The 107,681-nt window shown below is 35.3% G+C and overlaps 4 protein-coding genes across 8 annotated transcripts; 2 read left to right on the top strand and 2 right to left on the bottom strand.

The window, feature by feature from the left end:
- The first annotated feature begins 24,820 nt into the window (after positions 1-24,820).
- LOC129758508 (uncharacterized) lies at positions 24,821-26,126 on the top strand. The gene is made up of 2 exons (XM_055756017.1): positions 24,821-25,188; positions 25,251-26,126. The coding sequence occupies exons 1-2, from the start codon at positions 25,094-25,096 to the stop codon at positions 26,089-26,091; spliced, it is 936 nt and encodes a 311-aa protein (XP_055611992.1). The 5' UTR covers positions 24,821-25,093; the 3' UTR covers positions 26,092-26,126.
- Positions 26,127-47,253: 21,127 nt separating this feature from the next.
- On the top strand, positions 47,254-83,031 carry LOC129756603 (hillarin). 5 transcript variants are annotated; one of them, XM_055753515.1, is made up of 12 exons: positions 47,254-47,330; positions 48,996-49,362; positions 65,125-65,269; positions 76,395-76,585; positions 77,458-77,574; positions 80,620-81,281; positions 81,344-81,427; positions 81,490-81,848; positions 81,919-82,193; positions 82,251-82,364; positions 82,437-82,600; positions 82,670-83,031. In XM_055753515.1, exons 2-12 carry the CDS (start codon positions 49,174-49,176, stop codon positions 82,809-82,811), a joined length of 2,442 nt encoding a protein of 813 aa, XP_055609490.1. In that variant the 5' UTR covers positions 47,254-47,330; positions 48,996-49,173; the 3' UTR covers positions 82,812-83,031. The 5 variants fall into 5 exon arrangements, with proteins under 5 accessions (XP_055609490.1, XP_055609487.1, XP_055609485.1 ...); XM_055753512.1 differs by having other exon boundaries at positions 47,259-47,522; XM_055753510.1 differs by having other exon boundaries at positions 47,259-47,529.
- Positions 83,032-90,103: 7,072 nt separating this feature from the next.
- On the bottom strand, positions 90,104-91,718 carry LOC129752886 (uncharacterized). Its single transcript, XM_055748673.1, has 3 exons — positions 91,554-91,718; positions 91,225-91,428; positions 90,104-90,352 (listed from the first exon to the last, which is right to left on the bottom strand). Exons 1-3 carry the CDS (start codon positions 91,632-91,634, stop codon positions 90,104-90,106), a joined length of 534 nt encoding a protein of 177 aa, XP_055604648.1. The 5' UTR covers positions 91,635-91,718.
- Positions 91,719-93,158: 1,440 nt separating this feature from the next.
- Positions 93,159-96,597, bottom strand: LOC129750885 (uncharacterized). The gene is made up of 5 exons (XM_055746035.1): positions 96,448-96,597; positions 95,991-96,056; positions 95,771-95,924; positions 93,341-93,730; positions 93,159-93,280 (listed from the first exon to the last, which is right to left on the bottom strand). The coding sequence occupies exons 1-5, from the start codon at positions 96,535-96,537 to the stop codon at positions 93,159-93,161; spliced, it is 822 nt and encodes a 273-aa protein (XP_055602010.1). The 5' UTR covers positions 96,538-96,597.
- Positions 96,598-107,681: the final 11,084 nt, after the last annotated feature.

Below are 107,681 nucleotides of genomic sequence, written 5' to 3'. Positions count from 1 at the left end.
ACTGGTTTCCTGCAATATAAATTATTTTCTGGGACTCCAGTTTTGCTGACTGCTATTTTGAGAAAAAGACCTTCATTTTTCGAGGCATCACAAAATTTTGAATATCCGCTTCAGATACAATACTTTAGATACCCCTTCTGACCATTTTAATATAATGCTGAACCATTTTGGTGATGAATTTTTTGAAATGGCTGATTTTACATGGCTTCAAGGTGCGTTTGCACTTGCCCCACAGTGTGGGTTGACAAGAGTGAATATTATTTTCACAAATTTTAGGGTGTCATGAAAATTTATCATAAATTTTCCGCTTTCACTCAAGGAATATATAAAGGAGGTAGTGCCGAGGCAGCCTTGCTTTAGTATTAGTACCGCCTGTGACGTCACTGTTGCCAATAATCTGTGAATTTATATGGAATTTTTTCAATGTTTGTTAGCAATTAAAAAAAAAAGAAGATTTTTTCAACTTTGAAGGCACACAATTCTAGAAATATTATTGTTCTTCAAGACTGATACTAAAAAAGTTGAATGTAGTAATTGTTTTGCTTTAATTCAGACGATTGAAGTTGCTGAGGTATCCTAACTCAAAGTGACAAAACTTGATAATTAGTTCAAAATTTTGCTTATAAATGTTGAAATCAGTTAGGTTTGAACCGTTGATAAAATAAAATAACCAAAAATAGTATTTTTCGAATCCAACCACAATCTTTTATTGGAATTTAGTAAACCAAAGTTGCAATGGTTTTATTGGGGTTAATTGTTCTAAATTAGAAATTCATATGGTACACCATGTTAGATTTAAATCATGACGATGAGGTGCACTGCCATAAACTACCAATCAGAAAGAGGAAAATTATTAATTTTGCTCGTTTCACATAGAGCAGGCATGTTAAACTATGGGTTCGCGGGCCGCATGCGGCCCGCGGCCTTGGTCAATGCGGCCCGCGTAGCCCCGTCTTAAATTGTCAGAAAAAAACCACTGATTTTTATGTAAAATATTACTGCAAAAAAAACTAAAACTGAATGTACCGATTTAACAGATTTTGTCTGTGGCCCTCTACGTCATACAAAATTTTTAATGCGGGCCCGCACACCTAAATGAGTTTGACATGCCTGACACAGAGCATGACTGTGCATTCAATAACAAATTCAAGAATAATACACACTGCAGTCTAATAAACACAAAGAAACCTCAAAGCACAATCAACTAGTGGCCTTACAACATAATCCGAATCAAATTGGATTTTAATTTAGTTCTTTAATGTGTTTAACATTGAAATTTGAGTTCTACCAGTATAAACCTTCGACAGCTTGGCAACAGTGACGTCACGTAAAAAATCCAATATGGCTCTCGGCACTACCTTCTTTCAATATTCTTTGGCTTTCACTTGAATATCAGTCTCAAACACTCACCTTTCAACGAAAATTCGAATTTTAATGCCCTTTTTTGTAGCCAAAATATGAAAAACAAAAACACACTGTTCATGTCTAGTACGTACTTGAATTCGTGTGTAATGAAACAGTGGAGTGTTTTTAGTGAAAAATTTAAAGAAAGTATAGTTTATCTATGTCAGATTGTTTGTTTGGGCCAAAACAACGTATTCTAGAAGAAGAAATATGTATATCTATTTTTTTTTGTAACAGAGAAAAGTCGAAAGTTTGCACTTGCCCCGGTGTACCTTAAAAAATGTATAGACATTTCGACACCAAAATTAATAAAAACTCCTTTAAAGCAAAACTACCAACATATGTACTGCCCCTATTCGCATATGAGTCCCATGTGCATTTTCATCGTTTTTGAGTTATCGATGGAAAACGCTTCTTTGTGCTCCAATTTACCTATAAAACAAGTTTTTGTTCGAAGTTTGTTCCCAAAATTTCGAAAAAATATGACCCCTGATGTGTCCCATGTGAAAAATATTCGCATATGAGTCCCATGACCGAAATTAAGCGCCAGAGCTTACAATTGAAGGAAAGGATGGATAGAAAATGAATTAAATCAATAATTTAATGCTTAAAACATTAATTTACATAAAAATTGAACGTATAGTATCGAAATGATTCCGAAGAAATTTGGTTCTTAGTCACAAAAAACATCAATAAGTAATTGGTAAACAAAAATATTTTTTTGACAAAAATCAACCGATGAACAACGCTTAATAGATCAATCTTCGGTCAGGATGGTTCCTTCATGGGTAATTTCGACGATCTAATGTGTGATCGGGTAGGTGGTACTTGAAGTGTTGTTTCGGTAATAAAATAACAAACTTTTTTCAATACTTAATTCTATACGCGCACAGCAATATCAATACCACTGTTTTCGTTTATTACCTAGGAAGATGTTCCCGGGAGAAATCTCCTTCTTTGTCTTGAAACCAGCAAACTTTTGGTCGTTGTTATATGCGTATCCGTAACACACATTGAATTAAATGATAAAGATGTATGATAAATTTGCAGAAATTTCACAAGAATGAAAACAAAGTTTTGGAAAAACACTGGAAAACACATCCCACTTGGCGAATAAACCTTGATTGAAATCAGTTTGGAATCAAGATCTTTCGATAATTTTCTTCTGTCATCAAAAAGAATGGTAAACAAATGAAAAAAAAAATGTTAGAAAAGTACTTGCCACTTGCCGATAACTTTAGCACCAGAGACTCATTTGCGAATAATCTCTGTTCGAGGGTTAAGAATATTCGCATATGAGTCACATGAGTGTTTTATTGAAATTTCTCCGTAATTATTAGTTAGTATTAGCGCAAAAGTAAACAGAAGTATTCTTTGAAGTGTTTTCTATCCGATGTATTGATAGGTTTTGCCAACAAATGATTTATACGATTGTTTTTATGAAAACAAGTTTCAAACTTTACAAGCGTTTTTCTCGGTTTGCAGTTTTTACACATGGGACTCATATGCGAATAGGGGCAGTGTATATGTTCCACTCAAAGTAAAAACCTGCACAACGCATGAAAGGCTGAGGAGAAATCCCGACCTTAACAGGGCATTAGGTTCATGTGTAATTAGGTACTACCTATATCTTTTTTTTTTAAATCATATTTCATTGCAAATTGTACAAGTTATTAAGTTATCCTTCTAGATGTAACGATCATACGAGAAGTGAGAAACAAACATATCTCGTATTTGATGCTCAATTTGTTAAGTGCAGGGATGCTTAACTGAAGCTGAAGGATTTTTAACTGAAGCCACCACTGAACGAACAATGGTATATCATAAACAAAAACTTATTTTAGATCAATTTATTATCCCTAATTCCAAGAGGCTTTCCCAAAATATTCTAGTCTAACGCTTTAAAAATTCAAGTAAATTCCATTAAATACAAAAACGATTTCTGGCATCACTGAAAAAAAAAAATCGAATTCTTCATCTTTAATATTTGGATTTAACAATTATTTTGAAGGCCGCATAACAGCAAAGATTTATTTTTGCTGTGAGAAATCGTTTTTGATTTGGTGTACTCATTATTTCCACCTTTTTCAATTTATTTTGAGGGGAAAATACCATGACATAAGCGGTTGAAGGTTTTTAACAATAATGTGCAACTATTGCGAAGGTCACGAGTAATAACCATTTTTTTTGTCTTTTCCCTTTTAGTGAAATATTCAAACTTTTAATCCACTTAGTTTTTTATAATTTATCAAACATCAACTTAAATGTTTTTTTAATAATAAACCCTTGGATTCCAAAATCTAGAGCTGTTATAGAAAACTGATTGCGCAGCTATAAATCTCTTATTGCTAATATTTGGTAGAAATTTGATATTTCAAGATTTTTGAAAATGGAAAGTTAATACAATGCCATTATCAATCGTAGAACACTTGTAAACACTCTTGATATTGTCAATGTGATATGTATGAACGGGCTAGTTACATATCGTATGCATAAATATCAAAAACATGTGTACTTTTTAGGTAAGATGAAGGTAATGTGAAGTAATGACACTAATTACAGCCCTATACTGCCGCTCATAGCAAGTCCGTCCCATTTGCGTTTTCGTCATTTTTCAGTTTATCGCTAATAGAATAGTACGAAAATTTAAAAGATCGGTAAATTTCAAAAGTGTGATGTATGTAAGAACTTTGATTCGAACTGTGAAAGTTTGAATTTCTTATGTGTTTTCCTTTTGCGTTAACCCTTTCCTTCCCATGGTAGCACAGGTGATCCATAATTTACACAGCTCGCATTTGAACTGGGCGCTTTGGATCAAAACCATTTTTTCACCGAATGTGTAGATATGAGTGAAGAAACATTGCACGAAATTTGAAGAAAATCGGTTTGCTAGGTTTTGCTTGACAGATCAAAAGCTGCACTGTCTGTACTCTACTCTTTACTATGTTTCTTTCGGTGAAATGAAAAACTCATTTGATGTCGAGTTATACACACTACACAGTAAATTTAACTACAGTTTTTGAAAGGCAGGCTAAGATAAAGGAAGGATGATCTTCCTGTGAGAAAAACTATCAGAAACAACTAAAAACCATGATAAGATTCAACTTACAATGTGTAATTCACAAACTACGTTTACAAGTTCAGAAATGATCAAATTTAAGTCTTAGAAGCTTGGTGAGCAAACCATATTCTGTATGGGACTGTTATGCGAGTAGATTTGAAAAAGGTCTCGAATATGCCCGCATGACAGTCCCATAACAAACAAAAATGGTGCTCCAGAAGGTCCTACGATTTATTATGACAACTTGAACATATTCCATTAAACGATTTTTGTTGATGCTGAAAGCTGTGGTCACAATTTAAAAATGTATTCCAAAACAGAAAAAGCTGATTTTCTCGCTTGCTCGTTTTTGCATATGGGACTGTTATGAAAGTAGAGGCAGTTCAAAAAAGTCGGATTTTTTTCGAAATTAAATCAAGTCGTCATTTGTTGTTCAATAACTTGACAAGTTTTTATAATTTTCTTCAAATAAAATTACTGACGTGCAGAAGGTTGCTTATGCAAGCAGAAACAAATGATGGTTTACTTAGATTTTAACTAAAACATATAAATTTTTGTGAAAGTAAAGTGGATCTTAGGTGATACACTGGGAACAAAACGTACTTTTCTTCTTGTGAAGCTTCTTATCAATACTCAAGAAAATCATTTCGTCAACAAAAAAAATTAGCTTCAGGATAGTTATTTCAACTGCTCAAATGACCACATGTCTCGAAATATTTGTAAAAGTTCGTGTATTCTCAAAAAACGGCACGTTTTGTTTTCCTTGCGCAAAGTGTCATGGCGACCATTGTTCAAGGCAAAAATGAAAATTTCAAATATTTCAATAATAAGACTTTCGAGGGATGCGTATATCAAAGAAGTTTTTTTTTATCAAATAGGATCTTTTTAGTTTGTGATCAATGAAGTGATGAAATTCCATGTTTTGCAATTATTTCCTGTTTTCATTTGAACCATATGTGTTGTAATCTTCCCAATGGAGCACATATGATCCACCTCAAAACCCAAATTTATCAAATGGATCATTAAAGTAGGCTTAAATTATGCATCTTTTGTTCTAGAACTTAAGCTGCAAATCAATATTTCCAATTTTAAAACGTAAAAAACCTCGTGGGAAGGAAAGGGTTAACTTAATCTTTGTAACATAAAAAAAAAATAAAGTTAAACTATGAAACCAATCGAAGGAAATTATAAAGTATATACAAGTATATAAAGTATATAAAAATCATATATGTAGCTATAGAATGAAGCCAGCCACCTAGCGTTGTGTCACATCGCTTTTTAACGGCTTAGCTAATAATTTTTAAGTTTAACCATTTTTGTAGGCAATTTATATTGCCTCAAACTTTAAACTACTGGAGGTAACCTGATTTTGCTTTTTTATTATTTTGCTATCAGCCATGCACGGTTTCAGATAAGTTTCTTTTTCATATTAAAGTTCTAAGAAGCTAAATAGTCGTAATTTTTTAATACCATTTACTAAATATCATACACGCAGAAAAATAGAAATTAGTTTCAAAGGAAAGTGCCGCAAAAACAAAGGATTTTTTCCTTTGATTTTGAGACAAATAAAAATTCCTTTGATTCAAATGTATTTTCTTTTGTTTCGAAGAAGTGCCTTCCTTTGAATCAAAACTTTTTCTTTGTTTCAAATAATTAAATGCTTTTGATTCAAAAACCTTTTCGTTTAATTTTATGAAATTTTCCATTATTACAACGGTATTTGGGTTTCAATTTAAAAGCATTTGTTTTTCAATTCTAGTTTTTGTTCCTAAAAATTCTAGTACTACATATTAGTTTTCATCCTATTAAATGAATCCTATTAAATGAAATCAATATCCTATTAAATGAAATCAATTATGGTTAAAACATTTTATTTCCTTTTAAGTACATGATCATCATTTATATCATCGATTTTCCACTGGATAAGACTTGAACCGGTACATCTGTAAATAAAGAGGAGAACACATAATACGGCTTATGATGAAGCTTTCAAAAAAACGACATTAAGCTAAATAATGCAATTTTAAAAAAATCAAAATTATTTGCACACATTGCATGAAAAGTACTTACTGGACGATGTTTATTGGCGGACATTTCCATCCGAACAACCGATGAAGGGTTTCGGCACCATTTGTTAAGTCTCCTTGGACCGGACCGGAAGCGCTTGCAACCGCTTAGTCGGAGGACCGGAACAGGCGGTACAGTTTCCTCTTCAAATTAGTTGGATGAATGGTTGCCCTGAAAAATTTTATTACATAGACAGTTTATTTGAAATTAAATTAATTTTGAAAGACCTACCTAGGAGTTCACTGTCGTTTGTCCTCTCAAAGCGGAAACTTTCCTACGCCGGGTTCGACTTGTGATTCCGGTGCTGTCTGGCGGTTGCGCGACAGGAAGATTCCACAAAAAAAAATAAATAGGTGGTTGTCTGGAAAAGCTTCTCGCCGGCTCGTTCAACAAACAGAAGCTAATGAAGATGTGTCGACAGTTTGACGAAAAAATACTTTGGTTCAAAAGATAAATCATCTAAATCAATGAATTTTTACTTTGATTCTAAGTTAAGAAAAAAATTCTTTGAATTCAAATTAAATATTTTGATTTAAAATTTGAAACATTGGTTTTATGGGAAAAAAGTTCGGTTCAATATAAAATTTACTTGAATCGAGGAAATAGGATTTTGTTTCAATGTACACAAGGTTTTTGAATGCAAGATGTATTTTTTTTAGTTCAATGGTACTACTTTTCGCTGCGTGTAGCTGTTTATCGGAATCTGGCTTATTCATTCATGATAACTATAAAATGCATTCGTTAGTGAAGAGCCGATGTCAGTAGAAAGATCACCTAACATTAAAACCATGATTTACATCAGTAGCGGAACAAAAGCTTATTGTGTTCACCACTAGGTGTCAGTATGAAAAACTCGCCTTTGGGTATGCAATGGTTGACGCATGGCCATTTCGAATTTCAAAGCTACAACGGGCTACAACACAAACTATTCGGAGCATTGTGTTAACATCTGGATCTGGAAAAACACAATTCGAAAAAACGAGGCATGTTTGTATAACGATTTGACAATCTTAGAGTAGAAGTTCGGGCAAGCTTCAAAGATGCACGCGCGTTTATACAAAATTAACTGCATCACAAGAATGCTTATTTAATTAGACCTCGCCGTACTTGTACTTCGCATTTTAATATAAACTTCCTGTTTTTTTTATTTGCCAAATATTTCCGCTCAAGAAACGACTTCAACTACCGCCTCTCGCACAGTCCCGTAGATTCATTGATCACACAGCATCAGGTAGTCTTTCTTGATCAATCGGTTTTCTTAGGTCGTTCTCTCCTCGCAGGAAGACAAATAGTTTTAAAGCGAATTCATTGACAAACTCAAAACTGTGTGGGCCGCTAGAAGCTTACGCGATATGAAATTTGCAAAAGCGCCGAAGAATGACGTCAACTGAATGGTTTGAGTCTTCATCGACACCCGATGCTGTCCACCACGCATTTAAATATGTGGATGAGTACGGGATTGAACCAAAGCGAGCGTCTCGGGGAAATACTACAGTACGATACATACACGTATACGTCTTAGCCAGCCACACATATTCGCAGTCGAAATCGTAGTTTAATTACCGCGTTAACGCCTCCACATGCGCCAAGCTGTCCCCATATGGGAGTCCAGGTATACAGTCGAAAATTCTCAGCATATTTTATTATCGCTGCTATCAGGGGGAAAAATGGATCGTCGTAGCTTTCAAACCAAATGACGGATTTTTATACCTGAATGAAATTTGTGAATTGGGATTATTCCACATTGGCAGCTTATATATTTTTAGTAAAAATTAAGATAGATGAGAAAATTCCTCAAACTTAAAAATATATATTCCATATTTTGATTACTATATTTTAAAAACAATTTCGTTATCAAGATTCAAAATACAGCGCAAAATCCACCAATCATTAACCACTGAGCTTCGATTCTTAACTCCATTCTAACTAATTAATATTCTAATTTAAAATGAAAATAAAGAACACCGATAAGAATTTAGAATCAAATCTTAAACTATCAAATTTCAAATCTGAACTCAGTATCAGCATTTAGGTTTATCATATAAATCCCATTCTGATACCAGGATTTCATTGTTCAGAATTTGATCTATATAAAATACCTTTTTTCGTTGCGCTTAACATGTGAAACTTTTTTATCTTATAGATAAGCATTTTCTAAATACTGAGATCAGTTTACAGTATCAAAAACCCCAAAATTGTATAATTTTAAACTGATAGATACTAGCAGATATTTATAGCGTACGTGCCGAATCTTATAAAGCTGGGGATTGTGTCCACAGGTTTGTATCAATATGATTTGAGGATTTCTTAATCATTGTGGTAGCATTATTGAAATTTGCGTTGATTTATACACCATTTTGATTTTGAAAAAAAGGGGGCTGTAGTTGATAAGTAGGATCAATCATCAAAACGGAGTGCCGCTATTGAAATTTTATTCTAATTTGAATCTTAGATTTGAAATTTTGATTGAAACTTTTCAAACTGATTAAGCCCAAATTTCATACTTTTGATTTTGATGTACTTTTTTTTAAATTGTACTCTACTAAAGGAAATACCCTGAATCCAGCAAATCATTCACTAATTAAGTGATCATTCTCAAATTACACTAGTTTACAAAAGTTACAAAAAATAGTGAATTTTATTAACCGACAAATATTTCTGATGTAAAATCAGGTACTGAATCCGCAAATGAAATACAAAAAAAAACTCAATAGACCAGTTTTTGAAATGAAATTTTGAAAAAAGAAAAAGGTTGCCCATAATCAAATTGAAATCTATTTTTTGTATATTGAGGTGAATAAATTTGCTATCGATAACTTGAACTTAATTTCTGCGTATGATTATCTGTATTTATGATATCTGGTTGTGAATTTATGTACGAAAGAACCGTTTAAAACGCATTTTTTTAGGGAATTTTGTTTTCATCAACGGTTTAAGACTCTATAGTAACATTTTAGAAATCTTTTTTTTTCTCTGGATCCAAAATTTAATTTAAAAAAAAAGTTTTCAAGTGGTGATCTATAAAAATCGGTTAGAAATTGTAGAAGCTATGTTTACTTTACCCCAATAGTTATGTTTAACTTTTTTTTAAATATTTAACGAACCACAGTATACAGCAGAGTTATTACGGTCTACTGTGAAGTGTGGTTCGTTTCAACATTTCTGTTGTAGTAAATTAACCAGAACTTCTACAATTTTAAACGAATTTTTATAAATAACTATTAGCATTTTTTTTAAATTGACATTAAAGATCCATAGAAACTAAGGTTTTTAAAATATTGCCATCGAGTCTTATGAAAACGATGAAATCTGAAATAAATATCCAAATATCCAAGTATGAACAACTACTTTTTTTATTTTTCGAAATTACATATTTGCAGCATAATTTCAAACTTCATTTTACTTATTTCAAAAGGCTGTAAACTAGTGTTATTATTATGAAAAAACGCTCTTATAGTTGAATTGCGAATTTCGTTGAGCGCTTCTCTAAACATGAATATTTCTATATTTTCAATCTCATCTCATTTCAGACTTTTAATTTCCATTCTGAATTATTGTTTTCGAAGGTAACTTTTGTCGCATTTAGAAGAACTTTCGACAAAGGCTTCTTGATTTTTTTTGAAAAAATTTGTTTAAAATAAATAAATAAAACTTTATTTCAAGTTTAAATCCGCATTGAATTTTAAAAATTCCAACACATTACACGAACACGATTTTATTGTGTTTCAAAGATATGAAAATGAAATAAACACTTGAATTTGAATAATAAATTTTGTAATTCCTGCTTTCCTCTGATTGCAACTTTGATTCCAAGTTTTGTATTTGAATTTCATTTGAAATTTGATTGTACGATTTCAATTTCAGACTTTGAATTGTGGGTCTGAATAAAATCCAATTTTATTTGTTGAATTTCACTGTTGAACTGTGTGTATCTCCATAGAATTTGAATTAAGTTCTGTTGTATTTTTTTTTATTTTAGACTAGCTGACCCGGTGTGCTTTGCTACACCTTTCAAAATCGAATTATATTTTCTGAATTTACTCAAATTTTTATGGTTTTGTTGGCATTATTTTTAATCAAATTATAACATAATTCATGAGCAATCCCTATAAAATGAGTGCTGCAGCTGGAATTTCGGATTGCAATCCAAAAATAACTAAAACTAATATTCTGAATCTTGATCTATAAATTTGTGTTAAAGATCTAATTATTTTAATCTATTTCTTTAAGCTTCGCCCTAAAAAAAATCGTACGCAAACAATCCAACTGATAAAATATGGTTGTTTTTGCTTGATATATTCTTGATTTATGCTAAAAAAGTGATAAGAGAGCCCCCCCCCTGTCCTTCCCTTCCCCCCTGCTGAATGGGGGGTGATCTTTAATAATCATATCCATTTTATTCATTCCCAAAAATCTTCTGGTATCAAAAATTGTACCATTGGTTGATAAATTTTTAAACTTTACAACAAAATTTATATGGAACCCCCTCCTTTCTCCTCCTCTCCACACTGTAAAGCGTAAGGGTCTTTAACAATCGTAGAAACATATCTCGTAACCAAGTACCTTTCCATGCCATATTTGTTTCCATTTGTTGGCTTCGTTAGCATAAATTAAGAATAATGCTAACAAAATTGTATCTCCCTCCTCCTATGTACCTACTCACTGAAAGAAGGATGGTGTGTCAGATAATCACAGAATCATACCAGTATGATTTTCCATGTTAAGTTTTGTTCATTTCTCGGAAAAAAAAGTTAGATTTAAGCTTTCCTCTTCCCTTCCTTTATTCCCTATCATCCTACAGCAAGAAAGGAATTGTTTGACATAAAAAAATTCTCGTATTAAAATACCATCCCATGGCAAACTTGGTTTTATTTGCGTTTTAAATTCTTGAGTTATGTATAAACTTGAAAGGAAGTAACATCCCCCTTCCGTTCTCCCCATTGAATGGAGGGGTGAGAACTTAATATTCATAAAAATATTTTTTGTACTCAAATACTTTTTGATACAAAATTTTATTTCATTTGCTCTATTAATTCTCGAGTTATGCAAAAAAAATGTATGGAAGCCCCCTTTCCCCCTTTATATTTTTCCGTTGAAAAAAGGTGGGGCTTCAATTTATAATAGAAACATTTCTCGTATCCAAATACCCTCACATGCCAAATATGGTTCAATTTGCTAGATCAGCTCTCCAGTTATACTGAAAATTGTAAGGGAGACCTCTTTTCCCCCTTTTCATCCACTTTTTTGAAGAAGTGAGGGATACCAAATATTCATAGAAGCAGTTCTTGTACCCAAATATCATTCCATGCCAAATTTGGTTCCATTTGATGTTGTAGTTATTGTGTTATGCAATAAAAAATGTATGAAACTTCCCTCCCTCTTTCCTTTCTCCCCGCTGAAAGAAGGAAGGGGTCTCAAACAATCATTAGAAAATGTCACGTTCCCAAATACCCGCCCATGCCAAATTTGGTTCCATTTGCTTGATAAGTTTTTGAGTTATGTAAAAATTAAAAAAAAGGGCTCCTCCCCCTTTATATCTCCCTACTGGAAAGAGGGAGGGGTCGCAAAAAATCATAGAAATATTTTTCGTATCCAAATACCTTCCCATGCCAAATTTGGTTATATTTGCTTTATTAGTTTTTGAGTTATGTAAAAAAATATGAAAGAGACCCCTCCCCCTTTCAACTGCAAAAAGGGAGGGGTCTCAAATAATCATTGAAGTATTTTTCGTATCAAAATCCCTTCCCATGCCAAATTTGGTTCCAATATCTTGATTAGTTTTCAAGTTATATGAAAAATTGTAAGGTAGCCCCCTTCCCCCTTCCTATCACCCCACTGAGAAGAGGGAGGGGTGTCTAATATTCATTGAAATATTCCTCGTTCCCAGATACCACCTCATGCCAAATATGATACCATTTGCTTGATTGGTTCTCGAGTTATGCAAAAAATTGTCTTTTATTTTGGAGGCCCCTCCCCCCCTCACTCATAGGGGGAGGGGTCCCAAACCATAATAGTAACCTTCCCCGGCCTCCAATACCCTTACCTGCCAAGTTTCACGCAAATCGGTTCAGTAGTTTCCGAGTCTATAGGGAACAGACAGAAAGACAGACAGACAGACAGACAGACAGACAGACAGAAATTCATTTTTATATATATATATAGATTCTTTGTCTGAAATCTTAATTTTACTTCGCAATAGTCATGAGAGAAATATATAAAACTTACTTCATTTAGAATTGGAACAAAAACAATTGCCTGTATTTCATTTATTTATTATTGGATTCCAGATGTTTTTCATACAAATGTAGCATTTTCTTCATACTTTACTTTGTCAGCTGCCTCCACTCACTCTCTATCGTCCTCCGGAGTGATGTGCTGGTCGTCCTCTTTTGCCTACAATTCGCTTTGGACGAATCTTTCTATCCGAGGCTGGGGCCTTGTAGATTTTGCTATGCTCCTATTGAAGAACATTTGAAGCAAAATATAAATGGCATTTCTTGCATGTACGCTCCTTGATACGCTTGAAAACAGTCGGGCAGTAGGAGTCAAAAGCTACATGTTCAGTCTGGATTGAATAAGGCATAATTTTGCTCAATTTTGATTTTTTTTTCGATATTTAATTAAAGCTACGTAGCTTTACTTGAACCCCTATCCCCCCTTTCGTCACGCATCGTCACACAAAGTCAAACTCCCCCCCCCCCCCCCTCAAATGCTACGTCATTTATGGATGTTCCCTAACTGGATACATAAAAATAAATTCATTAACGCCTATGCTCCCATCATTGTTGATAATGGTAGACGATCATGAATGTCTCAGAAGGGAAATCTGAAGAAATACCATGACCGCATGTTGAAGAAAGCCGTACTACATGCTGAACAATCATTACTTACCTAGTTATGATTTTGTTCTACTACGCAAAGCGAAAAATTAAAAATTATATTGTAACCTTTACACTTAGCTCAGAACTGATACATATCAGTTGTGATCATAGAATAGAAGGTTGAAAACTATCAAGGAAGGCAATCACCATCGAGACGTTCGTTGCTGATAGTCTGCATCCTTCTCTACCACATCATGTTTTGCGGGAATGTTTCAAATACAGATGCGTTGTTGTCATACATGATTGTTTATATGATTTTGTTGGAGAAGGAAAAATTGACTGCTTAAATTTTTTGGCTCTGAATGCAGTAAAGCATGGCTTATCGAAAATGATTGATTTTCGGAACATTGGTGCAAGGACTGCCAAATCCGTTCCAATTATTCCAATTAATAATGAAGCAAGCTTTATTCTCCCTATGAAACTCATACCAAGTGATTGACAATTTTGATCTATCTTTAAATTTGTTTAATCCAGAGATTTTTGGGTGGTGATGGGGTTATTAAATAAAATTTGAATTGAATTTTACATTTAACAGCTCTAATCAGCATTTTAAATTTTTGATTAGTTGATTAATTCTTTCGCAAAGTTTGCACGTGATGGATGAAAGCAAAGATAGTAGATATAAAGATACCCAGCTCATTACATTTTTCATATAAATTCCAACAGACATTCTTTCTATAAACATCAGCACCACCTACTGACGGAAAAGGTCAACATTTCTCATAAATTGTGTTGAATGATCGTAGCGTGTAGAAAATGATGCACTCTGATATGTTTTCAATCAATTTAAAATTATTCAAAATGCACTCTGTCGTAATTTGATTAAATTTTGCAGAAACAAATGTAACTGACTCAGTAAAATTGAGCTAAACGCATTCAGATTCATCGATTGAGAAAAAACTTAAACTTAATCAGATAATAAAATAATGAAAACATTAACGTTCAAAATGTTTTTAAGTTGATTAACTATCTCAACAATGAAAAAAAGTGTATTTAGAAATTAACAATTTATAATCGAAAAACATAGTCAAAAGTTTAATTTCAAGCCAGTCTCAGTGTTTAGAACTTCTTAAGACTTTTTTCGATTCCCTTAATGTGATAACATTTCCACGGTATAATCAAGGGAATCGAAATTCAAACATCTTAGGTGGTTTTAAACTCTGAGACTAGTTTAAAATTTATCTTTTGACTATTTTTAGTTATTGGCGAAAGAAGATTTTTCATTTTCACCTGAGGTGTACCGCGACCTTTATTTACTCTGTTAAATTTGTACATAGCATTTCGATACGTTGAATTAAAATAAAGAACTAAATTTAGTAAAATGTACTCAAAGTGCTGTATGATAGAAACCGTTAGACCAACTTATACAATTATGATATTTTAGTTTACCTGAAGTCGTGTTAAATTTTGAAGAATATTATTTCATTTTTTAATGTGCAAATTTTGAGTGTTCCTCAAACAATCAGGCTGATATAATTTTTTTTATTTTGAAATTTGGATTTTGTGCAATCTTTTGCAGTCACAAAAGGCGGTTAGCGTGTAGAGAAATTAAAAAAAATACTTATTTAAATAGGTAGATACTGATTTGAATTATAGCAAAAATCAATCCACAGATCTAAAGTGCTCAGTCCCATTTTGTGCGCTGCGCATGACTTAATACAGGAACAGCATATAAAAAAAATGATTCATAGGACCCTCATGTAAAATTGCCCCGGCACTGGTTAAATGAAAATAAATACTCAAAAGCGTTTTGTTTTTGCATTTTACCAATGAAACAGGTAAACAAATTCAATAATTATTAATATTTGCTTATCTATATGTAGGAAGCGCAATAAACATCAGACCCAATCAATATGCATAGATGAGCCTAGGATCCCTTAGTTTGATCGGCGCTCAAAATTTGTCGAGCTCGTTTTCGATCAAAATTATGCATCAATGAAGTGGGTGAACGAGATTCCCAGCTATCCGAATTTTGCGAGCTATGACCAAACAACACCTTCACAGCGATCTGCCTACATATATCACACCTCTAATTTTGCCCGAACCCATTGACTTCTTTCAAAAAAAATATAAAAAAAGGCAAACAATCGAACACCTACCGAATATATTCAACCAATCGAAACTTGTTATGAATGGACGAAAACGGATGAATGAGTTCAGAAACATGAAGTTTTACTCCATCAAATGTTAGGAGGAGCTAGGGACCACTTTCCACAAACATCGATTCATTTGATTGAAAACGCCTCACTTTTTGAAGTTCCTGATTTGATACTTCAATTGAGCAATTGCCTGGTGTCTTGTGTAGTAAACAGCAGGACCCACTGAAGCCGCTTCACTAAATGCACCAACAGTCAGACCGTTAAACTTTTAACGCGGTGTAACCTTGCCGCCAATGGGCTGCAGTTATGTATCTTCGAATTGTTTCCACATGATCGAACAGCAGGAAAATTTGTAGTGAGTGCTGCATTGTGGGCACTTCCGTACGTCTTTTAAAATGCAACATGCACTTAGCGGGGAGAGAAAAAAGTGAAGGTGCGGAAGAGAGTGGAATGCGCCAACATAAAAAGAAACTATAATCCATATTGACCATCTGATATGCTGTAGGTTGGTAATTTCGGTTATAAATAATTGACGCTTCCGTGCCCTCTGAATGGAACTGAAACACCTGACTAAGCATATACTACCTGTTAGTCGAACTTTTGCAATTGTAGAGTAGCCTTGTTATCTGGTTGTAGTTTCAAAGCTCAATAAATCTGTCGTATTAGATTCTAGGATTCCATAATAATTGATAAATTTTAGCTAATCTTATAATCATTTTGAAATCCAACAAGCCTAGATGACTTTCTTGGGGTCCTAGTCGGGATATTGATCTATGAATTATTTTTTTTTAAACAGCAACTTGCTAAATCCGGTCAAAACGTAACTGGTCCGCAATGGACCTAGTGGAAGAGCAATTTACAATTCTAGAATCATGGTTATTTTCGTCGCAAAATCTCCAGTTTTCTTGCCCACAAGCTAAGAAGAATTTAGGGAGTTTTTCAACTGACAAACAGACCTAGATTTGCCAGAAACTTTGGTGTGAGCCGTTACATTGTATAATTAGTCCCGGATGTTTTCTCTAACATGAAGAATTTGTTAACAAATTATTTTAACGATAATTATTTCTACAGTCTTATCGATGAAAGTTGTGTTCTTAACCTATTCGAGAAACATTGCACACCGTGTTTGCAATGGAATTTTTGTGCCTTTGTCTGAACAATCATTCATTGTGAGTTTACTATTGCTCGGAAAAATAATGGAATACGCAATTTTAGGCAAAATGTATTGAGAAATTGTGTTGATAAAAATCAAACGTCTTAAAAATTATCTAAGAGTAAATTTTTTTTATAATTTTAATTATTTTGTTTTGTATCCATTTAATCATTGGGATCAACATGTGATCCGTTGATTTGTTACCAAATAAACAAATGAACAAATATTGTATTAAAAAAATAACTTTGAGTTCGAATGTCGTGAAAAGGCCTCCGTTTTGAATGGGTTAACAGAAGAACATTTTAGGATTTTAAAAATGCGTCAAGAGCCTTGTTTAGTTATATCAGTAGGGTGGGTAAAATTGTAAATTTCAAATCCCCTGTAGTTTAATTTATTTCCTTTTTTTGTTTATAATGAACGTGTGAATTTCTGTATCCGGATCCCCGGATTTTGATTAAGTTTCACGCCAATTTGTTCAGAGCAAGTCACTTTTTTAGTTTTTTTTTTCTGAAGTACAGAGAAAAAACCTATAACGTATAAAAATACTGGTTTTTTTTCTTGAAATGAATCTAACAACACTGTTGGATTTCCTGAAGAAAATCGTCGCAGTTGAAAAATATTTTTCTAGCAAGGAGTTCATTGATTTTAGCGTCTGCAATGTTCAGATAGATTGATCTTTATGAAATTCGCTATCATTTGCCATAAAAATAGGGCTACCAGATGCCATGGTTTTGCGAAAATTAGGTTGAGTTGTCTTTTTTGCTTCAAATTTTTCAAATGAAATGAACAACAGTTTAAAAGAAAAATCAAATCACATTTTCAATTAAGTTTGAGCATTTCCGATCATGTAGTTAGTTGGGTCCATACATATACTTTACTTTTTCTTCAAAAAGTATACACGTCACTGTCGGAAATATCTTTTTTTTTTTAAACGCGTCTATCACTTCCAAAACTACTTTTCAGAATGATCAATCAGCGTTTTTCCGTTCATGTTCTTCTTGCTTTCTCGCTCTTCCTCTTTTCAAAGCAACCCGGTCATTCCCTCAGGTTAATACAACTTAACGAATCATGCACTCGAAGAAATGTTTCAATTAAAATTATTAAATTTCCAATATTTCATCCTATTTTTTTTAATTCTATTTTTTTTATTTATTTATCGTTAATTTATTTTATCATTATTTTCTCTTTCAATCTCTCTTGTTCTCTATAGACACCATCTTGAACACGTGTTCGTTTTCTTGGCTATGATAAGGTCAGTTGACTAACAAGAAAATCAGCCATTATACACATTTCTGCACTGAATCTGTATTTTAGTAATCTCTTAAGAGAAATTTTTGTACAGTTTGTAGATAGTTTTGTAAGATTTCAACATTGCAAGTGTTTATTCGTTTCCATGAAAGAAATTTGAAGCAAGAAGTAATTCAACCTTATTTTATTTATTTTATTTTTTTTACAAAACTAAGGCATTTTGTGACTCTAATCTTATCTAATCTCTAATCTTATAAGCCTAAAAAATTTGTTGCAGACGCCCGATGCAGACACGGAAAATAATAAAAAGATAAAATTTACCGAGTAACTGGTGTAGTTTTTTGCACCCCTTTTTCGAGGTAAATTCTACCTCAGTGAGCAAAAAGGTACATTATACCGGTTTCCCATTCACAGTCTAGAAGGGTTTTTTTTTCGTTCTGGTCAATCACCAAATTATGAAACAAAGACAAAAATTCATTCAAGATTTTAATTCTTTTTAAGAAAGACATTTTCATTACCAATGTGATTAATGTTTTGAGAATCTATGTTTCAATAGTGTTCTTCTTTCCGACGACCCGACTCGCCGAACTCCGTTTTTTTCTTGAATGTTCCGTTTTGTCCGATAAAAACACTTTTGCACAGCCTCTCGGACATCAACGCGGCCTTTTCCGTGTCGTTTCGCGCCACCATGGCCGCTGAATCCTCCTACAGCATTCCGTCCCTTCTCCGTTCGACTCATCCGGCCAACTGGGGGATAATATTAGATGTTCCGAAATGATGAGAAAAACACAGTAGGCCAATCTGTAAGATAGTTTTATGATGAGAACTAAGTAGCACAACCAAATGAAATCTAATGTCAAATTTACCTTTCTGTTCCTACTTTCACGTATTGCGCACGAAACAAAACTTATTCCTGAATGAAAAAACAACTAAACTTCAATAATAAGGTTCGGAAAATAGTAACCTTTTTAAAAGTGAATTGTAACGTTTTGTTCAGCGCAATCCAGGTCAACTTCACTTCACTACGAGGTAACTGACTTTCAACTGATAATTTTTTAAATATATTCCAGACTTTTTCCACGACTGGCTTCTAGCAAGGTTCAAGGAATAGAGAGCATCCAAAAGTCTTCCTTGTTTTCAGGAAAACTTCCACAACCGCTTCCCCTAGGAGGTTTACCTGAAACCGTCCGCATAGACAATGCAAAAATGACGCGATCCATGCATTCTTTGGGAACGCAGCCGGCCATACGTACGTTAGTTAGCCATTGGCCTATCAAGAAGCGCCCCTTACACTGAGTTTTTCAAGAATCTCAAAGAGTTTCACTTATATTACAAACGATATTGCCAATAAACTTCGGGAGCAACACTACCCCTCCCTTAAAAAAGAAAATTTTGGGTTTTTGTCTTTTCTTTTAAGAAATCACTGATCCCTTCTGAGTGGATCCGGCGCAAAATTTACAAATATGTAATTACAAAACTAAATTTTATGTACACTATTTAGGTGGTGACTATCTTTTATAAATTTAAAATCAACATGAATACAGACGTTAAAAGCTGGTTCAAGTATTCAAAATCTTCAGTTATATACTGACGTTTCCTAGGTTAACTAAATACTCAATTAATCATCGAAACGCTTTTATGACCGTGGTTCCCTTGTTCCAGGTTCGAAGACCGACCCCTAGGCGATGATTGGTTCTTGCAAGCATAGAAATACTGTCCCCTAAAGATCAGCTTATTCCCAGAAGGGGTTACACGCACACGAACCCCAAATGATTCTGAATTATTGAATGGCTATACAGAGATCTTCCGAGTTTCCTAAGTATTCACTTCCACTATTCTACTTAACCTAACAACAACAACCATTTGTTTCACACTGGGTTTCTAAAGCATAATTAAACTTAAAACCTTCGAAGCTATCTCATGCGGCCGTAGTTCCCAGAATTTAAGACCGAAGTCGAGGCGGTGATTGAGTCTTGCACGCATAAGAATACTTCCACCAACATCCTCAGACACACACACGGACTCAAATTTGTGTTTTTGAATAAGTGAAAAAGCGAAATTAAATACTCGGTCTGTATGACGGCAGTCAAAGACTTAAATTAATAAATAAATAAATACAAAAGAAAGCGGAAAGATAGTTAAATAATAAAGTCTTCATTGACTTTTCAAAATCTACATCCTCCAGTAGGTATTTCAAAGAACCCATTTTTCGATACGCAACTAAATCTATCAGTTGAAAAACCTGGTTCCAATCCATGTAGACCGGTAACAATTTTCCTTAATCATTCTCGGAATGCACTTATTTAATTATTTTTAAAGTATTGTACACTAAACTATTACGAAGAAGGAAAAAAATTATAACCTACATATCTACTAACAAACCGACACCTTGATAAGACTTTTTACTTAACATATTATTTTGTTTTTATTCAAAATACAAACCTACTAGGTATCTAAATTGATCGAAAGCAGCACACTCAAATGACACTTGAACAAACGCCTGCTTAGTGCCGTGATCCTTAAATTTTCTAACGAACTCCGGAAAATGTTACCTAGCTTGAAAACAAAATTCGGCACTTATCAAGAAAAAAAAACACTTTCTTTTTTTCACTTCACATTTTTTTAACTTAATTTTTCTTCGTTGCTTCCGTACTACACGCACCAGATTTCCCCAATCTATATCCTTCAATAAATATCACTCTCTTTGATCAGCACCCAAATAACACCTTGTCGTCGCAATTCTCTGTGAATACTTAAGATGTTTCATACAAAGTAATGAAAGCTCACGCGAGAAATATACTTGATGAAATCAAAAAGCTGAAGTGAAAAAAGTGATTTTTTTTCAATTTGTTTTTAGATTGTTTAGCATGTTATGCGAACTTTGAATTCGTTCAATACTCAAAAATTGAAACGAAGTCGTATTAGATAGAATACACGATTAAGCTGATAAAACCTGATAGAGGAATGCTATCCGAACTTTTGGTTGCTTCGGTTATGCTTGAAATATCTAAAAATAAAATCATTGCTTGATAGTGAACGAGAACATTAGATCAATCAAAAGAATATCAAAAGAGTTTAAAGATGCATAATGCCTAAGATCATTGCAGTTTGCACAAGTACGATTTTCTTTCGAAACAGCATAATAATCGAATTCTGCCAGGTGCATGTTCAAAGAGAAAATTATCATTATAATATTGATTTTTATGATTAATTGAAACGTCGCTTCATTCCAAAAATTAACGAAGAAATCCGCTTTAGCCCAATTTTAACCAACCAGACGGGGTATTAACCCCGAAGGCGTTTGATATTAAACGGTGGCAATTTTCAATGAAAGTGAATCTCGATCGATTGGTTTGATTTTTTTTTTATTTTTCGTAACTTTTCGTTCAGCTTATGCATACATCATGACGGTCGAATACCACCTAATAATGCTTACCTCAGAAAAGTATCGAGCACACGTTAAGCTCCAAACACATTCGAACATCCGCAACACACGAGCGACACCTGTTCGATCGCTACCAACAATGAGTAAGAGCATTCGGTCCAACTGATTACTTCCATAATAGTAGTTGGGAGTTGAACTGATGTGGTAGCATCATGGTCGGACCGCCATCGTACACCAGCACAGGTGAAAGTGAATTCCTGCTATAGTGTTATTCCGCGAATCGAAAAATAAATTGATTTGCCTTTCAGCTATTTTATGACCGGTTGGAATCAGGGAAAAAATTGGCCCGGTCCGAAAGAAGTGCATGTGGCATGCATGGTTTAGCTCAAACTACAACTAATATCTGATCGCTCGAAAATGCACCCATCAAAACATTATGCTCATATTGATCACCTACTTACTGAGTTACCTAACATGTGCCAAGAACGGAGTGATCAATAGGTGTAATCCGTACTACTTTATGAAATCATTTCCTCTAAATTTACATACTCACCTCGATCGATTGAAAGCGCGCAGGCATGCATGCTATATTAATGCTGCCCTGCCTGATGAATAATTGATTGCTACCTTATTATCGCACGCGTATCTAAAGCTCGATGATCAATCAGCACAATCATATCATTGGAGTATGCTAATTATCTCTACTCAAAACAAACAGTTCTGAGTGAACATTTTGTGATATTTAAATATCCCTTATATTTTTAGATAATCCTAACTATGTACACCCTTGAATGTAGATCCTGCTTCGACTATCAGGTTTATCAACTGGAATTATTGAAAAAAAACGGTTTTTAATTTGGAGTTTTATAAATAGAACTGCAAAAAAAAAAATGTTCGGATATTTATCCGTCATTTTCAAGTCTCCATTTTATTCCCAAATTTTATTCATTGCCCATTCTGCTAAGTGCTCATACGCCAATTTTATTTACGTCTTATAAATATTCTGTATTCGACTGTATTCGAAAAGAATTCAACACTTTCATTTGTGAATAACTTTTGAGCGGAGTGTTGAAAATTGATAAAATTTTCAGTGATACTACCAAGTAATGCAATGCTGACATGTACAAAATTTTGACGATCTGTCAAGCAGTTTTCAAGATAGCGTCTAATGAATAAGTTTATTGCCTAAAATGTTTAGGCAACATATGCTCCGCTCCATCTATATTGTACACTTTGAACTACTTTTTTTTTTTCTAAATCCAGGCTAATTTTGTAGACGTTCTTCATTTCCTGGAGTTTGACCTTCAAAATAATTCATTTTTTTTCTATTTTAAAGGGTGTTTGGATTAAAAAGTGGTCGAACTAAATTGCGAGTAAATCGATTATTTGATTATTAAAAACTAGCTGATTTTACCCGGCCTTGCTCGGGTCCAGTTTAAATAACAATAAATATCAATCATTTGACTTCTGAAAATTTCAGAAGCTTTGAATTCATCTTTATTTGAAATTTTGCCCTAATTTAGTCCCGTTATTATTATTATTTATTTAATTAGAGACACTTTACCATGAATATGGCATTCGTGTTCGAAAATACTTAAAAATAGCTTGACCTAATTCAAATTTCGTTCCACGTTTCAATTTTTTCGATGAATAACATAATCGCTGTTTCTTTTAATGACTCGTCGCTCAAGATTTCACAGATGTTAGGCCATGTGAAATTTGTAAGTTTTGTTAGTTTTTCCTAGTTATGGTTGGGCTTATTTACAATGTTTATCGTTTTTATATTATTAAAAAACTAATAGTTGCTAAAAGAAATTTAGAATAATTTCCCTCCAATGCTTATTCATCGTATCACGAAAAAAAATTTAAACAATAATGTTTAAGGAAGCTTGAATTGATTGAACTTTTTTTTTATCTTCAATTGATAACGATGTTTTTTTATTCTCTTTTCCATGAGCTATCTAATTAAAATCCACTATCTTAAGCTTGTAAACATATGCGAACGACCTCTTTTGAAGATTATCAAACTTTTCAAGATGGATAATCTGCCTGTAGAATGGTATATTCAATATTAATTTACTTAGAAATTCCTAATAAAACTTTTGCTGAAACCTTGTTGAAAACTTACTCTGCATGTTTTCAATTTTATGTGGCTTTTTCGCTGTTTAATTTCACACTGTTTTATGATTAGTTTATTTACATGTTGAAAGTTCCACTAATAGTTTTTCGCAGTTATCAAAACACACATAATCTCGGAACCGAAATCGCCCAATTCATAATGTTATGAAAAATATGTTATTTAAGTTATATTTCAATTTTTCTATTCTTTGACACAACCATCTTATTAAATATCATAAGTGATCAATTTAAAAATCGATAGAAATCTTTTTTTATAATTTGCAGCAATAAACGGTTTAATTTTTCTCATAATTGGATGGTTGAACTGACCGCTTTGATGATCATCAATAACTCATAAGTTATAAATTGGGCTATGAAGTTTTATTGTACAAAACTAAAAATGCCAGACTAAATTTCAATTAAGTTTCATGCGATGGATTTGGTTCTAACTTTTTCCAGAAAATGTACGTTTGTTGTCTAGTCCCCCGTTTAAATTCCAACTCCGCTATGGAAGCGTTGAAATTGCAGCCTTCAGCTTATGAAGCTGATCAAAATGGTTGGTTCCTAAAAGCTGGAACCATAGTTTTCAGCAAACAGTCCAAATAGTTATTCAGCTGAAGAAGTCAATTCATTATGAAGATTAATCATTGCATCCACACTTTACGCGCTACATACTCCTGTAGACTTTCAACGCCCCCAGGGACCACATTGAAAACCACTACTGTTCTAATCAATTTACTCCGAACAGGCAATTAAGAGTATTTTTTTTATCCCAAAAGTAGACTTAAACTTAGTTCGCAAAGCCCGTAAACGCTACCTTCGAGACAGAACGGACCAAAACAAGTCAATGCTCTCAAGGCTAGAGATTGAATATTCGACTCTTCGCAACGCTGTTTTCAACCAATATATTTCTAACATCGAACGCAACGTGAAACAAGATCCTTCGACATTCTGGAAATACATCAATAGCCGCCGCCTTACTAACTGTATCCCATCGTCTGTGACGCTTCAAGGACGCACATCGGAAAGCATCAAAGAGTCAGCTGACTTGTTTGCAAATTTTTTTAGCAGCGTGTATAGCCCAGTCACTCCTGATTGTAATAATGTGTACTTTGATACACTTCCTAGCTATGACATCATTCTACCGCAACCCGTTTTCAGTGAACAAGAAGTTCTGAAAGTGCTAAATTCTCTTGATCCCTCGAAAGGATCTGGGCCTGATGGGATTCCAACATCGCTTGTTGTAAAAATAGCTGCTTCGCTTGTCACACCGCTGTGCATGATTTTCAATCGATCGATCTTGGAAGGTACTTTTCCTACTCTGTGGAAAATCGCATCAATCTCACCGATCCATAAGTCAGGAAATGCTCATCGTGTGGAGAATTACAGGCCAATATCGATTCTTTGCTGCTTTTCCAAAGTGCTAGAAGTCCTGATATACGAGAGAATCTACTCAGCAGCCTCACCAATACTCACCGATGTCCAGCACGGGTTCATCAAGAAACGATCAACCTTGACAAACCTAATGATTTATGCCAGCGATTTGCATTCTGCAACAGGTAAAAAACTGCAAGTGGATTCGATATACGTAGATTTTGCTAAGGCTTTCGACAAAGTACCTCACAGAATCGTAAGAGAAAAACTTGATCGATATGGATTTCCCGAGTGGGCAACTAAATGGCTGTATTCGTATTTGCTGAATCGTCAAGGCTTTATAAACATTCGTGGGACTCACTCCTCCGTATTCGACATGCCGTCTGGTGTTCCGCAGGGTAGTCATCTTGGACCGCTTATCTTCGTGATTTTTATTAACGACCTGGCAACATTCCTTCAGTCGCCGAAACTGCTGTTTGCAGATGATCTTAAAATCTACCGGACCATTGATTCGATATTGGATTGTGTTGCGCTTCAGGAGGACGTCGATCGATTTATTAGTATGGTGCGGATTACACGGTATGGAGGTTAACGCCGAAAAATGTAAGTGTATAAGCTTTTTTAGAACTAGAGCCTCTGTTGTTTACGACTACGGTCTAAGGGACACCTCTCTCGAAAGAGTAACTTTTATTAAAGACCTCGGAATAACGTTTGACCAAAAGCTCTCGTTTGTCCAACACACCGCGACCACTGCAGCCAAAGCCTTTGCTTTGCTCGGCTTCCTGCGTCGGAATACACTAAGCTTTGAGGACCCGTATGCTTTGAAAACAGTTTTCTGCTCATTGGTACGCAGTGTTCTGGAATATGCGGTTCCGGTCTGGGCACCCTACCACTCTGTTCACAGTGAAAGACTCGAAAGGATTCAGAAAAAATTCCTCCGCTACGCCCTGCGACGATTGCCATGGCAAGATCCCGTACGGTTACCACCCTACTCTGAGAGGTGTGCCTTGCTATCAATGACGTCTTTGAGCCAAAGAAGAACTTTTCTACAGCGCACCTTCGTTTACGATATCTTGACAAATGCCGTTGACTGCCCGCAATTGCTTCAGAGATTGAACATATACGTTCCAGCACGCCGACTGCGTAATCAAACTATGTTTTGGCTGCCAAGAAGCAGGACTGTCTTCGGAGAGAATCACCCCCTCTTTCGATGTTGTGAAGTTTTCAATGCTGTTTCTCACTTGTTTGACTATCATGTTACAAAATCTAAGTTTAAATGTGCAATCCGTGACGTCACCTAACATAATTGCTATGTAATTTAATTATAAGCTAATCTTAAACAATCAGTCTGTATGACAATAGTCAAAGACTCCAGAATAAAATAAAATAAATAAATAGACTTGCTATTTCATCCAAGAATCACGTGCATGTAACCTGTGCTACGAACAGTAGAAGAAATAAAAAAGCCCGCCAAAATTTTACTATCAAATTTTTAATCATCAGCAGGCTTTGATTTGCTTTCCAGTGAACGTGAACTTTGGATGGTCGTTTCTAATGCACAGCCAGGCTTCCGAAAAGTACTGGCGAACGACAGTATTCTTGCGAATGTCGCACATGCACCTCGATGAAAGCTTCCCGAATATTTCTTCCCCGACAGTTTTAAAAGGAGCGCTCGTGTAATGTACAGCGATGGCTTGTTTTACCTCATGCGATTGTTTTTTCGTGAATATGTAATTTTTTTATGCTTCGTGAAAGTTTTGGGAAAATCTTGGTGACAGTTTTCAGTGCGTTGAATTTCGCATGACAGTACTACCACTGACCACACTGACATGACACTTAGAACGAAAATTCAACCATTTTCTGTCTAATTTTTGGTTGTCAGATTTTGCAGGTTCGCAATACCGACGGCAGGTGGCGAACCTGAAAAAATTGACAAAAAATACCCTGTAGGAAAAACGGTCCTGTTTAGCCCGATTTTATCGTAGAAATTGCGTGTTTTATTTTTAAAGTTGGGTGGCATTTCCTAACTGGGATAGCATTTCTTCAAATCGATCGATGCGCACTCTGGAATCGACATTGCGTGCTGTTGGCAAAATTATCCAGAAAACGAAATCGAGTGTCCAGTCAGTATGGTCACTCTGTCCGTCCGGTTACTCCGTCCGACTGTAGCCGAGATTCGCTCGGGCTGAGTTGATTTCGAACGAACGTATTTTCCTTTTGCTTGAAGCTACTGCGGGTGGTGATCACCCCAATCACCCTCCCCTTTTCGCCTAACCTGCACCGGCAACAAATATTGCGTTACGCGCCGATCGTATGCTGCTGCTCGGTGCGAATAGATGGCTCGTTCGATCTATTCGATCTGAGCAGCAGCGCATATGATCGGGCATGGTTACGGTATGGGCACGACAGTCACCCGTGACAGTCCTGCCCAAACTGTCACGCCCTGCAGCCGACAGTTAGGATGAAATTATTTTCGAAACAGGAGGCATGAAGGGATGAAAACCAAACTGTCGGTTGGGTTCGCTACAGCTTAAAGCACAACATTTTCGGTAACGCATGCTTTGAGCCGATTGTTCAGATACTTTTTTTTTTTTTTTTTTTTTTTTGTTTTTCTGGGATTTTAAGATTGTTCAGATACAGCCTGGGTTCTCGCACGTGTGCGATGTAGCCGAAGCATTACGGTTCGTTACCGACGGTACAGCAGCGAACCGAGTGGTAAGGAAAACCGAGACAGTTTGTTTGGCAAGAAAAAAGCTGTCATAGCAAAGCTGTACTTTTCGGAAGCCTGTGCACAGCCCATGGTGATGATTTTTTTTTTTTTTAATATGTCTTTATTGGTCTTTTAATCATTACATTTAAGTTACAGTATTAAAGTTAAATTAAAGTGTTCAGATCAATTATGATCAGTTCAACTCTTTGATACAGTTAATTTTAAACATTGTTTATTTGATTTAAATTTGCTTAAGCAATAAATAATTTGATTTATAGGAGAATATCCTGTTGAGCAAAAAAAAAATGTATAAACTTAATCCTAAATCCTAAAAACTAACTTAATTGTAAAGAGAACGAATCTCTGCGATGGAAGACTGCATCGATTTGCCTCTGAAGTTGGAGATGATGTTGTTGCCCATCTCTCCGATCGATTCTATGCCTGCAATCCGATGAAGATCTTCGGTGCTGTGCCAAGGTGGAAGCCGCAAAATCATTTTCAGAACCTTGTTCTGAATCCTCTGGACGGCTTTCTTCCTCGTCGCGCAGCAGCTAGACCAAATCGGAACTGCATACATTATCGCTGGTCGAAAGACCTGTTTGTAGATTAACATCTTATTTCGCAGACACAACCTGGATTTCCTGTTGATGAGAGAATAAAGAGATTTAGTGTATTTATTACATTTAGATTGAATATCTTCAATGTGATTTTTTAAAGTAAGATTCCGATCAAGTGTAAGTCCCAAGTACTTCACGTGATCAGACCATTCTAATGAAACCCCATTAAAAGTTATGGAATAATTTTCATTAGGTTTTAAAAAATTTGCTCTTGGCTTATGGGGAAATAAAATAAGTTGAGTTTTGGAAGCGTTAGGAGAAATTTTCCACATTTTCAAGTAATTCAAAAAGGAATTTAAATTTTGTTGCAATCTACTGCGTACCACCCGTAAATTTCGACCTTTGGCTGAAAGCAAAGTATCGTCAGCAAATAATCTTCTACCTTTTCCTTCTGGGACATCAGGAAGATCAGAAGTAAAAATATTGTATAAAATAGGCCCAAGTATACTACCCTGAGGGACACCAGCTCTAATGGGTATCCTTTCAGAGCATGAATTTTGATAGCTTACTTGCAAAGTTCGGCTAGTCAAATAATTTTGAATAATTTTGGTGAGATATACAGGAAAATCAAATCGAGCTAATTTAGCTACTAAACCTTTGTGCCAAACACTGTCAAAAGCTTTTTCAATACCAAGAAGAGCAACACCAGTTGAATAACCTTCAGATTTGCTAGCGTTAATCATATTAGTTACACTCAAAAGTTGATGTGTAGTAGAATGTCCATGACGAAAACCAAATTGTTCATCAGGGAAAACAGAGTTCTGATTAATGTGAATCATCATTCTATTCAAAATAACTCTCTCAAATAGTTTACTTAAAGAAGGAAGCAAACTAATTGGTCGATAACTTGAAGGCTCTGAAGCACTTTTTCCAGGTTTCAAAATTGGAGTTATTTTGGCATTTTTCCATTTATTGGGAAAATGAGCCAAGTGAAAACATTTGTTGAAGATTTTAACTAAAAAATTTAAAGTACTTTCAGGCAACTTTTTAATAAGAATATAGAAAATCCCATCTTCCCCCGGAGCTTTCATATTTTTAAATTTTTTGAAAATCAATTTAAGTTCATCAATATTTGTCTCACAAGAACTTTCAAACACATTTTGCTTTGAAATAGGACTAACGTCAATAGGACTAACAACGTTTAAATTAAAATCATGAGCAGACTCAAATTGTTGGGCTAATTTTTGAGCTTTTTCTGAATTAGTTAAAAGAAGTTTATCCCCATCTTTCAAAGTAGGAATTGGCTTCTGGGGCTTTTTCAGAATTTTTGTTAATTTCCAAAATGGCTTTGAGTAGGGTTTTATGTCCTCTACTGCTTTAGCAAAATTTTAATTACGAATGAAATTTAAACGACGTTTGATCTCTTTTTGAAGGTCGCAATAAATAAATTTTAAATAAGGATCCCTAGTACGTTGATATTGGCGTCGACGAATGTTTTTCAGTCGTATCAAAAACTGAAGATCATCATCAATTAAAGGTTGATTAAATTTATGTTTAACTTTAGGTATTGAAGCGGCTTTAGCATTGACTATTGAAGTTGTCAAATTTTCTACAGCCAAATCAATATCTTCTATTGAATTCAGTGGAACGTTTACATCTAAATTACGTTCAATAAAATTCAAATATCGCTCCCAGTTAGCCTTTTGAAAGTTAAAAGTTGATTTTAAAGGGTTTTCAATGGGACTTTGGAATAAAGAAAATGTTACTGGAAGGTGGTCTGAATCGAGGTCCGCATGAGTAACTAATTGACTACAATGCTCGCCTAAATCCGTTAGAACCAAATCAATTGTGGAAGGATTTCTAATTGAAGAAAAACAAGTATGCCCATTAGGATATTCAACAGTATAATAACCTGCAGAGCAATCATTAAACAAAATATTCCCATTAGAATTTGATGAAATATTATTCCAAGATCGGTGTTTTGCATTAAAGTCACCAATAATAAAAAATTTAGATTTATTTCTGGTGAGTTTTTGTAAATCTCCCTTCAAAAAATTTTTCTGTTCACCGCTGCATTGAAAAGGCAAGTATGCGGCAACAATTATAATTTTCCCCATAGAAGTTTCTAATTCAATTCCAATTGTTTCTAAGACTTTTGTATTGAAAGAAGGAAGAAGTCTAAATTTGAGACGACTATTGATGACAATAGCTACACCCCCACCTTGTCGATCAAGTCGATCATTTCGTAAAATTTTAAAGAAAGCATTGCTTTTCAAGTTATTGTCTGGCTTTAAAAAAGTTTCAGTGATGGCAGCAATATGTATGTTTTGAGTTTTCAAAAATAAAAAGAATTCATCTTGGTTAGCCAGCAAAGATCTAGCGTTCCAATTCATAATATTTAAACATCTATTTGGATCCATGAGGGAATCGTAAAGTCATAATAATTTTGTTAGCATAATTAAAAGAAGTTTGGAAAGCTTCAAACATTGAATTTGCTTTCAACATAAGTTGCATCATTTCCATTAAATTTTGATGCAAAAATTTTAATTTTTCCTCAGTAATCTCACCCAAATCAACAAAATTGTTAGGATCAGAAAATGAAGGAGAAGAACAAGTATTTGAATTTCGGGGATTTTCCCAAGCCTTCGCATGAACGTTGAGACTTGGTTTTTTCCCATTTTTATTAGTTAAACCTGAAGAGGGAAACCCATTTTCAACCACCTCTGAGAACGATAAACAACGAGTCTGTGGCGCAGAATCAGCCCAGGTAACATTAAAATCACTTCGGGTATTACCCAGCCGTGATTCCAATGTAGGCCGAGGCTGACTGCGAACAGGCAGGTTGTTTGCCGGTCTGACGTGTGTAGACGAAAAAGAGGAAGGAGGAGAAGAACTTTTTCTGGAAACTTTGGGGTTTTTCCTAGAAGCAACAAATTTTGCCCTAACGGGACAGTCTAGAGAATTCGAGGAATGATTACCTGCGCAATTCGCACACTTAAAAAATTCTGTTTTTGGCTTATCACCACCAAAAAGGCATTTAGATTTTTCATGATCGAATGAGCCGCAAAACATGCATCTGGCATTCATTCTACAATTTTTAGTGCCATGACAAAAAGCTTGACAACGACGACATTGCGTAATGTTTTGTAAAAAATTGGTAGAAGATTTACGAAAAGGTTCGAATTTGACTCGACAATGAAACATAAGACGAGCCTTTTCAAGAATTTGCAAATTATTAACCTGATCCTTTTTAAAATGGATCAAATAAAGCTCAGGAGCAAAACCAACACTACTGGTATTATTCGTGTTGGTTCTTTTCCTCATTTGAATTACTTGAATTGGAGAAAAACCTAACAAAGAATTTAATTCATTTGTGATCTCATCTGGTGTTTGATCGCCAGTGAGACCACGAAGTACAACTTTAAATGGACGATCACTTCTAGTGTCGTAAGTAAAAAATTGATGTTTTTTATTATTCAAATAATTTAAAACCTTTTGAAAATCATTAAAAGATTCCGCCAATATACGAGCAGTTCCCCTTCGACCTATCTGAAAAGAAATCTTCACATCCTTTACGGAAGTGACGATTTCTTTTCGAAAGGCATTGAAGTCAGGAATCGTGACCGTTATTGGTGGAATCTTTTCGTTTTTAAGAGTATAAGAAGAAGAAGGTTTCTTAGTACTCTTATCAGAATTAAATATGAATATTTCCTCATCACCGATGTTATGAAGGACATCGAATGAGTTGGAAATTTCAATTTTTTTGGGCGATGGACCTGAATTAGGCTCGGCAATCCGTTTCCTACCGGCCCTTGAGCCAGCCGATGACTTCCCCATGCTGGAAAGAAAAGAGAAAATATGAATAAAAGAAAATGAAAATAATTTTAGCACTGAAAAGTGCTGATTGAAATACAGGTAAGGAAAAAATAAATAATGTAAAATGTTCCTGCAGGTACACAGCAACGATACGATGCTCCGGCGTACGTGTTGACGGCTCAACGGTACAGATGGAAGTGACCCCATGGTGATGATGAAAACAACTTCGCCAAGGGGAAAAAAGTCGGTCGACAAAATGGGTGCCATGACTTTTGATTCGTGTGAATAAAACCGAAAGTTGTATGAAAAGGTCCCTTTTCTTATGTGGGAGGGGTTCAAAACTATTACTAAAACCTTACCATGGTCCAAACACATACTTGTACCAAATTTCAGGCTGATCGGTTAAGCGGTGTGGATTTGTATAAGGTGCATACAAACATATATAGTCCAACTCATCTTTATATATTAGATATCAAAGTATCTCTCTTTTTTAAGTTCAATCTGTATCTATAAAAGAAAATACTCAGTTAAGATTCCGGTCGACGTAGTCCAAATTGGCGAGACTTTCGTTTGACGCCTGCCATCAGATTTTGTACAGTCATCTTATCAACTTTTTTGGGCGCAAAACACCAGTTTGCAGCATCGCAAGCTGAAAAAATAGCGCTGCTTATTAAATCGCTAACGCGATCGCTAATTTAAACCGCTAAATGAGCTGAAAAATTATCGCTTCAAGCTAAAAGCGCTAATCGCAAACTGTAATGAAAACTAAAATTGTTTATGAATGTCATGTTAGTTGAATTTAAAGAACACATTTGTTTTTGTTGAGTTGTTAACATTATAAACAGTTGGATTAGTCTATATAGAATGTTGTCAACTGCTCAAGCCAGTGAATGATTTAATAGATATGTACATGAAAAACACTCTCACATTTTACATCGAAAACACAAAAACAGTTAAATCAACCAAAATATTTAACAATAAATATCAATTATTAAGGGTTGTATCTCAATTCTTTATTAGCGATTGGTCATTGTATCCAGGTTCGATGCAAAATATTTAACTAGTTTTCACCTTTTTCAAGTTTGCAGGATAAAACTGCAAAATTCTCACGATAGAAGATTGCTAAACGAAAATCTTTGTACAATTCTTATTCGAGCTTAAAACAAAGGTTTACAAAACCAATTCATTCTATGGTGGTTTTATCTTATTTCTTATGAACTAATTCGTTAAAAATTGGTATTGTGAAAATTAAATATGTCAACCATTTTAAAAATAAAAAAACGGATAAGAGAATGTTAAAACAGCTTGAAATTGTTTAACAACTCTTGTTGGATTTTTTCACTATGAATGTTGCGGAAAGATGTGCTGAAAGAGAAACATAAAAATTAATCTGTGTAGTGAGTGGCGGTGATGTGTGATGACCCAAAACACTAATTTCATCTGACTCCAGTACGCACTCCTCCACTGAGATCATTCGAAGTGACAATTTTCGCTTGGCACGTATGTTGGGGTCAGAATGATACCCAATGCCTTCTCAATTTGATAAATGACAAAATTATGCTTCTATAAGTTATAAATTATCAGTTTGAAAAAAAAAATTAGAAGTTCAATTAGCGGAACCAAAATATAGCGGAACTTTGTATTTCGCTAGCTCAATCAAAATTTAGCGGCAGAATTAAAACGCTAACAAAAAGTTAGCGGACTTATTAGCGATTAGCGCTTTTGTGCCGAACACTGTCAGTTTGCTTTGAACTGATTCTCGCTACTTACAGTTTTTTGGGTCTACTTACGGGTTTGCTTAACTATCGTCCAGTATTTTTGGATTGGGAGAAGTTCTGGTGTGTTGGGAGGATTCTTATCGTTGGGCACAATCTGAATGCTATTAGCGGCATACCACTACCAGATAAGTCATGTTTCTTCAGGAAAGGCAGCAAACGCTTTTGAAGACACTTTTTTACGTAAACTTCCTGGTTGATGATACCGGCTGCAACAAAAATGTTGCTTTACAAGCCTCAGGTACAGATAGATCCCCAAACGAAATATTTCTTGGCAAACTTTGATAGTTTAATATGCTTGAAAATGTCTGCCACATTTCCCCATCCGGTTGCTGTATAAAACTCTTGTCCCTGAAGCAGTCTGAAGTGTGCCTTTATGTAGATTTCGTCGTCCATTACCACGCAATCAACAATGCCGTACACAGCTTCCGAGATCTTGTAAGGATTCTCTTATCGTTGCGATTTGCAGTCACAACCTTCGTATAAGTTGATAGTCCAATCGTTTTTTAGCTTCATGCACTGTTGTAGACGATATTCCCAACTTATTCAAGACATCTCGAACGGAGAGGTTGGGATTCTGCTTGAAAGCGCTAGCCACTCTTCTGTTCGTTACTGCTGCGCCCGACGTTCGGTTTCTCCCTGTACCAGGGTTTCTTTGGCCACACTCAACGATTTGGTATTTCTGCGTACGTGTAGTTTGGATTTCCACGACGCATGTACAAAACGCCATTTTGATAACTAAAGATCTAATGTCAAAATCCAAATAAAAGCATTATTCTACACACATACACCTATAAAATGAGGGGTGTTCAGGTTTTTATATGAAGGATAAGAAACAATGCAGCGAATAAGAGTTGACCACTTTTTGAACCGAATACGACCATTGAATTGCAAAAACTTCTTAACTTCTGTACGCACTATCTTCAAGATGAGAAGATGAGAAAATTACATCGAAATGTTTCTCGAACTTTTTCGAGTTCCTAATATCTAAATTTCCATAAAATTTCAGCTTTATCATCAATGAGCATTACCTTCATAGTCATATTTTCTTAAACGGCTGTATACACATTTAACCCGACAGGCGCATACATATAGAAACACTTTCCCCACAATGATCCTTTTTTTAAAATTTTACTTGAAGTAACAGGTGTATTAATTTTCTTCAGTTGACCAAGGGGTCAAACGTGCAAATTGATTTTTCTGAGCTCAGTTCGTGTCATTATTTCACACATTATATTTCTAAGTAGAGCACCACGCGGACACGTAACTAAACCAGTCAATTTTCTGCGAGAGGGTTCGCGTAACCAGCTGCTTATCATCGCTCAACGCGAAGCATCGAAAACAATTACGAAAAAAAAACAAACGAAAACTGTGCCGATAGCAGCAATGAAGAGGAGTAGATTTTTAATTTCGAAAGCTCCTTTTTTGAAATCGACATGAAAAGTGATCTTCTGCCTCTTCCAGATGCTTCGGGCTCAAACTTTATTTCTCAGCCTAGCGTGAAACGTGATTGATAAGTAGTGTTAAAAAAAAAGTTGTCTAAAGGTATCTCAGATATAAGATAGATACCAACTAGCTATTTGATAGTTCATTATCATCATAATGATAGACGCTTGTGTCACTTATATTTGTATCAAGTGTTCCACTTCACAGTGAATAGTTTATGTGCTTTTATTTTTTTTAATTTTTATTAAATCCGATATCTGATAATCTTCAAGGGGATGGAGACAGAGGTTTTTGCAAAGCATTGCTGGGCCATGAAATATGATTAAATGTCCTAGCAGTTCTTTATCCTCTAAGTGGCTCTCTGCATTATGAACTTCAATTCTTAATTGTATTCGAAACTCGGTTGCTCAATCAGAACTTTCAACGACCGTTTTTTAGGAAAATCGCAGATGTCCACAAGAAGTGACACGAGATCTCGACGTTACATGCATTTCTAAGTCACTAAAACCCAAATTTCGATTTTCGGGATTTCCTTTGATTCCCCTTTTGGTGATTTTTGAGAGTCATAAAACCGTAACTTTGAGTGCTTTGCACAGTCAGTTTTTTTGGGCCAATCTATAAAATGTATATGGTCGGTTTTCAAAATTCGATCATGATTTTTTTCTCAAACATCCATTGCTACCCTTTCATACATTACAAAATAAGTTTTAAGTTATTTAATCTTATAAATTGTTGAATTGTTTCTCTATTTATTTGTTTTTTGATTAAAAATTATTGATTGACGAGTGATTGGTAATCAAAGTTCAAAATTGTATATAGATAACCAATGAATAATTTTGCAATTCTTATTGAAAAAAACTATTAATTCTAATTAAAAACTTTCAATCATAACCTGGTTTTTTTTTATTGTTTTATTTTACCTTGAATTCCACCAAGTTGAATTGTAATTTGAAATTCCGATTCTTAAATTTTTCTATCAAATTTTATATTCTGGCAATTCATATTAGGAGCTCTTCATATTTTAATTTATTCTCAAAATCAATTTTAATATTAATCTGTTTCTAAATTCCGATTTTTTTAATTTAATTTTGTGATCTGGATTTTTGCTGAGTTTTTTTATATGGATCTCGTTCTATTTTGGCCCGGTTTCAAGAACAAATAGAACAAAAGACTTTAAATAACAAAAAATAATAATAATACAAAAAAAAAGTTAAAAAGTTCATTTGAAGGTTTTCAATGTATCGTAAAACGGTATTAGATTGATCATTTTTTTTTTCAATATTTCTCGATATTTTTTTCTGTTAAAGGGAATATGGCGTGTTTCATATTTTTAAAACCAGTACTGGACTCCTATGAATGTAAAACATGGTTGCAGAAATTTATTAGACTACTTTAAATTTGAGTTAAACATCAATTTCGTCTTTGTTTAAAATTTGATGCTTTGATCATTGATCAGTCTCTAATTTGTCGGTTTTAACGAGTTTTCTTGATCATCAAAAATACAAAACACCTTCATTAAATGTACAAATGCTAGTAATTGATAAACCAAGGCAGTTCGTGTGTTAAGGCCGAACAACAATTAAAATCGAAAGATGGACAATGAGGCTGCATAAATTAAGGGGCTAAATTTTTAACATAACTTATAAAATTTTAACTACAAAACAAAGATGAAATTTTGCCTTCATTTAATTCCCTAGGCCCTCGCACTATTTCCCTTTTATTTTTTTCCTTCAAACTTTATCATTTCAAAGGGTTTCTAGCCTTTTGTCCTAGACTGACTTACTCATAGAAAACGTCCCTTTTTTTAAATACCAAAAATTTACCTCAAAATACAACAAAAACTACACCAAAACTATAAATTTACTAAGGAAGAAAGTTTGAACTGTCACATAAATCAACCTGCTGCTTCTAAACGCTTTGATTTCATCAGGAAGGCTGTTTGTTTGCGAGCCTTCGAAAATATAGATATTTCAATATTTTGAAATAAAATTTTTACTTACATTTGAAATTTTCAAAAAACCAAAACCAAGTTTTTCCCAATTTGAACTCAACTTATAGGTTTTTAAACGTAGAAAAAATATTTTAACTTTAGACTCAGTTATTACTGATTATGTGAAAAAAAATTTCATGTCGATCAAAGCTACGGATCAACCGTGGGTTGTACAGACGCTTGCGAGGATGCGTCTGGCGATTTAGTCAGTGATTTGACTTTTAGCTTTACATTTCAGGCAATTTTCTACTGGCAATAGATAAAAAAACACTGTTTGGAACTTTTATTTCGCCTTATCGAATATATCTCTAAAATCAAACTCACCAAACATGACATACTTAAATATACGCCTGCGCTTTCTGAAGTCATTATCTGCACAACAGCAGAAATATTTTAAAGCTTTAAAACTTTTAAAGCCGGAAAAATGGAGGGTGTTAGAGGAGGATTTGATATTTTTGTTTAAAAAAAACCTTTAAAATGAAGAATGTTGAAAATCAAAAATCTCGAGTTAAACAAAAAACGCATCTCCAGTTTTTTCCTGTATCTAATACTTGTACTACAACCTAGTTGATGCAACAAAAAGCTGATGTTTTCGTTTGCTCCTAATTTGAGATATAGCAGCTCAAAAATTGATAAATTTTTACACAATAATGCTCCTAGCTTCGAATGACAATAAGACAGTCATGCACAGTCTTCGAGAAAAAGATGCGTTTTGTTGTGTTGAGAAAGTGTCTAACTATTCATGTAGACAATACTCTATCTATTCACTGAAAGAAATGAGTATCACAAATTTCTACGGTGTTGACACGTCCTGATTATTATTTTAAAAAAAATAAAGAGCTTGTTATATGAAGTAACTTTGTAGAACAAATGATTTGTCTGAAACGCACCGATTTTGTGTTATTAATTTTGTCTCGCTAAATGGACCACTCTGCAGTGGCGTAGCGCATGATGAAGCCTTCGACTGTCGCTTCGATGGTGAACACCATGAGTCCAACATCGATGCCATAGATCGGCTGAAGGGCTGTTCAACATCTGGTTTAGAACATCCGAAAAGTGCGGATTGTATAGTAATTTCGTAAATGCGGTAAATGAAAACTCAAATCATTCCTTTATTTCCGAAGTCCAAATTAAATAAAATAAATAAAACTAAAACCCAAAATGGTTTTAAATTTTTTGATCATTGGTCTACGATAAGCTTGTGCACAGACATACAGAGGCTTTTTTTTCTCTAAATTTAAGATTTTTTATATCAAACTCTGGCATCCCTGGATCCTATTTTTGGTGAACACTTCAGCCAGCTGTCAAAACTTTTTTCAATATGGCTTAACGTGCGATTTGGCATTTGAGATCACCATACTACATTCATCATGGGCCCGACTAGTAAAACCACTGACAGAGGTGACAGGTCGTTTTGTCAAAAATCAGGACAACGCGTTGAAAAAATCAGGATTTTTCAGGACACCACTAAATTGGTGAAATCAACATGCAGATAGCATAACTTAAGGCAAAATATAGGTGCTAAGACGCCTCGAATTATACAACTGAAGCAAGAATAACCTTGGCTGGCCAGTAGTTCATATCGAAAAGCATATCATTTAAATATCATTTGAACCAAAGATTATCATTGGTTCAACTGATCTAACTACTTTATTTAAGATTTGTTTGATGTTCTCATTATTTAGCAATATATTTAGTTATGATTTGGATATTTTTTTAAAAATCAGGACAAATCAGGACATTTATGGGCCATTTTTTCAAAAATCAGGACAATTCAAGCGTTTTTGAAAAATCAGGACGGCTTCTCGAAAATCAGGACAAATCCTGAAAAATCAGGACACCTGGCACCCCTGACCACTGACCACACTGACATGACACTTAGAACAACAATTCAACCATTTTCTGTCTAATTTTTTGTTGTCAGATTTTTCAGGTTCGCAATACCGACGGCAGGTGGCGAACCTGAAAAATTTGACAAAAAATGCCCTGTAGGAAAAATGGTCCTATTTAGCCCGATTTTATGGTAGAAATTGCGTGTTTTATTTTGAAAGTTGGGTGGCATTTCCTAACTGGGATAGAATTTCTTCAAATCGATCGATGCGCACTCTGGAATCGACATTGCGTACTGTTGGAAAAATTGTCCAGAAAACGAAATCGAGTATGGTCAGTGGTAAAACTACCAAAATGAGCGTGGCGACGAACGTATTAAGGCATGCATTAGGAGCAAGGTGAGGTGTATTTTCGCCTTTTAAAGTACTTTCAGCGTATTTTTTGCTACAGTTGAGTTGAGTATAGGTTTTTTAAACCTATACTTAAAAATCATCGAAAATATATTATTTTAAAAAAAAAAACATTTAACAAAATTGATAGCCTTGCTCAATCAATGAAAATCCATTGGCGATAAGTATTTTGTTATACAAAGTCATACATGCGATCATGGAATTCGAAATGCATTTGATTGAATAACAATTCCTATCATTAAAAAACAACAAAAACAAATTTAGTATTCGGGAAATTACGATTTTTGACATAGGAAATTGGCCATAAGTTGGTAGTGAATAGTCTATCAAGCTAAGCTAAGCTGCTAAATCTATACTTCAAAATCACGAAAAAATTGACGTTTGAAGTTTTTTTTTCACAAATTCAAAAGAGAATAAAAGTTATTAGCGAATTAATCACCTAAATTTTTATGTCAATCATCTAATTAAGAATCTCAAGTCAAATTTCCATTTTGGCCTTTGAGTTCTGATTCTGATTTTCGTATCTGAATTTCAAATAAATATGAAATATGATAACGGAAGTTCATATTTCAAGTTTGTTTTTCATCCAAAAAATAAATATAAAATGATTATGAACTTCGAATTTTAGTTTTGAACGTTAGAAAGGATTTTTTAACTGAACAATTGCCAAAATTTTAGCTTTATTAAGAAACCGGTTTCGGAATTTGAAATCTGTGCATTAATGAAGAGTTCAACTTGAATTTAGAATAAGAATTTGGGAGTGGAGCTGAACTCAAGCCACTTCTCCCATACACAGCAAAAAAAAATGTAACGATGGACGATGTAATTTCTGTGCATGATGTAAATTCATTGATTAATGTTGTTATTTTACATATTTTTTGCATAAAATAAACTTACATCGAAAACGAGAAAAAATCACATGTTTTCAATGCTTTGGGTACATCATTTTGATGTACTTCATTTTTGATGTAATATCACACGACCGTTAGTAGCAAGTAGCTTATTTGACGTTTGTTGTTTTTCAATTTTTCGTTCTCATCAAACATTGTGCAAATTTTTATAAAGTTTAAAAAGATTCACCCAACATGTGAGTAACGCTAACTTCCTTAAAACTTAAGCAAAACCATTGCGTATAGTTACATTTGATATTTTGTTGTATTTTAGGGGATAACAACGGCGGAAGTGGATATTTTTAACCTCTGTTTTCCGGTTGCGCTTACGTTGGAAGATGTCTGAAAAAGCCGTAATGGATGTCGATCAGGATAAATTTTATTTGAATAAAGTGCCCAAGCTGATGGATCCTCAGTTCATGCTGCTCAAGGCATAGCCGGAAAGTCCAAAAGTTGGTCTCCATATATCCGGATTGGTTTTATTGTCTTTTGTGTGTATCCTGCATATCATCAGAGAACCGGAGAAGAACCGCAAAAATGGCACAAAACTCTTGGAGCAACATAAATTGTTAAAAAAAATCACATAGAGAATCGCAAACTGTCTTATCCATCAGAGCGTAACCCAAAAGCAAGATGTGAACAAAGAGAAGTTGCTGCACTCTCCTTTCGATGTACAATAATTTACTTTTTTATTTATTTTAGAGAAACCTGGCGAAATCGTATAAAATAACCTCAGTTCAAAATGGCCTGTGGGACCATCTCAAAATAAAAAAAATATCGTAGCTTCATCACGATTCTAGTACTATGAACAAGAACCAGAATTGAAATAAAATTTGTGATAATTGTAATTATGTTAATTATGATGTATTGTTAACTAAAACGAAACGCCTTGAACTAAATCTTCGATAAATTTATTCTTGAATCGAACTCGTTTCTTATGTTGTCTGATTGAACCAAATAGGTTTTGTTAACTCTGGGAATCTAAATTCTATACGCGAATTTAAAATGGTTAAAACTGGATCAGATATTCAATTTGAAGCGACTATTCTTAAACTTGCCAAATGTCCTATCGAAGTGTCAATTCCTGAAAATACTCCAGCAAACAATTTAATTTGGGATAAGATGCTTTCGGGTTCGGAAGCATGTCTCGGTGGGAATTCACTTTTAGCATAGGTAGTAGGTAAATAGTATGTAGCATCCCAATAACTTGCTGATTCCGGTATTTGAAAATCCATGCATAAGCAAATTAAAAATGATCAGATAAATTTCATTGATAATAATTTCGCTTTGTCGATTTATTTTTTATTTACTAGTTAGTACTACATTGAAGAGAGATTCACAAGTCTACAGAAAACACTTTTCAATAGCAACATCCTCTAAATATCAACAAAACGCTGACATCGCTGCTATGCTCTCGTTTGATTACTTTGATTCAATACATATATTTCGTGTAATTTTTTACATCTATTCAACGTATGAAATTCAAGTGATATTGATGTAATATTAGATATGTTTGGCGACTCAGTTTATGTGCAAGTTTTTGATGCAATATAGCAATACTTTTTTTGCTGTGTAGGCTAAAAACCTCCTCATTACTTTTTTATTTATGTCTCCTTCTATAATCTTTTTTCGAATGATGTTTTGTACAATATTTTCACATTTTCGAATATGATCCCTAGCTTAACTGAAATTATAAAAAATGATTTAAAATGAAAGTAGCTCAAAGAGTCGAGAGCGACATCTAAATCTGCCAAGATTTAGCAAAAATGTAAGGAAATTTTATACCCTAGATTTAGAATTCAAAATTTAGCGTTCAAGGCTAAGCTATGAAACAGGATTGAAATTTTCAAGTCACATTTTTCAGTTTGAAATTGAAAAAAAAACTTTCGTATGGAATACAGGCAGAGAAAACCAGGTCCATTGGAACAAAAAAAAAAAAAAACTGATTTTGTATCATAAAATTCTTTTTTTCAAACGAACTTTTTTTACTTAAACAAATGTTTTATGATCGAGTACCTAAACCTCCTGCAAGACCAAGTGCAATTGACCTCTCACTCTGCTCAAATTCATTATCATTGGATTGCCAGTGGAAGGTAATCCCTGATCTCAATGGTAGTGACCACTTGCCAATCAAAATTACAATCACCAATGGGGCCAGCTCTTCAAATCCAACAAATATGGTATATGACCTTACAAGACACATCGACTGGAAAAAGTACTCGGACGAAATAACAAAATCCATCGATTCTATGAATGTTTTACCCCCTTTAGAGGAGTATAACTTTCTTTCACGTACAGTTGCGTTCAAAAAAGAATGAAATCGCGTGAAGCTGCGCACCCACTTTCAAATTTGAGAAGCTGACATTTCTCTCTTGGTTGACATTTTTTTCATGAAAATTTCACACAACTTAGTTCAACTATCCAACAAACACTCTACAAAATTTGAAGTCTATACAATGACTAGAAACAAAGATACAGTTATTTCCGTAAAAAAGGGAAATTTGGAGTAACTTCACTAAATTTGCTGTATCTTCGACAATTTTCATTGAAAAATCCTGAAATTTGGTCCAAAGTTGTAAAAATGTTTGATCTAATATCAGGCCAAGTTTCATTAAAATCGATGAACGTGATCAAAAATGGTGCCGGGTTGAAAATCAGGTTCATTATCGCCCAGCAGACGTTTTCATTCTTTTTTGGACGGATGTTTGTATGGAAAACATCGTAGTCAATGTATTCTTGCTTTTTTCTTTAACAAAATCAAAATGTATTACAAAGAATGTTGTAAATTGATTAAAACTTCATTCCTGCTTTGTTTAGAAATAGAAATTGTTCCAACAGAGCTGGTATTGAAACACAAGAGCAAATAGAATACTTACTTTAATTGTGTACACATTTGTTTATCGGAATAATTAGCAGGTCATTTCTGAAACTCTGTTCTTATTTTGAACTCTGTTGCAATATTTTCTCTTCCGAAACAAAGCACGAATGAAGTTTTTATCAATTTACAACATTCTTTATAATAAATTTTGATTTTGTTAAAGAATAAACCAAGAATACATGGATTACGATGTTTCCCATACAAACATCCGTCCAAAAAAGAATGAAATCGTCTGCTGGGCGATAATGAACCTGATTTTCCACCCGGCACCATTTTTGATCACGTTCATCGATTTTGATGAAACTTGGCCTGATATTAAATCAAACATTTTTACAACTTTGGACCAAATTTCAGGATTTTTCAATGAAAGGTGTCGAAGATACAGCAAGTTTAGTGAAGCAATTCCAAATTTCCCTTTTTAACGGAAATAGCTCTATCTTTGATTCCTGTCATTGCATAGACTTCAAATTTTGTAGAGTGTTAGTTGGGTAGTTGAACTAAATTGTGTGAAATTTTCATGAAAAAATATCAATCGAGAGAGAAATGGCAGCTTGTTAAAGTTGGAAGTAGGTACGCAGCTTCACGCGATTTCATTCTTTTTTGAACGCAACTGTATGATACATGAAAGTGCACTTTGCGCTCAAACAAAACCGATCCCAAATTCATCTATTCCTAGAAGGCCTCCTAATCCATGGTGGGACCAGCAATGTTCCAAGCTTTATAAGGACAAATCGAAAGCATTTAAAGATTTTCGAAAACATGGAACTCTCGTCCTTTTTGAAACCTATGTTACCCTCGAAAATCAGTTTAAAAAATTGATCAAAGGGAAAAAGAAGGCGTATTGGCGGAATTTTGTAGGCGGTTTATCACGGGAAACATCTCTGAGTACCTTGTGAAAAGTTGCACGAAGCATGCGTAATCGATCTTCTACAAATGAAAATGAGGAACATTCACATAGATGAATATTCAACTTCGCACGGAAAGTCTGTCCAGATTCCACACCTGTGCAAAAAATAATCCGGAACGTGCCTCCTGATAGGTGTGGTCTGGATTCCAGCTTTTCGATGGTCGAATTTTCACTTGCCCTTCTCTCTTGCAACAATTAAGCTCCGGGAATTGATAAAATCAAATTTAACTTGTTGAAAAACCTTCCGGACGCCGCCAAATTTCGCTTGTTAAATTTATTTAATCAATTCTTGGAGAACAACATTGTTCCCCAAGAGTGGAGACAAGTAAGAGTTATCGCTATCCAAAAGCCCGGAAAACCAGCGTCCGATGCGAATTCGTACCGTCCAATAGCGATGTTGTCTTGTATACGCAAGTTGATGGAGAAAATGATTTTGTTTCGTTTGGATAAATGGGTAGAAGCAAATGGTCTCCTTTCAGATACTCAATTTGGGTTTCGAAGGGGCAAAGGGACAAACGATTGTCTTGCTTTGCTGTCTTCAGAGATACAAATGGCGTACGCAAAACGTGAGCAAATGGCTTCAGTGTTTCTAGACATAAAGGGAGCTTTTGATGCAGTCTCAATAGAGGTGTTGTCAGACAAGTTGCACTCCCGGGGTCTGCCTCCACTATTGAACAACATCTTATACAGCTTGCTTTGTGAGAAACATCTGAACTTTGCTCACGGAGATATTGCAGTTAGAAGAACCTCTTACATGGGCCTCCCTCAGGGTTCATGTTTAAGTCCACTTTTGTACAACTTTTACGTAAGTGACATCGACAGTTGTCTCTCTGAAGGCTGCACTCTAAGACAACTTGCAGATGACGGCGTGGTGTCTGTAACAGGATCCTCCGAGTCTCATCTGCACAGACCTTTACAAGATACTTTAGACAGATTGTCTTCCTGGGCTTTGGGGCTTGGGATTGAGTTTTCCCCACAGAAAACGGAGATGGTTGTTTTCTCTAAAAAACATAGACCTGCTCAACCTAAGCTTCAACTCCTAGACAGAACGATCACTCAATCGAGGTGTTTTAAGTATCTTGGGGTTTGGTTTGATTCCAAATGTACCTGGAGAGCCCATATTGAGTATCTGAAAGGAAAATGCCAACAAAGAATCAATTTTCTCCGATCAATCACTGGCACCTGGTGGGGAGCCCATCCAGAAGATCTTTTAAAATTGTATCGAACAACCATTCTTTCAGTGATGGAATATGGTAGCTTCTGTTTCCAGTCAGCTGCCAAATCTCACCTCATCAAACTCGAGCGTATCCAATACCGCTGTCTCCGCATCGCTTTGGGCTGTATGCCCTCAACGCACAACATGAGTCTTGAAGTTTTGGCAGGAATTCTCCCTTTGAAAAATCGATACAATCTACTATCACTTCGGTTCCTCATCAGGTGTGAGGTCATGAACCCATTGGTGATCGTTAATTTTGAAAGGTTACTTGAGCAAAATTTTCGAACAAGTTTTATGTCTATATACTATGTCCTCATGTCAATGCAGGTAAACCCTTCTTCGTACTCTCCAACTCGTGTTTTCAGCCCAGACTACGATAATTCTTCTGTCCAGTTTGATTTGTCTATGCAGCAGGAAATTCGTGGAATCCCGGATCCGCATCGCCCACTTCTGATTCCAAGAATTTTCGAAGCTAAATATAGAAACGTCGATGCTGATAAAATGTACTTTACCGACGGGTCTCTAATTGAGGAATCAACGGGATTTGGAGTTTTCAACGAAACAACGAGCGCCTCTTATAATCTCCAGTCACCATGCTCTGTATATATAGCAGAGTTAGCTGCTATTCACTGGGCCTTGGACAGCATCGCCTCACGGCCAGTTGGGCACTACTATATTGCAACGGATAGTCTAAGCTCTGTTGAAGCAATGCGCTCAATACGACCGGGAAAGCACTCGCCGTACTTCCTCGAGAAGATACGGAATAATTTGAGTGCTTTATCAAAACGTCGCTTTACCATCACCTTTGTTTGGGTTCCCTCTCATTGCTCGATAGTAGGCAATGAGAAGGCAGACTCTCTGGCAAAGGTGGGAGCGATGGAAGGCGACACGTATCAACGTGAAATCGTCTTCAACGAATTTTACTATCTGGTTCGAAGAAACTCTCTTGTTAACTGGCAGCGCAAATGGGACGAGGATGACAAGGGTCGGTGGTTCCACTCGATTATCCCAAAGGTAAGCCTTAAACCCTGGTTTAATAGATTGGACCTGAGTCGGGATTTTATTCGTATATTTTCCCGTCTCATGTCCAATCATTGTTCCTTAGACGCGGTACTCTATCGTTTTGACATTGCTGGCAGCAATTTGTGTAGTTGCGGCCAAGGTTACCATGACATCGAGCATATTGTCTGGTCGTGTGAGGTCCATCTTGTCGCCAGAACGAATTTAATAGACTCCCTTCGGGCCCGAGGAAAACCACCTAATGTTCCAGTGAGAGATGTACTAGCTGTGCTAGATTTGGACTACATGTTCGAAATCTACTTCTATCTAAAAGCTATCGATCTCCGTCTATAACCCTATTTTATTTTCATATTTCCCTTTCTATCTTCTTTTTTCTTTAAAAAAAAGTGCTAGACTAAGAAAATGATTGTGAAAAACAAAAAACGAGTGTGGCTCCTTAAAACTTAAACGTATGAGCCGTTTCAAATAAAGAATTATAAAAAAAAAAAAAATGTTTTATGATTTTGATTTAAAAAAAAAGATAGTTTTTTTAAACTGAATATAAATAGTTTTATAACAAAGTTTTTTTTTATCTGTCCTTAAATCAGTAGCATTCTTGAGAATTCATTGCGGGAGCGGTTTTTTCGAAAATTATAGCCCTTGTAAAAATTATATTCTTAAGTCTAAAGTGTTGGCAAAAAATGTCAAAAATATTAACGTAAAACATGCTTATTGCATATTCAGATTTTTGAGCATCTGTCTATGTTATAATCAATTTTTAAACTTTAGTCACTTCCATTGACCGCCACTGTAAAAGTTTCTTCAAATCAACTATTTTTCTGAGCACCATTTAGCTGTGTACCGAAAGCTTTTCAGACAACTCACGATCATTCCGATCATACACGCCGTCCCGACGATCAAAGGTATCAACTTGCTGCAACAGGTAGCTATGTGTGAGTGTTAGTTTCGAAAGCTTATTCAATGGGAGAGCGAACTGGCTTAGCTGAATGAAATCAGCGGTCGGTCGTCTGTTCCTAGCGAAAACTCAACAAAATCAGTAGTGAGCTGTCTCTCGGAACGATATAGACGTGTATGACCTCAGCGTAAAACAAACAGGTCGATCGCGGTTGGTGTAACTCTTTGCCTCAATCTTGCGGAAAAATAGAATGGAGTGAAACGAGTTTTTCAAAAATAATAAAACAGCACATACTGCAGCAATTCCTTTACGGCAGTAGTGTCGCGCAAAAGGAAGAAAAAAGTTTTCAAGAAGAAATTGCCGACAAGAAGAGTGAATCAGATATTTCCGCTGTACGGGGTGTGTGGTGAAACTGGCTTTACTAAATTTCTCTAATATATTTTATCTGGCGGTCAAGGGGTCTTGGAATTTGTGAACCTGTTTAAGTTGTCCAAAGTGAAATTTAACATTGAAGCCTTTATCGCAGAATCTTTTCTAGTGACAATGTGTATTCAATTGTAATCGGCGCGGAGACCCCGCGGTCAATCGATTGATGAGATATAGCTGAATGAATTTTCCGTAATGTGCACCTGTTCAATTCATGGAGGCAAAATACATCATCAGTTCTCGAGAGTTTGAATTTCGCAAGCCCATTAACTCACCGTAGTATTGTAATGTTGTAATTGACAAAAGAGTCTTTTGCCGTTATGAAATGACAACTCCCAAAGTTGTTTCACACGGCTGATACCAATCTTTATACGCACTGCCCAAGAAAGGTAAATTCGTGGACCCTGCACAGTACCCAGCCAGAGCCAGAGTACACTAGCAACACTACCACGAATGCAGCACGCGGACTTGCGGAATGTTGATGGCACAAAATGATTTTTACTCTCGAATCATGGTTCGTCGCTTACATCGAATCGACTGGCAAGCAACCTGGAATGGCGTTGAAATCTCTTGAAATTTTCTTCTTTTCAACCTTTCTCTTTGCACATTTCTCAGTCATATTTGGTTATGCCTATTTCACTGCTATTAACTTGTGCGAGTGACTGTGAAGTCTGCCCCTCCCCTCTCAATCCTCTTTTATTAACATCAGCAGTTCTATGCAAACGCTGCACTGACGCTCTTCAAGAAAAACTGTCACTAAAAGTACGTTCCATAGCTTACAGATGCTTCTTGGCAGTTTACATCCAAAACTTTGCATAATTAATCATAAAATATTGCTAACAGTGCCAAGTGACTGGAACTATCAAAAATGAAATTTTCATTTTTGAGGCCGGCTGCATTGACTGTTAGTTGGTTTCAAGTTTGTTTATTTTCCCACGACACAGTATTGAAATGAATCTCGCCAGTCGACCGATTCCGTTCATTGTAATAAAACTGAAAGCTGCATGAGCCGTTTGCTGTAGTTTAGAATAAATTAAGAGCTATACTGTAGTGTGATGGAATGATTGTTCAGCTGCAGTTCTGTTTTTATTTTTTCGAAAAAAAAACAGATTGGTTTATAATGAGCTCGCTGCTTTTAAAGCATATAATCTCGCAATTGCCAAATATAAGCCCGGAAAGTCTCTCTTGCACCCGAGAAGAATTTGGATAAATTATGTGGCATTAAAAATAATGCGCAATTTGAAGAAACCTGCAAAAATAAACCTAATGTGAACCACCCATTTGTGGGTGGTATACTTTGAAACAAAGTGGAAGCGTCAAAAGAATCCAATCAAATATTTGAAACACTGAAACAAATTGATTGACCGTGCGGGTTCACCAATGAAAGTGTAAGTGAGCAAAGAAAAGAGTGAAAATCTATGATCATGCTTTATTTTCAGAAAAGCTTCACATGAATACAAGCAGCAAAAGTGTGTGCGCGATATGATAATTTGTGCACCGAGCGAGACGAATAACTAGTGGAATCTGAAATCATCGTTGAAGAGAAGAGCTCCATAAAGGTGTACAGTGAAAACGTGATATCAAAGGCTTAGAGCAGCAGAGAGGAAAGAAATCGCCATGTATCGGCCGAATTTCTATGAATCAACATGTTTCCGCTGCAACGAGATCGTCTATCAGGTTGATCGGGTGGGTCCACTGAAGGATTTCACATTTTTCCACTCAGGATGCTTCAAATGTAAAAAATGCGGAACCAAACTCACGCTTAAAACTTACTACAACAACCAGCATGACCAGGATGATAAAGAGGTAAGTGCCCGTGTCAAGGTGATTTTAAACTTAAGCCCATATTTTCTTTAAGATCATGAAGATGAGCGGTGGTCCTTGGGAAAGTTTGCATTGGTGACGATTTGTCGATAAATGATAGTGCTTTTTAAAGAGTTTACGAATAATCTGTGTTCGGTATTTCACTAACGCATACACATTCAGTGTACATGTAAAAATGTTGAATGTTTGTGTCAATTCAATTTGTTTGAATTTAGGATTTTAAGTTACGTTTCTATTTGTGTTTTTGTGGTGTTTTTGTCGTAGGAAGAACCGATTCATGGGGGGGGGGGTCCCTGTGAAATTTTTGCATAAATAAAGTAAGGTACACCAGAGTAGGTGTGGACGATGGCTATTAAAACAATACTGTGCATTTTTTTTTCAAACTTTTAATTTAGAATGTTCAATTTACTTGTAATCTATCCAATAACTGTGAAAAAGATACGATTCCGACATTAACGGATGTTTACAGCGACTTTTTGGGATTTTTTTTATTTTCAACTACGATGTCGAGTTGATGTGCACCTTTTTCAATTGCAAATTTCTCGTAAAATAGCTGGCTCTTGACGAAAAACTCTACTTTGGAACAATGCTTACATTCGAAAGAACCAGTTAGGAATAAAACGGCGGTTATAAATGAAGAAAAAAGAGTTTATTTACAAAAAAAATAAAATTTTGTTCCCATACCCTACCTGGGGTAAGTGTGAACAGATCTATACAGACTTGATGTTTACACATTTTCTCAATTTTTTGTCCTTCATTCAATACAATTTAGCTAAATTCAGGATTTAAATCATGAAAAGTTTGGTAAAATACTTGTTTATTCTGGAATAAGTATATATTTTCGATAAAATCGGATCTCGTGTGTTGCAACATAAATTAAACACAATAATCTTTGAAAGATGCCTTTCTAATAGTATCATGAACTTTTTTCAAAAATTTGGACGGATCGAGCAATAAAGTAACGTATTCAACCAAAAAAAAAACACAAATTTGTTGACAAATTTCCTGATAAATCAACGGTAAAATCTACCGTCCACACTTACCCCATAAAGCGGGGTAAGTGAAGATACCAGTAGTCCATAACAATTTACGTGATAACTTTTCTCGCTCTGCTTTTATCACTTCAGCATTTGTAAACAACATGTATCACATTGAATGTAGTTTAATCAAAATTGTTCCACTGCTGATTTTTTAATGTTTACCTATACGAAAAACCGTCCACACTTATCCCGGTGTACTATATATATAAAAAAATTAAACTTTCTAGTTATTCATATTCAAGTTATGACTTAGTTATTATTATTATTATTTTTATTAAAGGCATTTTATCATTCTTATGGCATTCGTGTCTGCAACTTGGTTATAATTTTCGATAATAAGTCCTATTTAGAAGTTGCCGATTTTTGATGGAACTTTAAGAAATGCATAATGGATTTCCAAGGCTTCATTCAAAAGTAAAAAAAAATCCATTTATTTACATAAATGAGCAAGTAATAAGTAATTGCTTTTAACCACATTCTAAATTATTCTAAGCATTTGTGAAAATGTATCATAGCAAGTATAACGAAATTTGTACCAAAAGTTCTGATTCAGAACCTTCAACCAGAAATCTCTTATTTTAATTCTGAATGTATGGTTTTCATTATGAATTCTTCCTTCAATTATTTAGGTATTCGTTATTCAACTTTATGAAACTTTTTTTTCGAACCATAATTTTGTCTTTATGATGATGCAAACTGAAAATTAAGAACAATAAACTGGATACTTAACGCGAAATCTGAACACAGATTTCGACATTATATTTTTATAATAAGACTAGCTGACCCGGTGTGCGCAGCTACACTTTCCAAAAATAAATTAAATTTGTTAAAATAATTGAAATTCAATTTTATTTCATAAGCAGCACTTCGAACCAAATATCAACATAATAAGAAGTAAACTCTTTAAAAAAGATAGCTGCAACTGGAGTTTAGAATCGCAGTACAATGATGATTTAATAATTATTCTTTTTGAATTGATCTCTGAATTTGTTTTTCAAGATCTGAAACATTTACTCTGTGTTTAATTAGTGGTAGGTAGAGTAAACAATAGACTGCCCCAAATGACCCGACTTTTGAAAAAGTTATGTGCTGCAGGCATAAATTGATCCTAGCTCTAGTACAAGATCTCATGCCAAATTTGGGCCAGATCGGATCACGGGAAGGGGTCGCTCAACGAGCCTGAAGTTTGTATGGGATTTTGAGACATTTTGTTCGGGACAAACATGAAAAACAAGTTTTTCATCAATAACTTTGATTTCCGTCGGCCGATTTCTTTCAAAAACGGATTTTCTTAAAGCCTAAATTATGAAAAATATTTCATCCGAAGACTGCATATCGATAAGAGTTAAGATAAAAAAGTTATTAGGCTTCAAAAATGGGCTAACATTTTTAACGGTGGTATTCAGCACTGTTAATGAGGCGTCAAAATGTTCGACCGCCTCGACTCATTAACAGTGATGAATACCATCCTTAAAAAAGTTAGCCCATTTTTGAAGCCTAATAACTTTTTTATCTTAACTCTTATCGAAATGCAGTCTTCAGATGAAATATTTTTCATAATTTAGGTTTTAAGAAAAACCGTTTTCGAAAAAAATCGGCCGACGGAGACCAAAGTTATTGATGAAAAACTGGTTTTTCATGTTTCTCCCAAACAAAATGTCTCAAAATCCCATACAAACTTCAAGCTCGTTGAGCGACCCCTTCCCGTAATCCGATCTGGCCCAAATTTGGCATGAGATCTTGTACTAGGCCTAGGATCAATTTAAGCCTGCAGCGCATGACATTTTAAAGGTTTTGAATTTCCCATACAAATTTGGGGCAGTCTAGTAAACAACCTATATGGAACTTCCTTTTGTCCTTCCTTTCTCCACAGTCCAATGCAGAAAGGTTGTAACAATCACAGAAACATATTTCGTACCCAAATACTTTCCCATGTTGAAATCATTTTAAAATTTAACTTGTAGACATGACACATTAGACTGAGTCTAATGACACATTACAACTTGAAGTGATGCCAAACAGCACTTGTCATGGTATGAAATCTGGCGACTTTTTATACTGCAAATTACTGTATTTTTATTTGGTTATGCTTCTTAGGAGCCGTTAACTAATTACGTAAGCATGATTTTGGAAATATTCAATCCTCCCTCCTCCCCTGGTAAGACAAAGTAAGGTTTTTCAAAACCCTCCCTCCCCCCCTTATAAGATCTTACGTTTTTAATTCTATAACAAATTGACATGTTTTTTCAAAAACCAGTTTGAAAATATTAAAAACTAGCTGACCCGGTGTGCTTTGCTACACCTTTCAAAATCAAATGATATTTTCAAAAATTATTCAAATTTTTATTATTTTATTGGCATAACTCTAAATCAAATTATAACATAATTTATAAGCAACCACTATAAAATGAGAGCTGCAGTTGGAGTTTCGAATTGCATCACAAAGATAAATTAAACGAATATTCTAAATCTTGCTCTAAAAATTTGTGTTAAAGATCTGATAATTTCTAGCTGTCTGGACGGTCTCAAATTAATCGTACGCAAACAATCTAACTTATAAAATATGGTTGTTTTTTCTTGATATGTTCTGGATTTATGCTGAAAAACTGATAAAAGAGCCCCTCTCCTGTCCTTACCTTCACCCCCTGCTGAATGGAGGTCGTGGTTTTTTATAATCATACCTAATTTTTTCGTTCCCAAAATTCTCTTACATCAAATATAGTTCCATTGGTTGATAAGTTTTTAAGCTTTACAATAAAATGTATATGGACCCTCCTCCTTTCTTCCCATATCTACACTGAAAAGCGTAAGGATCTATAACAATCGTAGAAAGATATCTCCTAACCAAGTACCTTTCCATACCATATTTGTTTCCATTTTTTGCTTCGTTAGCATAAATTGAGAACTTATGCTAACACTATTGTATTGGGCTCACCTCCCTCCTCCTATGTACCTACTCACTGAAAGGAGGATGGTGTGTCAGATAATCATAGGATCATACCAAAATGAATTTCCATGTTAAGTTTTGCCCATTTCTCGGATTTTGTAAAAAAAAAGTTAAATGTAAGCCTCCTCTTCCCTTCCTATATTCCCAACTCTATCATTCTACTGCGAAGGAGGAATGGTTTCACATATAAAAAAGTATTTTTCGTACTCAAATACTTTTTGATGCCAAATTTTGTATCATTTGCTCGATAAATTCTCGAGTAATGCCAAAAAAAATACATGGAAGCTCCCCTTTCCCTCTTAATATCATTCCGCTGAAAAAAGGTGGTTCTTCAATTTATGATAGAAACATTTCTCGAATCCAAATACCCTCATATGCCGAATATGGTTCAATTTGCTCGATCAACTCTCCAGTTATACTGAAAATTGTAAGGGAGACCTTTCTTCCCCCTTTTCATCAATCTTTTTGAAGGAGTGAGGGATACCAAATATTCATAGAAGCATTTCTCGTACCCAAATATCGTTCCATGCCAAATTTGGTTCCATTTGCTGTGCATTTTTGAGTTATGATGTAAAAATTGTATGAAACTCCCCTTCCTATTTCCTTTCTCCCCACTGGAAGAAGGAAGGGTTCTCAAACAATCATTAGAACATGTCACGTTCCCAAATACCAGCCCATGCCAAATTTGGTTCCATTTGCTTAATTAGTTTTTGAGTTGTGTAAAAAATTATAAAAGAGGCCCCTCCCTACTGGAAAGAGGGATGGGTCTCAAATAATCATAGAAATATTTTTCGTATCCAAATACCCTCCCATGCCAAATCTGGTTTCATTTGCATAATTAGTTTTTGAGTTATGTAAAAAAATATGAAAGAGGCCCCCTCCCCCTTTCTACAAAAGAGGGGGAGGGGTCTCAAATAATCATTGAAATATTTTTCGTATCCCAATACCTTCCCGTGCCAAATTTGGTTCCAATATCTTGATTAGTTTTCGAGTTATATGAAAAATTGTAAGGTAACCCCCCTTCCCCCTTCCTATCACCCCACTGAGAGGAGGGAGGGGTACCTAATATTCATAGGAATATTCTTCGTACCCAAATACCACACCATGCCAATTTTGATACCATTTGCTTGATGGGTGCTCGAGTTATGCAAAAAATTATCTTTTGTTTGGGAGGCCCCTCCCTCCCTTATTGAGAGAGGGCGGGGTTTCAAACCATAATAGGAACCTTCCCCGGCCTCCAATACCCTCACCTGCCAAGTTTCCCGCAAATCGGTTCAGTAGTTTCCGAGTCTATAGGGAACAGACAGACAGACAGACAGACAGACAGACAGACAGACAGACAGACAGACAGACAGACAGAAATTCATTTTTATATATATAGATGTGTCATCCATGCTTCAAAGCAGAGCACTTTTTAAGTAAAACTTAATATCTGCATTTGAAAAACATAATTTATACGTTTTGTATAATGATGAAATATCTTGAACGATTATAGAAAACATTAAGTTTTAAGGACATAGCATGTTCGGGGTTACAATAATCTTTAATAAATTTCCACAATCGAATAAACAATATAAAATCTAAATTCCGATTTAAAACAAGTGAGAGATCAGGTTAGTACAAGGTACCATAAAAAATGTTTTGTTTTTGAACTAAAAATCTAAAAAAATATTATTCTATTGCTATGGTGCGAAAATGGTAACGATAATTTCGTTGTTAATTAACCTAAAGCTGAGATTAATTTCAGCGATAAGCGATATAGTTTTACGATTTTTTTTGGTGAATAGTTTGTAAAATTTAGAGTTGGTAGTGGCTTGGTTGGTATCACTGAAAAAACTGTCTAGAAATTTATTATCTAAAATATCGATTTTTAAAGACTTCTACTTGATGAAGTCATTTTTAAAATAAAATGTTTTCAAATCGTGGTGTCAGAACGCACAATTTCCCTTTTTGTTACTATAAATTTCTCAATTAAAAAGATTGTTATGATGAAAAGCGAATAGCGACGATCTTTTTAAATAATGTGATTCAGTGTTTCTGGTGACATGTTGGTTTGAATTGGTTCTCTATAATTTTTATAGAACAAGCAACTTTTTTTATTAATTAAAACAGATTCAAAGATTAATAACATAACATCAAAAATTACCAACAAATAGGAGTGAGAAATAAAAATAAAACCTGAGTAATATGGTTTCGTATGGCTGTGACGAATTATCAATGTAACATTTCTTACGTAAGAACTCCCCCTACCCCCCTAGTAAGAGATCGTAAGCAAATGTGAAACCCCTCCATCCCCCTATGTGCTTACGTAATTAGCGAACGGCCCCTTGTGGTAGGCTTGCCAAATACTTTAAAAAAAGCGGGACATTTCACGTCAAAAAACCGGGACATTTCACGTCAAAAAAGCGGGACACAGGCGAAAAAAGAGAGACATTTAAGAAACTCATAATAAAAGCTTAATTGTATTGCCAAACTTGTACGTATAACATCAGCTAAAGTTATTCATAGAAAGCACGTTAAAGTTTTTTTCAACGCGTTTTGATTTTGATAAGCTTTTCTTACATGATTTAAATTTACACGATTTTTTCCATAAACACGATTATTTTTCACGGTTCTCGCAAATTTACACGTTATTTGAGAGAAATATTTTAATAGAAAATATATTTCAAATTTTTTTTAAAAATTTTAAAACTCAAGAAAACTCCATCATTAGATATTTTGGACAATTGAGCCGAAAAAGGTGGTGTACTAATGGCAACTTGACTAAGATTCTGTAGGAAATTAAGATCTTTAATCATTTGGAAACAACTTGAACAATATTTTCTTCATTTTAAAGTTATTTATATGGAATTGGTTGAACGTGCTCCAAGAACGGTTAACTGAATCAGATTCTTATTGTAACTTTAGGGCTATTAGTATTGTCTTATGTAAAATCTGAAAAATTGATTCTTATTTAATGAAAAAAAATACGTTTTCGATTTTTTTAGTTGTTTTGCTTGTTTTAAAAAAATACGTATTCGAAAGATTTTTTGTGTATGTATGTATGTATGTAAGGGTCCCCCATCGGTAGCAAGGTCCTGCCTATGTCTGTGTGGTTGGCCTTCGAATGAAGGCTTCCACGGCCGATGGTTCGTCGAAGAAGGCATCCAACCCTCAGAAACCTGCAATGGTTGGCTACCACTCCGCTTGCAATAGTTTCTTTAGGTTATCCCCAGATGCATTGCTTCTAGAAAATATATAGTTTCAATGGTAAAAGCATATTATATGGTTTGATTTAAAATATAATAGTTTTATAAGGTTAAAGTGTAAATAATAAAAAGTTATAATAATATGTTATAATATAAAACAACAACAAATAAAATGATAACAATAACCAACAATGAAAGCAATAACAAGCAGAAATTAAACAAAACTAAGTATTCCTTTTAACTTATAAATCAGTAATAGCAAACAGTTGTAAAAGAATTCGTTCATGCAAAAATAAATTTCACTTAGATATAAATGATAACCAATTAAACAACATTAAATCAAAAATCAAATAAATTAAATCGATTGCGTGAACTTTTAAGTGTGAAACGAGAAAATTAACGATTTTCTTGCTCAATGATATAAACTTGATAAGATTTCTAATGATGAAAGACATTGTTCTATGAACTGAAATAAAAATGTCAACAAAAATCGAATAAAAACACTGTTGGGTTATTTTCGAATAAATCAGAAGAACATACTTGTTTGTAATCTTTTAGGAGATCAATGAAAATTAAAAAAAAAAAAAATCTGCTAAGCACAAATAGAATAATATATAACAATTACTAGAAATACAGCTGTTCAGAGCTAAAACATCTAACAAACAATTAAAAAAATAGAATTTTGAGCTGACCTAAAATTTAAAAAAATAATTTAGAAAATGAATTCATCAAGTCTACCAAACAAAATTGAAATAAACGGATTAGATACACTGTTATAAAAATAATTCGTTATCGATTTTTGAAAAGGGCAGATGCGCCAATTGTAAACAAATCCACCAAGCATACACGTTTTTAACTTTTTAATTTACATCTAAAAATATGATACTTAAAAAAAATCAATTCTAGTGTATTTGAATTTGATGTCTTTAAAAAGGCGAATATTTTTTTTATGAGTGCGCAATCACGATGTCTTTGCGCAACCTTCATCCCAGAGCGAAAGGTAATTTTTGTTTATTTTCATCTGGCAAGGGCGTTCGCATTTTGGCGAATAGACAAAATAAGAAAACAAAAGAGCCAAAAAGCAATATATTCATTTTTCACGTAACAATAACAAAAAACTTGTATTCACCTATCGCGGAATGAAATTGTGCTTAGTTTTAAGGAGTTTAGGTACTTAGGCAATTGATTATATTTTCTGAAACTTCAAATACATTTTTCTCTAAAAAGAGGTCTTGGCGTATTGGCCCTTTTCAAAAATAGATACCGAATTAATTTTGGGAGCATTTTACAAGCATATTTTGTTCAAAGATATTCATGATATCAATTATTTCAGTTTTGAAAACAAAGAAATTTTATTCTTTACATATATTATAATAAAAACGCGGATTCTGAATATTACTATTGAATAAACCAATTAAGATCTTTGCAATGGATTACCTCGCTTGTTAGTAGAACGGAAAATCAAAAATTTTTTTCGGGACGCACATATTTGCCAAAAGTAAAAGTAAAATGATGAAAAAATTTACTATGAGAATTTTGCGTTACTTCTTGCATCTATCTGCAACATAAACCTTTATTACAATCAGCATCGAATAGGCTATGCTTACTGGCTCAACGCAACGTAAAAAAAACAAACGCAAACGGATGAAAACCATCAGAGTAGGCCGCGAGATGCCAACGCTTCATCGAAAAATCAAAGCGAATACGCACAAAACCCAATCCATTTTTCAAAAATGCTTTTGAAACAGCGGAATTTACTTCTCGAGAATAGTAAGAGCTCGAACTCATCAATAAAATGAGAATGTTCAAATAAAAGGATTGGCTTATTGGTGAATTGGAAAAAAAATAGTTGTACCTTCTACATTTTTGTACTACAGGGGCTAATTTTTAATAAATGGAAGAAAAACAGTACTACAACAAAAAAATATGGAACGGGCTCACCAAATTGTCGATTTGCAACCATCACTAATGCCTGTGATACAATTATGCAATTCTTCCTCACGAAACGGGCCTCGCATTACCTATGCTCTGCTGCTTAACCTTTCACTGATATCACAAAACCTTAAAGGTGCTTATAGCACAAATTAACATCTCCCACACCCAGTGCATTTTTTCCAGCCCATCGAAAATCGAATTTTCACTTTTTTCCCGACGCTCTCTGGCAGAAATCTCACTGGACCACAACTGAATTCACCGTACAAATCACACCCTCTTTCCTTCTTTCATATTCGGACACGTTCCCGTGAAATTTGGATTCCGAAACAATCACTACTGCGTGCTATTCGAAAAGCTACACGCAACAACACACGGAGCTAGCGACTTAAACAACCTTCCCGGATGGGCGCTCTTGAGCAACTGGTATTCGAAAGATTTTTTGTGTTGAACAAAAGAATTGAAATTGAGGATAAAGTTTGTTTTTTTCCAGTGTTAGTCAGTTAATTTTGTAAGAGTTTTCCAAGAAAAAAAAGCGGAACATTTTGAGGAAAAAGCGGGACAGCGGGACATTCAACAAAAAAGCGGGACATGTCCCGCTTTTGCGGGACGGGTGGCAACCCTACCTTATGGATAAGCTGTAACTCAATAAATCAAGCAAAATAAAGCTTTTTAAAGGGGATATAATTTATATTTCAATTGTGTTATTTGACTGAATCACAGCCAGTTTTTCTTTTTTTGTGCTGAGGATCCTTTTTAAGACTTTTCAAATTTAAAATTACTGACCTTATCTGTTCATTAACAATCATACATGGGTAAAATAGTCTTTCTGTTTGTTTTATCAAATTTCATTGACATCTGCAGTTTTTCTGCAGTATAAGTTAATGTTTGATACTCCACTTTTACTGAATGGCGTTCGAAGCAAAAGACCTTGATTAAAAAAGAGATTTATTAATTTAGAATGTCCACATCCGGTTCAACACACGGCATATCCCTTTCTGACCTTTCTCACATAATGCTAAATCAATTGGGTAAGAAAATTCTTGAAAGGTAGATGTTTCATGGCTAAAAGGCGCGTTTGAAATTGTTTCACCATGTAAAATGACAGGAGTTAATATTATTTTCAACACTTTCAGGTCATATACAAACAAAATTATCAAAAAAATTCTGCTTCCACTGGAATATCAATCACAAAAAAAACTTTTCAACATAAAACCGGATCAAAAGTCTCTTCTGTGTATCCAAAATATGTAAAACAAACACTTTTCATGTTAAGAACGTACTTGAATTGTGTGTAAACAAACAATACATTGTTTTTCGATGGATGATTAAAAAAAAGTTGAGTTTATTCAGGCAGATTGTTTATTTGGGCCCAACAAATTATAGATGAAGAAATATTTTAAACATTTTTTGTAAATGTTGGACGTTTGCACGCGCTCTTGTATACCTTTTCAACTGAAAATTCTTCATATACTCCCTTTTCGTTATGAAAAAGTGGTTTTTATTGATAACTAGCTGACCCGGTGTGCGTTGCAACACCTTCCAAAAATAAATGAAATTTTAAGAAATTATTTTAATTTTGTTTTTTTTTTGGAGGTATCATAAGTGCTCGGTTTATTCCAAAAGACTTGTATGAAGCCCTCCTTTCCTCCCCATCCGCAAAAGCTAGGAAGAGGTAAGGATCCAATTTTTTGGTAATCAAAAACACTCATATCAAATTTGGTTATATTGGTTGATAAGTTTTAAGCGATACATCAACATTTATATGGAATCCCCTCCGTCCCTTACCTCTCCACACTGCAAGACAGGAGGGTCTATAAAATTCCATAGAAACTTGTACTCAAGTAACTTCCTAGGTCAATTTTTTTTGCTTGATAACTTCTATACCAAGAAAATGGAATTGGACCCCTCCCCATTTCTTATGTACTCACTGAAAAAAGATGGTAAACCATATCTCGAACCTACATGATTTCCCATGTCATATTTGGTTCCATTTATTTGATAAGTTCTTGGTGTATGCAAAACAATTTTATGTGAGCTCTCCTCTTCCCTAACTTTATACGCTATTAAAGGAGAAAGGAGTCTTAAATAAGCATAAAGCATGGATTACCATGAATCTGGACGCACTGTTTATTATACCATTGCGCTCCTAGTTGTTGGATCTGGAATGTTTTGACAGTACTTTGTTCGGAAATGTTTCCTCTATCAGTGCTGAAAATTTCATTACGATTCGTTTTGTTCCAAAAAAGTTACACGTGATGGAAGCCGCGAGACGAAAATAAATTTTGGACACTCACGTTAAAAACCGACGTGGTCGGGTTAAAAAAATCGCGAAATCGTACAAAATGCTCAAATCAACCGTGAGAAGCGTTCTCAAACGTATCCGTGAGATGCATACTATCGATCGGCAGGTTCATACAAAGCGTTATAGTGGACCTAAGAATCAGAAACTGCATTTGAAGGTGTTGAGAACGATCAAGGCAAACACAGGGTAGTCGGACTACGACATCGCCAAGAAATTCAACATCGACCGGTACACCGTCAGAAAGATTAGTCTCCGCGAAGGAATACGATCCTATCGGGCCAGTAAGCAACCAAACCGGACACTGAAGCAGAATTTAGTAGCCAAAGGACGTCCCCGGAAGTTATAAAACAAGATTCCAACGAAGTACGACGGATGCATCCTCATGGATGACGAAAAAGATGGATTTTGGGCAGCTTTCTGGCCAAAAATTATATAAAGCCACTGCAGTGGTGCACTGCACTGGTCGGGGTGATGTCCTCGCCAAGTTCAAATTCGTGTTTGCCGATAAGTTGGCAAGAAAGTGTTTAATCTGGCAAGGTATTTGCAGCTGCGGACGAAGAACCCGGTTTTCGTGAAAAACAAGACCATGGACTCCGAAATGTACAAGGAGGAGTGCCTTAAAAAATGTTTGTTTTTCGTACAATAGATCTCACAAAAGACCAGTAAAGATTTCGCCAGATTTGGCATGCTGCCACTACAGCTAGGAGGTACTACAGTGGTATTCGGCCAACGGATGGATTTTGTTGAAAAGGACATCAACCCACTCAACTGCCCTCAATTCTGCCCTATCGAAAAATTTTGGGCAATTGTCAAGCAGAAGATGAAGAAGAATGGTAGGACGACCCGGGAAGCAACAAAGATGAAGAGATTGTGGAACAAAATGGCCGCTGAGGTCAGTGAATAGGGTGTCCAAACTTTGATGAGTGGTTCTAGACGAAAAGTTCGAAATTTTATCAAAAAAATATCGAAATATTTTTTTTCTTATTTTTCCTTTGAAGTGCAATAAAAACCCTACATTTTGATTATAAAACTTTTTTTTTTCGTTTACATAGCTCCGAGATAGACCCGTTTTAACGCGTCCAGATTTGTAGTGACCCATGCTTTATTACCATTTATCGATTCCAAATGCCCTCCCATAACAAATTTGTTTCCATTAGCTCTATTTGTTTTAGAGCTATGCGAAAAATTGTAACGGAGCCCCCTTCTCTCCTCCAAATCACCACACTGGAAGAAGCAGTAGTACCAAATATTCATAAAAATATTCCTCGTAACTACTCAAATACCCTACCAAGCGAAATTTGGTTCCATTTGCTGGATAAGTTCTCGAGTTATGTGAAAAATTGTATGAGTGTACCCTCCAACCTTAAAATTTCACCACTGAAGGAACAAAGAGTTGTCAAAATATCATAGAGACATTTTTCGTATTTAAATACCTTCCCATGCCTAATTTAGATCCATATGCTTAAAAATGCTTACCAGAATTTTTAATTTCTAATAAGCCAAAAACTAAGTGTGCTGAAATGTCCAACAATTTTTTCTCCGATAAGCTGAAAGTGTTGCCTTGTTATGAGTCATTCAAGCCTAACCTCAAACAACGATTTTTTGCTAGTTCCAGAGCTTGTGAGCCTAATAAACGGTACCGAGGCCTTGAGAAACATGATTTCTGATGAACAACAAAACTTATAGAAAATCTTATTTCAAACAATTCCCAGCGTTTGAATCCTATAACATGTCTGTTCGTGGCAAGGTTCCTAGCATATCAAAGTATCTATTTGCTGGTTGTTTTTCGCCAAATTCTGCTCGTGTGCAAAAAAAAAAACAAAACAATTTTCAAAACGAAAACTTTATATGTACACTTCGTAACCTACGATCTATACTTACCGATTATTCTTTAAGTTTAATCTCATGATGGTTTTATTTGTCTGTGGTTTTATGTCGTTATTGTCAGATTTTTCCAGCAGAAATTCCATGAAAATCGCTTTTAAGTGACTCGAAAATAATCATGTTTTCTTAGTTTCGGAACAGCTGTATTCGCTAAATTATCCTCAGTTTCTTTTAAAAGAGAAATATTGGACCGAAAAGTATCAGAAATCGAAGAAGAAGAATGCAGCCAACTAAAATACAGATAAGACGAAGTATGAATTGGAAAAAGTGATCATTATCATAATAGAAAAAAGTATACACTGGCCGATGAGAGTTCCAAGAATAAAGTAGATTATAGATTATAGATTATAAAGTTTCTCTAAATGAACTAAGCTTTACCTTACTTTTGTTCAGCATATCGGATCGATCATTATGAGCTTTACCAAAATTAATCTAACTAGTATAAGAAACAAAATTAGGGTGTTTTCCGCATATTGCGACTGATAACCAAATTTTGCTTCCGTTCCCAATCATCAACGCCTTCAAAGCCTTGCAACTTAGAATGTTGCTATTAAAGGGTAATACGGTCAAAATTTGGTTAAGGGAAGACGCGCGTAAATCGTTGAAATCGTTTATTTTAAAAATCAAATTAAATTTCTTTTTCAAATTTAATTAGTATAAAATTCAGGAAAAATATTCAGTTAGGTTTCCGCTTTTCCAAATCCGAATTGCCGGGCCTTACGCTTAACCCCTGCCATTAGATTTTGTACAGGCACCTTGTCCACCTTCTTCGCCGCAGAAAGCCAGTTTGCCTTGAACTGCTGCTCGTCCTTAGCTGTTTTTTTGGTCTTCTTTAGGTTCCGCTTGACAATAGCCCAGTATTTCTCAATTGGGCGGAGCTCTGGCGTGTTGGGAGGTTTCTTGTCCTTGGGAACCACCAGCACGTTGTTGGCGGCGTACCACTTCATGGCCTTTTTACCGTAATGGCAAGATGCCAAATCCGGCCAAAACAGTACGGAACAACAGTGTTTCTTCAGGAAAGGCAGCAGACGTTTATTCAAACACTCTTTCACGTAAATTTCTTGGTTGACAGTCCCGGAACCTATGAAAATGCTGCTTTTCAAGTTACAGGTACATGGCTTGCCAAACCAGATATTTCTTCGCGAACTTTGACAGTTTCATGTGTTTGAAAATATCTGCTACCTTTCCCCTTCCTTATGCCGCATAAAACTCCTGTCTCGGAAGCTGCTTGTAGTCGGCTTTGACGTAGGTTTCGTCGTCCATTACCACGCAGTCAAACTTCGTCAGCATCGTCGTGTACAGCCTCCGGGATCGCGCTTTGGCCTTCGTATTTTGTTTATCATCGCGATTTGAAGTCACTACCTTCTTGTAAGTCGATAGTCCGGCTCGTTTTTTGGCTTGATGCACGGTTGTAGACGATACACCCAGCTTATTTGCGGCATCTCGGAGAGAGAGGTTGGGGTTTCGCTTGAAACTACCGGCAACTCTCTTTGTCGTCTCAGCGGCTTCCGGTTTTCGATTTCCCTCCGATCCAGACTTCCTGGCTGTCGACAAACGTTCCCCAAACACTTTAATTACATTTGTAACGGTCTATTTGGCAACTTTTAACGATTTTTCCAGCTTTGCGTGCGAGTAGCTCGGATTTTCGCGAAGCACGAGCAAAATTTTGATACGCTGCTTTTCTTCTTTGGACGGCATTTTGACAACTAAAGATTGAATTCCAAAATCAAAATAGGAGCAACATTCAGGTGTTCAGGTTTTTTAAATGCAAAATTGAAAGAAATACGTCAAGTTGATATTGACCAAATTTTGACCGTATCAACCTTTACGATAATCGCAATTCTCTTCACATTGCGCGCCAGCGAACGATTGCAAACGTTCGTCGCCATGTGTCACCCTGTGTAAAATCTGAATGACTTAGAAAAGCCAAATCATTAACTGGGAGATATCGTTGTTAAATGAAAATGATCTCAGGTTATTATGAGCGAAAATCAAAACACAAGTGATTTGGAAATCTGCGCATTTCATGTATTTGTATGAACCGTTTCTCTTCTACAGGCAAAACAAAGTTAAATAATGGTTTGATTGAGAAACTGCGGTGGAGTGATAAAAAGCAAAAATGTTGTTTTTCTGTCGAAGGAAAAGAATCTGCCAAGGAAGGAAAAGTCGCCAAATTATCCAAAAAAAAAGTGTTATGGGCGCCAGTGCCCTTTTTGTACATGTAATTCTTTTTAGAAGCTACCTCGAGAATCACTGTATAGATTGTCACAAAACTGTGTACAAATAGCTGAACATCATAATACTAGGTAATTTCACTGAAAATTTCATTAATTTTCATCCACGCTTCCACGTATGGAATATTTTTCTAAAAATTATTTCCTTTTTCTCCATTTCTCTTGTATCCATTAAATGTTCATCTAAGTAATTCGTACAATTTTTCCTTTACAGGTTTATTGCTGTTCCCACGTGCCAAAGAGCGGTCCCGGCCATTTTGACCAAACGTCAGTTGGCATAAGACAAGCGCTGAATGTGCCGAAAAGCACAAACTACGTCAATGAACAAATCAGAGGGCATCGAAACGATAGCATTGACGGTAAGTTTAAATCTACATATTTATGTAGATACCTACATTACTTTTTATTGCAAGACGAAGTTGTTTTTGCAAATGTTTTTATTCGAGAAAAAGATTTTTTTTTAAATATCGCCCATTTGAAAATAACTTCGACAAAAAAACCGCCTACACAAAATCAAAAAACACGCGAATACAAAGGATAAAAATGAATTTCATTTAGTGCAATGGTTTTTAATTCAACCCTTTAATGAATGGCTTTTTTTTTAATCAAAACAGCAGGTTTTTTGATTCAGTGAAATAATGACATTTTAATTGGAATAACACCACTGAACAGGTTTCAGTATTATAAAGTTATTCTCCATCAAACTCCTCCCCATGAGAGTCTAGGAAAAGAAAACTAGGTATTCTATCCTATACTCGAAATTTTAAATTCGCAATCAAAGTTTGATGACCTCTGCAACTATTCGGCCTAACGAAAATTCGGTCCAATATTTTGTTGTGTTTTTGATAAAAAAAAAAAAAAAACATCTTAATGTCCCTCATGTTTTTGAGTCGATTGTTTTCAACCAGATCAGATCTTCGTCAAGTAGGGGTCTCTTTGATTTTCAAAATGTCACCAATAGCTGAAAGAACATCAGATGAACATCAGAATTAGATGAATGTCGTATTTAAGAAGATGTCTCAAAATAGTTGTTAAAAAAACGAGGATCTTTAACCTTGGTATACCATACCTACATTTTTATCACACGTAATTATCCATAAAATGAGCAACTCTGGATGATTTAATAAAAATGTAAAAATAAAGGGTAAATCTGAACAGAATATAGGCATTTACAAGATAGAGACAGATAGTTATTTGAAGTTTTTTGTCAAATCACACCAGCAGTAATATATCGTATTTAAGAGTTTAACAAAAATTTATGTCATTTTTAAATTTAATCTAAAAAATCTTTTGAGAATTCCAGAGAAATTTGAGTTTTTTATCTGATTTAGCAAATCATCTGGATAAACCCGGGTAAAATCCTCAAAGTTTCAAAAACTATCTTGACATCTCGGCCAGATTTGACATTTCTTAAATTCTTTATTGGATTTATTGGCAGGCCTGAATATACCGAAAATTCTGGGATAAACAATAATTAAAGTATAAAGTTATCTACAGTTAAATATACCCGGATACACCTAAGATGTTTCACTGAAACAATAAGTATTAATCTCGTGAGCTTTCATTACGTCGTATGAAACAAAATGTAAACAAGCAGTTTTATTGCAAAAAAAAATGCAAAAACTAACATAAACTAGTCGCAATTTCTTTCCATTTAGAATATTTGTAGCCTGGACAACACATTCTTTATGTGAAATACAAATTTTACAGTTGTTTTGATAACTTTTGCAACACTTTTATGTGAATTCTTAAGATGTTTCATACGACGTAATGAAAGCTCTCGCGAGATTTGATGAAAACTTGGCAACTCTGTTTGTTTATGAATGTTGTTGTTTTTTCGATGGTTTTAAAACTATTTTTTTAAAGTGTTAGAGTAACTTTTTAGTATAACTGTCCAGTCCTTCTTAAAAATAAAACAGTAAAAAACTCGGGATATATCGAGTATCTGTTACTATTTGAAGGTTTGAGTGCGAAAATCGTGTGTGAAGTGACGTGTTTTGCGAGTAGCATCTATTGACTGAGATCGTGCATGTAAACAACCCTACTCGATTTTTTTCAAATCGAAGCGACATCTAGTAGTCAATAGCGAAACTTTCCGAAGCTGCTCGAAAAAAGGTCTAGTTTGGAAAATCGTACTGCATACCTTCCGGCGTTATGGAACACACCTGCTCGAACTGCAATGAGGCCATCACCGGAATCGAGCAAATAACTTGCAAAGGGGTTTGCGGCAACCGATTTCATATTGTATGCACAGGTTTGACGAAAAGCTTAGCGCGACAAATAGATTCGCTCTCAAAAAACGTTTTCTGGTTTTGTGATGACTGCGCTGCCCTTATGTCTAATGCCAGTTTCCGTCCAATGGCCTTTAATGCCCCAACCGAAACAAATCTACTAGTGCAGCTCACGAATGCAATTACCGAATTGCGCACCGATATTCAGCAGCTTGCCCCGAAACCAGTACGCACCCCTTTATGGAACAAATCAACACCCACGTCGGAGCTCAGGCGCCCATTGAAGCGCGTTCGAGTTCCCGATGCTGTTACGGCTGAACCTTGCCAACTTGGTTCAAAGCAAGCATCAGGGAATATTGCCTCCATTCCTTTGTGCGACGATGAAAATCCAAAGCTTTTTTGGCTTTACTTGTCGCGAATCAAACCGGATGTATCTGAAGACGCTGTCAAGTCGATGGTTGCTGCTAACATTGGTGTGGAAGATGCAAACGTGGTAAAATTAGTCCCCAGAGGGAGCGACACCACATCTTTCCGATTCATTTCCTTTAAAGTTGGCATCTCACCGGACTTGAAAAAGAAGGCATTGGATCCAGAATCTTGGCCGAAAGGTTTACTCTTCCGAGAGTTTATCGACTACGGCTCTCGTCTGTTTCGTTGAATGTAATAATGATCATCAATATCGACAATCTTTCGGACCTACTACCTATCACCACTGGACATCGGGACGCACCACTCATGCCATTTTGGAAGCTATCTTCCCTGACCACCAACGATCGCATGTTCCTGCCTCAAGTCGTCCCTTTTTACGATCAGGTGGTCCAGGGGGAGGCTTCCAAATGCCATGTTACGGCAAGTATTTGTCCCATTTGAACACTTCGTCAAGTCACACAACCATACTTTCTAGTTCCATCACGAACCCGTCGGATCAGTTGCTTTCTCATCGTTCACACTACAAAGCTGAAAACTCGTCGATTGGATATCCGGGGCGCATCGAAATTAGCACATTGGAGGCCCCCGAGCCCTTCGTCACAGTCGCGCAGTTGCCAGCCAGCGTCATCAGTCGCCCCGGCCCTGTGTTCGAATTAGGCAAGGGGGCTCTCCAGCCTGTGCAGTCAGGCAAGTACTCTTCATTTCCTTTTGATTCGTCCAGTGACTGCCCTACACCTTGCAGCTTTCGTCTGGTTGATTATCGGCTGAATGGAAGGTTAACCGAAAATGTACCACTTGACGAATTGGAACCCTCAACTGATGGCCTATCCGATTATTTGCTGATTGGATCACCGGGACGCAACGAACTTAGCACAATGGAGGCCCCCGAGCCCTTCGCCACAGTCGCGCAGTTTCCAGCCAGCGACAGCAGTCGTCCCGGCCCTGTGTGCGAAGAAGGCAACGGGGCTCTCCAGCCTGTGCAGTCAGGCAAGTTTTCTTCTTCATCTCCCGCTGCGTTCAGTGACCGCTTCTCGAATTTCAGAACCCGTCCTGTCCATCATCAGAATACACCACAACATTCATTCAATTCGCCCAGTGGTCTCCGGCTGTTCTATCAAAACGTGCGTGGATTGAAATCTAAAATCGCAGAATGCTTCGTTGCTACATCAGAGCTCGGCTACGAAATTTATGCATTCACTGAAACATGGCTCGATTCATCCGTACCGTCTAGTCAATTATTCTGTTCTGACTATAACGTTTTTCGTTGTGACAGAAGTAATGCTAATAGTCGCCGTAGTAGAGGTGGTGGGGTCCTCATAGCGGTAGCAACCAAGCTTAGCTCATCAATCGAAAATCTTAATATTGACAGCATAGAAAATTTGTGGGTGAAAATATCCTATGATAACAGCTCATTTTTGATCGGGACAGCATATGTACCACCGGAAAAAAGTCACGATGGATCAGTCATCGATTTACATGTTGACGCGTTATCAGCGGCCAGGCTACGACACTCTGCATGTAATGTCATTCTGCTTGGTGACTTTAATCAATCGCAACTAATCTGGATTCCTGGCCAGAACAACAGCATGGTGTTAGATTCTGCTTCAGTGATAAATACAGCTAGTGCTTCACTCTTGGATGGAATGACACTCAATGGAGTAAGTCAACGAAACGGGATACGAAACTCTCAAAATCGTACGCTGGATTTGGTTTTCTCGGATGATTATTTTGATATTTTGATTAGCCCCATAATCGAAGTCAGCGATGTCGTTGTCCCTATAGACGGGTACCACCCTCCTTTGGAGTTCGAAATTTCATTCCCGTGTCCCATCGATTTTGTTGAGAATTTCGATGCATCAGCTCGTGACTTCAATCGTGCGGATTTTGATACCATGAACCGTATTTTGTCTGGAGTTGACTGGTCTGATCTTCAAAGTTGTACTGACGTAGATGTGGCTGTTGATACATTGAGAGCAATTCTGGATGACGCTTTTGAGAATACCGTTCCCCTGGTGCGACCTCCTCTCCGACCCCCTTGGACTAATGCTCACTTGAAGCGGCTGAAAAAGATACGTTCGAAATTGCTGCGGAAGTTTAGTAACTCCAGATGTCCATTCGTCAAAAGCAAGTTGAACGCTGCGACTAAGCAATACCGAATATACAATCGAATTTGCTATCGCCGTTATGTGGATCGCACTCAGAGTGAGCTTCGTCGCAATCCAAAAAAGTTCTGGAAATTTGTGAACTCCAAACGGAAGGAGTCCGGACTTCCAGCTACACTCCAATTGAACAACCGTATTGCCAAGTCACCTGCTAAAAATGCTATCTTTTTGCGACGCACTTCGCTAGTGTTTTTCAGATAAGTCGCCATCTGCCAGTCAATCGAATGCTGCCGTAACACGACTACCTGTCGATGTGCTCGATCTGGATGTTTTTGCTGTTAGCGAGGAAATGGTTTCAGAAGCTATCATTAATTTGAAAAATTCGACTTCAGCCGGACAGGACGGAATACCGGCGTGCGTACTGAAAAATTGTCGCAATGTACTGGTGAAACCTCTTACGCGTATTTTTAATCAGTCTCTAGAACAGCAAAAATTCCCTGCCATCTGGAAAAAATCATTTATGTGCCCAGTATACAAAAAAGGTGACAAAAAAGATGTTCTTAACTACAGAGGTGTCACATCGCTAGCTGCCTGCTCGAAGGTATTTGAGAAGATCGTCAACAATGTCATGTTTTCAGCTTGCCGGAACTGGATCTCTGAGAACCAGCATGGATTTGTTCCTAAACGCTCGGTAACTTCAAACATGATGGTTTTCACATCCTTCTGCATATCAAATATGGATGACGGCAAACAAATCGATGCGATATATACCGATATTTCGGCGGCATTTGATTCTGTAAACCACGATATTCTGCTGAAAAAATTGCATCGATTGGGGTTTTCCGAACGAATGTGCGCGTGGATTAGAAGCTACCTAACGGATCGTCGATTGGCTGTTAAAATTGGTTCTGCTGAATCCTCTGACTTTATTCCAAAGTCCGGGGTACCCCAAGGCAGCAATTTGGGTCCTTTACTGTTTACGCTGTTCTGTAATGACATCAATTTGTTGCTCACTGGGTGTGGAGTTTTGCTGTATGCGGATGACTTAAAAATATTCCTAGTCATAAACAGTCAATCTGACTGCCTCGAGTTGCAACGCTTCTTAGACACAGTTGTGAACTGGTGCGCTAACAATTTACTTGTTTTGAGTGTTGCGAAATGCTGTATTATCACATTTGGGCGCAGGAAAAATCCCTTTGTGTATGATTACAATGTTATGGGCGAGCAGTTGCATCGTGTTGAGGAGATTAAGGATCTTGGCGTTTTGTTGGACAGTCAAATGACTTTTAAGCGGCATTACTCTAAGGTACTCGAGAAGGCTAACCGTATGCTGGGACTTATCATACGTCTGAGCAAAGAATTCACAGATCCGGTCTGCTTGCGAGCTCTGTATTGCTGTCTGGTGCGATCAATACTGGAATCCGCGAATCTTGTATGGTGGCCTTTTGAAGCCGCATGGACAGCACGTTTTGAAGCAATTCAACGTCGGTTCGTACGTTACGCTCTTCGAGAGCTACCTTGGGAGAATCCTTTGAATTTACCGCCATACGCACAACGTTGTGCCCTGCTTGGACTTCATACGCTGTCGGATCGTCGTTCCATCGGTCAATCGCTGTTCGTGGCAAAAATTCTTCGGAACGAAATTGATTGCTCCTGGCTACTTTCTCGCTGTAATATTTATGCGCCAGAACGAACTCTACGAAATAGAAACTGGTTATCTCTGGAACCGAGAAGTACGCGTTATGGAAGCAACGACCCTCTTCGTTCAGCAAAAATATGCTTCCTTAGTTATTATACTATCTTTGACTTTCATGTATCCACTTTAACCTTTCGACGCCGTATTGAATCTGAATTAAGTGTTCAACTACGAAGTTGAGTAAAACTATCGTGCTTTGTACAACTAACATTAAGATGATCATTAAGACACCCATGTCAGATGATTTTATTTTATATAAATAAATAAATAAATAAATAAATTTTGTAGCATTTCCAACATTACTTTTAGATATTTTATAAACTATCCAACATCAGTTAAAGAAATTGATAAGTTTGTAATTGTATTAAATTCAAAAATAAAAATTTGGCCGAAAGCTTCGCTCCGGTGACCCGGATATTCGGCTTAACGGTTTTCGGGCGATATTCGGCCGGCCGAATATTCAGTACATCTTTACATCAGAACTGATGTCAAAACCTCAAAAATTAATATCAGCTACAAAGTTTTTCAAAATTTTCTCATTCGTTGATTGAAATTAAGTTCTGAATATTACATTTCAAATGAAACAAAACTCATTTCGTAGGTTCTGGCTCCATATTATAAACCAAATTATATTCTGTATCCAATTTTTTTTAATTCGATTTGCAATTGAAATCACCATTAGAAATTAGCTGTTATGAAATCCTGGTGCAAATTTGGTTTTGTATGGCATAGAAAATTTTATACATGATTTGTGGACTGCTGTTTTTAAAAGATTTAAAAAGTACTTTTGTATATATATTTCGCAACCAACGATCTTAACTAACCGATTATATTTGAATTTCAATCTCATGATGGGTTTGCTTCATTTTTGACAGGTTTTGCCAGCAGACATTCCAGTAAAAACGTATTTTAGTGGCACAAAAATAGTCAAGTTTTGTTAATTTCGAAACAGGTGAATCTACCAAATTGAACTCATTTTCTTTCAAAAGAGAAGTATTGGGCCGCAGCAGGCCTTAGCGGATGCAACCACCCAAAATAAAGATTTGACAAAATATAAGTGGGAAAAAATGATCAATAAAATAACTGAAAAAATACCAAGAATAAAGTAGAAATATATAGCTCGGTTTTCAAGCGGTGAGCTCGCGTTCGAAACTGGGTAAGAACATGTTATTTAAATGTGAGTTAGTAACAAACATGGTTGATTAATTTAAATAAAATTAGCGGACTTGAGAAGGCGGCATATGAAGGTTCGAAGAAATATTTTTTCAGTTTATTATTTTTATTAAAAACATCCACAGGATTAAAATCATGGAATTGATTTATTGGAAATTATGGATATCTCTTATTTGCTTTTCAGTTTGGTGGATGTAGCTTATTTTATTTGAGCATAGAATGATTTTTTTTTAAATTGAAGATACTAAAAACATGGTTTATGCTCAAATCAAATAAGCTAAATCTACCAAAATCTTAAGCAAATTCAAAGATTTAAAACATGCATTGTTTGAGCAAAAATATCATAGAAAAAAAAATTAGACACCAAATCCCCTCAAATTCCTAGAGCTCTGTCCCTAGATGTACAGTGAAATCCGTAAATTTTTTCTTCTACAATTTGTTTTGAATTGTTCAGCGGATAAATCAAGCATAAGTTTACTTTTTTTTTGATGAAACAATTGGCGTTGAGGACCAAAAATATGAAAAAAGTGCGAAATAAGAATAGTACCCCTTATGTTTTTCTACAAAAATCAATATTCGTCTTAAAATGTTAAATGAAAAAGTGAAAAAAGGGTGAATATATAAATGAATTTAAATGCATTTTCCTGTATTTAAAGGTTTAAAATTCTTGATTTCATGAGATAATATAAAGATTTCTTTACGTTCACCTTTTGTAGTGGGGGCACATATATAAAATTTTCAAAAATATCATTAAATTCGAACAATTTTCGAACACATTTTGTCAAAAAATGATAAATATTAGTGTTTTAACATGATGAGATGATTTATTGATTTGGAAAACAGGTTTTGACCTACTTATATGATCTTGTTGTATCTTTCCATTTAAATAATAAGGGCACTCATCTACGAGAATGAATGATTGTCTGTTCCCTATAGACTCGAAAACTACTGAACCAATCAATTTAAAATTTGGTATGTAAGAGTTTTTGAGAAGGTTTCAAAAATTCTTTCAAACCGCTCCGAGTTAAAGGAGGGGGGAGGAGGGGCTTCCATACAAAATCAATAAAAATATGACACAATTCGAACAATTGGTTGTAGCCGTTTCGAAAATCGGGAATAGTTTTTAAAATACTTTCAAACTCCTCAAAATTAAGATAGGGGGCGGGTGTATACAAAATTTATAAAATTATGATACAATTCGAGCAATTTCTGGAAACTACTAAACCGATCACAATGAAATTTGGTATGTAGCCGTTTTTAAGACCAGGAATGGTTTCTATAATACTTTCAAATCCCTCCAAATCCAAATCCTAAAAGCTTCGATAGATTTTTTGTTGAAAATTATTAAACATAAGCGTTTCCACAAAATTGACGATGATTTATTGAGTTTAAATGTAATTAAAAAAATGTGTCAAATTAAGGGAGTTACTAACGAAAACGGCCATATGTTGGATCACTACTTTGATAGCGAAGGGTCTCGTGTTCCGACCATTGATTCGGCTCCTGCTCTGTTCGTTAAGGCAGATCAGCATCATCCAGCTTTACTGGTCTCACTCGAGGTCACTGGATTGCATGCTTCTGTCGAAAAATCAGCTCCTTTCTATTTCGAATTCAAGGAAGCGGATTTCGATGCTATCTCCCATATTCTGGTCACCATCGACTGGGAATCTGAACTCGATCTATTGAATCCCAATGCTGCGGTCGAAACCTTTTCGCATATCTTAAATAACGTTATAGACCGCCACGTGCCAAAGCGAACGAATTTCGGGAATTTGCGGACTCCCTGGTTTACGAAAGAACTGCATCGACTGAAGATGGCGAAGAGATGTGCTCTTAGAAATCACCATAAGCTCAAATCCTCCCAAACTAAGGATGTATATCGAAGGCTGAACTCCGCTTATAAAAAAGCCAGTAACGTTGTTACCAAAATTATCTTTTCGGAGTACAACGTAACCTCAAGTCCAACCCAGAATCGTTCTGGAAGCATGTCAAAAGTCAGCGGAATGAACCTGGTATCCTAACTCAAATGTTTCTGGATGGCAACACTGCGAACTCTGATTGCGGAATCAGTACTCTCTTTGCTAAAAAATTCTCGAGTACCTTTGCTACTGCTTCAACATCCCCAGAACATGTGGATAGTGCTGTTAGGAATGTTTCGACACTCGTATTCTGCATGAGCACGATTGTAGTAGAGGATGCGGACATATCTAAAGCATTTTGTCACGTCATGTTCATGAAGAAATTAAGCAGTTTGTTAAAGCATTATAGCTCAAGTGTTGAATTCCTTAGTACTAGAAAAAAAACTCTCCAAAACCCCTCTAAAACCTTTGGAATACTAGAAAATGCCTTAAAATGCGGTTATCTATTCAAATAGGTTGTAGAAGCATTATTATTAACTTGTCCGCAGAATTTTAGGGAATAATATTGATTTTTGTAGAAAAACATAAAGGTTCTTATTTCGCACTTTTTGGTCACATTTTTTATCCTCAACGCATCCAAAAAAAAAAAAAGTAAACTTATGCTTGATTTATCTGTTGAACAATTCAAAAAACATTGTAAAAGAAAAATTTTGACGAATTTCAATCTTTCATATTTTAACAACCAAAACACATAGTGGTACTATTCCTGTTTCGTTCTGTATACACTAGATATTTTGGTAGCTACCTTTTTAGAAATCCAACCCATTTTCAAAATAGAGATTGTAGTTAATGTAGGGTAAAACTGTACAAAACGCACCAGCGGGGTAAGATGGCCGATGCCATTATTTCTCAAATATACACTAACCAACGGCTTCAAATGATGTTTTTCTTCATTTATATTGTAGCAAACAAGCTTTTTCATCATTCAAAAGATGAAAAGTTCACAAAAACTACTTCAGTTCTTAGAAACAGAAGAATTAATGAAATCAGCGTGAAACTTGTTATTTTTCATAAGTAACATATAAGGTTTTATGGTAAAACAGTCTGCGCAATCTTATAAAACTACAGCTTATCGTTTATCCACGCATGTGCTCTTTCGGGAGACTATAAAATTATTGATGTATTTTATTAACTTCCTACAAAATTTTATCAAAAATCGTTCAGATGATAATTGGGGCAGAATGCCCACAAGACCACGTGTTTTACGCTCAAATTTGGAATGCTGTTAACTTTTGAGAAAACCCGAATATCAAAACAAAATGCCATTCTTTTTATTTGCTGACTCCCAAATTACGATAACAATGCATAATTATAACAAATTTCGTCCTTGTTCGAGTTAAAACGGTGCACCAATATTCGACTCGAAAAAAATTATCGGCCGCCATGTTTGCTACGATATCACCATATCAGTCAAAAAAATTGAATTTCGTTGCCTACTTGAAGGCGTTTTATATATAAGGATATTAAAAAGTGTATTTTGAAAAGCGAAATTTTCGTAGAGTTTAGCAACACTAAATGATTTTTAGCCAAAGGATGGTTAGTTAACAAAAATACGATGAACATGTAATCAAACATTTGATGTTTTAATAATTACATTCCGTATAATCGTTGTTCCATTTCTTACCACCCTTCATGTTTGGTGCGTTCTGTCCACTAGCTTTGGCGTTTTACCCCGTGGTTTGTTTTTTGGCTGTTTTAGTTTTTTACAAAAAATATAGTCAAAATCGTGTTTTTATCATATTTTTTCTTTTCGATAATACGTAAATCTGATCCCTGAATCGTCGTCAACTTTCAATTTGGTTCTTAAATGATTGGTATCGCTGTAAATAGCAATTATGCTTAGCTGGTGCGTCTTGTACAGTTTTCCCCTATATTTCTATCAATAAGATAAAATGAAACAATTAACACACCCATTGCTTTCACCCCAAACACAGGTCTACCGAGGCAAATGACACCAAATGGTTTCAACGGAATCCACGAGGGCAGTTCACCGCCACAGACTGATCCCGAGTACAAATATGGTCGCTTCGATGCCAGCGCCTTACACATTGCCCACGCGCTCAAGCAGACGGAAATTCAAAAAGCGTACGAAAAGAAGCGCGAAAAACCGATCGATTATTATTTGGTATGTTAAGCAATAGGCAGCAGTTTGTTCGTTTCTTTCAGATCCCCTAGTTTCGCCCCTTATACTAAAGCCAATCAGCAGCAGCAGCAGGTCCAGGTTATTCTTGTAGCTATACCTTGCCTCCTATAAATTGTATGGGTATAGAGTCTTCAGTTGTGGTCTCGCATCGGTAGTGATTTGATTACTAGAGCATGGATGACTCAATTTCGATATCTATCTCTTCATGCATCTTCATGAGCTAAGCGCATCTTACACTACTGGTAGCAGGTGTTATATAAAATTTGTTGACCAATTGCCTATCTCACGTTCAGACAACAAAAAGAAAACTTGTTGTTGGAAGATGAATTATTGGGCTTTACTTTCAGTGACAGCAATTTTTGTTTTGCTTAGTTTGAAATGTCTCTTGCTTCTGGAGATTATGACTTCTAATATGTTTATATTTTTGTGGCATTAAACTCGTACGTCATTTATTTGAAGATGCGTCATGTAGATTAAAAACAAATAGCTATGTAAAATTTGGAAGCATTTTCTTTAAGTATAAACTTTCAAGTAACTTATGTTTAACATTCACTAAACAATCAAGAAAGTCAGAAAACTAGCTCAAACACACGCTACATACAATGATTTCAAGGGAAAAATCTGAATTTTAAAGTAAATTTAACATTTTGGATGCGTAGATTTCAAATTAAAATTAGAAAAGTATACACCTCTGCTGGATAAAGTAACATAAACAGCTAGTTTTCTTCATTAACATTGACTTCGGCTGGTAAAAAGTACATTCGTTTGAAGCTAGGCTAGGCGATCTGAATGGTTTAACCTTCACACCTCACACATTTTGGCATTTCGTAATTAATATGATTTTATCATTACAGGCACGTGAAGAACAAGCGAAACTCGAAATGAAACACCGCAAGGAAGAAGATGACTTGTACAGAAAATTCGCAAAGAAACGTGAGGAAGAGGATAAGCGAATGCAGAACGAGATTCAAGTAATGCTTTTGTTAATTTTCTCTATAACTATTATTAGCATTTTTAGTGTTTAGCATGTAGTATCGAGATCAAATCTCACCCGGTTTAAAAAACCAAACAAGACTTTGAAAATGTTTTCAATACACACAGACAAGACTACATAGAAACCAAAAAAAACTGATTTTGATTCAAAAAAAATATTTTGTTGAAACCAACTTCATTTTTTATTTAAACCAATGTTATAATTTAGATCCAAAATAATAATTTTCGAAACAAAGAATTATTTTTTTTAAATCTCAAACCAGAACAATTCTTTAAAGCAAAGAAAAATACATTTAAAATAGAAGTAAATGCCGACAAAACCAAGGAAATTTTCATTGATTATGGGACAGATGAAATGTCCAAAAATCAATAAAAAAAATCCTTTGTTTTGTCGGCATTTCTTTTAAAATAAGAAAAAAATTGCTGCGTTTACCGTTCACTTTTGGAATCAAGGACTTTACTTGAAAAGAATGTAGCACTGACATGTGTAAATTTTTTTTTATAAAAATGATGTGATAAATGATTCCATGAAAATTGATTAATTTTTCACCAAAACTAACCAGTAATGTAATTTTCACATGTTCGAAATACTTACAGTCCTTAGAAACTCTTAAACTTCTTTAGGACTCGGATTCAACCGAGATTCAATAATTTCAAACATACATCAGGCTCGTTGCACAACTTTTTCTTACATTAATTTGACGAGTTTCCGCGAACCCAACAAACGTTTCGAGATGATTCAAATTTCTGATTTCTAATTTGGTTGGATAAGACGCAGTTAGCGTACTCCACTAATTACTAACAGACATTATAAGAGAACACACGAAGCATTTTTACTATAACTCTCAAATTGTATATAGGACATGTACGATAAACTGTCGGTGGAACCTTAATTTAAGCTAAAATCTTAAACTGTTGTTTGAATCGCGTTTTTCTCGACTACTCGTTTTTGCACATGGGACAAGGTTGCTTGAAGTGGCAGTTAAAGAGAAAATCAAAACTTCAATGAACCGAAAACAATGATCTTTTAAGTCGCTGCAATTTAGGATACAATATAAAGCCGAAAAATTAAACTAATCCTGAAACTTCTTGTGATATAAGGCAATATTTTTATCCTGGTTTCATTCATTTCTATTAAGTAAAGTCAGTAAGTCCTCTTTGAATCTGTTTTGAGAGAAATTAAATTTAAATCGCATTGGGAGCTGGTTCCAGTTTTGAATACCTCTAATAAGGAAAGAATTACTGTAGTAAAATGAAGTAGGATGTGGAATGATAAAACAAGAAAAACGTACACTGCGCAGGAGAGGGAGGGGTCAACAATGAGTATGAAAAGGTTGTTTTTTTACTGATTACGATTTTAAGACTCGACCAACAATAGGGTTATTTATAAAAATTGGAATAACTGCAACCAAGAAGATTTTTTTTGAAGATGGAAATGGAAAAACGATCAAAACTGTAGTTTTTTTTAATATTTTTATATAAAATACGATATTAACACCTTCATTTCCTCCATAGAAAGTTTTTCGATAAATTAATTGTTTTCAAAACGCACGCGTTAGTAATTTCCCGGATTCTAAATGATCATAGCCTTACATATCTTACGCATGTATTCAGAGCTATTCTCATGCGGTCCAAGTATGAAATGATAGCGTTTGAAAAAAAAACACGGAAACAACGTGGTATATAAACGTGGTAGTAAAAAAGTTTTGAAGAGTTAAGCTTGGTGTTGGAATCTAAGTGTCTAGTGCTTATATTTAATCTTTTCAGAGTGGAATAAATTTTCGAAATCTGCTGCCTAATTTGTTCCAAAATGAGATTTTTATCAAATATGACTCCAAGATAGTTGACCCTTTAAGAAAATTGAATAAAGTCTCCATTTAAGACTAAAGTAGGTGGCTCTAAATCGGACTTGCTTTTAGAACAAATGATGGCATTGGTTTTGAATAAGTTGTTCGCTAAAACGTTATTAGCGGACCACCCTGAAAGTTTAGCTAATTCTATTCATTTTATTCGCTTCTGAAACACGATTGTATTTACCAGCATTGCAAAGGTAAACTTAAACGCCGTCAGCAAACAAGTGAACTTGACAGCTTTCGAGTACCGAAGGAAGGTCATTAATAAAAAGAGAAAATAGAAGGGGACCAATAACCTATCCTTGCGGTACATCAGAAGTAATAGTGGTACACTTCGCAAAGATGTTAGAATGTAATACGGCTTGTTTGCGTTCACTAAGGTAGGATTTAGCTAAATTTGCGGCAGATGAGCTGAAGTTGAAGAGAGAAAGTAGTTTCTGGTAATGTTTTGAGTGTGACACTAGATCGAAAGCTTTTGAATATTCGATCATAAAAGCGCTGTTCTACATCTCAAGAATTATATTTTTTCGCTTCACCAAAGGGATAACTTTTTTTTAATGGAAAATATATACGTACTGTACTGCCGCTAGAAGCATAATTGTCACATGTTACATTTTTATATGTGAGGTATTTTGGTGTCTACCGCCTCATAGCGAAGATTATTTTGATTTAATTTAATAAAACAATGTTGTTTACAGTGATACATCTCAAGAATTATATTTTTTCGCTTCACCAAAGGGATAACTTTTTTTTAATGGAAAATATATACGTACTGTACTGCCGCTGGAAGCATAATTGTCACATGTTACATTTTTATATGTGAGGTATTTTGGTGTCTACCGCCTCGTAGCGAAGATTATTTTGATTTAATTTAATAAAACAATGTTGTTTACAGTGAACTTGATGTTTTTAATAAAAAACGGCAAACAAAAATTTTGAAATAAGTCCCCTAGACACCAAAAAGTAGGAAATTTCAGAATGTAACATGTGACAATTATGCTTCCAACGGCAGTGTAGGGACTACCAAATAAGGGATTAGGTTGATAAAAGTGTATATCTATATGAAAAAAAAGTTATATCTCACAAAAGAGTTCTCTACTCATGTTGCCTCGATCGCGCATTATGCCCTTGTTTGTTACATCAGTTATAAAATAATTCTTTTACTGCCAGGATGAATGGGAACGTGAGTTACAACGCCTGGCCCACAAGTTCGAAAAGGAAATGACGACCTCTCGACGATCCCGGGAAGATCAAAATATTCTGACGCTTAAACACGAGCAGCAAAAGGAGGATTTGGAGAAAAACATGACCATCAGGAAAACGAAAAAGAAAGAAAGTTTAACACGCAAACTTCTCGAGCACGAGCGATCGGAAACAGCTGCATTGGTCGATCGCCAATCCAGTGAAATGTTAGAGTTGATCAGTGCGCGAAGAAGTGAATACATGCAGAGTGAGAGTATATTCCTGGATGAAGATTTTACGGAAGGTACAACACCACTGGGATATCCGTTAGTTGCACCCAAACCTGCACCGCCTGCGCTCAGTAAATTCCAAATCTACAACGATCCAGTTGAGTTTCAGGATGTAGATCAGATAGCTATTACTGTTGCTCAAGAGGATCAAAAAACTTTTACTGATTTGGTACGGCAACTTGTCGGTCGATGCACGTCGGATATTGAAAAGGCTCGCACTATATTCAGGTGGATTACGGTGAAAAATCTCAATACTATGACATTTGATGATGATCTGCGGGGAGATACCCCGATGGGACTTTTGAGAGGTATCAAGTTTGGTACAGAGAGTTATCACGTTCTGTTTAAGCGTCTGTGCAGGTAAAGAGGACTTGAACGTTCAAATCGGAGTAGCATGACTGACTGTATGTTGAACTTTTTAGCTATGCCGGTCTACACTGTGTCGTCATTAAAGGATACTCTAAGAGTGCTGGTTATCAACCTGGTGTGAAGTTCCAGGACTCAAGGTCGCTTCCATTAAGATTTCCTTTTTGTAAATACTTTTAAACCATGTCTTTATCTCTTACAGTCATCCGAAAAATTCAAGATTTAGAAATTCTTGGAATGCAGTCTACGTTGCTGGTGCGTGGAGGTTCGTACAATGCAACTGGGGTGCTCGACATTTGGTCAATGCTAAAGAAGCTCCAAAAAGTGGAAAGGGTAAAAACGACAGCCTGCGCTATGAATATGACGACCATTATTTCCTAACGGATCCCCGAGAATTCATTTACGAATTTTTCCCTCTCCAAGAGGAATGGCAACTGCTTAAGAGACCTATAACGCTCAGCGAGTTTGAGAATCTTCCCTTCGTAAGGTCGCTTTTCTTCCGTTACGGTCTTCATTTTGCAGATGAAGGATACGGTGCAGTGGTTTACACGGATGATACAGGTTCTCGATTAGCCCTTTTCGATGATACGTTCTCGATTAGCCACTAACTATTCGGATTATTATTCCCTAGGTGCTGCAACCGTACGGATAGCGATGCCTTCCGATATGCAAGGATGTCTGATATTCCACTACAACCTCAAGTTTTATGACAGTGAAGAAGATTCTTACGATGGCGTATCCTTAAAGCGATTTGTAATGCAGTCCGTTATAAGTAACATCGTGGCTTTCCGAGTTCACGCCCCTTGTTCGGGCGCATTTTTACTCGATATATTTGCTAACGCCGTTACACCTCAAGAGTACCTGACAGGCGAACCAATGAAGTTCAAAAGCGTCTGCAAATTCAAAGTATGTCTCTCGTAGAGGAATAATCAAACAAAGTTTCTAACTAATTTTGTTTTCTAGATATGTTGTGAGGAATTACAAACGGTCATGGTGCCTTTACCGGATTGTGCCAGTGGCGAATGGGGACCTACTAAAGCTACCAGACTTTTTGGACTGATACCAATTACACACCAGGTGAGCTTGAACTTTTTTTTATTGAAAATATTGGTATGTTTCTAAAGGACAATTTTGTTTCCAATACCACAGGAGCCCCTCATTTTCGCTGGACGAGCTATTGAGTTGCAGTTCCGAATGTCAAGACCGCTAACGGATTTCATGGCAACTTTACACAAAAATGGAATCGAGGAGAAGAAATTATCGAAATATGTACAACACAATGTGATAGGAGATACTATCACATTCAACATCAGGTAACTCAGAGTTTTCAAATGGATTTCGAAGAATTCAATTTGACTAGAAACATTTTTGTTTGTTTGCAGTTTCCCACAAGAAGGACAATATGGATTGGACATTTACACACGGGAAGTTGGATCCATTGCAAACAACAACAACTCATCAACCGAGAAACATTTGCTTACACATTGTTGCAAATATCTTATTAATTCTTCAAAACGAAACTAATGGCGTTTTCGTTTGGAGAAAACTAGGATTGAAATAGGTTACACGTTCTACTAACACGTGCTTATTGTAATGACTTCAACCAAACCTATTACTTACCAAACGAAAACGCGATAATGAAATTGACCTAGCCCACTCATCACCAGTTTTAAAAATATAAACCGTACTCTATTGTTAGCTGAATAATGTTATTTGTTCTTGTAAATATAGAATAGTAAAACTACTCAGTTTTTTTTTTATTTTGGAAATAATTTGAAAATTCCTTGACTTTTTCGTTGTATTTATTCTCAAATGACCAATCAAAAATCGGGCGGCGACTTCACTGATATGTATATGTATGTACATATATACGTATTCCCGATCAGGACAGCATGTCAAAGTAATAACTCGAACATATGTAGGTATCTCCTCAACTATTAATATCTTATACAGCTATAATTTTGTACTCAAAGATTCTGATTTTAATTTTCTTCAATTTGGGTTATATTCAATTTGGTTGATATTGTTGATGAGGAATGAATTCGTCTCCAACGATAAACAATTTGTTTTGGATTGGTATACCTACCTACCTAAGGGTCCAGCGCCGATTGACCGGCGCATAGGGCTGAGATAAAAGATCTCCACTGCTGGCGATCCGGAGCCAGCGTCTTCACTTGCTGCCAGCCAAGGTTCTCGTCAACTGTGCGGATTTCAGCGGCTAGACTTCGCCGCCACGAGCTTTTGGGCCTGCCTCTTCTTCGATGCCCATCTGGATTCCAGTCAAGCGCCTCTCTGCAAATCTCGTTTTCATCTCTTCGCAGCGTGTGCCCAATCCATCTCCACTTACGTTCCCGAATCTCGATTTCTAGCGCCTTTTGATGACACCGGCGATGAAGTTCAACGTTTGAGATCCAGTTGCCAGGCCACCAAGCGCGGATGATGTTCCGCAGGCACCGATTCACAAAAACTTGCAGTTTTCGCGTCGTCACCGCATATGTGCACCAAGTCTCACACCCGTACAGCAATACGGATTTGACGTTTGAGTTGAAGATTCGGATCTTAGTTCGTAGAGAGATCTGGCGTGACCGCCAGATGTTTCGGAGACTCGCAAACGCAAATCGGGCTTTTCTGATCCGGGTTTCGATGTCCTTCTTGGTACCACCATCAGGCGTAATCTGGCTACCAAGATACTGGAAGCACTCCACTGTCTCAACCTGTTGTCCAGCTACCACGAAATTGGAACGATTTTCTGTATTGATTTCCATCGACTTGGTCTTTCCGACATTGATTTTGAGACCTGCTGCCTTGGAGCTTTCGGTGAGGTCGTCGAGTTTGCTCTGCATGTCTTGTTGTGTTTGGGCGAGCAAAACAATATCGTCTGCCAGGTCAAGGTCGTTCAGTTGCTCCATGGTTGAAGGATTCCACGGCAATCCTCGGTTTGGTCTACAGTCAATCGATCCAGTCAAGATCTCATCCATTACGATGAGAAAAAGCAGCGGTGACAAAATACATCCTTGTCTCACTCCAGCAGTTACCGGGATTGGTTCGGACAAGACACCGTCGTGTAAGACCTTGCACGAAAATGCCTCGTACTGTGCTTCGATGAGATGGACTAGTTTCTCTGGGACCCCTCGTCGTCTAAGAGCAGCCCAGATGTTTTCGTGGTTCAGTCGGTCAAATGCTTTTTCGAAATCAACGAACACCAGCAGAAGAGAGTCCTGGAATTCGTTGATTTGTTCCAGTATTATTCGTAGCGTTGTGATGTGGTCCACACATGATCGTCCGGATCGGAATCCAGCTTGTTGCCGTCGGAGTGTAGCGTCGATTTTCTCCTGGATCCTGTTCAGGATAACTTTGCAGAGTACTTTAAGGGTTGTACAGATCAAAGTTATGCCACGCCAGTTACCGCACTCTGTTAGGTCTCCTTTCTTTGGGACCTTTACGAGGATACCCTGCATCCAGTCGGCCGGGAATGTTGCAGTATCCCAAATGTCAGCGAAAAGACGGTGCAACATTTGTGCTGACAAGGCAGGGTCGGCTTTGAGCATTTCAGCAGGAATGCAATCGATTCCAGGCGCTTTGTTGGATTTCATGTCCTTGATTGCCGCTTCTATTTCAGCCAGCGTGGGCGCTTCCGAGTTGACGCCATTAATGCGACTTACTGTGGGCGCCTCGAGCTGCGGGTTCTGTTGGCCATTGCTATTTGTAACTCGGAAAAGTTGATCAAAATGCTCAGTCCAACGCTTGAGCTGATCTGTTCGATCTGTCAGCAGCTGACCTGCTCGGTTTTTCAGCGGCATTCTTGCATTAGTCCTTGCACCACTAAGGCGGCGAGAAATATCATATAATAATCGGATATCTCCAATGGCGGCGGCTCTTTCTCCCTCTTCGGCTAGGGAGTTTGTCCAGGCTCTCTTGTCTCGTCTACAAGCTCGTTTAACTGCCTTTTCCAGCTCCGCATATCGTAAGCGGGCGGCTGCTTTGGCTGACCCGGTACATGCCTGCTCAATTCCGACTTTCGCCTTTCTCCGATCATCGATCATCCTCCAGGTTTCATCCGACATCCATTCACTTCGTCTTCCACAAACTTTACCGAGAGTACCATGGCTCGTCGTGATAAAGGCATTCTTGATTCCACACCACTGTTCTTCGACTGTTCCGTCTGTCGGCAGTTCCGAGGCTCGGGATTCTAGCTGTTCAACGTATGCCCTTTTCACCTCTGGATTCTCCAACCGGCGAACGTCGTATCGACACCCGACTTTCTCCTCGCGCCGTTGGACACGCGCAACCCTCAGTCGTATCTCGCCAAGGACGAGGATTGGTATAAAATACTATAATTAAAGTACCGTTAATAATTCAGGATTTTCAGGATGATTCTTTAACATTCCTTTGTGGTTAAAAAAGGACAATTAGTCGGTTAGGGTTATACAGACCCGGATTACTATTTTGGCTATATCTTCAAAACTACTGAACCGATTTCATAAATTTTATGATTTATTACTAATCAAGAGTTTTTCAATAAGACTTCAACAAAATGGATTATCTTTGATGCAAAACACCGATTTTTTAGGCACTTTTTGGCTTTAAGGTCGTTTTCTGAAGACCATAAAATCAAAGCACAATTTTTTAAGAAGCATCTAATAGCAGACATTTTGACAATTTGGAATAGTTTGTGAAAAATTTTGAAGATAAATATAGCCAAAATAGTAATCCGAGTCTGTATGACCCTAATCGGCTAATTGTCCTTTTTTGGCTGAGTGACTCTGGTAAGCAATTCAAAAATCTAAAAATGAGAAATTGTAGAGCTCCTCATTTGAGGAAAAGTCAGAAAATTGCATGTATCTAGCTTTAACCGTTCCTCAGATATCGCTTCGAAAAAGAAAAGTTCGGGTCATGTCTCGCTTTTTCCTCAAAATTGCTCCCTTTTTTTCTTGGAAAACTTTTAAAAGTTCACGACTTACGCCTTGATATTCATATAAAATTTATATATTTTTCATCTATGTATATAAAAATGAATGTTTGTCTGTCTGTCTGTTCCCTATAGACTCGGAAACTACTGAACCGATCACCGTGAAACTTGGCATCTGAGGGTTTTTGGGGCCGGGGATGGTTTCTATAATAGTTAAAAACTGCTCCGATTTAAGGGAGAGGGGGCTCCCATACAAAATTTGTAGTTTTTCGAAATAAATTAAAGTCATGACATCCATTTTCTCGAAATTTTTTTTCCTTTGGGCGGTTTGTTTTTCGTCTCCATGGTCGAGGCGTCGCCAGCCAACGTCGCAAAAGGAAAGTAACCCAGGCATAGCATACTGATCAGTAGGAATATTTTGGCGCGTATTTCTCAACCAAGCATATTTTCTTTGAGGGGTTTGTTTTTCGTCTCCATGGGCGAGCAAACGTCGTCGCAAGAGGATAGTAACCAAAGCATACTGTTCATTGATTGCTGGAAAATTTAACAATAAGGCGCCTGTTTCTCAAACACGTGGGGCGATATGCAACCTAGATGTGTTTTTTCTTGCTTATTTGATTTGTACACAGCACGTGGTAATAAATGACGCCTAGATGTGACACGGATTGGTATTTTATCAATCGAATCAAAACCAATTGAAAGATTTGCCAAAATACTTCCATATTTAGTTCGTGTTAATGTAAGTAGCATTCGACTTTTCATTCAAGGAACATTAGAACATGTTCAAACGTTCAACTTTTTCTGTTAAAAAAAAATAAAAATAATGTTTTCTTCTAGAAATTGTTACTTCGGCCCAAATACACAGCTGAAACGAATTTATAAATGAAAACTTTTTGTTTTAAATAATTCTGAAAAAACCATCGTACTTTTTGCTTACATACCAATTCAAGTACGTACTTAACATGAAAAATGTTTTTGTGTTACATGGCTGCATAAAAGAGACTTTTGATCCGCTTCGTTTTTGAAAAGCGAGATTTTAGAACTGATATTCAACTGGACGCAACATTATTAAGAGAAATTTTTAGTTTACCCTTAAGGTGTTAAAATCAATATTCCCTCCTGTCAACTTACACGGTGGGGAAAGGGCAAACGTCGAACTTTTAAGAAATTAATCTTCAAAATGATTCAATATGTTGGAAAGAACAGAAGGGGTATTCCGAATTTCGAAACTGCAGCGGATATTGAAAATTCTTAAATGTCTTTGTAAGTGAAGGTCATTCCCATTGAACAGCATTCGTTAAAAGTCGAGTAACAAACATAAATTTATATTGCAGGAATACTGCAGATATATCAGTGAAACTTGATAGAACAAAAAACAGGAATTCGTATTAAATCCATTTTAAAGCCATTACTCTGACGCATCTGTAAATAAGCTATGCATTGACACTTCCCCAATAAACGGAACAAATGTAAACTTAGAAATTTGTTTTTGCCAACATTTTTGAATATTTGACTTTCAAAGAGAAAATAAAAAAACGCTGAGAACTTATTTAGAGATGCAACTGATATTTTTTTAAATATTTATATGTTTACCGTAGTAAATTTATTTAGAAAAAAAAAGAAATTTGCACTGTATTTAATACATAACGAATTTAATATATTTTTCATTACCATGACAAGTACTGTTTGGGTATCGAGCCGGTTGAATTTGCCTACCTTCTTCAAGCAGCGAGGGACAATATTGAAAAAGATGGGAGAGCTCCCATGTAAATTTAAGATAAAGAGCTTTTCAAAGAAGGGACCATATTTAAAAAGGTTTATTTGTGTACAGAGTACAAATTTCAGATCTTGAAAAACGAGTTCAGAGATCAAGTTTCAGTAAATAATATATCCCATCTTTGAATTGCAATTCAGAACCGCAGCTGCAGCTCTCATTTCAAAGTTGTTGGTTCTGAAGTATGATGAGGCACAGAGAACAGACATCGGGCCCGGAACAAAAATTTGTTGAAATCGTGTGTGAGAATACCCACCTAAGTTTCAAACCAAATTCGTAAGTGGACTAACATCCATAAGATGTCGCTACCAGTACACATATTTTTCCATTTTTTCGACACGCTTAGAAATTAATACTCATAGCTTATCTCAAATGAGGCCATTGCAATGTATGAGAGTAACACAACTTTTTGTGTGATAAATTTTTAGAACATCTTGATTTAAAAAAAATGCAAATCATATTTCAATCATACTTTAATCGCTGTCATATGTCCCAGCATATGCCCCATATTGTTCAATCAATATTGGCGCTGAATTGAAAGTTGAATTCCAAGTTTTAAAGTATGTCTGTCATTAAATAGTTTTCTATAACAGAGAATGTGAACATAAATGTTATAATTGTTAATTATGGGTCGGTATTCCGGTTGATGGTATCTTGTAACTCATGTTTATAAATAACTTAAATCATTTCTACTGATTACTAACCCTGAGTTACAAGTCCTCATATATCGATCTCAGGTAACATCAACCAGAATATCGAGTCATAGTTTACAATTATAACATTTATGTTCACATTTTCTGTTCTGGAAAACTGTTAACTGATAGTAAAATCCCAACACATACTTTAACACTTGGAATTCAACTTTCAATTCAGCGCCAAAATTGTTTGAACAATATGGGGCATCTGACAGCGTTCAATTTTGATTGAAATATGACTTGCATTTTTTTTTTTAAATCATGATGTTTTAAAATTTATTACACCGAAATTTGTGTTACTGTCATACATTGAACTGGCCTTCTTTGAGATAAGCGATGAGTATTAATTTCTAAGCGTGTCGAAAAAATGAAAACAAAAATAGGTGTACCGGTAGCGACATCTTATGTATGTTAGTCCACTTACGCATTTGGTTTGAAACTTAGGTTGGTATTCAAACACACGTGTTGAGCTCCAGCTCGAACTCTGTTCTCTGTGGATGAGGTTTGATTTAAAAAAATGCTCTCTAAAATCTAAATTTGAATAAATTTTTACAAATTACATTTATTTCTGGAAGGTGTAGCAAAGCACAACGGGTCAGCTAGTAATTTATATAAGACAATACTGAATAACTATATTATTCTCAGCTTTACAGGAAAATTATGATTCAGTTATCTGTTCTAAATAAGAGCACGTTCAACAAATGAACATTAAATAACTTTGGTATGCAGAAAATAGTGTGTCAGTTGCTTCCATATGATTATAGATCTAAATTTTTCGCCAGAATATTAATTAAGTTACCTCCCGAGCAGACTTTTATAGCAAAATTATAGCAAATTTTGCTATCACGCCCTGAGAGCCTAATGTGCTCTCATTATGCTTGACATAAGGTGGTACACAGCAAAAATGAGAGCACAAATTTTCATACATGGTTAGCAAAGTGATACCTAATTTTGCTAAAACTGAGACCATAACTACACCTCGTTCTCCGAGAGCTTGGAGAGCACAATGATGCCAATACAAGGCATCATATAATGATCGATAAAAGCAAAATTTGACATCAATATGCTTTCAAAACTTTTGCAAAACGACAGCAAAACGAGGTATAATTAAAGCCTCAATACAAGCAAAATATGGCATTACTGAGCTATCCGTTTATGATTTTTTTTTCTTTTTTGTTGTATTCCAAATTAAGTCAAACAACATGAGAACAAATTCGGCTGTCAAGACATGATAGCAAAAATTAATATCATTTTGCCGTAAAAGTTTGCTATTCTTACTAGAGTCGCCTTTAGTTATGCAACGTATAAACTGCTACTACTCGCATGACAGTTCCATATTATAAGCAATACCTATTAATATGGGACTATTATGTGAATAGCGGCTGTAAATACTTAAGATAAAATTCTAACTTCAGTTAAATCTTTAAATTTAGGTTGCTTACCAAGTCGTCCAGTTGCGTCGGCAGATTTCGTAGATGGTTTCATTGTCGCATAATGGTCTGAAATGCGCAATCAATCGATCCAAAGATGCCCCAGAGTTGCCTCCAAATGTGTACAGAATCCGTATACTCTGCAGATCAGTGAAATCGGCCAATTTTCGGATGCGATCCAGATCATCGACAAATTCCACTGATAAATGTGTTAAACGTGTCGTCTTAATCGCCTGGTTTTGGTCGACACAGGCATCCTAAAAATTTTAAAAAAATATTAATATATTTAAAAAAAAACTTAAAAACAACAAAAATAAAAATAATTTCAATTGATATTGATACTATCTTTGATTGAAAACTCAATTTCAGTTAAAATCATAAAATACTTTGTAATTTTTCCAAACCTTGAAACAAAAAAATACGCAATTACATAAATCACAACTACACCCATTAAAAATTAGTTAATTACAATTTGAAAACCAAAAAGTTTACCAAAACTTAGTGTCTATACTACTTGTAACTATCCAATTTAGATTTTGATAATTTTCATCTAACCTGACAGCTCGTCGTTTTTGACTTAGTCTGCTTACTTGAATGAAAAGTCAGTAGAAAAACAAAGTACATACCTATGTTCTAGAAATTTAAAACAAAATATATGTCCATTATAAAATATATTCGCATAAGAGTCCCATAAAAAGTGCCGACCATGGAATTAAATTTTATTCAAAGTAAGTTTTAGCGAAAGCTTTGATCACAATTCAAAAATATATTCTAAAACAGGAAACCTTAATTCTCGCTTCATCATATTTCAATATGGGACTTTTATACGAGTAGAGCAAGCTTAGTGAGGGTTAAGTAAGGTAATTGCGTAATTACGATGCTTTTAAGGTGTTAGATATGTGATTTTTTTGAAAATAATTTCACCAACGCACACTTGACTTCGGACTTGAAAATTTTCAACAAAAACAAGAAAAAAATCGAAAATGAAGAAAAAACAATAAAAAAAACAAAATGAAGGAATCCAATTTTTCGGTTACTTTCTGTTTGTATAAAAAACTGAGTATTATTTCTAATAATTACTTCACTTGACTCTTATGCGAATATTTGAGTCCATTGTAACAGAACTTACCTGAATTTGAGATGGGTCAACCTGATTCGAGTATGCAACGGTCGTCGTAACTTGCCTGACGATACCGTAAAAATTCCTCCCGGACCGAATCCTGCAGAAGCCTACATTCTGTCTTTGCCGAGCAATCCACCACCTTGTAACGGTTAATCTTTCCCAGAAGTAGCACCAGATATTCATTTTCAGCATGCACTGCAGCGAATAGTCCTAAAACATTTTAATTTTCGTTTTTAGATATTCAAGGTTTTTTTTTTTGCAGTTAGAAAAGCGTTAAAATATTTTGAAAAATAATAATAATAAAATACGTACAATAAGGGCCAATTATAACTTACCTTGCCAAATTTTGCCAGGCTTCCGAAGTGATATAAAAAGTTCTGGTTCAACCTATCTTTTCCTGCCTGGATATTTCCCATGGAGCGCAACTTGGTTCTCTAAATATTTCCTCTTAAATCGGCACTTTTTCGGTGCCTCCGATCTATACATGACGGGTTTCAACAAACTACTTCCTTCGATGTTTTCCAAAAACTTATGTTCGTTGTACTCGTTGTACTAGAACAGTATTGCAAAGGTGCCAGGTGTTCTGATTTTTCAGGATTTGTCCTGACTTTCGTGAGACCGTCTTGATTTTTCCAAAACGCTGAATTGTCCTGATTATTTTAAAAGGTCTGTAAAATGTCTTGATTTGTCCTGATTTTTAGAAAAATATCTAAACAATGACTGAATTTATAGTTTATTGATGAGAACATCAAACAAATCTGTAATTAAATAGTTTTAATGATGATAATCTTTCGTTAAGATGATAGTTAAGTGATGATTTCGATATAAACTGCAGATTAGCTAAGCTCGCTTCAGTTGCATAATTTCAGGCTTCTTCAATACCTGTATTTCGTCTTCTTGAAGGCGATCTAAGCAGAGCTGCATGTAATTTTCATCAATTAGGTGGTGTCCTGAAAAAAATCCTGATTTTTTTACTTCATAACGCTGTCCTAATATGTGTCAAAACAACCTGGCACCCCTGATTAAGTGGCACCAAAAGAATAACTCTGATTTCTAGCATAACGTCTCGAAAGGGCGAAACTTCCAAATATAAGAGCAAGTTCACTGGTGTTGGGAAAAAGTGGTAGAAATTTTAACACTTACGGCACATTTTGAAAATTTTTCCATGCAAAAACATTTTCAAGATCTTTGGCCTTTTAGTTTTTTTTACAACACGTGTTGTATTTTCGCATGCTGTGATGCAAAAATAGCAATATTTCTATCACATACGGCTGAAATAGAAACAGTGTTGTAAAAAATACAACGTCCCAAGATCTTGAAAACATTTTTGCATGGTAAAATTTTCAAAATGTCAAAATTTCTACCACTTTTTCCCAACACCAGTGAACTTGCTCTAAGCAAATTGATTTAACAATCATTCTGGATAGGTGCGATTAGACTTTACTTAATAGATACTTAAGATTCCAAATATTTTTTTTTATGAAAGTGTCTTATTTAAGCTGAACTAATTGTTCATCGTAACTGAGAGGCTACGTTAAAGTTGATTAATTACAAATTTTGTTTTTCATGTCGTTTAAGAGTTTCAAATAATTGATATAAATAATTTGGGCTAAACTTTCTTTTAATTTTTAATTAGGATTTGATTTGTCATTCGGAATTTAAAGAGCGTTTTTTTCAGCCTTAAAATTTTCAAGTAAGTAGGTCATATCTTATCATTTTTTATGTTCTAATTTATTTATTATATGTTTCATTATTTAAGGGTGATCAGTTATTTATCATGAACCATGAAAAGGGGCTTAGTATTTCAATCTTAAGTGATAAATTGTGTTTAATGTTTTATTGTAAAGCATAATTTAATGGAGTTTTTCTAAAAGATACAAGACAAAACATAAATGGTAAAAACAATACATTACAATACATACTTAAAAAATTAAAATTGTTCAAGATTTCCTCCTTAAAGAGTTGTAAATTACACTCCTCATATGTTTATTTGCTTTCTCTAAAGCCTGCATTACTGCTCCAGCGTCGTCGCGGAAAAACTCTCGCCTGTCTTTCAGACGCTCTGGAAATTTCAATATTCTAATACTCAAATATTATTACAAACAAAAGTTTCATAGTATACCTTTTATGTATTTCACTTTGTCGGCTTCCAGAGGAGTTGTTTGCGGCTGAATCAATGATAACTCGGGTTCAGCTGATTTTTTTATGCCTGTTGGATTATTGGACGGTCGTCCAGAAATGGACCGACCTTTGAATCCTTCTGGCCACAGAGCATTCATAAGAAATTTTATAAACAAATAGTCGCTATCTCCCGCAGCTTCGTTGAATCGTTTCAACCTTTCCAACTCAATCCTGTTATCGTCCCCTTTGAACGGCTCATCCGGGTGATCAATCAGTTTTGAGCACAACGCTTTTTGTAGGTTGAAATTTGCTTCCCTGAGGCGTTTAATTTCCTCCTTTTGCTTTGACAATTTCAGCTTCATTTTCTCGACTTCAGCTTTGCAACTGCAGTCTAATCAAATAGTTAAAAAACGCATGTTAATAATGCTTAACAATGTCAAAGTTGGGAAGAGTCTAAAAAGGCCATTTGGACCAGCTCTTTTAGTACTTGTAAGTTTATCTTGCTTCTTCAATGTAGACTAAAAAGTTTCATAGCTTTGTTCGCAACCTATATGAAAAAAACATGTCATGTCTGTCCCGTATGAAATATACTCGTGAAGCTCTCCCATATGTCTTTTTTTATAAAATTCTTTCCTCTTATTAATGTTAGTTTCACAAATAATCATTTTAATTACAACTGTCGAAATAGATAAAATAAAGTCATTTGTTTAGTTATTTAAAAAATATTAATTTTCACTAATTTTACAAGTTCAGTTAAGCCTTATGGATAAATTCTATCGAAAAAACTTATTATTTTTAATTTAATTTTAAGCTCATTTAATTCTGTGTTGTTTAAAAAGAAAATGGCCAACTACATAAAAAATATATTTTTATGTTTTTTTTAAAGTTTTTACTTTCTGCTTGGACTACCGTAGAATCTTTGAACTAAAAACGCGCACCTCACACGCGTGAGTCTTATCGAATAGATTTTGCTCATTATATACACTGCCGGCCAAAAGTTCGAGATCACTCGCTAAAAAACATGCAAATTATATTTTAAAGTGATAAGCAAAAAAAAATCAGAATCATCGATGTGAACTTTCATTAAACAATTAATTTCAGGTATTTTTTTATGATTATAACTTTAAAATATAATTTTTGAATGAATTTATGGAAAAACAACAATTCCTAAGCTTTCAAATGAACCCTTCAGATCTCAGTACGATGTTAGATGAGAAAGATATAAATGAGATAAATTTGCATGTTTTCAAAAGAATTATCCCAAACTTTTGGCCGATACTCATCAGTGAATACTCCACACTAAGGGGTGATCCAAAACTTTTGGAGGATAACTTAAGTGTACTTATATTTTATTAATTAAAAGTACATTCTTAAATTTTTGCACAATTTTTTTTGTGTTTTGAGAAGTGAAGAATAAGGATTCTAATGCAACTCAAATTTTGAAATTTGGTCCACCCTATCCCGAAATGATCGGTTTTGAATATTGAGTACGATTTTTTAAAATGTTCTAACTTTGGGTTAAGTTTAAGGTACAAAACTAAAACATTATTTCTGGGCAAAGTACCTTCGAAATAAATATTGCTCAATACTATTCAAATGAGATCAGAAAATTTGCAATATGTCTTAACACGACAGAGATATGAACGATCAATATTTGCATGTTTTTAGCGGGTGATCCCAAACTTTTGGCCGGCAGTTTATGTTGTGGCACGCAAGAAGATCTGTTGTTTATTAATCAGCATTACCTCAATTTTTATTCAATTTTTTTCTTAAATAGATCAAATTACTAAGCAAAAAACAATAATCGATATTCTACAAAAAATATTTTTTTTTGTAATTTCTTGATTTGAAACGGAAATAATTATCTCAATATCTGTGAAAAAAAAAACAGAAAAGATAAAGTAACCGAGTCTACAAAATTCAGAGCCGTTTTTCTTGATTCAATGGTTTTACTTGTGGAAAAGTCTTGTCGGCAGAGACAGTACAGTTTTTGAACTAGTAATTTATTGTTGGAGGGATGAATAACCTCAAGGTTAAAGTCCTGAAACAAACAACAACTACATTGTTGTTGGGTTGGGAAATCTGAGATTTGGCAACCGAAATTAAATCCGATCTAGTGAAACAGTAGAACAAGTGGCTATGAAAACTAGAAAATTATTATTTATGCATCAATATTAAAGAAAATCTAGTGCTGTATGCGCACTAGTGTATGCTTCGCAAGAGTTATATTGACATAACATGTTCATGTGATCATTAAAACATGTTAGCATTAAAAGCTTCCTGAATTGGAACAACCCTTCAACACTAAAAATTTCTGAAGAAGTTTGACGTCGACTTAACTTTGGCAACTACAGAACTGTGTCTTTAAGCAGTACTTTTTAATGCTGAAGTCTGCCACAAAAGTAATTATTTAATAAGTAGTTATAATTACCTTCAATGGCTACAGGAGGCTCGATACAAACAGATTTTTCACAGTCGGAAGAATCGCTTGATTCTGGAAGTGAATCATTTCTCAAATTTTCTCCTTCCGATTCATCTGACGACACGAAAATCGGTTTGGGTGCAATTGCCGCTTCATTTGTAGGCTGAAATGATAACAAAATATTTCGTAGATCAAAAACTTACTTTTTATAATTCATGGTCATTATTACCTCTGCATTATCCGCAACGGAAATAAGCCTTCGTCGTTTCACTATAAAATTGGATGACGTAGTTGGCTGAAAAAACGGTTTCAAAACAGTTTGTTTTTATTAAATCATGATTAAGCTCACTTTGCCTAACATTTTGCGGTTCTCTATAACAGGGGTTCCAGGTGGTTTGAATAAAGATCAGGACACCGCGATGGAAATAACTAAGATGTTTTCAAGACCTCACTAAATTGATGGAAATAACACGCAACTCTGCTTAGATTGCATAAATTCAAGGAGAGAATCCCTGTGCAAAACCACTTCTTCAAACCTACAACATATCATTGTCGCTAATGTTTATCAGAGGATAAGCACCTCAAAAAAATGGAGTAAAATTTTTTTTGCATCTCACCCAACCCAACAACCACCCGAACTCATTCGCTATATTCACCAATTGATGTATTTTTGACGCCATTTTTACCTGCAATTCCGGAATTCCTGCCAGTAAAAAATCCTCGTTTCGACGGAACGCTGTTCTATATACCGCTTTTTTAATACTTTTTCGTGACATAGTGGTTCGTAATAAGCTTTCGAAGTTAATCGCCGTAAATAAATATATGTGCTGCCTTCTTCTATAGAGTAAGTAGAACAATAATGACTTCCGTAACATATCGAAAGGACATACAACACATGATCTTCTTTCTGTGCCAGTTGTTTACTGTGGATTAAGTTTATATTTAAAAAAAATGAAATGTTGTGTAATAATCTCAACATTTTTTATTTACGTTTAAATAATTTCTAAAAAATATGTATGCCCTTCTATAGAACTATGTTAAGGTTCTAGTCAAGCATCGTTCTATCAACATGGTTCTAGTACCACCTTAGAATGACAATCACTTCGACAGAAAATGTTATATTTTAAGGTGTACCCATCCAAATTGATGACAACTGTATGTGTGGGTAATGACATGTATGCACTGTACAAAATTTTCACGTTGAATTAACACAGCAGATGTTATTTATTTTAAAATATTTAGACAGGTCATTTAAGAACATCACTTAGAGAAATTCACCATTGTCCTATATACAAGAAAAAATTAAAAGTACTAATTTTTTTTAAACTTATAGCAAATTCATGGATTCCTATAATCATTGATAAATCCTTCAATGAAATTCATACCTCAAGAAATCAACGAAAACACATCGTTGAATTTCAAGGTTTGTTTTATTTAATTCAGTGGCACATCATTCTATTCGATTTTTTGTTATTCTTTTACATTTAAATCAATGCAAAAGTGAACGTGAAACATCAAGAAACAAAACTGTCTCGAGAAATTTTGTGTTAATTTCTAATATAACACACATCATATTGGTGGTAGAAAACTTCATGGTTTCTCGTTTTAGTTATATTTTCATCTTATTGCAGCTGTCACACGATTTTGTTTTGCCTCGTACGAAGTTGGAAAGTCGGTAGAATGGAGCAAAATATAAACGTTCAATTGAAATCTAGAAAAAGAAGACACCATTATCTAATGAACACTCATGCTGAAAAGAAATACACTCGGATGGTAAAAAATTTAAATCAGAGTATCATAAACTTTTAAAGTATTGTTTATATTATAGCCACCGCGTAAAAAGAGAGCTCTTGGAAATAACTCCACATGCGCAATGCAAAGTCCAGAACCAGGCTGCTCGTATGCCAACATTGATACAAGCAATGATAGAGAAAATTCTAGAACTTCTACATCGAGTTTGGAAAATGAAATTGAAATAGATGAAATCAATGATTTTTCTTTTCAACAAGATTTGGGGAGTTTCGAAAATGCAAATCTTGTAGATAATTTCGATGATAACAGTTTCGATAACGAGCCGAATGACTATTCAGCAATACTCAGCGATGAGGATCTTGGATTTGCCAATCAGGTAATTCAATATTATTGTGTAAATAATTACCACCGTACGCACATTTTTTTTTTTATTTATTCATCATAATCAATTCTTTTTCTCTTCAGATTAACAACGATGCTCACTCACAAAACATCCGTTTTACATCGAACTTGAAAGCCTGCGATGTTTTGTTCATGGTTTTGAATTTTTTTATTCGCCATAACCTAACGCAACAGGCCGTGGTGGACTTGTTGAACATGTTAAACGTTATATTTGGTGGAAAACAACTACCAGAAAGTTTTAAATCCTTCCAATCAGCATTTTCGTGTGATTATCACTTATCCAGAACATATTTCTGCTCAAAATGCAAAGCTTTCATAGGGAAGTCAACTCCTAATTCCAATTTTGTGTGCTCGATTAAGGATTGCGGAGGAAAAAAGGTGGATTTTTTCATCACAATTCCCATGAAAAAACAGATCGAAGAAATCCTGGCTAAACACAAAGAAGACATCGATGCTTATACACAGCAAATTGTGAATGAAGGAGTGAGTGACATTCGAAACGCAAAAAAGGTAAAAGAATTGGAGCAAAAAGAAACCAGCAATATTGTAACATTATCAGTTAACACGGACGGGGCTGCTGCATATAGATGGAGTGCGAATAAACCTTGCTATCCTATTTTTGTAACAGTTAATAATCTGCCACCTCATCTGAGATTTAACAAAAATAATTTAATTCTTACACTCAGAAAAATACTATTATGTATGCCATAAGATTCTCTTATGAAGTGGCGCCATAAGAAAAATTAATGAAATTCATAAGATTGTCTTATGACGCGAATGAATTCTGAAGATGAACGCCTTCAATGAGAGGTTGTTGCTTTTCATAAGAGATTCTTATGGAAACAGTAAATCACTTTCTAATAAGAAAAATTCTCGATATTTCATGCTGAAAACATGCTCTTTATTGTTTTCCAAATTCGTTTAAAATTAAATCCTTCATTGTCACCATCAGCAGCGCATCAACAGACGGCTCCATCAAGGTTTTTTTTTGCCGCATCTTAATCTTCGACCTTTCGTTTTTTACCGATCAGCTTGCTGAAAAGTAAACAAATAATGTATTTTAGTTTACTAATATATTCAACGTTCACACCAAAAACAGCAAATCGAACTTACCATTCCGGAGATAACAATAACATTTAACATTGAGGGAAAACTATAATAACTATGAACTGGCGATTGCTTCGTACTGTTAGATGATGAAAAAAACTGATGCTATGAATGAATGTGTTCATCATTTTTTCACAATGCCGTTTCTTCTATTTTTCATAAGAACATCGTATGAAAGTTGAAAGAATTTCATAAGACTCTTATGAAAAATTAGTTTGGACGCAAAAAAGTGGTTCATAAGATGTATCTTATGAAATTTATAATAAGATTTCCTCTGAGTGTACGGGTATCTGGTTGAGTCAAGGGGAGCCGCATATGCCTCTTTTTTTTAAAGAGTTTAGCGAAGAAACTCAAGCTTTTTGCAACGGAGTGATCATGAATGGAGTCTCGACGAAACTTTTTGTTGTGCAATGTTGCGCAGACTCGGTAGCTCGACCAAAAATCCAAAACATGAAGCAATTTAACGGAAAATATGGATGCTCTTTTTGTCTACAAGAAGGGACGATACTCAAAGGATCGAAACAAATAAAGTATCCGTATGAAGAAGCGTTAAAACGAGATACTACCCAAACCAGAGTTTCTATGATCGAGGCTCATCACAGCGACACGCCGAAATTCGGAATTAAGGGATTATCTGTATTTATGACGGTTCCGCACTTCGATGTAGTGAATGGTACCTTGTTTTACACATATTCAGATCATATGGTCTTAGTTTTCATTGATAAATTCCTTTTTTTCAGGATTTCCTCCTGACTATATGCATGGGGTATTGTTGGGAGTCACCAAACAACTATGGGAGTTCTTTTCCAACAGTCGATACCACAACCAGCCATATTACATTGGGCTACGGCTAGCGGAAGTGCAGACTCGCTTTGAGTCCATTCGACCTCCCAGCTGGTTCTCAAGGCGTCCTGGAAGAATAGAAGAGCTAAAAAATAACAAGGCAAGTGATTGGGAATATTTCCTATTTCACTACATGTTTCCATGTCTAATAGGAATTCTTCCAAGAAGGTATCTTAACCATGCTATGACGCTTTCCTCGGCTGTTTATAAACTTTTGAAAACCAATATTCAGTCATATGAATTAGAGGACACCAGGAACGAGATAACAAAATTTGTAAAAAAATTCCAAGCGTTCTACAAAAAAAACCACATGGTGTTCAATGTTCATTTGCTGACGCACCTTGTTGACTCCGTGGAACAATTTGGTGCACTGTGGAATTCCTCATTATTCCCCTATGAAAATGCAAACAGCATGATACTGAAATATCGAACAGGGAATAATCATCCGGTCATTCAAATTTCTCAAAAATACTTACTAAATAGAATTTGTTATTTTAACAATGAAATTTACAGCGAGAGAGCGTCCCAGTATTCCTCGAGTTTGTGGCGTAAAAAAATTAAACACAATAATAACTTTGTTCACATGGATGAAACAAGATTCGAAAATGTTTTGTGTAGAAATTTGATAATCGGAAAACAATTGAGTGTCCTGAATTTTTTTAACATCAATGGAATAAGAATATGTACCAAAAGTTATTGTCAAAATTTTTCATTTGACGATTCGTCCATTTATTTGGAAGAAGAGTTTTGTGTAATCCAAAATATTTTTCTTGACACGTCAAATACCGTTTATGTTGTAGTGGAAAAATTAAATGTGCGTAAAGTTTTTGATAACATGTTTAGCTTTAAGAAAACCAATATTAAATGTGTAAAACGTGTAACAAGTTCTGTTCGTAATTGTGTATGTATTAGAGTACCTATAAATAACAAAGTTATCAACTATGTATCAGTATGTAAACCCAAAACGCAAATAGACTAAAGCTATGTTTAAATTTTTGAATTAAGTTTTAACTTTTCTAAATAAATTCATATAATGCTCACGTACGTTTATCCAAAAAGTGCCTTCTAATTTCAAATCAAAGAAAGAGAAAGTATTGTTGAAAAAAAAATATTAAAATTTATGATTATAATTACCACAAATACAAAAAGTACTATTTAAATTCACAACAAATAATTATTTATCCATATGGTTTAGGCTCATTGTAAGCTTATACATTTTAAAATAAAACAAAATTAAAATCACAATTTTTTTTACTAATTGACTATTGAAGTGCTATTCGATAGATCAAAACTTCAAACTTCGATTCATTACCAGTACAGAAAAAATTATTTGTTATTTGTTCAGTTTTTATAATGGTGAACTATGATACTTTTACTTGATTAATTTGATTTCTCTACATATTGCTTCAAATACTCCTACTACCAATAATAAACGAGTCAAATCGGTGATTCCAGATAAAAAATCGAGTTTAGTTTATTTATTTTTAACAGCTTTCAATTATAACTGTAGTTTGATGGCATTTGAAAAACATAACTTATATAGTTTTAAATCCTAATTTAATTCCTAAAGTAGAACATTATTGTTGAAAGGCATAATTATTTCTTGAAGACATTGTTTAACATTTTTTATTTTAATTTATCAATAATTGTAATTTTTTCTTAACAAGATCATGAAAAGGTATTATTGCAAAATTACAAAATAAAAATTAAGATGGATAAATAAAAAAAAATACAATAAACAACTAAGTTAGTATTTTAAATCAGCATATCTGATGAACAAAAAAACTTGAAAGCTAACTTTGTAAGATTTTTCTTACTGTGTGCTACTACATTTTTTGCAACATATAGTCCATATAGTCTGGAAGAGGTAGTATTTATGGTAATTCAACAGGGGGACTGGTTTTTCTGCTAGTGATTTTGTCTCTTATGTCGTCTTTTCTAAAGAGACTATAGTAAACACTATGGGCTCGTTAGTCTTTTCAACTCATGTTCAAATTTGTTCTCTTCAAACTATCACTTAGTAAATGTTAGAAATTTCCAGAATAACTAAACATTTCAAGAGATTTTCACTGGGACACTTTATTCCGAAAACAAACTCTTTCTTCTCAACAAACATGAATCTTTGCTTTAAAGTAGTCTATAATTATTAATCCTCGAGATATTGTTTAAGGTCTTCTATGGAATCTGCAAATAAAAAATAACCATAGTATTCAATAGTTAAAAAATAGAAAATACCTAAATCTCTTTTGCTATCCAAACATTCCAAACAAAACAAACTTTAGCAAAGGTGGAAAGTAGCATAAGTATTGAGGTGGTATTGATAATAATTTTGTTTTTTTTTTCTTTAGCCTAGTCCACACTAGGAGGCGGTTCGTCTCGAGACGGTCTCAGCGTCTCCCATTTTCTTCGGGAGACACTGCGACCGTCTCATTTTTCCAACAACAACAACAGACAACAAAGTTCGTCTCATAACAAAAATCGCCGTTCATGTTGCCTAGTGTGGACTAGGCTTTTGGGTTTTGATCGGTGCCCAAGTTTGCCCATCTCGCCAAAATAATGCATTAGTGTTTAGTTCAAATTAGCTAGTACCACTAAATTCTAGTCTATACCAGAATAACTCTAGTACATTCTAAAACGTACAGTGCATGTACAAGCTGAGAAACGACAGCGTTGCCAGATTATGCTCAAATCCATTTTAAGAGAAAATTAACATATAAATTTTTTGATGAAGCACTCGGAAATATTTTTTGGTTCTCAGATAAAATTTGAGTTTTTTGCTGTGAAACGTTTAATATCGATAGTGCGAAGAGTTCTTTTAATTTAATTTATTTTATTAGAGAGGCTTGCTTGGTAGATTTGCCTCTGACTGAAGAAATCGAGCTTCAGTTCGTATGTTAATATAAAAGATCAAAATACGTTAATTTAAGGAAAATTATGTAGATTTGGCTTCGCTGCCTAAGTTGAGCTGAATGCGACCACTGAGTAGCTACGGCACATTACGTGAAAAATTAACAAGGAGGAAAAAATTGGAACCGTTATCGGATCAAACCACTGAAGCTGACCGCGGAGGAAAGGAATATTTTAGAAAGTGGCGAGAACGATTATTAGGTAAGCATTTTAACTATGCACTTTCATTTGACAGTGTGAGTGGTTTCACAGTTTGGTTCACTTCCAATGAATATTTTTTGCCCTAAGGACACTGAATTTTGCTATCATTTTGGTGTCACTGCGCTACTTTTTTTTTTAAATAATGGGAATCTAATGCTTTTATTTTGGCTTCACTTTTTTTCGGAACTGAGGATACCTTATTGATTCCTAATTTTGCTATTGGGTAATGGTACAGCCGAAAAAGGCTACTTTTAGTCTCACAATTGTATTTTTTATAAAAAGAAAATTGATGCCTCACTAATGCCTACTTATGCTAACCATTAGATTTATACCAAATTCTGCTTGCAAATTGCTGTTGATACCTGAATTTGGCTTCGGTTTGCTATCAAATCATAATCAAGAATACCTTATTTATGCCTAATTTTGCTGTCGTACAAAACTGAACACCAAAAAATGCTATCACTTTGCTGTTGATAGCTTATTGTGGTTTCAATTTGCCTTCAATTTAGGCATCAAAGTCTGCTCGGGCTTATATTAAACACCACCTTTTAAGAATCAATTGTACAAAGTATACAATAATGGAAGATTTCGTTTTAAAATTATTAAAATTTGATATATATCTGGTTGCAGCATTTGATATATATATATATCTGATTGCAGCACTGTGCCCCCCTTTTTCTGAAAGTATCTAGCAAGCCTACACTAACCGCAAAGAAAGGTTAAATATGCAACTAACTTGTGTTAAGTTTTTGAAAAGTTCTAGGTCTAATAATAATTCTTATGCGTTGCGTAATTTCTGAGATGCAGTTTGAATGGTGAAAGTCCAAAAAGTCTGATTCTCGTAGAATTACTGTACTTGTGATACATGTTCTAGAAAGCTCAAATTTTGTGAAATCATAGTGTGATAGTTGATTTGAACCAAAAATATCATCAAAATAAAAAGCTCTTAAGGTTCGTGATAGTTTAATGGTTTAAGTGACAGTGCGCATTATTCCATTTCTAAAGCATTATGAACGGTACTGTATATTAAATTTAAATTCATCACAAAAAAATCGAAGCAATTAATATAAGAGTTTGTTAATTAGTTTTTTTTTTAAATTACAACTAGTTTATTAAAGGCCTTTTCCTGTTATAAAGTTTAAATGTGCCGAGGGTATTTGTTTCACTGGTTAGTAGGGAAGGGGGCCGTAATAGTCGCGGGGCCTTAACAGTTAAAAAAAACCGAATAAAGTCGCGACTCAAGTTAAAATGCTTAAACCATGCCTTCGTCGGAACCTTAGGGATAATCGTATGGAGCCAACGTCCCATTGTGCCATTATCCCAGCTAGACTGCCAAGCGTTAATCGCTAAAGTGCGAGGTATTGAAAAGTATTCATTGTAAGTTATAATCAGTTTGCTTCTAGCCTTCGTCGGTATCGGACGTATTCTACTCTCGATCATCGTTCAAGGCAACGATTTTTTTTCCATCGATAAGGTGTTGTAGAGCGCGTGGTGATGAGCCCATCACCGGGTGACCATCCTAACCGGACAATTCCGGAATGGATGGATCCCCAAAGTTTACACGGTCGTTTGTATTATTTGACGCTTCAAGGTGCAAAAGGAAAACAACTGCCAAAAAACCCGTTCTTGATTGGACGTTCCATCGAGAACTTTGCGGGTAAAATTGAATGAGCTTTCTTCGAAAAATCCCGGAACTGGTACGTGCTTAAGATCAGGAACAAAAACCAAGGAAGATTGCTGACAACATTGACCACCCTATTAGACGGTACACCGATCATGATTGGTCGTCATCCAAGCTTAAATCAACGGAAACTAGTCGTCACCTGCCGAGAAGTGGATGAAATGGATGATAAAGTCTTGTTGGAAGAACTCTCGCCTCAAAAAGTTATTGATGTCCGCCGCATTACAAAAAAAACCACTACTGGAATCATAGGTACCTCAACGTTGATTCTTACGATCAACAGCACCATTATCCCGGAATTTATCAATTTCGGACTCCTACGCGTTCGTACACGAATTTATTATTCGCAGCCTTTATTATGTCGACAATGCTTGCAATACGGTCACCCTAAAAGCCGTTGCAAAAATCTGTTGGCATGCAAAAATTGTTCTCGAACACATGAAAGCGCAAATTGCCAATTCGAACCCTTTTGGGGGAATTGCAAAACAAAAGGTCATTCCCCTTTGGATAGAAAGTGTCCCATATGGACAGCAGAATCGACAGCTCTTAAACTCAGCACCGATAAAAACATCACGATCTACGAAGCCCGACGAATGGTACACACGAGCAGCAACACAACCAGCTACGCGGATGCAGTTAAAACCAACCAAACACAAAAGAGTACAACACATCAGCAGCAAGTTAATAAAAACGAAGAACCAATCCAACAGACGAGCCAGAACCAGAAAAGAACACTTGAAAAACCGCACACTCCAACAGCACCGCAACAATCTATCCAGACTGATATCACCAGTTGGGATTCAGATTCACCGCCAAGAAAAAGGACCCCTCTTCCAACCTCTCTTCCTGCAACTTCGTCACTAGAAGTTGTTCGCGAAGATATGGTTACAAACTCTTCTCGATCAGTCGTGACGCGCAGCATGCAGCAGGCGCGGCGGCCACCAGAGACACCCAAATAACCCTTCCTTCTCACTTCCTTCCTTTTCCTATTTCCTCCAATAATCCCGTTCCCAATAATTAAATTGACCCTCGGCACATTTTTACTTAGATATTTAAGTTAAATGCCTAATAAACGTTATGTTAAGAAAAAAAAAAAAAAGTTATAATCCTCTTAAAGATTTCACCTTGTAATGTGCCCACCTTAGCCAATGAGTCCGCCTTCTCATTGCCTTGTATAAGACAATGAGACGGGATCCAAGCTACGGTTATCCTATACGAATTTTCGATCAGAGCACCCAATATCCCTAATATTTCCAGCAAGAAATGGGAAGAGCGTGTTAATTAGTTTATAGACCATATCGGTGAAAATGATGTCCTTTCAAGTAAGAATATTTCAAGATTATGAAATTTTATAGACTGATAGAAAGTTTTAAGAAATGAAAGGTGGTTCATTAGAAGCATTTTCATCACATACCAAATTTTTGTTCAGCGCGGATCAACTGCTAGGAAAAGTACTTCGCTTCGCTTCGTAGTTCTGTTATTTTTCAACGGAAATCATAAAATAGCACATCAAAACGCATTGAAATTTCATCAGATTTCCAAATAAAATATTTTTGAAAAAATTAGTAATGACCTTAAACATGAAAAATTGTAAATAAACTTTAAATTGTGTACCGTCTGCATCACCGAATATTCTGTATAGAAAATACCATTGTATAGTCTAATTTATGATGCTTTATTTATTTATTTATTTATTTATTTATTTATTGGAGGGGAAAAAGCCCATATAAAAAAGATTGAATCCGTGTCATATGCGAGTAAAAAACTCTCGTCTTTTGCATCAACCGATTACAATTCAAATCTAGTACTCAAATTTATCACACACTACCTCCATTTTACTACGGGGTTGCGAACTCATAACACTCGCCAGTCAGATTTCTTGCAACGAAGCCGATCCACAACATCATTAGGGCAAAAAAGAATTTCGTTTATTGGACCTACTAAATACAACACCTTACCAACTGATATTAAAAACATAACCAATCGTTCCATGTTCAAAACCAAAGTGATACAGCTTTTGAAAGAAAAATTGAACCAACAGTCGATCATCAACCAGTCTTTGTTTTGCTTACCTTTTGCATATTTGTAGCGTTAATTTCTAATATTATTATTCTTTAAAAAATTGTAGTTTGTATTTTTATCTTATTAAATTATTGAACATAACTTGATAAAATTAGTAAATATAATTAGTGTAATAGTAAATATAGTATAATGAATCTCTTCAAAGGAAATTATTTTCCATTGAGATTCATATTGTAGTCAATTTAGTTAAATTATACATTTCCTCGCACGACATTAAACAATTTTGTGTTCTCAGCATGATTAAAATTTGCTCGCGTTAACTTTTATTATCATTGCTGCCAGACATGCTGAGAACAGTAGCGTCCATTACCAGAGGCTCAATTGAGCCTTTTGGTGTGGGGGAGTGTGGTGGGCCGCTACATATAAAAAATAAAAAAAAAAAATCAATGCAATTTTCTCTTAAATCTATAATTAATAATAAATGGAAAATTGAAATATGGTTTTATTTTATTTGCAAAAAAATCTAACTCAAAAAATGAAAATGTTATAAGTCTGAAGAAATACTTGTAATTTTAAGTCGTAAAAATGAAATATATCAACACCAACATGTGAAAAGGGTATGAAAGACCAAGTAAACAAAACCCGTTTTCAGTGGATTAAATAGCTCAATATAAGCTCTACTTAACACAAAAACCGTTTTTAGTTTTTTAGTTTTCGTAAGATTTATAATGCAGTTTGAGCAAAGGATATAAAAAATTTAGTGCCATAAAATGACATTATCCTCACACAGATTATACACCCTTTACTCCACAACAAAGCAAACGGTGTAGATCTCTATAAAGATGTAAAACATTAAAAGGGGAAGAATGCGGAAAGCTATTCACTCACTCCTATAGCAAGAACCATAAGCCTTTATAAAAAAATAGCGGAAATTTAATCTACATCTCGCTCACACATATGAGGACATACAGTACAAAGGGTGTATAAAACATTTAGACGAATTTC

Source organism: Uranotaenia lowii, chromosome 3, assembly GCF_029784155.1.
Source record: "Uranotaenia lowii strain MFRU-FL chromosome 3, ASM2978415v1, whole genome shotgun sequence".
Classification (NCBI taxonomy): domain Eukaryota; kingdom Metazoa; phylum Arthropoda; class Insecta; order Diptera; family Culicidae; genus Uranotaenia; species Uranotaenia lowii.
The sequence above is the reverse complement of the archived record's forward strand: the minus strand, read 5'-3'. Positions and strand labels throughout refer to the sequence as shown.

What these genes read in the sequence shown, in the direction of transcription:
- LOC129752886 (XM_055748673.1), bottom strand. Translation starts at nt 91,634, where the DNA reads ATGGGAAATATCCAGGCAGGAAAAGATAGGTTGAACCAGAACTTTTTA. An exon ending in GCCTGGCAAAATTTGGCAAG is followed by an intron (nt 91,429 to 91,553) that starts GTAAGTTATAAT and finishes AAAATGTTTTAG; the next exon opens with GACTATTCGCTGCAGTGCAT. An exon ending in TTGACCCATCTCAAATTCAG is followed by an intron (nt 90,353 to 91,224) that starts GTAAGTTCTGTT and finishes TAAAATTTTTAG; the next exon opens with GATGCCTGTGTCGACCAAAA.
- LOC129750885 (XM_055746035.1), bottom strand. Translation starts at nt 96,537, where the DNA reads ATGTCACGAAAAAGTATTAAAAAAGCGGTATATAGAACAGCGTTCCGT. An exon ending in GCCTCCTGTAGCCATTGAAG is followed by an intron (nt 93,731 to 95,770) that starts GTAATTATAACT and finishes CTATTTGATTAG; the next exon opens with ACTGCAGTTGCAAAGCTGAA. An exon ending in CAAAGTGAAATACATAAAAG is followed by an intron (nt 93,281 to 93,340) that starts GTATACTATGAA and finishes TGAAATTTCCAG; the next exon opens with AGCGTCTGAAAGACAGGCGA.
- LOC129756603 (XM_055753515.1), top strand. Translation starts at nt 49,174, where the DNA reads ATGTATCGGCCGAATTTCTATGAATCAACATGTTTCCGCTGCAACGAG. An exon ending in GGTTTACACGGATGATACAG is followed by an intron (nt 81,849 to 81,918) that starts GTTCTCGATTAG and finishes ATTATTCCCTAG; the next exon opens with GTGCTGCAACCGTACGGATA. An exon ending in AAAGCGTCTGCAAATTCAAA is followed by an intron (nt 82,194 to 82,250) that starts GTATGTCTCTCG and finishes TTTGTTTTCTAG; the next exon opens with ATATGTTGTGAGGAATTACA.
- LOC129758508 (XM_055756017.1), top strand. Translation starts at nt 25,094, where the DNA reads ATGGCTGTATTCGTATTTGCTGAATCGTCAAGGCTTTATAAACATTCG. An exon ending in GCCGTCTGGTGTTCCGCAGG is followed by an intron (nt 25,189 to 25,250) that starts GTAGTCATCTTG and finishes ACATTCCTTCAG; the next exon opens with TCGCCGAAACTGCTGTTTGC.